The sequence below is a fragment of the Coloeus monedula genome, assembly GCF_965178545.1.
Source record: "Coloeus monedula genome assembly, chromosome: 22".
Taxonomy (NCBI): Eukaryota; Metazoa; Chordata; class Aves; order Passeriformes; family Corvidae; genus Coloeus; species Coloeus monedula.
The window spans coordinates 611269-729779 of record NC_138802.1 but is presented as its reverse complement, the minus strand read 5'-3'; the positions used below and the strand labels follow the sequence as shown (position 1 = coordinate 729779).

At 45.0% G+C, this 118511-nt stretch overlaps 3 protein-coding genes across 6 annotated transcripts; 1 reads left to right on the top strand and 2 right to left on the bottom strand.

Annotated features, from left to right (window-relative positions):
- Positions 1-24444: 24444 nt before the first annotated feature.
- Positions 24445-39783, top strand: PIK3CD (phosphatidylinositol-4,5-bisphosphate 3-kinase catalytic subunit delta; the record flags this gene model as incomplete). The annotated part of the gene is made up of 22 exons (XM_082295921.1): positions 24445-24585; positions 25211-25439; positions 25840-26069; positions 26879-27058; positions 27708-27857; positions 28150-28239; positions 28934-29155; positions 32042-32138; positions 32448-32578; positions 33224-33283; positions 33483-33650; positions 34148-34269; positions 34423-34566; positions 35151-35250; positions 36091-36269; positions 36462-36571; positions 37134-37212; positions 37452-37619; positions 38296-38419; positions 38604-38749; positions 38938-39070; positions 39612-39783. 22 exons carry the CDS (start codon positions 24445-24447, stop codon positions 39747-39749), a joined length of 3141 nt encoding a protein of 1046 aa, XP_082152047.1. The 3' UTR covers positions 39750-39783.
- Positions 39784-41839: 2056 nt separating this feature from the next.
- Positions 41840-74442, bottom strand: CLSTN1 (calsyntenin 1). 2 transcript variants are annotated; one of them, XM_082295884.1, is made up of 19 exons: positions 74203-74442; positions 65045-65167; positions 60886-60915; positions 59300-59495; positions 56929-57137; positions 55831-55980; positions 55547-55732; positions 54176-54424; positions 53190-53311; positions 52270-52432; positions 51111-51161; positions 49251-49408; positions 48484-48632; positions 47774-48000; positions 47278-47448; positions 46541-46686; positions 45755-45890; positions 44912-45096; positions 41840-44267 (listed from the first exon to the last, which is right to left on the bottom strand). In XM_082295884.1, exons 1-19 carry the CDS (start codon positions 74267-74269, stop codon positions 44073-44075), a joined length of 2913 nt encoding a protein of 970 aa, XP_082152010.1. In that variant the 5' UTR covers positions 74270-74442; the 3' UTR covers positions 41840-44072. The 2 variants fall into 2 exon arrangements, with proteins under 2 accessions (XP_082152010.1, XP_082152011.1); XM_082295885.1 differs by lacking the exon at positions 51111-51161.
- A 14965-nt stretch (positions 74443-89407) lies between these two features.
- Positions 89408-114667, bottom strand: CTNNBIP1 (catenin beta interacting protein 1). Of its 3 annotated transcripts, XR_014227026.1 has the most exons (6): positions 114167-114312; positions 101080-101169; positions 98310-98431; positions 97758-97848; positions 90777-91342; positions 89408-89690 (listed from the first exon to the last, which is right to left on the bottom strand). XR_014227026.1 is itself a non-coding variant. In XM_082295623.1 (5 exons), the coding sequence occupies exons 3-5, from the start codon at positions 98403-98405 to the stop codon at positions 91284-91286; spliced, it is 246 nt and encodes an 81-aa protein (XP_082151749.1). In that variant the 5' UTR covers positions 98406-98431; positions 101080-101169; positions 114562-114667; the 3' UTR covers positions 89408-91283. The 3 variants fall into 3 exon arrangements, 2 of the variants coding, with proteins under 2 accessions (XP_082151749.1, XP_082151748.1); XM_082295623.1 differs by lacking the exon at positions 114167-114312 and adding an exon at positions 114562-114667 and having other exon boundaries at positions 89408-91342; XM_082295622.1 differs by having other exon boundaries at positions 89408-91342.
- Between the last annotated feature and the right edge of the window lie 3844 nt (positions 114668-118511).

The window sequence follows — 118511 nt, the reverse complement described above, 5'->3', positions numbered from 1 at the left end:
CGAGCGGGGCACCGAGCCGGACACCGAGCTGGACACCGAGCGGGGCACCGAGTGGGGCACCGAGCCGGGCACTGAGCCGGACACCGAGCGGGGCACCGAGTGGGGCACCGAGCCGGGCACTGAGCCGGACACCGAGCGGGGAACCGAGCCGGACACCGAGCCGGCCTCTGAGCGGGGCTCCGAGCCGGGCACCGAACGGGGAACCGAGCCGGGCACTGAGCCGGACACCGAGCGGGGAACCGAGCCGGACACCGAGCCGGCCTCTGAGCGGGGCTCCGAGCCGGGCGCCGAGCGGGGAACCGAGCCGGACACCCAGCCGGGCACCGAGCGGGGCACGGCGGGGGGGCCGCAGAAGCCTCCCTACTCGTACGTGGCGCTGATCACCATGGCCATCCGCACCAGCCCCGAGCAGCGGCTGCCCCTGAGCGGCATCTACGCCTACATCGCGGGGCGCTTCCCCTTCTACCGCGGCCCCAGCCGCCGCTGGCAGAACAGCGTCCGCCACCACCTCCCCTGCTTCCGACGGCTGCCCCCCCGCCACGGCCGCGCCGGCCACTGGGCACTGGATCCCGCTTTCCAGGACATGTTCCCGGGGGGGAATTACCCCCGCCGCCGCCGCTGCCGCTGCCGCCTCCCGTCCGCATCGCCCCCGCCGCCCTCCGGGATCGCCCCGAGCCCCGCCTGGCCCCGGCCCCCGCCGCCCTCCGGGATCGCCCCGAGCCCCGCCGCTCCCCGGCCCCCGCCGCCCTGCGCGGTCCCCCCGGTGCCCGCGGGCTGCCCGCAGGGGCCCTGGGCAGCGCTGGTGCTGCCCCGCGGGTACCCGCAGCTGCCCGCCTGGGGCCCGCCCGTCCTCCGGGGGCTGCCGCTGCCGCTCCCCGCCTGGGCGCTGCGCCCCGCCGAGCTGGACGTGGCGGTGGCCTGCGCTCTGGGGGCCAGGCTGTTCCCCGCCTTCAGATGAGTGCCCGGGCCCGGGCAGGGCTCGGCGCGCTGCTGCATCGTCGCTGGATTCCTGAGGAAGTCACTTAAAACCGCCCGGGAGATGCCGCGGGAAGAGCGATGCAGAAAGAGCCCGAGATGCGCCCCTTGTCTCACTCCTGTCTGCCCCGAGGGGAGCGAACTGTGCTTCTCCACTGGTTTGGATTTGGGGGGGGAGAGGGGAATTGTGATTTTGTTGTTTGAGCCTCCAGGCAGCCCGAGAGGGAGCTGCAGCACCGAGCAAACGAATCGGTACCGCGCGTCCTCTGAGCCTGAAAGCACAGGAGGAGTCCTGGACAGGCCAGACCTTGCCTCATGCAGGGAACTTATTTTTTCAAGTGTCCTTAATTTAATTTGAAGCTTTTCTTTCAAGGTCTATGGAAAAGCAATATAGATCTGTTTTGGGTGAAAAATACCTCAAACCAAAAAACCCCAAAGATACTTGGATTAATACTGTGAATCTTGTGGGTTTGTACTTAGAGTGAATTTATATGGATTTTTCATACGGGTTGTTTTATATTGTTGCTGGTTATGTATGTTTGCATACGTTCATTGTTAATATGTTTCTTATAAATGATGTTGAAATTGCTGTGTAAGGATCTCTTCCCTTTTGATTTCAGGGGAGTAGTTTTTATGCTTTTCTCTCAAAATAAGGGCTCAGAGACTAAATATGCTTCCAGTAGAACCATGTTTTAAGTTTAAGAGAGAGAAGAGTTCAAATACTTTTATGTGAGGGGCAGCACTTGTATGTTATATTATTTCCTAAGAGTTGTGGCTCCAGAAAGTACTTAAATTACTTTGATGCTTTTCTTGAAAGAATGTACAACTGAAATTCAATTTTATAGCTGTTATTTTGTAACTTTTATACTTAAAAAGCGATCCTAAATGTCATCTTCAAATTCCACCAATGTGATAAAAACAGCACTGGAAATACTGTAACATTTTCCATTGCCCAGGTCCAGTGCACGGAACCTCCTTAGGAACCTGTGCTGAGCGCAGCGTAGGCTGAAACCCGGCCCCAAGAGGGGCCTTTTTTAGCAGGCTTCGCTGGGGTTTTTAGTGGTGGCTTCGGGGTCTTCGGTTTATTTTAGTGTGGGGGGTTTTATTGTTGCTGGTTTTTTTAAGACGAAAATCCTCTCCTGTAGACGAGCAACAGCTGTGCTCATTTCTGAAGGGCCAGGTAATAATTGTGCCCACCTGAGCTGAGTCTGTGCAGAGGCCGGTGTCGGTGTCCGTGTCGGTGTCCGTGTCGGTGTCCGTGTCCGTGTCCGTGTCCGTGTCCGTGTCGGTGTCCTCGTCCTCGTCCTCGTCCTCGTCCTCGTCCTCGTCCTCCCCTCACACCTGCAGCTCATCTGTGCTGATCAGACCCTGACTCTTCGCCCCAGACTCGCCGCACCCGGGGGATGTGTGGGGTCGGGAGGGTTTCCTGCCCCAGGCGCTCACAGCCCGGGGATCCCCGCAAATTCTTGCACCCCCGTGTGCCTGACCAGGGATTGTTTCTGGAGCGGCTCAGCATCCACCTGGCAGGGATGGACTGAGGTGAGTGGTGACCATTTCTTCTTCCATGAGGGCTGCGTTTGGGACCTGCTGCCGTCGGCTGCGGGGGCTGTCTCGGCTGTGGTCCCACCAAATGCATGGACAAAGCTGCTTTTATGTGCCCTTAAGTAAAGAACACTCCTACCGGGATTGTTCCACTTGAAAACAAGAGTTTTTAAGGAGTGTGTGAAGTGAATTTTATAGCCTGGGGTGTTTCTGAGGGGCTCTGTGCCCGCGGCTGTGAGACGCTCGGGCAGCTTTGCTATTTGTGGGTTCAGAGTGAGGAATTTGTCGTCTCTCTCTCCTTTGTTTGTGTTGTGGTAGCGGCGATGGGCTGCAGGGCCCAGCCGAGACAGGTGGAACACACACACACAAAAAAAAAGCTTTTTCCCCCAGATATTTGCGACCATTTACAGCAACTTGCCCCTAAACGAGCGCTTTGCTGTGCGTTGCCGGGCACCTTCTGGGCTCCGGAGCTTTTCCCTTTCTGGTTGCCACTAGATGGGGCGTTCGTGCCACAGCCCACCGCAGGGACCGGTGTCGTGGGGCTGGAAAGGCTCCTTGTGAGACACCGGCATCCCCTCTGGAAAACGAAACAATCAATACCCGCTGGAGCAACGCCAAGGAGAGATTCTAGAAGTCTGCCCACGGAGATGGGAATGTTCAAGAGGCGTTTGCACCTGCGGGGGCTCCTCCTGCTCACCCCCTCCCCGCAGCATCCCCCATCATGCTGGGCTTGGATAATTTTCCTCGAGGTGATGAGGACTTCATGGTATTCCTAATAAGAATAGTAGGGATGTCCATGGCTGAGCTGTTTGTGGGCCCAACATTTGGACTGCAGACCGCTTGTTCTTCCTCCTCCAATGCTCCTTTATTGCAGCGGCCTTGGCTTTTTGTTCGAGCAGGTTTGGACAACGAGCCACAGCCCCAGCAGCAAACAGCTCAGTCTCTTACTTGGGCGTTCTGATGCAAATGCCACACAAGAGTTAATCAATCTGTCTCCCTTCTCCAGAGGCGCCTTCGATTGTCAGCAGGGATGGTCTCTTACAAAGAATGACCCAGAGCATTTAGATAAAGGCCCGGCTCTGAATCACTACTTGTAGGAGCGTAGTTCTTCATCAGTTATTTAAAAAGACAAAAAATTCTAAGAGCCTGGGAAGGCTGGCTACCTCTGCCAGCAGAGAGAGGTGCTGGGAATCCCCCTCAGGCTCATTCAGGCATCCTCAAGCTCCCCCCAGACCCTGCCTTGCTTCTGTGGCTGGAACAGAAAGCTGCAGCATGGGCTGCGCTTAAACCAGGGGATGGCTCATGGTTTGCATGGTTTCCTTGGCAGCTCAGAAGTGCTGGGGCCTCTCCTTAGTTCTGCTTCCCTCCAAAAGCCAAGGGTCTTACTGGTAAGCTTCTCTCTGGGGTTTGTGACTGCATTTAGAAAACCTGACCTTCGCGTATTTTTCTCCAAGTTACAGCCTTAGGTCAACATTCTTATAGGTTTTATAAATAAACCCCAGCCCAGCACAATCCCTTGTGAACAGTACAGAGGCTTTGGGTAGAGCTAAGGAAATTCAGCATTCCCCTTTCCCACCAGTAGATACCAGACTGTTTAATTCTTCTCCTTTGTGTGGCCTCATGTCTGTCCTTACACATTTGCCCTTGGTTTTGGCAATTAACAATGGTTTTATGTGTTACTAACAGTAGAAAAGCAGGATTATCTGTGCTTGGTGCTGGGTTAGCACCGATGTAAAAGACTTTTGATTGACACAAGCTAGGCACGGTGTAGGGAGGTGCCGTGCTGATCTCTCCATGGGCGAATGCCTGTAACTGGTCCTGGGCTGTCGCTCTGGGCTGTGCCAAGTCGTTTGTGCCTTCACCTCGTGCACTGTCACCCTCTGTGGCTCAGGCTGTGCCGCTTATCCCACCTTGTTCACTTTGATTTTGGAGCACTGGTCTCCAGAAGCACTGGCTAAGCTGTGTGTGGTGCTTGGCTTTTTCCTGGCTTTCAGCAACACCAGGATTCCCAAGACATTTCCTCTTTCCCTCTTTCATCCAGACAGTTGGTTGACATAAGCACAGCCGTGCTTATGTGCAGGATGATGCTGGGAATATTTTCTCTGCCATGGAAGCCGGGGTGCTGGGGTGGTTTTGGTGGTTTGCTCGGCCCTTCTGTCCCCTACCAGTGCTTTTGTCCCAACTCTTGTTTCCACATCTCCACCCTTTCAATCTCTCAGCCTTGTGTTGGAGACTGAAGGGATAAGAGTGTGAGCAATGAAGAGTCCTGCAAAACAAAAACTTTGTGTCAGAATTTGCCAGCGCGGGGTGAGCTGGGAGAGCTGTGAATACAGAGCCCTGTAGACAAGAGGATCTGGTGGCTTTTTTCAACAGGGAGATGTGACTCGGGATCCTTATTCCTTAAACAATTACATGGGCACAGAATGGTGCAAAGACCTGTTTGGATTGCAGCAAATCATAGACAAAGCTCAAACAGTCTGTAGAACAGTCCTCTGGATCTTTGAAGCAGCAAATCCGAACTTTGGAGGACAAAGGAGGTTCAAACTTTTCCTTGAGGCGTGAAATGGGTGCACCTGTGGAGCAGAGTCAGATTTGAGCTGTTCCTTGCAATCCGTGGCCATCAGAGCCCGGGCAGCCGCGTTTCCCCCGTGCTGCTGGATTTCCCCTCCCGCTGAGGCTCTCCGGCCGCCCAGCTCCGTACCCAGTTTCCCGTCAAGAGCAAGTTGAGCATTTCTCATCGAGAATGTGGCCTGTGGTGAGGGGGTGGGAAGGGAAGAGGGGGTGGGGTGAGTGCTGGGGGAGCTGGGGCTGCTGCAGTTTCATGCCTCAATCTGTATTCTCTCTCTCCTCTGCATGGCTTCCTGTTTTTTCACACCACTGCTCTTAGAAACAACAAGCTGCAGGAGAGCAGGACAGGGCTGGCGGTTGTTTGCCTGGAAGAAGCCCCTGGAAACACCTGCCAAAGGTCTGGGTGCAGGCTCTGGAAAAGGCACTGCGTGGTTGTGTGTTGGTCCTGTCGCACAGAAGGGGCTCTCCAAGGAGGGGGTGCTGTGGTCTGTGTGCTCCCCATAAATGCCCTGCTCAGTGCTGTGCAGCAGCAGAACTATCCATTAATTTTCCCCTTTGAATTGTTTTCCTCAACTGCTCTTGGATGGACAAATCTAGAATTTGTCCTGTTCTTAGGAGTCTTGTGATAATCAGTCAAAGGTACTCAGTGTCAGAATAATGCTGAATGTTGAACAACCAGTGCTGATTCCTGCAGAATCTTGGATTTCATGCTTTAAAAGCCACCATGCAGTCTTGGTTTGCTCAAGTGTGTGAAATGAGGAAGCATCTGGTTTGAAGTGCCCCAGAGAGGAGCTGCCCTCCCTTTCCATGGCCTGGGCCAGCTTGTACAGCTGGACAAGAGTGAACTCTCAGAAAAGTGGTTCCCAAACTAAGACCCAGGGTCAATTATTAACTGAAAATTAGCAAAGAACTGAAAATTCTCAAGAGCTGCAACTTCTGTTTTTTAGGGGCCCGAGAGCCTTCTTAAAAAACAAAGATGTTGCACTAGGAACTTTGCTGTCAGTGTAATTTCTGTATTTGCTGCCATATTTTCTCCCCGCTGTTTTGAGAGGGGGGGAAATGGCCTGTTTGACCATAAGTAAAAAGCAAAATGTGAAAAAAGCTGTTTCCAATCTGTAATTCATCTTCACAGGTGAATAACTTGAAGGGTTGAGGGAGCTGCTCTACCACATAGACCTGTGTCACTTCAGTATCTGATCTGTGCTCTTGTTCAATGCCACGCATTGGAGTGCTCTAGTCAGTGTGATTACTGAAGAATGGGAGATTATTTTTAATCTGAAATCGCTCTGTTGCTGCCTCATCTGCCAGCGAGTCAAAGATAAATTCTCCAGAAGCAGCAATTTTTGAGGAATGGAGCTACACGGCCCCGGATGCTTTGGTTCAGGGCATGAGACAATTGGGTGTTTCTGAGATGCTATTTTTGTAGGTGACATCAGAGCTCTGGTTTGCTGGCACGTTGCTAAGTGACTTCCAAAGCTGCTCCTCTGGATAATGATTGCTGAGCCCAGGGAAAGGTAAATAGAGGATTAGGTTGCACGGTCTTGTTCTGGCACTGGCTGCTCTCGGCAGGAGGTGGGTGAGCAGCCAACGGAGCGCAGCTGCTGCAGGAGTTCCCTGCTTGCCAAACACTGCTGCAGGAAGGAGATGAAAAATGGGGAAGATTGCATCAATTATTGAGCCTTGTAAAAATAATTAGCAAGACAACAGCAGGCAAATGGGCCGGGAGGAGAAGGAAAAACAGCTGCCTAAGCAGGGAAAGACAGGACTTCACTGGGGATGGGAAAGGAAGGGGAATCGGGTAAGATGCCCCTTAAATCAGTGGCTGGGGAGAGATGAAAAATAATGAATGAGCTTTGCATGCACATTAGAGCAGGACAAGGAGGGAGGGGGCATCCCCTCACTGGAGCTCCTGTGAGGGCCATTTTTGTGGCTTTTCAACAGTAACCAGTGGTACCAGATGAGACCAGTGATACACAGAGAGGTGAGCACAGCCTGTGCAAATGTTTGTTGAGAAGGTTTGCCTGACTTTTCCATGTATGAATTGGTGCCAGGGCTGTAAGGGAACTGGACAGAATGATGGTTAGTCCAGGTTTCTAAATGGTGGGAATAGATTTCCAGCAGGATTACTTTTTCTCTTTCATTCTACAGTTCCTTCCAGAGCCACCAGTAGGCTCATGAATGATTTTTGCACTGTAATGCTGTGGTCTCTGATCTGTGGGCAGAGCTGTCTGCTGTGATACAAGGATGTAGTTAATAAGATTTGACAGCGAGTCTCTACTGTGTGCTAAATGTCACTTGGTCATTGGTGATTTCATGGTGACACTCATTCATGTCTTCCTGATGAATTCCAAGGGTTGTTAACCCCCTGGTTCTGTTTCCCATGACAAGTCTTTCCAGCATCTCCATTTAGAATTTAGCAGGTGTCCCCTCTTTGCTCTGCAAGCTCTTGCAGAGAAATTTTTTACCTAAGGGAATTTTTTTTGGGCTTTGTAAACCTGTGATGCACACAGCCAGCATAGAAGCTACAACTGTCTTGTATGTTAGAGGAAATAGCCTGTCACTTGGCTGTTCTTAGTCCTCCCACCAGAATTTTTTCTTCAGTTAAGGCAACCAGCCAAAAGGGGAGGAAAAATCAGTGCTGGGAGAAGCCCCTTTACAGAGAGCACTTGCAATCTGTATAGCTGCTGCTGTGCTCCTCTCCTTGGGGAGAACCAGCTGCACATATGTAGTAGAGGGTGATTCACTCACCCGTGATAAGATCTAACAGATAATCTTAATTGAGGTAAATAAACAAGTATCAGCCTAAACTGAATACTGGAGTTTAGTTGCCTTTCTGTAATGGAAGGTTTCAGGGAAATTTTGGGGGAATTTGCACACATACAATCAGAGCTGCTGACCCCTCATTCAGAACAGAGCAAAATATTGTATTCTGAATCAGTTATGCTGCTGGCTGGGGTTTTTTATGGCCTCTTCCTCTATTTTTTTGTGACATAAGAGAAGCAGTGTGACTGGTTTTAATTTTCTGCTATAAGACTAATCCCAAGGCAATAAGTGGGGAGCACTGCTGGACAACTCACACTTGGTGTCCCCTGAAGCTGCCAGTGGGGCAAGGCCACTTTTCCCTGGGCCAGTTTACTGGGCTCCCTCAGTCTTTGCTAATTCACACGAGGGCAGGACGTGTTTTCAGCTTGTAGCCCTTACAAGGGCTCCAGAGTACAGCCAAGGTAACAGGCACAACCATCTGGTGATGAGCTGCAAACACTGAGCATCAAGAAAGTGATAAAAAACGAATCAAGTTTTGATTGTGCTGTGGCTGGTCACTGCTGTCCAAAGTGGCTGAAGGGCACTGAAGGGGCTTTGCTCTGTCAGCTCTGTCCTGTGCAAGTCTGTTGGGTGTTGTCATCTTTACTTTTGTGCAGCTTAGCAGGATTTCATGTGCTATTTTTTGTAATTTGTAAGATGAATAGATGTTTGGCTGCCTTTCCTCCTGTGGTCAGCTGGAACCCCACAAAAGAGGCTCAAGAAGAAGAGCAGGGGAAAATGCTCTGATGCTGTGGATTGAGCAATTCCCAGTGCCTGTGATAAATCTGTTATCACCAAACATTCTGCCCTGCTCATTATCAGAGATAAGGGAAGACGAAGATTCAGTAAAGATGAGAGCCATGGGGGACAAGAGCTCAGCCATGCTGGGAAATTATATCAGGTGCCTTATTTGTATTTTGCCAAGAGGAGGGATGCACAATTTCAAATGTCTGCGGGCTTTTGCTGGTTCTGATTCAGCGGTGAAAAAAAGACGAGGTGTGGGTTTGGAGGGGTTTGTTGGTCGGGTTTTTTGTCATTTGGTAATCTGAGGGAGCTGTTCAAATCTCCAGGTTTGCTGTCTGGATCCTTATGTGGCCACAGGGGAAAACCGTGTGGTGTTTGAGGAGCAGCCAGCGGTGCTGGTGTCTGTTCTCAGCGCTGCGTGGGACTTCCCATCGCAGGGAACACGGAGCGAGCAGCAGCAATCCATAAAGCTTTGAAGGAAGAGAAGAATGGTAAATCAATAACGTGCAGGGAGGAACAGTCAGGGCATGACCTGTTAGCAGAGAATGGGCTGTAAGTGGGTGCCGTGGCCCAATGGCCCGGCAGTAAAAGCCCTTAGGGTCCATCGGGAGCTCTGTGCTTTGAGAGGGCGTTTGTCTGGCTCCGGGGTGGGAGCCAAGACACAAGTGTGACAGACTGGGAAATGGCACAGAAAGAGAAATCTTTATGGGAAAGGAGAAGTTTGAGGAGGAGGAAGGATGTCTTTTGAGTGTCAAAGGGCTTATGGATTTTTTTTTTTTGCTTCTGCCACCGAAGGAAGGAATCACACGTGTAGTCAGTAGTTGTATTTTTGTTGGGGGCTTCTGAGGGTGGGGAGGAATGTCTTTCAAGGCAGCTTTTCTTTGCAAACTCTTCTCTAGAGGGTTGAGTGCGTCCCTTGGGTCCCAACCCCTAAGAGTGGATGAGTGCGTGGGTGGTGCATGGTCATTCCCTTCTCAAAGTCACCAATGTGGCTTGGCAGCAGTACTCTGCTGTCCAACCTGTGTGGCTGAGGCTGCAAAGATTTCATTACACTTTTCCCTTAAATTTCCCTGACTAATTCAGACAGCCAAAGTCGTGCTCAATCCTCTCCTTTTTGGCAGTGCTGCGCACCCAGTTCCATCCTGTCGGCATCTAAACATCATTCCCCTTGTGCCTGTGAGCTCTGTGTCTGTTACTGCCCTCTCCTCACCCCTGTCACTTTGTCATTTTAGCCAGCAGACTCTGCTCTGTGTCTCTATCCATGGCCTTCAGAAGAAGAGCAAATTGAAAATCTGGCTCCTGACAGCAGCTGGTTTGCACCAGCCACTCAAAACACCGAACAGAAAGTGGGTAGGAGGAAGGAAATGAGAGGTTGAGTTTTTTCCTGTTGCAGGTAGCAAGGAAATAAAATAGGAAATTCAATGCAAAGTTATCATCTTGCTGAGCCCCCCACACCACAGACTGCAGGTGCTTTATGGCTGCTTTGGTCTGATGGTTTATTCCTCTTTGTGTCAGGGTAAAAGCTGGACTTCAGGTCTGTGTGATGGAGCAGAGCAGCTCCCAGCAGAGACCCTTTAGAAAAGGGACATGCAGGCAGTGTGGATTATACTGACATTTTCCCTGTTAGGGTGCAAGGGGAGTTGCTGGGAGCTTCAGGACATACTAATACATATGACACTGGCTATTGGGGACCTGGTGAAAATGGAGTTGTATCAAATTCAATCCAAGATCCTCACAATTTTCCAACCGAGTGAATGAGTGGTTGTGTGGGCAAAGGTGCTCAAGCTCTGTAATTTGTGTTAGCTCGCTGCAATTCTGTAAAAATGGAAAAATCACTTGGGTGAAGCCTTATTGCTCAGGGCTGTAAGATGTACAAATACAAAGGCTGCAGCCTCTTCTAGGAAGCAATTGAGACTGCCCATGGAAACTGCTGTCAGTCACTCGATTCAATAACTGAATTGATGTTCAGTGCTGCTTACAAATGTGGATGGTTTTATTATCTATTTAGGAGTAGATTTTTTAAAATGTGCCAGACCCAAAAAGCACCAGTTAAAGGAGCAGGACTTTTTTCCCCTTAATTTTCAAGTATCCAGGTCTTTTCCTTGAAATGAGCAGCACGCTCTTCCATGCTGTCCCCTCTCTCTTGGGTTTTAGGTGACTGATTTGAAAGACTTTGCTAGTTTGTGGTGCTCGGGTTTTCCCCTTTTTTGTGGGAAGAGCAGAAAAAAGGAGGGGGGAAAAAGTCTGAAATGATCCAATACTGAACATTCCTGTTCCCACTGCCCTGGGAGGGAGACTCCAGCAGGGAGTTTGTGCCCTGGAAAGGGGCAGGGCAGGGTGGTTCTGTGCCCTGGAAAGGGGCAAGGTGAGACCTGCACCTTGAGCTGCTCAAGTGCCTCCTGCTGCTGAGAGGGGAGACCCACCCTTGCTCAGACCTGGCTGCTGCCGTGTTTTAAATTATGACACTCTCCTAATAAACAATGGAGCTTTTTACTTTATTTTTCGAGCCACACTCGCCCTTGTAGCACATAATCCAAGTGCTTGACACAGTCAGTACTTGTCCTGCACAGTTTCCCAGTCCTGGTTCTGTTTAGGCTGGCTGGACTGTTCCCTTCTGTGAAATACATCTTCTCTTCTTTGTAAATATTTTTAAAGACTTAATGAAAATAAACATTATCTATTTCTAGACCAAAATTTGAGGACAAAAATTTTGCCCTTTCCCGCTACTGAAGAGAATTTGTTTTTCCTTCATCACTGTTCCCAGGGTAAAATCTGTAGTTTTACCACCAGCTATGTAAATGAGTCTTCATCAATATGTCTCAGGTGGAAATTCCCCTGTTTGCAAATGGAAATTTTCCTCTGGTAACAGTAAAAATAATTTTCTTTCAGCCAGAGCCATCTCTCATTTTAGAAAAAAAAGAAGAAAAATTCCATTCACATTCCTTTTCTCCTTGTTGTCACTGATGACTCATGCAATGGCCTTTGCTACTTATTTCTGACTCTTAAGTGATTTTTCAGGTGGCTGCTAAAAAAATCCTTAAAGCATTTTTCACTGGCATCTGCCTCACTTGGTAACATGATACATATATTCTGATTTTTATGCAGAGAGTGTATTTGTTTGGGTTCTGAATGTTGCTTAGTTTGGAATACACATTTTAGATGTCAAATAAAGCTAAACAAACAAAAACCACTGAAACATAACAAACTCTTGAGTTTGTGCAAAATATTTAGCCCAGGCAGGCACCTGCATCTGTCTTCAGAGTGCAGCCAGCCACCCACACACAAGTCTGCAAGATCCGGTCTTACTGGAAACAATTAATAAAGACCCCCAAAATTCCCAAACTGGATGAAGGAGTTTCTTTTTAGCACTGTGACTTTATCACTGAGGTCTAGTTCTGTGAACTTGAACTGTACTTGAGTGTGGGAAGACTGGGTGCTGCTTTCCTTCTGGTAGCAAAGAAAAGGATCCAGAATCCCCTAACAGTAATTTCAAGATTAAATAGCGTGGCTTAGCTAAATAGGCAGTTACAATTCATAATGGAAATCTGTGGTTTTAAAGATCACTCACTTGTATTGCAAAAAAAAGAAAACAACAAGAGAAAGGAAAGTTGTTTGTCCCTCCTGAAGAACGGATAGTGAAAAACGGGATGGAGCTTCTGGCCATCTGTGTTTAACATTTCTTGGTTTTGCATTAAAAACCTTCTTCAAGAGAACTGAGCTTTTGAGCGGCATTCCCTGAGGGGGGAAACGCTGTGTTTGTATTGCAGTTGTGTTCTGAAGTGATAAAAACGTGGTGTGCCCCGACATTGATGATCTGAACCTGTGCAGCACCACCAGCTGAAGACCTCAGCTGTGCTGTACAAACAGCAAAGCTTCCCAAAATGCCCTGTGGAACACGAGGGAATGTTCCCTGTGCTCTGCATGCAGGGAAACACGACACAGTAAAAGCTGCGATGTGGGCACCGGTGTGAGGAGCAGAACACGAGCACCTCACTCCAGATCCTGTCCTTGAAAGTCTTGGGTTTTCACAGCAGCGTGTGTAGTTTTGCTGGGCAATTTTGTTGATTTGTGGGGGGTTTTCCCCAAAGAATTTTGTCTTAAATTTTTGCAGTCAGCAACTCACACTGTATCCCCGACAGAGCTGTAGCCCCACGTTCCTTGCAGGACTGGGTCAGTAGCATCTCCTCCAGTCTCACCTTTGATTGACACCTTCCACTCTGTTCTCTGGGATGATGTGCTGCTTGCAACACCTGCAATCCACAGAATTTGCCTTTTTCCTCAACACAAAACTTTGGCGTGGGCAGAGGTTATAACTTAGAAATTCTGATGAAGAAACAACAAGGAGGTATCAAACAAACCCTCCTGCTTCATTTTGACAACTCTGAAGGAAAACTGCCTCCAGGGCTCATTCTCCTGCCGAAGTCTTGTGGTGCTGCTGATGGTCAAGATGGGAATCTCAGCTGCCACTGCAGCTGACTCAGGTCATGTCTTGTTACTTTTTTGCTCTGCAAACATTTATGGGGAAACCAAAGAAGAATGCATTGTTCTCAAGTCTGCAGTATCCTTTATTTAAATACATAGTCACACAAATAAAACAGTATTTTATCTGGGCAAGGACACCAAATCAGGCTAGTCTGGCCTTCAGCAAGAGAGCTGAGTACTTTGTCATCATTCTCCCTTCTCTCTGTCATTTTGGGGTTGCAAACTGACACAATTTCAGAGGCTTTTCAAACAAACAGACTGCTCAGGTCCTTGAATCCGACCCCCTAAAATTCTCCATCAGCTCCTTACAACTTGTGGAAAGGTTTTGCTTAATGGTGTTTTTGTTTGAATGCATGGACATCAAAGAGAAAAACATGCTGAGGTTTTGTCATGGTTTTAGTCTCTGAAATCTCTCATGTGGCAATATCAACAAGTAAACTGTGGCCTTGTTCTTGAAAGAAAAACAACTCATACTAAAACCACTGTGTCCTCAGCTGTCCCAAAGACTGCGCTATGAAGTACCTGTCACGTTTGTCGTCAGGGGAATGTCCTTCTGAGAAGGTTGCTGGAGAGTAGATGAAGAAGAGTGGGAACAACACTTGTTTGGGGGTGGGTGAAGGATGTCTGAGCATCAGGATGTGACAAGTTAGGGGTGTATGGAGTGGTCAGTCCAGGGAGCAGAGCTGGGGGCTCTGGGAGGCCTTTGTCCCTGTTCCTGTTCTCTGTGAGGTGCAGTTACAATACTTAGGATAAACTGCACTAATTCTCCTAATGTCCTTTTGACATGCATGTTGCTTGCTTGCAAGAGGACCTGGGTGCCCCAAATACATATATATGTGTGTATATATATATATATGTGCATGTTTAAAGAAATCCCCAGACCTGTAGCAGCATAGGGTTATTCTTCAGCACAGAGAGCTTTTGTGTAACATGGAAAAAGAAACAGTGGCCTTCAAATCTTGAAGCAGTTTGGTTTGGCCAGAGGCAAAGGCTGTGACCCAGGGCTGTGCTCAGGCAGGTGAGCCCCACGGCTCACCACTGACAGGTAGCGTGGATCAGCGCTGCAGGCTTTGGGTGGCTGTGATCCTATTTCAGATCTTGTTGCAAAAAAAAAAAAAAAAAAAACAAAAAACAAAAAACAACAAAACAAACTAAAAAAAGCCTCTTTTGACTTTTAAATACAAGCGAGTTCCCAGCCGTGTCTGCAGCCCCACAGCCAGGCGCGGTTTTCCGCTGTTGAGCGGTGTTAACCTTGAGCAGTGTTAACTATGAGCATTGTTAACCACATGGAGTAGAGAGCTTCAACTCTCCTCAGACTGCTCGAGCTTCCTGTTTGCCCTCTGGTGCAATGAAATGCAGTGACTTGGATTGGTTGGTTGGTTTGTTTGTTGGTTTGCCCCATGCAGGTGAAGGACAAGGGAGACTCTTCTGGCCCCGTTCGTGGCAGTGGGGAATACCCCTTCAGAAGTGTTATTATTCACTACATCTGCCAACATCTCTGTGGCTTGGGACCCAGGAGGGCAGTCAGGGTCTTTGTCTCTCTGGGTGGAAGCATTGGTGCTAGGTGATCCTGTAAATACCAAGGTGTTGTTGCATTGCTCGTTGTCATCCTCCCTCCTGCTGTTTCTGCTATGAAAGCTGACCATGTCTCATCTGCAAACATTGGCTAAATTTCCTGATAGTGGGATAGTGGTGAATATTAGGCTGGGCTCTGTATCGTTCCCCAAGGAGGACAAGGCACCCCCTGACTCAGCAGCAGCGTGGAATTGTGTGTTTCTGCAAATTCACCAGATTAGGTGACATAGAGCACATGTCCGCGTGCTGCAGAGGGCTTAAGAGCTGAGAAAAACAAAATTAACCTTTCAGACTGGTATGAACAATTCTGGGTAGATGTAAACCAGACTGGCATGGAGTGGAGATGGTCTCTGTGAACTGGCATGCCCTGTACGTCCCTCATGTCGGGTGTATTTGAAATAATGCCACCTGCCCTTCTTAGGAGTGTTCTCTTCAAATGCATTAGCCCTGTTTGGTTCTCAATAAGAGAGAAGAAAATCAGCTAAGTAACCTTCCCTTCTGTTCTTCCTGGGGGTCTTGGATCTTAAACCTAGCAGATTGCAGCTATTTTTCCTGAGTTCCTTTTTCCCTCCCCTACAGTTTCTGATGTCCAATTTCTCACAAGCCATGTGGGCAAATGCCCTGCCAGTGTTCAGTACAGCTGTACATGTGAAACTTGGAGATGATAAATAGAAAAGCTGTTGAAAAGGAAAAAACAGAACAGAAACCAGAATTCCTGTAAATAGTCTGTTAAAAATATCTTCAACACATGTCAGGGCCAATGATTTAAAATAGACAATTCCTGAGCGTTAAAAGGTCACATGGAGACATGATAGTAGATTCAAACAGAGTTGAACAATGAATGTTTCAACAGTCACATCTTGTACTGTTGGCAAGATATCTGTGTTGCCAACTAGTAATGTTCAGGGGAAAAAAAAGAGATTGCAAGAATAATGAGCTTTTCTTAGATCATAATATAGAGGGGGGGGGGGGGGGGGGGAAGAATTTATACCTCAATCACATGTCTCCGGCAGCAAAAACTTCAGGAAAAATGGTGATTCTGGGAGTCATAAAACTGCAGGACCAGTCAAGGTGACTCCACAAACCATGCCCTGTACCAAGGCTGTTTGTTTCCATGTGTGGGTGAAATAATTAAAATCACAAATCCACATTCCCAATATTTTCCCATTTGTGACCCAAAGTACCATGGGCATTTCGGAGGAGATGTGTGAAAAGAAAGAGACTTTTCAAATGAGCACATGGTCTTCGAGTATCTAATTGCTGCTGAAAATTTAATGAGACAGAGAGGAATGATTGTCTTTGAACACTGGAAACATTTCTTATCCCCATCTGCTGCTGCTTTGGAGCCACTAATTTCCTGTGACAGCTGGGAGAGCTGCACTGAGCAAAGGATGATGGCAGCCCTGAGGGGTGTGAGAAGTGGCTGAGCTTTGGGAAACTGGTGGGATGAGACCTTGCACAGTAGTTTGGTGCGTGGGTGGGTTTCCCTTGCAGTCAACGGACCTGTACAACAGGTTGGGGGAGAAAAAAAAAGAGTGGATAACCCTGTGTGTCCTTGGTACCCAGCATTTAAAGGAGTACTTGGTCCTGTTCCCATGATTAGCAGGTGGAAGTGGAACACCAGGCGTGTTAAAACCTATCCTGCTCCTACTTTGGACCCACGGGCACCTTTCCTGCCTTGGAGGTGTTTCTTCTCATCCCCCCAAATCCACCTGACTCTCCTTTGGGACTTGGAGTATTCCCCATCCTTATTGCACTGTTTCCCGTTTGAGAGCACTCTGCAAGCACCAGCCAGGGTCTCTCCCCTTGTCTTTGGGGCTCACTCCTTTTCTCCTACAGTCCATGTCTTTTCCCTCTAAATGCCTTTCCCACTCGTTTTCTCCCAGACTTGGTGCCAGCCAATTTCTAGGGTTCCCACAGTTTTTCAGTTGAAATAAGAACAGTTGTACGACTGAGGTTGTCAAAGGAGCGCTTTCCAGGAAAGGAGCGAATCCCAAACCGTTTTACATCTCCTACGTGGGCAGTTTCACACACAGATGTGGATGTGGGACCTGCCCTCGGTGTTGCGCTGCTGTTTGGCCCTGCGGCTCCGGAGCGAGCCGCGTGTGCCTCAGGGACGCCGCCAGTGCGGCAGCGGCTGGCGGCCACGTCACGCTTCGGACACGCCGTGCGCTCGGCCGCCAGCATCGATCGCTGCCGCGGGCGCTGCGCTCCCCGCGGGCATCTCCGCTCCCCGCGGGCATCTCCGCTCCCCGCGGGCATCTCCGCTCCCCGCCGGCATCTCCGCTCCCCGCCGGCATCTCCGCTCCCCGCCGGCATCTCCGCTCCCCGCCGGCATCTCCGCTCCCCGCCGGCATCTCCGCTCCCCGCCGGCATCTCCGCGCAGCCCCGGGGCGGGCGGGGACAGCGGCGCGGCGGGACCCGAGCGGGGCCGGTGTCCGGGGCGGGGCGGGCACGGCGGGCGGGGCGCGGCCCCTCCGACGCCCCTTTGCAGGCGGGGCCGGGGCGGTGCCGGAGCGGGGCCGGGCCGGGAGCGCGGGAGCCCCGCAGCCCCCGGGACCCCCCAGGTGAGCGCCGGGACGGGGACGGGGGGAGGCTGGGGCCGGGGAGCGGGGCCCGGGCGGGGCCGGGGGCTCCGGGGTGCGCGGCCGGCGCTGCGGGGCCGCCTGCGGCAAATCCCGGCTCTGCTCGGGCGCCCTTAGCAGGGAGCGCTGCTCCTCGGGAAAAGCGCCTCTGCTTTGTGGAGATGGGGGCTCTGCGGAGCCGCTGACCTGCGGGGTGCGCGGTTGGAGCTGCTCGGGGGGTGCCCTTGGCGCCGTGTCCCCTGTGCTGGTGGCAGCGCTGGGATGGAGGGATGGAGGGATGGAGGGATGGATGGATGGATGGATGGATGGATGGATGGATGGATGGATGGATGGATGGATGGATGGCAGGCAGCGGGCTGGGTGTTTTGTCCAGTAACCACTCATCACCTGCCGGCCCACCCCACGGGGTGCTGGTGAGCTCTGGTGCTGCTGGTGTCTGCCTGGCCCTTAGGGTAGGTTTGGCACATGGCACCTTGTCGCCACAATTGTCACTCCCAGGCTTGAGGAGTGGCAACACCCGGTCATCCAGACCTTCCCTGGTGTAGGACTTGTGCTGCCTGGCTCAGTTGTTCACAGCCATGTGTGTTTCTGCTGTGGGTTAGCTTTGGATCATGTTTTTGGCAGGGCATGAGGGAGACTTTTAAGAGCTCCCAGAAGAGTCTCAAACACGGTGCACTGTATGTGCCTGAGATGGGAACCTGAAAGTTGAATGTCATGATAGAGGTCATTAGAAATGCATGACTTATTTTTTGTTTTCATCAACAAGATGGACTCGGGTTTCTGGTATTGTGGAGCAATTGGGAACAGTTGAAAAAGCCTGATTTCAGCAACTTCTTTCGTTTTATCACAACTTCCTCCAACTCCCAGGTTCTGCCTGTGTTAGCAGTAATAGCAAGAGTGCAAGGATCTCACATCACTTTGCCAGCATTTAAGAGTTACAACATCCTTCGTGAGTTACAGACTGTACTTGTGCATGTGAGAAAGCTGAAACACGGAGGAGTTCTTTGTTTGCTGTTGTGCAGCAAACAGTTGTCAGGTTTGGGAATGGAACTTTGCAGTGTTGGTTTTCAAGCTCTTGCTTTAACCACTAAATGTATGGTTTCCCACTAGATAGTTCCTCAGGCAATACTGTGAACTTGCCTAAAAGCTGACTGGAAGTTTCCACCAGAGAAAGGTTCTCAGTCTCCCATCAGATGCTTTTCTCACTCTCTGATGTCTCTCTGCCTCTCTCTCTGGTGATACTGTTTTGCTCCCAGAATGAGGAATGGCTTTACATCTCTTTTTCTTGCTTTGCATGAACTCCTCTTTCCCTCCCTCTGGCTACTGCTTCTGGTGGGATCTAAGGTTCTACTGAGCTTGAATGATGGGAGATGGCTCTGATGCTTTCCTGGAGCTGGGAGCCCCAAAAACTGCAGCCTGGTTTTATCACCACATGTACATTCTGTGTTCCTATCTCTTCTCTTGCTGACAACCCCTTTGATCATCAGCCCTGCACACAAACAAGGTTATCCCCAGTTCAGATCACATTAGTGTAGTTCTGCTTCCATTACTTTTCCCTACGAGCCTGTTCTGTGGGAGTGTGTGTGTGTAAAGGGGGCACTGAACAATCTAAAAGCTCAAAGTAGTCTTTATTTCATAATGGAAAGGGCCCAAGCCAAGGGATTCTTTAGCCCCAGTGGTTGTGTAAAGCTTGATCCTTGTAGTTTCCACATAGCTAGAACATTTCCATGGAAGGTGGGAAAATCCATGGTTCTCCAGTGACATCTTGATGCACAGAAGATGCTGATTTTTGTTAATTAAGTGCTGGTTTTTATCAGTGCCTCTGGTAGGGAAGAGGATGCTCTGTAGTGTCTCAGAGGCCTGAAGGGTTAGGTCTGGGCATTTTCATCCCTTGTCCAGGGAGAGTTCATGGTACATGTCCATCCATCCAATGGTTTGTGTAAGTAAAAGTCAGATTAATCAGGGGCTTAGAAATCTCTAAGAAAAGGCATTGTCAAAGCAACATAACTGTGTGTCTGGTATGTAGAGCTGGATGAACAATGAACTGCTGTTGAAAGAATGAGTGAATCAGTGCAGGCAACTGTGTGGCAGGATAGGAGAGATCAATGTACAAAATGGAAGCTGATAGTAAGAAAACAACTTTATTTGATTTTTATATTTGGTAGAAGTCATATAATGGTAAACCAAGTAAAGGAAATTTAAATCCTAAAACTAGGGTTTGAGGAAGATAAAAAGCCAGGCTCTTGATTTTAGGAGTTGCTCAGTGCTTGAATGGTTCCCCACACCTTTCCAAGGGGTCCAGAGTGTTTTTCCTACCTAGTTCATGAGCTGAGTTTGACACATGTGCGTGTGTTGAGGGTGGAAGCACAAACAGCTCTGGTGCAGCTCGGGTTTGTACTGAAGGTGCAACCCTGCCCAGGAACTGAAGGAGAACAGTGATGGCCTAATGGCACAGCTGGGACACTGATCCTGTTTTACAGAGGGACTCCTGGAAGTTGGAAAGGAAAGGAAGCACATCTGTTGGCACAAGAGCAAAGTCTGACCTGTTACTGCCGCTTACGCCAGTGGGAAGCAGCTCCAGCGTGGTTCTGCTGTGGGATGAAGTGACTGGCGCTGGGTGTGAGTCTCCAGCAAACCCTGCGAGGGGGCGGCCCCCTCCCTCCCTCTGTCCCAAACTCCCACGTGCAGGCGCAGTTTGGCACACTTACCTGCTGCAGGATATTTCCCAGTCTGTCTTGAAGGGCAATTTGCGTGTTAATTTTACTGTCAGTCAGCACTCAAGTGACTTGATTTGTCTGCAGTGTGGACTTGTTTCACCCTGTGACCCCAACCAAAAAATCAAGACCGAGCTTAAAACACTTTCAGAACACACTGAAGTGGCTGTGGAAGCTCCGAGCTGGTTCACGTCTGCCGAGTGTCCTGATTGTGTGGTAAAGCCATATCAAACACGTGTGTACTTCAAAATTCCCGTGGTCTCCTCCCCCAGCCAAGCCCATGCCTGCAATGAAAGTGACTTCCTGCAGTCTCCCACGCAGCACATCACCTGTGAGCTCTGCACTGCTCATTTCCTATAAACTCGAGAGGTATTTTGGTAGTCCTGGGGTTTAGTAATTTTGCAATTTGTTTGTGGGTGTTTGGGCTTCCGTGTCTGTCTGATGCTGCAGCCTCACAGAGGTTTGGGGGACGCTGCTCCATGTGTCATCTTGCTGCTTTTAGTTTTTTGTTGGTTTTTACCTTTTCCTCTCCAAAGCAGTTGCATGTTGTAAACACCAAAGCTGTGGTTGATAAACTTCATGAGAGGAAATTTGTGTTAGTAAGTTTTATGTCGGCTGCTGGCTTGTTAAATACTGACTGGGTGGTTTCAGATGTGTCCACTGCACTCTGACACTCTGCATGAATTTACCTTTCCTCAGATTCCTCAGCTGTGTTCCCTCCTATTACTGATGTCATGCCTATATTCTCTGCATGGGATCCAGTAAAATTGAGGGTTTATTTCTGTCCTAGTGCCTGGACTCGTCCTGTGTGCACATCAGCTCTGCCTCTTTGGTAAAAATACACATTAATTACCTTCACACTAATTACTGCAAGGGGAAAACCCTAAGGAGGGGAGAGCAGCCTGTAGGTTTCCTGCAGAGTAAAGAATAATAAACTGAGGCAAAGGGCACAGGGGAAGTTGTGGACTTGCCTTCATCTAAAAAGTGGAATTTTGTCTCATGATTATTTTCCTCCACCACTTTTCCTGCCCAGTGATGAAGAGGTCTGGGCATTGTATGATAGGTTCATTGCATGTGTGATTCTAAGGAAGTGATTAGTACCAATGGATTCATCTTTTCTGATTGCTCCCCAGGAAATTATTCCACACCTCAAAATTAATGGGGGATTATGGAGCAATTGTGGAGTCTTTGCTGCTTGTGCTGGTCTGAACCAGAGGCAGGAGTCAGTGTGGAATGGCTCCATGTGTGTTTCATTCCTAATTTCCTAATTTTACTTTCACCTTACAAAAATATTCCACAGAGTAGAAATACCTGTGACAAGGGGAGTAGACTTGAGTTCCCTGGGAACTGTGTGGAACAGCTTTGTGTTTGGACCCATGGAAATCCATCCTTGGGCGTGTTCTTGGTGCCTTGGGGCCTGTGTTGTGTGACAGTGGCGCTTCCCTTCCTCTGGCACGGTCTGAGAAGTCCAAGACACCGCTTGCTGTGCAGAGTTTGTTTATCTGCAGCCTGAAAGCAGCAGCTGTGGTGGCCCCACAGCTCGGTGGGCACAGCCCATGGGGAGCAGGCACAGCCCATGGGGAGCAGCAGCTCGTCCCACAGCTGGGCTCTCCCCTGTTTTGTGCCTGGCTGTGCCTCACATTGTCACAGCCAGCCCTGAGGTCCCCATCCAGCGTGCAGGAAAGGAAAGGAAGGAAAGTTCCCTTCCTCCTTTTGGGAAGAGGCAGCAGCATGTACCTGCCTTGCTCCTGAAACCGGTGCTTGAGGGCTGTGGGAGGTGTGGCTGGCGGGAGGAAGAATTGTTACAGCAAGGTGTGGGTGGGGGAATGTGGAAGTATTCTAGCAAGAAGATGTTTTGGGGTATGTTGCAGCAGGAAGGGTGAGACCCGGGAGTGTCTTGCTGTAGAATGTGGGTAGCTGCAGCCCAGTGTTGATGAGGAGGGTTCTGTGGGGGCCTGGGTACCTGCTGAGGTTGGTTCTGTGGGTTTACATCCCTGTAAAACACAAAATTCTGTCTCACCGTGGCTTGCCCTGGCTCTGAGGGATACACAAGTTGTACAGGAAACTAATTTGTCAAGTGTAGATTGATTAACTTGAACTTCAGGCTACCAGACCTACATTCTGAACCCTACCATGGTATGAGATTTCTAACACTAATCTGTCTGCCCACCAGAATGAGAGTCTGAGATTATGCTGAGGCTTTAAAAATGGACAATTATATTGGAGAATGTTGGGGGTTTTTTTGAAGACTGCTGCAGTGAAAGACAAAGAGTATATCTCAAACAGCTCCAGTAGTGTAAACCCTGCCAAAAAGGAGTGATGCTGCATTCAGCTATTCATAAATGGTAAATGACCCAGAGAAAAGGGAATTGTAATTACTTACACACGTGGGGTCAAGATAGCGCGAACAAGGTTAGAGCCTGCAGAACTCTGTTCAGTTTCCCAAGGCAAAGAGGAAGAGGGAAGTCAGGTGGTGCAAAAGTACCCATCTATGCAGAGCTTGCCTCGTGTAAGAGCTGCCACACTGCATCAGATCTGAGCTCCAACAAGTCGAGCATTCTGAATTTAGCAATAGGAAGGGGAGAGACTTGGTAAATGATGTATTCGAGGTGGTGAAAGTCCAGAATTATTCTTCCTTTGGTATATTCACTCCAGGTTCTGTTGGAAAAATCCTGCATCCTCTAAATCAGGGAGTTTGGAAAGACAAGGTGTTGAGCTTGAACTGACATTGTAGTGCTCATGGCTTAGAGAGGTACTTCGTATTCTCTGGGATGTGGTGCCAGATAGAAATCCTCAGCAGAAGGAAGCAGCTCAGCCATTGCTGTGTCTGTCTCTTCTGGTCAGTAGAGTTGTAGTTTGCTGATTTAGGCTGAGGTGGCAGATATAGCAGAGACTTGCTGTTTTTATTGTTGATGAGCAGAAAACAAGGCCAGTTTGTTTTGCTTTATTCAAATTTGTAAACCCTGCCTCCTCCCCCTTGCTCCCCTCCCTGCTAAGGCCCCGGGGGGTGGTTTGTGGTCTCTCTATCCGGTGGCTGGGTGATGCAGCCTGTGTGCTGAGGAAGCAGGACAGATAAAACACAGCTCATATTTCTGGGAATCCTGACCTCACTGCTGACTGGGAAGTGGTGTGTTCCCAGGACCTGGCAGATAAGATGCTGGGCTCCTTGTGCTGAAGCCCAGGGCTGGCTCATGAAGAGCTGCCAGCAGGACTTTGTGGTTTGGGAATCAGCAGCACTTCGCTCAGCTTCTTTCAAAGTCTCTACACCCACAGCTGCAAAGCCGTATTTAAAGTTGTGAATGGGGAAATTTTGTGCTGGTTTCATGGGCTGAGGGTAAGGAACACAGACTTGCTCAGGGCACGTGCAGGGCTGGGTTTGGAGCCGTGGCTGTGGAGCACCTTCCAGGCTGTACCACTGGGATGTTCCTCTGCTGACCTGGTGAAAAAATTGTGGTGAGAGGGAATTGAGGTGAGCTGGTTTCCCTGCTGAGGTGGTTGGAGAGAATTAGAGCCACTTCCCTGTCTCTTGCTGGGAGCCAGTGCCAACAGTTCCAGAGTCTCCCAGCACGTGGGGACACCACACTCTGCCACTTGTCATCTGTGCAGGAAACTGCAGATTTTATTGCTGTAGTATTTTGCTTGTGGGCAAGTGGATGGAGACTTTGTTACGGGCCTTTTTGAGAAAGGAAATGTCTGACAGGCTTCTGGTGAATGCCTTTTGTTTCATCCTGTGTTTGAAAACAGCAGTTTGTACCTGATAGCATTCAGCTTCTTGTTCTTGTCTTTGCATTCCTTGGGTGTACTGAAAATAAATTGCAGCACCCTGCCAAGGGATAGGCTGCAGATGGCATTAACAAACCTATTCTGATTGCCTCAGCCTTCAACTTCTTTTTTCTGTACTTGTAGAGGGGGGATGTACAGCAGAGTATTATTTGTTTGTGTGTATAAAAATGCATGCATACTTGGAACCAGCAACAACTCTTTCTCCCTCTTGCAGACTGGAACTGAGCTCTGGAAAAACAAAGTGGAGCTTGGAGCATGTGGCCTGAGGATTGCCTTACACAGCCAGGGGTAGGAACTTACTGTTTGTCTTGGCTGCTTGGTCACAGATGAGCTATTGGGACAAGTGTCTCTGTTCTCCAGAGAAGATAATTCTCCTATTTCTTAGTCAAATGCAGATGTAGATGTTAATTCTGGCCTAGAAGAGATTAAGAGAGGGTTGCATTGAAATAGAAGCAAATGCTGTAGTTACATGTGGCTCAAAGGCACTGGAGTGGAATTTTTACTGAGGTCCATGTTTTCCTGAGCTATAAGGCTGTGCTGACCTTCCTTTCTTTGGGTTCTTTTGCACATTAATTTCCTACAGAGTCCAGCACAGAACTGAGCAAACAATGTGTAGTCAACATCAACAGATTGTTTTCCCTTTTCTTGCAGGTGGTAGCTAAGCAGTGAGCAGGATGCCCCCAGGCATTTACTGCCCTACGGAATTCTGGTCCAAGGGGGAAAACCAGAACATCCAGGTGGACTTCTTGCTGCCCACAGGCATATACTTAAACCTCTCTGTGCCCTGCAATGCCAGCCTGGGCACCATCAAGCAGGTAACAGCCTTGTACCAGCTGTTAGTGACAGGTCTGTGTTACAGCCAGAGGCCCATCTGCTCCAGAGTTTTGCCTCCAATAGCAGGCACTTAGGATGAGAGTGAAAAAAGGGGTGTGAAGTCATGTGAAAGTGCTATCTACAGGGAGAGAAGGATCTTTGGGAACAGGATAGTGTTGACAAGACTTGAGAAGCTCTTGTCTCCTGTCACAGATTTCTTGTTACTGGGGGCAAGTTACTTAACCCAATTTTGCTTCCAGTGTCAGTAATTGCTCTGTTTCACACAGCCAGAGGCAGCAGGTGCTTACTGTGAGATATTCAGGTGGGAGTTATTTAAATGCTCAGGTTGAGGGATTTACATTGCTTGAAACAAAAGGCAAGCATGAAGAAAGGAAGTCAGTTAAAGGCAGCTGCAAATAAACCTACCCAGCCGTTCAGCACGAGCTGGAGCCACCAGACTTGGCTGAGGAGCAGCCTGGGATTGCAGGTCCAGGAGTGCTGTGAGGAGCTTGGGCTGTGCTCTGCCTTTGCTGTGTGCTCAGGGGGAGGTGGTGGGTGGCAGCAGCAGAGTGAGGGCAGGGGCAGGCTGGGCGGTGCGGGAGGGTCACGCTGTGCGCTGCCCCGCAGGTGCTGTGGCAGCACGCGCAGTATGAGCCGCTGTTCCACATGCTCAGCGACCCCGAGGCCTACGTGTTCACCTGCATCAACCAGACGGCCGAGCAGCAGGAGCTGGAGGACGAGCAGCGCCGCCTCTGTGACATCCAGCCCTTCCTGCCCGTCCTGCGCCTCGTGGCTCGCGAGGGGGACAGGGTCAAGAAGGTCATCAACTCCCAGATCAGCCTGCTCATTGGGAAAGGTCAGTTCACCACCACCGGTCACGGCAGGCGTGCTGGCTGTGGGTGGAACGTGCTCCTGTCCCAAACAGCCTGGCTGCCTGTGGGACAGTGCTGGAGCCCTGCTTGTGCGCTGGGACGTCAGCAGGTTTGGTCTCCAGTGGATGCAGAGAGGGAACACTATGTGTGCAGACCCAGGGAAGGTGATGCTTCCTGCTGGCAGAGCACTGGGGTGTTGAGTCAGTGCAATTCTACATCATAAATAAGTGACTGCTGGTAGCTTGGCTGACTCTGCCTTTGGCCACATGTTAAACACGTGTTCAGGGAGTCTCGAGACTCTTTCACAGACGTTTGAGGAAAAGGCTTGTTTCCCCCAAAGGCTGCAGATGCTTATTTTGCCTTCCTCTCTTACTCTCCACGCAGGTCTGCACGAGTTTGACTCTGTGCAGGATCCAGAGGTGAGCGATTTCCGCACCAAAATGTGCCAGTTCTGCGAGGAGAAAGCAGCAAAGCGGCAGCAGCTCAGCTGGGCAGCGTGGATGGAGTACAACTTCCCCCTGCAGCTGGAGCCCATGGCCAAGGGCCTCGGGACTGGCTCTTTGCAAATCCCCACCAAGAACATTTTTGTCAACATCAAGTTCCAGTCTGGCGGGGTAAAGCACAAGGTTTTCTGTCACAGTGTTTGATGGTTTGTGCTTTTCCTTTGGAAGCCTCTGTGTGTTTGCAGACAGAATAATGTGTGCCTGGACAGTGTTTCCATGTGTTCAGTGTTCATTTTCATTCTCCAGATTCCTTTGCATGCAGTGATGGTTGGGAGGGAGACTGAGCCTCCAACCGAGGGAGCTGTTCTCCCTCCTGAACATGCACTGGGTGTGCTGGTTAGCTGGAAGCTGAGGTTGCTGCACGTACATGGGGTGGAAAGCTTTTTGGATTTGGGTAGGAAAGGAGCATAGAATCCAGTACTTGACTTTCCTTTGGAAGCTCAAGAGCCTGCCTCAGCTCGTGCTCAGCAAACACTGCTTGCAGGCACTGGTCTGTGCTGCCCATGGGCCCTGTTCTTGCCTCGTACCCTCGGTTCGTGTTTTGCGTGTTGTGCCTGGGCATGGAGCAGGGTCACCCTCACGGGAGAAGGGCCTTCCAGAGCAGTGTGTTTGAGCACGGTGACCCTTACAGCCTCTGCCTGCTGGTGGAATGACAGTGGGAAGGTTTTTAGTGACTGGCAACCACGTGAACTGGTGTTCTGCTTAAACTGAAGTTCCTGATTTCCAGCCTCGTGCTTGCACTGCTGAAACTTGCTCCTGCCCAGTTTAGCAAACATCCCTAGTTATCATTGGCTAATGTGTGTGTGATTGTACCTTCCTATCCTGCTCCTCACTTCCAGCAGCAGGAATGTTGTTCCCTGTCTGTGCCATTTCAGCCCTTTGCTGGAATCTGACAGTTTGCCGTGTTGTTGGGATTGCAGGAGAGCTTCACGTTCCAGATCTCCCCCTGGGAGTTCCCCATCACCTTGATGAGCTATGCTATAAAGAAACAGGCTACTGTGTTCCGCCACGAGACCGTGCAGAAGCCAGAGGACTACACGCTGCAGGTGAACGGGAAATGTGAATATCTCTATGGGAACTACCCCCTGTACCAGTTCCAGGTGAGCCTCGTGTCTTTATCAGTGAGTCTGTTCCCACATGGCCTTCCCTTGCTGGGGGTGTGGGCTGGGACACGTTGTCAAGGAGACAGTGCTGTTTACAGGAGTGCAGCACATCAGTGACAGGACCTGGATGCTGCTTACGGCAAAGGGTATTTCCAGCAACCTAGAAAATCCCTATTTTGGGGGGGCCAGTGATCTAAGCCTGTCCCTGGGTGCTGAGTGCTGTGTAAATACATTTAGAGGCTGTGGTTCTGGAAGTATCTGCTTGCTTGTATGGTGAGCTGAGGGTTCTCCTCTTGAAAATTGGGCAAGCAATCCTGAGTCATGTGCTCCTCTGGCAGGGCAAACTGCTGCTGAGACTGCTGAATCCTCCTCAGTGTTTTCCCTTAATGCAGCCATTTGAGTCCATTGATGAAATGCCAGCTATAAAAGGCACTTCATATTCTCAGTTCTGGCAACATGAGCCCAGCGAGTTGCAGGTTTATAAAGCAAGAGGAGATAATTGAGAGCTGGAATTCGATTGTTGCTGGGCCCTTCCCTGACTCCCTGCACGGGTTCCTGCCTGGGCTGGTGCTGGTTGGCGCGGTGGCTCTGGCCAGGCCCGGGTGGCTCTGGCCGGGTGGCCCTGGCTGACCCTGTCCCCTCTCAGCACATCCGCAGCTGCCTGCAGCGGGGCCTGACCCCCCACCTGACCATGGTGCACTCCTCTGCCATCATTGCCATGAGGGACGAGCAGACCAACTGCATCGCCAGCCCCCCAAAGGCGGCCTCCAAGCCCCCTCCACTCCCCAAGAAAAAGGTAAAAGGGGACCCCTGGGGTCACCCTGGGCTCGTTTGTTGGTGGACGTGCTGATCTTGGCTGGGAACAGCAAGTGGGTTCTCCCTGCCCTTCTCAGGACAGGTTCCTAGCTGGGGTCTAAGATGGGAATTCCCAGCCAGCCTTCCAGCCCCTCCACAGCTTCCCTGGTTGTCCCAGGCCTCTCACTCTTTTCTGTGGGAGCAAAAAACATGGAATGGGAGATGAGTTCTGGTGCTGGCTTGAGAGGCCTTTGTTGCATCTATTTCTGATTAGAACCCTTTTGTCTTTCCAGCCGAACTATGGCTCTCTCTGGTCCTTAGAGCAGCCTTTCTACATCGAGCTGGTGCAAGGCAGCAAGGTCAATGCAGATGAGAGAATGAAGGTGGGTACTGGCTCACTCTGGGGGTTTGTGCTTTGGCTTTCCCAGTCACATCCCTCTCGTTTGTGTGGGGAGGGAGGACAGTGGTGGCTGACAGCATGATCTCACCTGCTCCTGTGGGGCTTCATTCAGCCTTTGGGCAGTTTCTGAACTGCAGCACAACAGGAATGGGGAGGGAAGTGGCCGGCCAGCAGCCCAGCATTAGAAAAGCTGCTGCACAGCAGACAGAGCTGCTGCCCTGAGGTAATGGCATTGTACAGTGCTGGGCAGGGAAAGCTGAGCAGCAGAGCAGGGGAAACCCAGCTCTGAGGAGAGAGTGATGGGAGAGGTGGTGACTGGCAAAGGGAAGGCAGAAAGCAGGAGGCAGCAGAGCCCTGGGATATGCAGGGTGTTTGCCATGAAGGGGGAGAAGGGGAACAGCTGCTCTTTGGGAAAGGAAGGAAACTGGGCAAGAATGTGTTGCATTATTCAATATGCAAGTCTGCATGAAGTGAGATGGTAACAATGCACCTACTGAAGCAGAGTAAAGAGAGAGAGAAAGGAACTGGATCTCAGTGGATCAGGAAAGAGATGGGAGCAGGACACCCTGTTCAGGGGAGCGGCTGCCCTGTCCCATTCCTCTTCCAGTGATGTGTCTTCAGCCAACAAGGCAAGCCCCTGTGGATTCATGGTGTGCTCTTATTTTTCCTGCCCTCAGCTGGTGGTGCAGGCAGGTCTGTTCCATGGCAATGAGATGCTGTGCAAGACAGTGTCGAGCTCGGAGGTGAACGTGTGCTCGGAGCCGGTGTGGAAGCAGCGGCTGGACTTCGACATCAACATCTGTGACCTGCCCCGCATGGCCCGGCTCTGCTTCGCCCTCTATGCCGTCATCGAGAAGGCCAAGAAGGCTCGTTCCACCAAGAAGAAGTCCAAGAAAGCTGTAAGTGAAGCCAGCCTGGGGCTGAGCCAGGCAGGCCAGGGCTGCAGAGCACAGGACATGATTCTGAACCAAGTGCCCTTTGCTTTCAGAGAGCTTTATGTTAACAAAAGCTTACAGAGTAATGGCCAGTAACTTCTTCAACAGGAACAGGAAGCTGAGAAGTGGCTGCCTGTGGGAAAGGCTGTTAATATGTAATTTCTTCTCAAGAAAAACCATTAAGAAACATACCCAGCATCTGACTGGACCTAAAGAGGAATCACTTGTGTTGGTGTCCCTGTTTCACTGTTCTGCAACTTCCTTGTTTTGTAGTTGAGGTTAAACCACCACCTGTGTTGCATTTTCTTTCTAACAAGGTCTTTCCTGCAAATCCCCAGTGCAGCAAATTACCAGCCAGGGAAGGGGAATGAACTGAGGAATGTAAACACTGGTTATGGCAAAGCTTTAGACAATGTAAAGTGAAAGTGCAGATTCTTCAAGGTTACTGTTCAGGTGTTGCAAACTGAGCATAGAAAGTGTTAAATCACTTTGGAAGCTCTTGATTTGAGCATCTTAATCAGAGGTAGTGATATTTCTCACTTTCCTCAGCTCTATTCCAGAACTTCTAGCCCATTAACGATTTAGTAACTAAAAGGAGATCCAAGTGCAGCCTGTAATTGAATTGCTGGTTTCCCAGAGCTGTAACTTAAGCCTCAAGCTCTTTGCATGTGAGACTTTCCTTTATGAGCAGCAAAGGCATTTGTTCCTCTGCAAATTATTGTTTCTGTGACCACAAAGACACTGTTCTCGTGCCTTAAGGAGAGGATTACTCATGCCATCTGTACTAGAGTGCAGAGGAATGAGGCAGTGATGAGTGTGATAGAGAAGATTTCAGTTCTGCTCACTCCTCCTCACTGTTGGGAGGTTCACTGAGCGTTGTTGTGCTGACATCAGTGGAGTTCTCAGGGTTACTGTGCAGTCATGTCTGGGAGCAACAGCCAGCTCATGAATCCTGCTTGTGGGGACCAATTTCTGGGTTGAAGACTTCAGACTGGAAACATTTTGAGGCCAGGACCAGGATTAACAGTTTTATTGTTGGGTTTCTTTTTTATTTAAGAATAGCAGAACCCCAGCTCCTGCTGGAGGTTTTTGTTGGACAGAAGATCTGATTCATCCACAGGCTGGATGTTTGTGGTCACACTGGAATAATTTTCCGTTTTGAAGCAGTCAGAAGGAAATCTTTCTGTTCTGATTGACAAAACACAACCAGTCTGTTTAGCTGAGTTGTTAAGAGGATCTTATTCATGTGTGTTCTGGTGCTGGGGAAAGGTGGATGCATTCTGATGAACTTTTAGTATAAAATCACAACATTCACTAGAGCTGAGCACTGCAAAAGAATTTTTCCCCGTGGTGAGCTACAGCTCTGAGTGAAGAAGCCAGAAATCATTTCAAATGGTTGGTAAGGGCAGGTTACAGTCAGAATGCACTCTGATATTTCGTTTGTTTGTTTGTTTTGATTGTTAATTTTTTTCCTTACTCAGAGGTTAATTCCATATATGTTGTTTATATGCAGACTGTCCAGAGCAGATAGGTGGGACGAAATCATTTACTACCACAAAATCAGGCATGTTTGCAGGCTGACTGGATGAGTCAGAGGGTTAATGTCACCCAGAGGGTTGGCTTTCAGTGTTTCTCTAAATCAAGCAGGAGATGTCTGTCTTCAGAATGCTGGATCCTTGTTTTTCTGGACCTTATCCACCAGAAATCTTGCCTTGTGTTTTGGCAGGCTTTCAGCTGTGGTTAGATGTCATTTACACTGTTAGAAAAGGTTATTGCTGGCAGTGGTGTTTTGTTTGGCTTTTCCCTGTGATCTGGAAGTTGATGTGTCAAATGGGATTTTACTGAAGGTACTTGGAGTAATTAAATCGGCTCCAAGGTTTGTGAGAGGGTGCTTGGAAGTGACTCATTTTGTCACATTAGAGGGAAATGGGGTCTCTGTTACCTCCACCAAGTGCCTGACCTGTGGGGTAAGGCTGCATTGTCTAGTATGCCCCAGTGGAACCAGATGTCTCACTGTGGTTCCTTCAAACGTGACACTGTTTGTGGCTGCGTCGGTGCAGAATTTCTGCCACGTAACCCCTTTTCCACTCAGTTTCTGTGCTTGAGCCTTGGTGTGATCTGTGCTCTGAGTGCTGTTGTATGAGGTAAAGTGTTCCATTTGGGGAACCTGGAAAGCTTAGGTCACTCATGGAATGTGTGTCTGCTCTGGGGCTGGGAGCTGGGTGAGGGCAGGGGACAAGGTCTTTGTCTTGGCCATGTCCTGGTCACTTCACTTGCTGGAGTCTCCCTCCTCCAAAATGAGTCTGGGTTGGATTTGTGGGGTTTATTTTGGGGGTGTGGCAGGGGATTGGCAGCATAAAGTTTGATTTCTATAGATAGTGTTTATTATTGTACAAAAGAGCCAAGCCTTTTTTTCCTATTATGAGCTATTTCTAGCATCCTTTGTTTCGTTTTCCAAAGTCGTGCCTACTCCACGTTCCCTGTTTCAAAATTAAAGTTCTTCTCCTTCCCCTCAAGCTGTGAAATATATGAAGTATGTCACAGCTTCCTAAAATACTGAGTGTACAGTAGTAAGGCCTTATTGGAAACTTAGAGATTCTTCAGCTATGCCAAATATCAGGTGGTGAAGTTTTAGGCACATTTGTGGGGAGTGTTTGGTGCCATTTAGCACTACACAAAAGACCCCAGGTTTTGGCAAATGCCCGATGCCATCTTGTACTCTTAATTTAGAGAGCTCAGCAGGTCAGCAGGCAGGATGTCCCTTTGCAAGGGGATCTCTCTCGTTAGTCCTTCTGTTCCCCTGCTCCAGCTGGGCAGGTGCAGCCCCCCACGAGCGCTGTCTTCCCGCAGGACTGTCCCATCGCCTGGGTCAATGTGATGCTCTTCGACTACAAGGACCAGCTGAAAACGGGGGAGTGCTGCCTGCACATGTGGTCCTCCTTCCCAGGTATGGCAGGAGAGGGAGCTGCTGTCCTTTGGCATCCTTAGTCTGCACCAGGAAGTGGAGTGGTCACTGCTCTGTCCTGTGATGGCAGCTGGAGCCCTGCCAAGACAGGGCTTTGTTGAGCTTGGCTTCACACATGTGACCTGAGAGGTGGCCACTCACCTAAGGATGTCACATGCCCCTCACTGGGGAGAGCTCAGGAAGGTGAAGTGCTTGTGGCCAGGCAGTGCCCAGGGACGGTCTCTGCTCTGCTTTCTGCACCAAAGCTTCACAAGATTTGGGCTCATGGGTTTTATGTACTTTGTTTTTCAGATGAGAAAGGGGAACTTCTGAACCCCATGGGCACAGTGCAGTGCAACCCCAACACTGAGAGTGCAGCAGCCTTGGTCATCTGCTTCCCCAGCGTGGCAGCACATCCTGTGTATTACCCGTCCTTTGAGCAGGTGGGGCACAGGGACACTTTTCTGGGAGGCACAGGAATTCCCTCACTGTCCCTTCCAGTAGGGAAGCTCTGGGGCAGCCATTGACAGGGACTGGCTGCAAGCAAACTTGATGAATAGATATTGTTGACTGAAATTTTCACTTTTTCCTCTTAACTAATGGACCTTTGAGTGAAAACTTTTCCAAGCTGTGAATTACTGAGGTAAAGCTGCTCTCATAGATGAGCACTTGTTTAAAAAATGGGTTTAACTGAGCTGCCTTCAAACTGCATTAGGCTCTGTAGGAAGGAAGAGGAATAAAGGGGAAATGAGTGAAAATAGGCAGCTCCCTCCCTTTCAGCAGAGTGGTAACATGCCGTGTGGGGTGGAGATTTTCCATCTGTCACTGCAACTGGCCAGACAAGTGGAAGAAGAAATGTGCCTGTTACAGGGAAGAAAGGGGATCTGCTCTGCCAGAGACATGTCTGTGCTCCCCACGAGGCAGGGGTGGCTCAGAGGCTGGAACAGGCTGTGCCAGGGAGAAGGGGGAGCCCAAGCAGAGGTGGCAAGTGGCTGATCTCCAATGCAGCACAAATGCCTGAAGTGATGGTGAGCTGCAATTACAGAGGAACTGAGGAGCCTTTCTCAGACTCTTTATTTGTGTCCCAGCTGCTGGAGTTGGGGAGGAATGGAGAACAACCCCGAGCTGCACCAGAAGATTCTGAGGAGGTGAGTCTTCTGGCATCCGTTTTCAGCTGCCTGCAAGCCTGGTTTCATGGACCAAGTTGTTTCCACCTTATGCCCCACCCCCAGCATTTTTCACCAAACTGGGTCATGCCCCAGTCCTGCAGGGTCTCCCTGAGCTGAGCAAGTCCTGTGGTTGGGACTGAGCCCTGTGTCTGCTCTTTCCTGTGCTTGCTGTGAGCAGAAGTTGCAGCTGAAGGAGATCCTGGAGCGGAGGAGCCACACGGAGCTGTACGAGCACGAGAAGGACCTGGTATGGAAGATGAGATACGACATCCGTGACCAGTACCCACAGGCTCTGGCCAAGCTGCTCATCATCACCAAATGGAACAAGCATGAGGATGTTGCCCAGGTGAGGATGTTGGGGCTGGCAGCCAGGGCTCCCTTTCTGATCCATCTTTCAGTGTCCACATTCCTGTGCTGTGTTTGGGAGCCCAGCTGAGCAAGGGGATGTTTCACAGTTTTCTCAGGGAAGTTCCCAGCTGGTACCAGCTGAGGTCTCGTTCTTCTGGGCTCTGTTTGGCTCTGTGGGCTGTCCCAGATTCATTACTGGCCAGCAAGGTCTTGTTTATCCCTTCAAGAAACTGGAGGCAAAAAAAAAAAAATCTGTGTAATTAATGGGAAAAAAGAGATCTGGATTGAATATTCTTAAATGATACTGAGAGATCAGCACAAGCCACCTCAAGGGATCAGTTTTTGACCTGCTATCTGCAAACTTGCTGTGAGGCATCTATAAATAGTGACCCCCTCATAAGGAGCTGCTCTTTCATCAGTAGAACTTCAGATTCACATCCATTGTCATAAAAACCTTGTTCCTTCTTTCTGCTATTTTCTTTTTGGTCATTCCAGATGATTTCCCTGCTTCAGACCTGGCCAGAGTTGCCTGTCCTGAATGCCTTGGAGCTGCTGGATTTCAGCTTTCCTGACCGTTACGTTGGTTCCTTTGCTATCAACTCCCTGAAGAAGCTGACGTAAGTGTCGGCCCCGGGGAGAGGCAGCGCCCTTTCTATTTCTGCTCAGGGCTGTGAACAAGAGTGACAGCCTTGTCTTTACAAAGGGCTGTTACAAGTACACTTGTGGCACTGAAGATAAGGTTGTCTTTCATGTTTCCTTTTTGTCCACAGGGATGATGATGTGTTCCAGTACCTGCTGCAGCTTGTCCAGGTGCTCAAGTATGAATCCTACTTAGACTGTGAATTAACCAAGTTCCTGCTGGAAAGGGCATTATCCAACCGCAAGATCGGCCACTTCCTCTTCTGGCACCTGAGGTGAAGAGCAAATGTTTTAGGCTTTTTCTCAGTAATCAAGTGAAACAAGCATTTACTGGGTCCTTCATTGCTCTGTGAAGTGGGAACTGCTGCTTTTTACCTTGGGTGACTCAATAAGAATTATTCCAGGATGACACAGTATAGTTTTTTGTTCATTTATTTTTGTCTTTTGTCATTGTAGTGGTGGTGTTTGGGTTAGGTTCTGTTTTTAGAATTTATATATATTTGTGAATATATACACACATGCATGTGAGCTGGAATTTGCTTTGGGTTTCCATGGCCCTGTGCCAGCTCTGAGCCATAAGCTCTGAACTGTTCTTGCTCCCCAAGCAATGTTCTCAAAGGAGGAGTTGGTGATTGAGTCACCCAGAAAGATGTCTCATCACCTCAAGCAATGGTTTTCCTCCATCACCTTCTGGGCTGGGGATATTTATTTTCCTTCCCCGTTACAAAGAATCTAAACAGCAGCCAAATATTCTGGTGTGTCCCCCCCTCCTGGTGCTGGTGTGAATGGGAGCATGAGTCACTCCCTGCAGTGAGTCAGCACTGCTTTAACCTCCCTCCTTCCCTGCCTCCCTCCCCAGGTCAGAAATGCACGTTCCTGCCGTTTCCCTGAGGTTTGGCCTGATCCTGGAAGCGTACTGCCGGGGCAGCACCCACCACATGAAGGTGCTGATGAAGCAGGTACAAATTGCTTTGGGCCAGGAGGTTGCCTTCCCTCTTGCTTGGGGCTGGTTCTCAGCTGTTGGCTTTCCCAAATTAATGTCACCAGTAATACAAGAAAAGCCTCGTAAGGGCTGTGTTGGTTTTGGCGTGTCCTGGAGATGCCCAGCACGTGTGGCCTTGCTCGTCCTTTACTCACCCACACAGGCTGCAGTCTGTGTCTAGAATGCTTTGAAATGGTCAGAGCACTGCTGTTGTGAGGTCAGTTGGGTGAGGTGCTGTTCGCTGGGAGCTGATCACAGTTGGCTGATTCAGAGCAGGGGACTCCCTTTCAGTTGCTGTGTGCAGGTACTCCTGGCATTTTCCCTCTCTGAAACCTCTCTTTCCTGTCAAGGGTCATGGTACCAAATTCAGAAGTGAGAGACTCATCTCTAGACAAAGTTGTAGCCAAGCTGTGCCCATGAGCCAGTGCTGTTTCTTTTCAAGACTGAGCAGCACTTTTGCACAACCAGAACTCCCCAGAAGCACTGAAGGACAGGCTGGGCTCTAGGTCTCATCCTCACTTTTCTAGCCAGTGCACCTCACTTCTTCCTTTGGTGCATGATAATGTGCTTTATTCCTGCTGCAGTCATTACCTTGCAATGCATTTGTACCCAGCAGAGTATCCACAATTAATTATGGATCTTCCTCAAGCAGATATTACTAAATTTGTTTTGTTGCAGTATATGAAATTGCTACAAATTGAAGAGAAAGTAAGAGACGGAACCAAGGTTTACATTTCACAGAAAATGTTAATGTTTTTTAAACTTTCTCCAGGAATTTCCTATTTGTTAACCCTGTTTCATCCCTCCCTTTTTTCAGGGAGAAGCACTCAACAAGATGAAAGCTCTGAATGACTTTGTGAAAGTGAGTTCTCAGAAGGCCACCAAGCCTCAAACCAAGGAGATGATGCACATGTGCATGAAGCAGGAAACCTACAGGGAAGCCCTTTCCCACCTCCAGTCCCCCCTGAACCCCAACATTATCCTCGCTGAAGTTTGGTAAGGAAGAGATCTGCACCTCTGAATTTGTGCCAAAGGCTTTGTTTCACTCTGCAGCCAGGCTTTGGGTTATTCCAAGGTTCTTTCCTCGTGGAAGTCCCAAGTCCATCAGTCGTTGCTGTAGGACTGGCAGCTTGGATGACTGGTATTTTAATAGATGGAAACCGATGGTAATATTTTTATTTCCTCTAGTGTGGATCAGTGCACCTTCATGGACTCCAAAATGAAACCATTGTGGATTGTGTTTAATAATGAAGAGACAGGTGGAGGTGGAGTGGGTATCATTTTTAAAAATGGAGATGGTAAGTCTTCATTATGCCTGTGCAAATGTATCTTTTAGTCTCAAGTATTTACTGTGGTGGGAAGGCCTAAATATGGACCATTAAGATGTTGTGTAAATGAGGACCTTTAATGTTTTTGGGTGAGTTTTTTGGCAGTAATCTGAAGACATAATAAACTCCCCTCTATATTTCACCTGCTTCCCTCTTTCATTAAGATTTTAGTGCAGTGGTAACTGGATACCCTTGGACAACAAAACCAAACCTGATGTGGGGTGTGAAAGAGCTCGGCAGGGTTGGGGTGGCTGCTGCTCACTGTTGTGCCCAGAAGGGGATTTCTGAAGTGCCACATTGACTGCCATGGGAAGAGCTTTGGCCAAGTCAAGTAGCCTAAACCGCTGCCAGTAAAAATCCTGTGTGAGCTGAGGCTCTGGTGTGTGGTTTTACACTGTTACTGCCCCAGCAAACACTGCTCACTGCTGGTCTTCTTTCCTGGCTCAACCAGCACGTGACAAAGGCTGCAGGCGCAGAGCAGGGGGGCTTTGGGAGGTACTTATGACCCTTTTTCCTCTGTAATGCTGCCCAGATCTGCGCCAGGACATGCTGACTCTGCAGATGATCCAGCTGATGGACATCCTGTGGAAGCAGGAGGGCCTGGACCTGAGGTGAGCAGTGTGCACACAGTTGTCCTCCTGCACTGATAGATCAGGGGTGGTGAGGCTGTTTTCTCTGCAAGCTCAGAGGTCTGTCTGGTGTTCTGGGAGCATCTGGGCAGGTTCTGTGGGGCTGGGGAATAGAACTGTAGAGGAGAAAGGGAGACAGGCCAGGCAAGGGAAAGCTTAAAAGTCAACACCACCCACTTGTGGGCAGGATTTCAGTGGAAGGGTTTCTTTCATCTCTGCAGGATGACCCCTTATGGCTGCCTCTCCACAGGAGACAAGACGGGGCTGATTGAGGTGGTCATGCATTCGGACACCATCGCCAACATCCAGCTCAACAAGAGCAACATGGTGGCCACGGCCGCCTTCAACAAGGATGCGCTGCTCAACTGGCTCAAATCCAAGAACCCGGGGTGAGTGGGCGCAGCTTTCCCTCCCTGCTTCCTGCCTTGCTCCTTTTCCCTCAGCTATGCACAGCTCCAGGCTCTGGCTGCTCCCTCATGTGGATCCATGTGAGCCTTGAGCAGAAACAGAGGCCTCTGGGTTACTGTTTGCAAGCTTTGTTTGATCTCTGATAGCCTAAGGCAGCTCTGACCATGGGCTGGACCCAAACCTTGATGCAGAGATACACAGCCAGCACAGGGCCAGCTGGAAGAACGGCAGCAGGAGTAATGCCAGAACTGGGAGGTGAAAAAGGAAGCAGCTGTGTGGCTTGGGGGGGTTACTGGAGAGGAGGAGAGCAGCAAAGAATCATTGCAGTTCTGGCATAGCAGGGCCCTAACAGGAATCACTCCGGGAGTCCTGTGTGTCCTTTGGATCCATGGATATATAGAAATGAGTTAATTTAGTTGAGACTAAGTCAATTCCATTGAGATTGTGGCCACAACCTTATTCAGATCCCTTCAGTTACAGTCAGTTATTGCAGCTCGTTTTTGTAAAGCAGGGGTGGGAGTCCTGCCTCCAGAGAGCACTGCAGGAATCCAAACGAGCTTTCCTCCCTTCTCCTGCAGCTGAAAACAGCTTTCCCTGTGGGGCAGTACTGGAGTCCAAAGTAAAATTATCTTTCACTCTCTTTCTTGCCATCTCCAGAGATGCCTTGGACCAAGCCATCGAGGAGTTCACCCTGTCCTGCGCCGGGTACTGCGTGGCCACCTACGTGCTGGGCATTGGCGACCGGCACAGCGACAACATCATGGTCCGGGAGACAGGGCAGGTAATCTGGGATTGCCTGAGCAAAGGAATATTGTCTCTTCCCAAAGGAGGGCCATGGGCAAGGTCATTTTTCTCTCTCCCAAAACCCTATGGTCGTGATCTGCTGAATACAGTCACTGGGAAGTAACTCAACACCAATCAGCTAAAACAGGTAATATTCCAAAAATATTTTTTCTTATTTTCAGCTGTTCCATATTGATTTTGGTCACTTTTTGGGAAACTTCAAGACTAAATTTGGTATTAATAGAGAACGAGTTCCTTTCATCTTAACCTACGACTTTGTGCATGTCATCCAGCAAGGAAAAACTAACAACAATGAGAAGTTTGAAAGGTAAGTGCTGGGAGTTAAACTTCAGCTTTTTAAGCTCTAAATTTTTAGTATTTATTTCCACCAATGTGCAGCCTCTAGCTGCCTGTACACCTGAAAGTATATAAATTATTAACTGGAGAGAGTATATAGCTTTGCTTTACAAAATGGTTGAGTTTGCAGCCTTCATTCCTTCATCTACTCCTGCACAGGTTCAGGGGTTACTGTGAAAGAGCCTACATGATCCTGCGGCGCCACGGGCTCCTCTTCCTGCACCTCTTTGCACTGATGAAAGCTGCTGGGCTGCCAGAGCTCAGCTGCTCCAAAGACATCCAGTACCTAAAGGTAAGAGGCAGAGCCCAGGTAAGGAGTTAAAACTGAACACCTGATCTTGTGGCTGGGTGAGGAGGAGGAGTTCAGTGTGCAAGGACAGATTCTTAGAAGCAGATGAGCTCCAGGACTCACTGTTGTGAGTGGCTGCCCAGGGTCCGTGTGCAGGACATCAGAAATGCCAGGTCCTGGTCCTCGGAAATCCCTTCAGGTTCTTCACCATGAAGGCAGCAGGTGCCAGCTTGCAGGGAAGGAGACCCAGCTCTTGGCTCTAATTTCCTAGTTTGCCTCCTGAGTTACAACCACCCATCCCTGGCAGCTGCAGAACACTCTGTACAAGAGCAATACAGAACCTGCTCTTTCCCTGCACCAACATAAGCTGAGGGTCCAAGTGTTTATCAGAGAAAAAAAACCCCTGCAACTACAGGAACAATTAAAAACAATTGATGGCAACTCCATTCCTCCTTTCAATGGAGTAATTTCTTATAAATAAACATCTTACTGGTTGAACAGTGAATTGTTCCGTTGTGCACTGATTTATGCCTCTTGCCTACAGGACTCCCTGGCCCTTGGGAAAACTGATGAGGAGGCACTGAAGCACTTCAGACTGAAGTTTAATGAAGCCCTGCGAGAGAGCTGGAAAACCAAAGTGAACTGGCTGGCACACAACGTATCCAAAGACAACAGGCAGTAGAGCAGGAGCCTGCACCTGCTCAGGAGAATGTAACAGCCCCGAGTCCAGCACTGACTGCCAGGTTCCCAAAGACAGAAGAATGGTAGTGTTGAAGATCCCCCACCTCGTTCCCAGAGATCAGACATTGCTGCATGACTGAAAAACTGTTGGCCTGTCCTCAGCCACAGCACTGTGGCTGCTGTAGATCTTTGGGGGACAAGGGAGAGACTTGAGGCAATAAAACTCCTGTGTACAGTAAAGGTAGGTAGAGGTACTGCACCCTTAAGAACTCCTTAAGCTTCAAGTACATCTTTCAATGGAAGAGTTGAGGCAGTTGTAACATCCCCCCAGTGTGCTAATGTCTGTATTTCTATTTTCTTGGAAATTTAGCTGAACAGATTCCCCTATGCCTGTAGCCCATCTTCTAGGTCACCACTGTTACAGCTTAGAGGCATTAACTTCAGCATGTGGTCACTCTTCCTGCCCTGTGTCAGTGTCCACCAAGGTGGGTCAGCACACAGCACACTGAAGCTGACTTGGACAAATGGTTTTACTCTGCCTTGAGACAGGATAAGGACATCCCAGCTGTCATATTGCTTTCTGTCTGCTCCAGAGGCCAAAGTGTTCTGAAACTGAGCTGGAACTCGGCTATTGCTGTCTAGAACTGATGGCACAAGAGCAGCTTTGGAGTGGCCACTGGATCAGGTACTTACTTTGCTTTCCCAAGTTAGGCTTTAGTTGACTCTCAAGTAATTCCTGCATTTCTGCATTTATTTTGGTTTCAAACCTAAAAACGCTAAGATTGCATTTTCAAAGTAAAGTACTTACTGCTTCTTTTTGTAAAAGATGTTAAGCTGTGAGGTCTGTTCTGGTTTGGATCTATTCATACAAACCCTCTTGCCTCTCAAGCACCTGTTGGTAGAAGCAGCAGTTCTGGCATGGAAGACACCTTATTTTAATTTACTCTAACCCTGGGAGAGCCCCTTTTCCTACACTTCCAGATGATACTGTGACTGAAGCACTCAGGCTCTAACAGCTGCTTTGGTACTAGAGAGAAATACTGCAGGATTTAGAGCTCTATGCAGGCTGATCAGTGAGAAACAGTCCTGTGCCTCTGCTCCATTTTAGAGAGTAAATATTGCTATTTCCTTGCTTATTAAACTAATTTACAGAGCAGAAAGTATGCAAAAAAAAAATCTTGGGCCCTGTGCAAGGTGAGATGCACTGAAACTACATCCCTGATCAGGTTCTTGTGGAAGGGAAGACACTACAATTCCAGAGCTGGAAAAGCAATTCTCTTGCAGTGCCAGAGCCTGGTGTTCAGGATGCTGCAGCAGTGGGACCCTGCTCTCCTCAGTCCCTCCCAGGTCTCACAGCAGAAATGTCAGGCCCTCAACAGCTTTTAGAGCAGTGGCTCCTGTCCTGTCCCTCACTTTGAGAAGTGCAATAAATAACACAAAGGTGCATCAGTGGAAGAACTGAGCACAGTTTTACAGAGGTTACTTAGTCTGGAAACCTGACTTACCTACAAGCAGTAAAAATTCAGTGAGTCATCCTGTGGACCTTCTTCCTTGTACACCCTGGGAGAGCATCTTGGATAAATCTGACAGCTCTGTTGACTCCAAATTCACAAAGCAGCAGCTCACCTGATGGTTTTCAGTAAGCTGAATTGTACTAAAGATTGAAACTTAAATAATTTTCAAAAATATTCCATTTCATTACAAGTGGCTTCTCATTTTTATAAATATGCTCAGAATGATAGACCTATTTCTATTTATTTAGAGATGTTTCTGTCATTATTTTTTTTTAACTCTGTACAAACTGATTGTGCTTATTCTGTTGCCTTGAAAAAAGAAGTATTTTTTTAAGCCAAATTGTGGTTCTGCAAGAAGAGAATGTTTACATGTTTAGCTGTTCAGTTGCTTTAGGTACATGTTTTGTAAATAAAAAATATTGCCAAATTGTACACAAATGCTGCAAAGTCCTTCTGTGCTTGGGAGCAACGACCACAAAACTCTCCTACTCCCCCAGCAGAGGCAAATTAACACCGTTTATATAACTGGATTCTGCTTTGTTCCACTCAGAAAAAAAAAAAAAAAATGCAAACAACCTTTAGAACCAGAAATTTATTGTAGCTTATAGACTGTCCAAACTGACCTGTTACCAATATACACATCTGAAAAGTTATACCCACAGTGGCTACAAACTGCATCAGGACATTACAACCCCTCAGTATTACCATGAAGTCATGATCAGTTTTGGTCTAAAATACAGCAGCTACAGCAACAGTATATGGAAGGATAAGTCTTCTACACATTAACACAGGACAACTGTCAGACATAAGTTAAAAGTTTCCCAGTTTACTTAAAACTAGCAGTTAATTACCATGTAAGTAGTCAAAACCATTTTCCCATTTTAGAAATCTAAAATTTTACATTAAAAAAAAAAAACCCCAAACCAAACCCAACCCCAAAAACCAGTAAGCTCTGGTGTGGGTTCTTTCCCTGCTGCCAGGTCCATCTCTATTGTAAAGGCACTCCTCAGTCCAGGTTCCCCCAGAACAAACCTCCCATCAATCCCATTAGGTGAGAACAGGGCTGGCTCTGGAAATCCAGCTGTACAAACACGGGATCAACCCTGCCCTTTCCCTCTCTGTTACTCAGGACCCTTTGTGCCCCCTCCCTGGCCCTTCCCCAGTGCTCCTGGCCCTGGCCTGGCTGGGCTCTGTGCCCACACCCACGAGCAAACGCTGGCGCTTGGCTTACCGTGCTCAGGAGGGAATGCAGTCCCAGGCTCCTGTTACAGGCAAAACAAGTTACTCTTTAATCCACCTCCATAGAAATCAAGCAGAAATTCATTATTCACGACTCTGCATCAGACCAAATAAAGTTAAACAACCCTGCCTGACAGAAAAAACCAGCACCCCCTCCCCCCCCCCACCCTCCCTCATTCATACCTTCCAGCTACTGCCCTCTGCAATCCCAAATTGGAACTGGGATCAGAAACAACCCAAATCACATGAATTAACATGATTCCCAAGGTTTTCTGGTTGGATAGTTTATGCTACAGTTTTTCACCAGCAGGAAAACACAATTACTAAGTGTAAACAAAGGCTTAAAACACTGACAATCTGAATTACTGTACAAGGGACTGCAGGGGAAGAGCAGGAGTGTTCAGTGGTATCAGCTACACCCCAAACCTTCCCACTCCCAAATTAGAAAAAATCAACAACGAAAAACCCCAAATCTCTATCCATATAGACTGGTAGCCCAGGTGCTCAGGTACCAATCCCCTACACCCAACCTGTCCACAGTGTGCACAGCCCACACTGGACTCCAGGCACCCTCCCTGGAACTACCAGGAGCTGTGGCAACACCCCACAGCCACAGCACACAGAGCTGCCCACCGTCCATGTAGTGTTATTTCCCCAATAACTTAAAAGCCTTTAATGCAAGCCTTAATTGGGAGAAAAAAAATAAAATTAAAACCAAACTGTACTGCACAGGGCAGCTGAACCTCTGCAGAGGCTCCTAAAGCCTTTACAACTTCTCACAAGCTTGCCTGTTCCCTCTGCAAAATAAAGGAGATGAAAGAAAAGGAAGGAGTTCAAGGAGAGCGGGGCATGAGCGCACATCGCAGTCAAGGCCAAGACAGAGTTACTGAACATCTACACTAAGAACTGTGCCCGTGCTCCTGCTGCAGTAGGATGAGACTCGGAATAGTTCATGCTGCATGATTTTTTTACTTTAGCATGTTTTAAACCCCAATCCCTGTTTTCACTACCACAAATGACATAATTACATAATTCCAATATATTTACAAAATATTAAAAAGTCTTGTTAATCTTCTACATATTAACCTCATTCTGCCACTTTACACATGCACTAATTCAGGGAAAAAAAATTAAAAGAAATCAACAGGCTGAAATGAGCAGCTTAACCCTTTGTCAACAAGCAATCTTTGCATCTTTTAGAAAGAAAAAAAGGAACAAAGCCAAGTTTGTTTCACTGAGCAAAAAAAGACAGTTCAGAAATTCATGTGCAATGGCTACAGAGCTGTAGAGTCACTTAGCTGAGATGACATGAAGAAAAAGTGCAAGGTGGTTCCTCACAGAGCGTAAAAAAAATCCAGTCACTGAGGCATGGCTGAAGGAAGAGGTGCTAACTACAACCCTAAACATCAGGAACTAGCTGACAGAACACAAACACGGGTTGTGTGGGGGCTCAATCTACTGGCCAGAATGAATTCTTTTGTTTTAAACACCATGAATCCTTGGTACCAATGGAGTGTGTTACAGTGGAGTCTTCTAGAGCGGGAACATAAAGACAAAGGGAGCAGCTAGAATCAGTAACTGAGGGTAGAGTCATCCCATTCCAGCTGCTGCTGTCTGTTAACATTCTGTTGGTCCTCTTCCTGCTCTCCCTCTTCCTCCTCACTGCTTTCAGACTCTGCACTAGTGATGTCATCTTCTTCTCCATCTTCACTTTCTTCTTCCTCTTCCTCCTCCTCCTCTTCACTGCTGTGTTGATCCTCGTAAGTCTGTTCAGACAAAAATTAGCTGTCATTACCATACTGGCCAGAATTCTCTTTGTTCTTTACTCAAGGCACTATATTGAGAAGAGCTATTGCTGGATTTTTAGAAGCTCAGCAGGAAGTAGCCAGAAATCAGAAAAGACAAAGGAAGTAGCACTCAGTAAAAGAGTTCTGTGACACTGCTGTCAATCCTGGCACTCTACACAAACTGGCTCTGAAGGGTGATCCAGTACTGCAAATTCTACTGGAAAAGGATGTTACAATAGGACAGAAAGCATGAAGGCTACACATCCTTCTTGTTCCCCATTTTCTAAAAATTCAGATGTCAGCTACAGGAGAAGGAAACATCATAAACACAGATGTTTTGACAATAAATTCCTGCAAGTTTAGACAAAAGCAGGCTGTGTTTAAGGCATTGTGCACATGATGAGCACTAGTGCTGGACACCGGCCTGTAAAATCCCATTCTGCATCATCAAACACTAACCCCTGCAAGATCCCAAAAAACTGCCCTTAGCATTTGGCACACTCATTCTCAATTCCCAGTTAATGTCTCTGCCCTGTGCTCAGGGTTAGTTCTGCTCCACTCCTCTGCCCGTGGACAATCACACCCATTCCAGCTGAAAAAGGACACCAGCTGCACAGGGTTACCTCCATGGGGTTCACAGTGATGGTCAAAGCAGAGTCATCCCAGTCCATCTCGTTCTCCTTGCCCGTGTCCTGGTCACGCATGGTTCTCTGGTGTGCAGCTCGGATCCGGAACACACCCAGGATGATCATGAACACCAGGAAGCTGACACACACCACGATCACCACGGTGGCTGTGCTGGGAACAACTGCAACCAGAAAACACAACCATGGTAACTCTTACACAGTGCTCCCCACTACTCCCCATCACCTGCCAGGGGAAATGGCTTTATACAAGTATTATGTGTATATTATTTATTATACATATTCCAAAGGCACTTTGCCTATAGCCACTTAAAAAGTTAGTGGGAAAGTAAGAACTAGAGCCCAGTTCCTTAAATAAAATTACATCAATCTGAAGGACTGAAAACACAAGGAAAGCACATTCCACCACACACAGACTCTTCTCTGAATTGCCTATTTTTCTTCCTCTCACATCCTACACCCATGCCAAATTAATGTAATTAAAACAGAAAGGGCAGATACCATGACTCCTCAAAGGAATAGCACTGCAATTCTTTCCTCCTGCCACTCAGAAGAAATTCTGTCCCAGTTCCTCACTTTATGGATGTCTTACAGTCTCCTCCCCTTTTCCAACATACACACACCAACAGAAAGCTCTTCTGCTGGTAGGAAAGGGAATTTCACAGGGTTCTAAAAACTCACTCCTCCCTGCCTGGGCTACAACAGGACAGGACTGAGCAGCTGCCTAGTTTATTAGTCCAACACACTGGTTTAAACTCTGGGAAAAACAACTCTACAACACCACAAAAAACCAAATCAACTTCAGTGGCTGAGGATCCTGACCTGAAAAGGGATGAGGGTTTGCCAAGTTGTGACCAGAGAGATCAACAAAGGAATGATGCACTGGGTGAATGAACTGTGGCTGTGCAGCAATGTGATTGGCATGTTCCACTGGGCTGGCTGTGTGGATAACATTCACCTAGGGACAAACAGAAAGTGTTAAACTCCAGAAACCCAATAGTTTAATTCTGAAGAGATAAAAATAAAGAGAAAAAAATTAAAATTTTAGTGCCTTTAATGCCATTTTCTGATGTACTTCCATATATTTGATGTAAGCATACTAAATAATAATTAACCTGTACCCTCCTGCAGAGGAAATGCAATTTTAGCCTCTCTGTGATTTAATGTAACCCCTTAGCATCAGAAATTTATGCATCACACAAGCAGAACAGTGCAGGGCCCAGCAAGTCCATCTGTGGCATCCCAGAAGTGACACACAAAGGCCACTCAGCTCTCCAGTAGCACCACTCTCACTGCATTTGCTCAATTAATACTTTGTTTTCAATGCAACCTTTTCACCCTCACCTCTCCATTAGACACACTATTTCTTCTACAAAACAACAATTTTAGCTCTGTTTAGGCAGCTTTATTTCAAGGTGAAATAGAGGACTAAAACCACATTTATATATAAAATATTGCCTGAAATGCTCACATTTCCTAGTATTTATTTACAGGACAAAATCTAAATCAATAATTGATCAATTATCTATCTATTATTATTATCTATCAGTTGAGGCAACAACTTCCATCCTCCTAAGCCCCTCCAAGTGCCCAGGGCAGCTCACACACCTCCACTTTGAACTCGTTGCTGACGTAGCGCCCGTTGAGCTCCGAGCAGACCAGTTTGAACTTTCTGTCGAACAGAGACACCGTGTGCCAGTTCCTGTAGCGGATCAGGTGCAGAACTTCCTCGTAGTTAGCCATGGTGTCAACCCCTGTGGGCAGAGACACACAGGTTGTAACAACAGTCACCCTGCAAAACACTGCTACAACTTCATACACTGGACAAATATTACTCCATTTCTTCATCTAAGTTTTCTTGGCTGACAGATTTTCAAGGGGTACAGAAATGGCAAAGCCACTGACATGCACATGTGGCTCCACTGAAATCCTGTGGATTGGTTTTGTGATAAAATCCTAAACACAGTCAGTCTTTGAAAGGATTCTGGGAGCTTTTCTATGGAATACTTTAACATAATCTGGACAAAAAGGAACAATGCGTACTCCTAGGCACTGGAACAAGCCTTTTTTGGGGCAGAGTCTAACTACAGTGCAGAGGTGACCTGCTACTTGGGACAGAGAAAAGAACAGAAGGAAGGTTCTAGAATATTGTGTTTTCTAGAACCACAGCTTTCCACAGAATTGCTGTGCTTAGAATTCTAAATAGTCCAAGCTTGAAATTCTTAAAAAAAAAAAAAAATGAAGTATTTACAATAAGGTGTTACAAACCACCTCTCCAGAACTGGTCCCTTTGTCAGTCCCTTCAGACCCTCCCTCCCCACAAGGGCAGCAGCAGAAACCCCCACCTGTGATTATCATGCCCAGGTTGGAACTGCTCATCTCAATGCCTTTCTGCTGCAATCGTGTCATGTCAATCTCCAGGCTCTCTTGTTCCTGATTTAGTTCCTCTCCCAGCACTGTCACCTCACACGTATCCAGGTTGTGCATGATCTCTTCAGATACCAAAGACTCTTGGACTGAAAAGCAGAGAAAAAGCCAAAGACTTAAACAGAAACACCAGAACAAATACTAAAATCTGGGCCTGCGGAGAACAAGTATTCATGAAATAATGATTTAAAAAATAAAATACAAACAAGGGTTATGTACATGTGTACATGAGAATAATAGCCTGGACTTATTATCATTTCCAGGTAAGTTTTTGTTAGCCCAGACCAGAGGATCTACACCTTCTCTTCCCTTACTGGATTCTGTATTTAAAGAGAAATCCACACCTTTCTGCAAGAGGAAGATCCTCCCCCAGGATCACTGAGCGAGGTGAGGGTGGGCAACAGTGGCTGTTACCTGTAGGATCTTCATCCCCATCTCCCTCCGGCTCCACCTCCCGGGTAATGGTGCTGATTATGCGAAGCTCAGGGAAGAGGGAAACGCCCTCGGAGCTCTCAAACTCTGAGGCAGAGCGGGCAAAGTGGTTGATGCCACTCAGGCTGATTTTTGGTTCCTCTGGCTGCAAGACCATGACATACCCCTCCACAGAGGGAATGGAGACACAGGCCTCTTCATTGAAACACCTGAGAGACAGAAGCATTTTGCAGTCAAGGTGGTTATCTTGGAGGGAGGCACAATTACACACAGTAATTGCTTTATAAATTTTTGAAAAGCTGTCTCAGACCCAAGAGTCTCAGATAAATCCATCAGCTGCCCTGGAAAGTAAGAATTTGCCACCAAGGGAGCAATCTTACAATTAATTTTTACTTACAGTTACCATTTGGCCTCATTTCTACATTCTGACTTAGAGCCACAGGTAACCCTTTAATGAAGTTGTGACACAGGAGACACTCCCAGCACTCTGGCAGTACTTTCCCCCCCATCTTACACAGTCCCTCCTCCATTCTCAGGCAGAAAGCAGAGTGCTGGTGTGGAAAACATGTTCTGTATTCAAATGTGTGATGGTCACATAGCCCAGGACTCCTTTGTTTCTCACAAGTGAGACCCACAAACACCAGGCCCCACCACCACTGCACAGTGCTGCTTCAGTTCACACCAGGACATACTTGACAACACTGGTGATCTTCAGCCTCCGAATGCCGGGTGTTGGGAACTGGCGGGAGTTCAGGTAGGAAATGTGCTGCATGGCCTTGTCAACTCTGTCAATGTCATCCCCTTCTATGGTCAGTGTTGACTGGCTTGGGTTCATGTGGATCTGAAAAAACAGAAGAAAACCATAAGAGAACACTCAACCAAGTGACACGATCTGTCAGTTCAAACTGGAGTTCAGCACTGGTAAATGCAGGGTAATTACATCTATATTCAAAGCAACAGGGTCATTATTTACTGGCCTTGTGGCACACAGTCTAGACTCCCTACTTACTGCCTTATCCCTGTGGAATGTATTTGGTGTTTCATTCTTTAAGAAAAAATCTAGGCATGTATCATAGTTCTGGTTCTAGTAATACAGAAGAGAGACAGCTAATATAAAGGAGAAATTTAGCTCTGTTCACATAACCTTGCTACTGAAAAAGCCACACAGTCTCATTTTATGAAGCTGCTTGTTAGACAACCTGGTGGTTACAGCTGGTAAAACAAAGGCTTACAAACAGGAAGTTTCTCTTCAAGACTTAAAAGACAACAGAGTAACTTTCACTCCTAAGGCCATGTTTATACAAGAAAAATTTTCTAGTTTTTATGTAACTTTAATGCAAAATGCCACAAGAGATGAGCTTGTTATATTTGGGACAAGCTGTTAACTTTGCCAGTAAAACTTGTAGCTCTTATCAGGGAAGGAATATACCCGTTCCCCTTTGTTCACATGCAACTTTACCTTCACACCTTTGCCAACACCATCAGCCATCTGCAAATCCAGCCCCTCTTTGCAGGTGTAGAGGCAATCAATCACCTTCTTGTTCTCCAGTTTACCAGAACGAATCATCAACCCTGCCAGATTGCCTCGGAAAAACTGAGCCATGCGCAGTTCACCACCTTCAAAAAATGAGGCAGGATTTACTTGTTTTGATTCTTTTTACTTTTTCTTTTGTAAAACAACAAGTATGCCAGCTGATACACACAGTATTATACACATGCGGGTTAGTTTTCATCCATTCTGGGTGTTAACCTTGTGATTATGGTCAGGCATAAAACAAGAATTAAACAGTTCCCCATGCACGTGGCCTTCAGACAGCTGTGGCCACCTTGAACTGACTGTTCCATGATAAACATTTCAAAAGAAGCCCCACACAGCGAGGTGGTGCTCAGAAATCAAACACAGAACCAATGGAGTGAACCATGAAACCTGAATCTTCCTGCTGAGATAACACCTCCTGCTACTCAGGACAGGACAGCACCCCTCCTCCAGGTGTGAGGAATCTCCACCTAAACCAGCACTGCAGGCTCTCCCTACACTCCAAGGGCAGAAAGGAACTCTGCAAAGTCATTCAGCTCCTTCTGAGAGAGGTGTCCAAGAGTTACCTGCCCCCTTTAAAGGCGCCATCGTCTCGCTACAGACTCAGTGAGCAGTTTAAACTCGGCTAACTCATTCTTAGTTACCTGAGTTAAATCTGATGAATTGCAACCTAATAAGCCCTTTATTCCTTAACGTTTTTGAAGGTGACATCACAATGATCACCTGGTCCATCTTGCTAAATACTGAGGGCCACAAAACACCACCTGGAAATGTGTATTTCAAGCCCATTACTTACTAAGCAGCCTGATTTTAGAAAAATGTCTAAGCTTGTTTTAAAGGTTCTAAGTGATAAAAGATCCTTGGTACAACTCAAAAAAATATTCAGGGGTGAAATGTCCCCTTACTAATTATACCATTTCCATACAGCTTCAGCTTCTGGAGCCCCTGGATGCTGCTACCTCCTTGCCAAATTAAAATATGATGCACAACTAGAAACCTCTTGCCAGTTACATCCAGACTATTCCAGGAATTCTTAAACTTTACAGGAAGGGTACATATCTTGAATTCACTTTTAAGAATACACACTAATTTTAAGTATCTCAACTCAAGACACAGAACCCACCAAACTATCACTAAAATTTGTTATGAGGAAATAACCCTGTAGCCAATCTGAAATACCTGGCAGCCAAAGTTTTTTTGTCCATTCACTGTAATGAGAATTTTATATAAATATCTGACCAAGTGAGTATCCCCTGTAAATTACAGGTCTGTCTTTATGAGCAGCCTGGTCTAAATATGAAATCAGTCTTGCTCTGAGTGGGGAGCAAAGGTACCTGAGTTCCAGAGGTCCTTCTCAATGCACTGAACATATTCTATAATAAAGACACGTACCTACATGCATAAATACATACATTTATATAGGATGACGTGCATTTTTGTTTTAACAAAACTGGATGAAAGAAATTATGGCTGATATTTTACATCAGCAACTTTTTACACCACTTCACTGCAATCACAATGGTTGCAGATTTGTACATGGAGGAACACTTGGATGCAAACCAAAAAAATACCCAAACCAAACCAAATAAAACCCCCAAAACCAAGCAGAAGTCAGCTGAAGATGCTCTGCAAATAGAAGCACAATGAAGACACAAGCCTAGGAGAGGATTATGTGAAGGTCAATGGCCCAAATGCAATGCCTGCATTTCATGCTGTGTGCGAGATGAAGCAATGTCTTGGCTTAAAAATGAAATAAAAGAGTAGGGAGAAAACTCCAGCAACCTGCAGAGGTCTCGGGCACAGTTTCATTGTCATTTTCATTTCCTGTATATTCTGTAGAAAAGCAAGACAAAGAATAGGACAATAGGGAAAGGACCAAGTAGTTACAATTTGGCAAACCCTCTAATCCCAGAAAACAGAAAGCAGCACATCCCCAATGCTTGCTTATGTTGGACCCAGCTTCTCAAGGATTATGAGTTCTTGGAAACATGAAGAGCTGCAATGCAGTGAAGAAGCATCACTGTGCTGTTACAGGAACAGTCATGGCACCACAACCCAAAGAGCCCCACGCACAAGCAGCAGTGACGCCAGCAAGAACTGCAGAACGCTTCAACCAAGAGAGCAAACCTCTCACAAACCACCTTTGGAGTAAGATGGCACAGTCTAACAGCTGGCTCCATTTGAGGGGAAATTACACTGTGATCCAGACTAACACAGCCAATCACCGAAAGGTATCGAAAGCTGATCAAAAGAAGCCATTATCAACACAGATTTCTTAATCAATAATAGCATCGCATGTATTAAGCAGTCAATTTATCAGATGGAAGCACAAAAAATGAAAATCGGCTTTTAAATTTTTAAAAGAAATGTTAAAAGAACTCAAAAGGATAAAATCTCTCTCTTTGAGGTTAGCTGTATATATAACTTAGAGCAGCCTGAATAGAGCAGACAATAAAGCAGATGTCTATTTTTATAAGCAGAAATAGTAAAATACCCAAGAGACAGCACTGCTGTGTTGCTCTGCAGGGCTGTCTGCTGGACAGGCTTCCATTGATGAGAACACTTTTCCTACAAGATGTTTTGCAACCTACTTGAAATGAAGTGTTCTGCTCAGTAATGTGAAGTACAGGAGGTATTGTTACAACCATTACTAAAAATAATCTATCAGTATTCCCATGGCCACCACAAAATCATGTTGATGGAATACAGACTGGTGAACAGCCTTGTACTTTACACACCTGTGGCCAACGAGAAAACAAAGACTCATGGAAAAAATGACTCAGAGGAAATATGTGATACCAGCTTGGAGCAAAAACAATCTGCAAGAGGCAAAACAAGTTACATTTCATGCACTAAAAGGATCTGCTGGGTACTTCTAGATAACCACAAAGATTTCATTAAAAACAGTTAATTAGAAGTATTAACAGTTGTAAATAGTCACCTTGCCAACATGCTCCAACCACCAGCTGTGTTTCTATCTTGGAAGGGTGGAGTGGGTAATCCTCAGTGACTGGGAAAGGATCATAGGAAACACCATCCACGTAAAGAGTCACCGCAGGAAATTCAACGTTGACGACGTAGTGGTGCCACTCCTTGTCACACACCTGAGTGGACAGAGTTTTAACAATTCTGCTGTCACTTTTTCTTTTCCATTGCAGTTCAGTAACTGATCTGGTGCATGTTTTACATAAACACACGTGCAGATGTACCAACAACCTACAATACAAGCCTGTACAGACACAGTTGATCTTTCACACTCATGGCACACATCTGAAAAGCAAACTGACTCCCAAACATTAAAAAAAGTTTCTTTATTAAGTTGCCATTACAGGAAGCTGCACATACTTCCTTTCCTTTAATTCTTTAAATAACAGCATATTTCATTCTAAAAATATGTATGTACATGCAAGCACATCCTGAACTACTGTTTTAAGATAACATTACTTGACAAAGGACAGGTATTTGATGAGAGCAACTGTTAAAAAAAACATGACCATTTATCACTCAGACCCAGAGGGCTGGGAAAATGTCACATGCTCAGAAGTACCTGAATGCTATGAACAACCTGGAATAAATACCTCCTGTTTTCTCATGCACTCCACCTTAGAGTGCATTTACTGAAGATAACTGACATCACAGCTATAAGACTGACGCTGTATTTTTTATTTCATATTCAAGATGAGAAGGTGAAGCTGAATCTGACACTTGATCACAAGTGGAACAAGCACTGTTGGGTTCTATAAAACAGGCCATCAGGAGTTGGGAGTTGCAGAAAGCATTTACTAATAAGTCCACTACCAGGGACACTAGTCTTCGGTGGCTTTCACTCTAGCACTCTACCAAGTGTCCTTCCAGACTCACCTGGTTTAGTTTCCAGTGGAATTCAGCAGGTTTGTAGGTTTTTCCCTCAGAAGGATCCTGGCGGAAGAGGAAGACCAGGCGGCAGTTGTGCACATAGAGGGTGTAGTGGTGCCGGTTCATATCTGCACAGCAGTTTGAATTAACAGCGTTACTTTCTGCAAACCTTAAGAACAAAATCCACCTGTTCTGCAATTTCACACTTAAATCTCAAAGTAACTGATAGGCAGCAATCAATGTAGAAGTAAATCAGGCATGGTAAGAGGACTGTAAAACATCGGCAGTAGTAGTGAGGGTAAACACTCTTGAAGAAGCCATGAGGCTGCAGAACAGACAGACGTGTCTCTATCCAAACCCAACCTAAACCAAGGCACAGCACTGAAGAGCCAGAGATAAACCTGTCAGCAGGAGAAAAAGAGCTCTGTTTGCAAACAGAAAAGCTTCTTTTGTTACAAATGGCAATTATGGAAACAGGGTTATCACACTTCCTTCTTATTAATGGCATTTTCAAAATTATTGTTTCTGTATCATAAGCAGAGAGTGAAATTATGCACAAAATAAAAGAAACTTCATCTCTGGAGAAAGAGAAATTATATCCTCCTAGGGGAAAAAAAAGATACAGCAGCAAAATGCCGTCACTAGACCTGATATGTGTGTCTTAATGTTTTTAGGCAGCATCAAGAACAAGGCTATCTTTGGAGATGCAAACTCGAGGCTGCAATGCCAGAATAAGTAATCTACCACAGCAAAAGAAGTGCATAATGTAAACTGAAATAGAATTAGAAAAACAAGTCTGCCCAATCTGAAGCTACATAATCTTAAGGCCGAACCTAAACACAAGAACAATAGTGATTTTTGAAGTCACCTTCATTTCAATTCCAAGAAAACCCTGAGGTAGAGAAAACACTGAAGGCTGTCACATGTGCTGCCAGAGCACATAAAAACCCAACCCACCAAAAAGACTTTCTATAATTGAAGTATTGACAAACCTGTCTTGTCTGAATTGCACAGAATTGTCTCCTTCTCTTTGGTTCCGGGCCCGTGCCTCATCCATACTGAAATCATGAAGGGCTCTTTCAGACTGACTGTGACAACACCATCTGGAATCTTCACAGCCTGTGTGCCATTAAACTCGAAGACTTGGTCGCTGTCATGGCCATTATCTGTCGGCAGCCCCACAGTCCAGTTAGCAGCACTGCTTGGAGGGGGGAGCAGCTCAGCTGTGCCAGAAGCAGCACCTACAATACAAATGCTCAAATTAAAACAGAAATTTTAAAGACCTCCATGGGTTTCAAATTCAACTGTTTATCTCAGCACTAATTTCTCAGCACCAACTGTCAGGATTATGCACTACCCATCGAGCAATTTTCCTTTTAAATAATGTGGCACTAATTACAGGCATCTAATACCATGGTAACTTCCACAAATTTGACTTCTGGGTAGACAACTAATCTCATAATAAGCAAAGCAGCTTCAATCTTCACAGCTGTAGAACCTTATTTTGCCTCTATCTCAGGAACCCTTTCATTGATGCCACTTGTCCCTCAGACCCATGAGCACGATGCCTTTCTCTAGACACTCTATTGAAGCTGTGAGACCAGAACTCATCCAGCTGAAGAGAGTGCACAAGCACTCCCTCCCAGCCCACTACCTGCCCACAGCACAGTCAGCAGCAGGTACCTTTAACGTCACACTGACCTCAATCAGGGAACAGCTCAGGAATTGCCTGGGTCTCTGGGGTTACATGCCATTCAGACTTTCAATTACTTTCAACTGAGGTTGAAAACATAAATCATGAGTGATAATTTATCCTGTAATATCAATTCTTCCATATGTCTACAAAAGATTCAACGACTTTTTGTAAGACCTTTAACTGCAGCATAAGTGGATGCCAAGGGCCTTTATTCCTAGGGCAAGCACGGTACAAATTTATCTGATCCAAGTTAACTGTTTTCTTCCAAACCACTCTTCCTTGGTTTTCTCTAGTTTTTCACCACGTATTTCTCAGACTGCAGCCATTACATCCATCATGCTCAGAAAAACAGAGAGGCTTTAGTGGCTACACCCTTCCACAGATATTCTTTCAGCTCTTGAACATGAATCTCATGCAAGGGACATTATTAGTCTACGTAAGACAGCAGAGAGGCAGAAGAAAGAGATTCTTTACCACATTTGAGAATTATTGTAGAAGTCACCTTCAGGCAATTTCATGCCTTTTGCTGCCTGTTAGGAAATCCGTTGAAGGAAACTACGTGCAAATGAAGACCAGATCTACTCACTGATTTCTGGTCTAACATAAAATTCAAAGAAAAACTAGTAAGCAAGAGAGACCACTTTTATTTTAGCAAAAGTCTGCTTACCACAGAGCCTGTGGATGGATTTCTCAGAGTAGGTGTCTCTATCACAGCCTTTACCAATATGGCTGGTTTCTAGTTCCACCGTTGCTTCAACTGAGGTTACTGGCTCATCACATGTCTCCAAATGCATCCCAGGGAACAGAGCCAAAGAACCAGTGCCAGGCTCATATTCTATTCTTTTGCTCCAACCTGAATATTTATCCAAAGAAACAATATTAAAGATCTCTCATGTTTAACTGAAGGTACCAGCAAATGTTAAAAGCAGAGAGGAAGGAGAGCAAACTAACCTTGCCAGCCAGGCTTGCACGTAGGCTTAATGCTAATTTTAACCAACACATCCTCAGCAGCTCTCTTCTTCCCACAGTCATAGGCTGTTACTGTCAGTTTATACTGATGTTCTTTACCATAGCTTAACTTTTCTGTGTTTTTTATATAACCTGACACAGAAAAAAAGCAATTGTCAGACATCAATATAATTCTTCAGGGTCATTGCTGCATAATATGCATCCAGGTACCACCTGTGTACTTCATACAGACTCATCTGCAAGTGAATTACCCTGCACTATTTGACTTTTCAATGCCAGACTTCAGGCCCAGATCCTTAAAATACACAAAGCAGTGATGAGCACACATACACAGAGCAGCAGGTACTTCTCCAGCTCTTCACAGTATATTACATTACTCCAAATGAAACTGTTTATGAGTGGTAACTGATACACAAATTGTTTGGCACATGCCAGGATTCACTAACTTTTCTAAAATCTGCAAACCCATGAAAAGAATCCATTGGCAACATAGACCCCAAAAAACCTTAAACTAAAGCCCACTAACAACTGCTAACTTTGCTTATGCAGCTTGCTTGAACCACTAGAAGTAATTTACAGATTTTGAAGGGTCCATGGATCACTGGATGTCAGGAAATGACCTAAACAGGTCACTCCACTTCAAAACCAATAACCACAATACTGTCAACTCCAGAGCCTCATATGAGCATCTCAAATGCGGAAAGCACACACATGGAATCCCATTTTTGAAAGCTTATTAGCTAAAGTTATCCTAATTCAGGATGGAAAACTACAGGCAAAACCCCCAAAACTGCTAAGAGGCGTTTTAAAACATAGTAGAGCTACCGTATTTCCTTTATTTTGAAAAGGATTTTTCAAGAAACACACATGCAACACTTCATCTGCTCCTTACATCAGTAATGGCACATGGTATTGAAGGACATCTCACTTTTCGTTGTTAAATCAAACTGCTGAAGGGAACACCTCTGCTTAACTGGGCTGTTTAACATGTGTGCTGTATTTCTGTGCTGACCAGTGTGACTCCTGCTCTTTGGGTGACCAATGAGAGTCACTCCCACCCCACCTGGCTCTGTCTCTTACCGTCCTTGTCAATGGCAAAGGGCACATCTGGAGTCACGATCTCGTAGCTGCAGATCTGGCTGAACTGGGGGGAGCAATCTGCATCCACGGCTTCCACCTTGAGGATGTTGTCGTACCTCTTGCCCTCGATGACCGTGGCCTTGTAGGACTTCTCCTTGAACACTGGGGCATACTCGTTCACGTCGTTCACCTGGATATGGACGGTGGCCCTGCAATGACACAGAAAGGGCTCCCAGAGGCTGCAAACTCTGCTCCTGCCAGCACTGGGATACAGCAGCTCCCTCTTTGCCACCAAAGCCATGTCAATCTTTCAACCTGACAGCTCTGAATCTGCACTGTTCCAGTGCAATGCATTCAAAATGGCCTCTGTCCAACCAACCTCAATCCAGTCTTCCCATACCATACAATACACCACTGAAATGAAGGTAAGTGCCATTTATACTACCAGAGACTATCTGTTCCAAGAATTACACAGTCAGGTCAAACCAAGAAACAGAAAAGGAAAACTTGTTTTGAAGGTCTGTTTCCTGTGTACTTTAAACAAGTGAAAAACTATTCACATTTGCCTTCTTTTCTTCCAGTGCACTTACTTCCATGAATGTGGAGGTCTGGGGTTTGATTAACAGGAATATTTGTACCTGGTTTTGAATGACTGCCACTTTTCTCCTGTTCAAAGAAATGCTTTTAGGGTATTACAAATTCTGCCAAAGCAGCTCCCTCTTTTCCACATGTAGCCATCCTTCAGCATTCCAGCTCTCAGGAAGAAGCCACCAATGACTAATAAACCCAACAATCCCAACTACCCTAACTGAGAAGCCAGTGGGTGTTTCTCCAGTGTGTTGCCATGTAATTCAGTGTAGTTCCAGGTTTTGTTTACTATTGCTGGTTATTTGCAAATAAAACTCAAACCCTTGTATTGCAACCAACAAATTCCTGCCATTTTACAGAAATCCAACATAACAGAGCTGTGACAAAACACACTTTTGCCTTTGTTAAAACAGTATAATCCTAGATTTTTTTCTGCTGTCAGAGTATTTGATACAAACACCAATTTTTATTTTATGTGAACAAGAATGACAGTTAAGACTGGTCTTAGAACTCACTCTGATTTGCTTTAATTAGCTAATAAAGTACTCAGCTGTGTAAAGCAGTGAAAACTGGCTTATTTCTTGGATGTAGAAATGAGAAATCAGACAATTTAAATGGAAGAGTCCCAGAAGTGGCAGATACACTTTAACACTTCATACAGCTAGATAATCCTAAACAGACTGGATCTTGAATGCCATCCTTTTGTGCCTGTCACTGATTGCTGGTATACACAGACCAGGAAAATAATGCAGTTTCTGACAATGGAGAAAGGAGAAAAAGCTGAATCATGAAAGGTAAACTAATGAAGAATTAAATTACTACAGTCCTTCCATAAAAGCAGAAGTTTTCTAATGCTTATGCTAAGAAGAAAAATCTTGATTGCTATCCTTCTCTTTGAAAACTTCCTTCAAAAGTCAAATTGAGTATCAAACAGAATTTAAGGACACAACTATTTTCCACAAGTGCAATCCTTAAGGCAGTAACATTCTGCTGCCTACTTGAAGCATTCAGTTATAGAGTAGCAAGGTCTTGTTTGTCAGCAAGCTGACCTCTGCTACTCTATTCCTCATCTCACTTACGTCCCTCTCTTCACTTCACACAACTGCTCATCTCCCACATGCTCTGCAGATGTTTACACCAGAGTGTCAAACAATTACTCTCAAGTGGGTTTTCTAGAGACTATTTTATATTGTGGTTTTTCCTTAGATAAGGATTAGCCAAAGACTGCTTTGTTCCCATTCCTTAATGTAGGCAAGATGAGCCCCATGCTATTGATCTTGGATTCTTTGGTGAGGCCGTCTGGAAATGACAGAAACATGTATGCTTTGGCATTTTGTTAAGCTTAATACAGACTGACTTCTTGAACCAGTTTTCTGGAGTCCGAAACAACGTCCAGGCTTGGTATCCCATGCAAACTCCACCAACTCAGGACAGATTTTAAGTGTATCAACAGTTTTCCTGCTTCTATCCCCACCTGGCTCTCTAACGTAAATTCAGAGACATCAAGGGATAAAGCAGTACCACCTAAAACACAAATGAAGGGATGTCCAAGCAGCTCATGTCCATTTGACTGCTCTTTTTATTACCATTATTACCCTGCTTGAGCAGGGAGGCTGGACCAGATGACCCAGTGTGGTCCCTTCCAACCTGACCCTTTGTGTGGTTACATGAAAAGCCTTCCAGTATTAACACTTGGTTCACATTTACTCTCGACACACAGTCACCACAAGCAGGAGACCCCTCGGAGCCAAACTTCCCCTCAGCCCACCCCAGACTGACTTACTTGTGGGATTTTTTTGCATTTGCTCCATCTGGTCCCTTCCCACAGTCGTAGGCCTGGATGGTGAATGTGTAGTCCTTCTGCAGCTCACAGTCAAGCTTTTCCTTAGAGCGTATTATCCCCTCACCAGTGGATTTATCCACTACAACTGCTTCAAAGGGAACATTCTGCCCGTGGATTTTAAATCCACAGATCTCACCTACAGAGTTAAAGTAAAGACAGGTTAGAACTGGTCATCATGACGATACATTTTTTAAATAAATGACCAAATATTTTGCAGCCAAGGGTTTGTGAGGGTCTGTGGACAAAGCAAGAGCACTGTGCTTTAAAATGGGTGAATTCTGGGAACTTTAGTAAAAAGAAGCAAACGTCTGCCTTCCAAGCAACTTGTTTACTTTGCATCCATTCATGCAGGAGTACAAAAGAGAAAAAGAGAAATGTAGACAGGCATTTCACAGGAGTACTTGAGACAGCTCTAGGGCAAGAGTAGATCTTATGTGAGCATACAGCCAAGGCCACTGGTAATGTCTTCTATGTCAAGCTACTGGCAATAGCTGGGCAGCTGGTTTACTTTGACCAGAGCAAGAGGTTAAAATGCACAGTTACAAGTCAAGGGATGAAAAAGCTTCAAGTACAAGTTCAGCACCATAATTACAGAAATTCTGTCAACAGATCAAAGGACAAAGTCTTCCTGTGCAATGTACCTGGCTAAAATCAGGGAATCAAAATAAACTACTGAATGAGAAAGGTAGAAATACCAACTTCTCAGGCATCCATTTCATCCATTAGCTATCTACTAACATGGGCCAAACGTTAGTCAAGGAAGCTTTCAGGGAATGATTTAGAAGGCTCTCCTTCTATTCAAACTCGTTACCCTACAAACTTGGAAGAGAAGTCCCCAGCACATCATTTTTAAACACTTCTAAGCCTAAGGCTGCACTACAAGACTCTGGCTGGCACAGGTGGGTAACGCCCAGCACACAAGAAAAGCCACTCAATAAACTGTTTGATCATCTACACTGTGTTTTTACCTCTGTAACTTGTTATATTTTGATGGGGACTTTCTTACAGCCACTGTTTTGCTATTATAGTTGCAGTGGTTTCTTAGTACCAACAACACACTCTAACGAAAACATGTCTAGAGGTATCCAAAAAAAGTAGGTTGATTTATATTTTAAACCACTGAAGTCAGTCCTGAAGGGTGTGTAGGGCAGGGAAGGTGGTGCAGTGCTTTAGCACCTAAACATTACTTCACAAAGCATATGGAAAACCTCAGCTGTCCCCAAAAAGTGATCTACAAGTGAAAATACCAGAAAATGCTAATTTTCCCCAAACAGCTTCTTCGGTGTCCACACAACATACAATAATCCCAAATGGTTCAAATGGATGTCTGATTTACAGATATTTCTAACCAAGGGTTTGGTTACATAACAGTTTTTATCAATATATTTTAAAATAGAAAAAAACTGGGAGAATAAATGGGACAAAAGAGCATGACAGGATCTTCTGTTTCAGTGCTGATTCCCCATTTCATAACCAAAGTTAGTAGGTTAATACTCATAAAAGGGATAGAAAGAACCCTTTATCACCTTCTTTGGTGACTGTCACCTCAAAACTCTCTAAAGGGAAAAAAGACAAACCCAAGTCAGTAACAGGAAAGGTTGAATGGGAGCAAATAAGGAAAAGGCAAAGATGCACACATTACACAGAAAAGCTTTTGAAAAATTGTATTTTAAAATTCCAGTGGTGATTTGCTGTAACTGTTACAATTTTAGAGTTTTAGTTATGTTAAATATGATTTAATCTTTTAACTCCACATTTTCATTTGCAGAATTTTGAAATATTTCATATGTTCATAACAAGAGATTTTCAAAATTGCACGCTGATGAATAACCATCCATAAAGTAGAATTTATCTGATTTATATCATTTTATTTAAAGATTTGCCATAGTTCGTGATTAAAAAATATATGCATTAAATTGTGATTCTGATGAACATAAGAGTTTTGATTTAAGGAATGGGGAGGGGAGTTATATATTTTCCTAGCAGTATATTGCTTTTCCAGGTTAAAGAAGTAACCTTTTGTTCTGCTGCTGAAACACTGCAATGCTGGACAGAAGAGACCCAGGTACTCTGATATATTCCCCTCTTAGCACTGAGGAGCAGCTGCCCTGCCCCCTCCAGCCACCCCACGAAAGGAGAAGCTTCCACAATGTCCTGGATCTTCCACACTGATGAGGAGACCTCGGATATAACAGAGTTTTACAGGGGTATGACACGACTGTGAGAGACACCTGGAACGGTTTCAGAGTTTTAATGAAAAGACAAACCCCACTCTTCCCTTCCCTGGAAATCATGAACTGCTAAACCCCCAAACTACCAACTTTTACATATCATCCAATGTGCCCATTATTTTTTTCCTGATAATAATCATGTTTAGCCTGAATTCCTGTACAACAAAGTGGACCTCTACCTTTAAAATCGTTTCTGGCAGATCTCCTGTTAATTCTCATACTTTTCCAACAATTTGCAGTAACACATTCAAGTTTCCATTCCAGAGTGGCCTCAGAAAGAGATGAGGCACTACAGTTACAGAGAAGTATTTTTCTTAAAAAGGCAAAATTACAGTTTAATACTGAAGTGGAAATATAAGTAAGGAAAAGTTACCTTACCATGATTTCTAGCCTTTCATTTTTAAAAGAGTTTCTGAAATAGTTCTCAAGTCCTCCCTGAAACTCACTTCAGATAATCCCTGGATTTATAATCAGCTCTTTATTTTAACACACCAAGTATGCTGCCTCTTGTGGCACCCACATGATTTATATTTCAGTCTATTCTTACACAGGGTATAAATATAATCCTAGATTTTAATGTGTTTTGGCAATAGGATCATTGAAGAAAATTTTACGCTGTTTAAATTCATGGCTGACACCACTCATTAGCCAGAAGTGACATTCCAACTGCAAGCTTTCAAATATTCCACATCTTAACTCCTGTACACCCACCTCCCTGTTCCCTACAGTATATAAAATGCATGCACAGTAAAGGGGAAATCCCTGCTTGAGAGCTTTAGCCATCAGACTGATTTTAGGCACAAACAATAAACATACAATAAAAAAATGTAACTGTCCTTTATTTCATTTTTATTTTTTTTCAGCAAAAACACTTAGGATCAAATTCCAACATGATTCTATTTGTAATGTAGAAAAGATTCACTGAGGAACAAGAATGGTCATTGTCTTCTCAAGCAGATCTGCAACAGTCATGGTGCAGAACACTGATTCCATCCTGCCCCTATGTGCCAGGCAGTTTGACAAAGCAAGCTGGCATGACTATATTCACACAGTTTTCCAAAGTGTGTCATTTTAGATTTAAAACCATACAAATAACCCAAGAAATAAACATCTATATAACCCTACTTATTTTTGCACACCTAAATTTTAGGATCCTACCCACAGCACAAAGTGAACAAAGCAATAATATGTTACTTTTATTTGCCCCACAGTTCATGTACTACAAAGCATCTAAATGAACTAGTTTCGAGATGTTTCGACATGCTCAAAATTGAAATAAAGCAAAAAAGCTCTACTTAAAATATTTTAAACCTGCAGACAGCTCAGAAGTTTCACAGCTCAGCTAGAGGGCACAATTAATTAAAATATCCAGCCTTTTGAAGCATGAATAAATTTGATTTATAAGTAGGAATATACCAGTAAGGGCTGAAGCAGCCATTTAATCCTGAGCAGTGCTTTGTTTTGCTGTGAAAACACATCCCTGCCCCAGTGGGTTTCTCACACTGAACCCCCCAGAGATGGTGCTGGACACCAGCACTGTCTGTGCCAGGATGTGAGCACAGCACCCAGCAAAGCTGGTAACAGAGTCAGCACTCGCTCACCCCGGGGCTCCTCAAGGACAGATTCGAGTATTGTTCCATTTAATGGCACACAAACACTTCCAGAGACCCCCACGGCACAGTCCTTCAAAATTTATGCAATTCAAACGCAACAGTCTCGCACCAAGAATTTCTCTACAATGTTCATGTGCTACACTTAAACATTAATTTCTTTAAATCCACTGGTCTGCTGCTGCTGTTTCAGAAATGTCCATTTTTGAAAGCCAAAATATATTCTGTTTACACAAATATATTCTGTTTATACAATTCCCAGTATATAAAAATGTTCATTTAATGAAAGCAGGTTTATACAATTTACATCAACCCAATGGGAAAAGTCTCATTTAAGAAATGCTTTAACATTGGATTTTCCTCTGCAAACGTAACAATATATTTGAAGATACTCTGACAGTACTTTCTTGAAAACATTACTACCCAAGAGGTATAAAACTGCCATGTTCAGATTCTGTTCAATGCTGCTGAACTACCAGCACCTATATTTAAAGCACTTAAGAACTGCAAGAGGTGATTCATGTTCTCCTCATCCCTGAGAACACAAGTCAGGCTTCCCACACCTCTTTCTAATGACCAGATTTTGTGTATGCCAACACAAGCTTCTTCGTTTGGCAGTGAAAAGTTTTGTACACAGACAGCAGCTTTATTTGCAGTTAAGATAACAGAAGAGCCTCTGCCACATGTACCAATACATGACGAAGTTTTAATTTCAGAGGTGTAGCACTATCTCTGAACTTCTGAATAGCAAGTTTACCATTATCTTCAACTTCACTGGGGATAATTACAGCCTTACAATCATGCAACGAAACTTACTTTAAGCACTACTTCAAGAAGATTGTGACCAAATGGCCGTAACACTGCAGCACTCAATGCAGTTGGCTGCTGAACATTTAAAATGGTTCTTAATTTAATTTAATCACTCTCCTATCCCTTCCTCCTTGAAGCCAGGCTAAGCAATGTCGCCAAAAATGGCTCATGTCCTATCCTTTAGGTACTTCACTAGGATTCTTAACTCTCAAATTTTGCTTAACAAAGTCAGCTTCTGCAAATATCCAATTTAAGCTTGCGCTATCCACCACAAGTAATTTAAATACCTACAGATGCCCAATGGTATTCTCCAAACACATCTTTCTAACACTGTCAAATTCAAAAAAGGACTTTCCATAACACTGCATCCAATTAATGAATACAGTATTCCTAAACAAAGGTTTTCAGAAAAAAATCTACTGCATAAGTTTATAAGAAACCTGTCAGTACTATGCTCAAAGTGAAGAATTAGCCCACATTTTGCAAATATGTTGTGTATCATTCCCTATATTCTTTGCTACAGGAGAAAAACCCTTTTCTTCAGCCAGAGGAAGTTGTTCAGTTTTTAAAATACCCTAGATTGTTAAGCAAACTTATTACAGACGTGCAATCCTAATTCTACTAATTAGTATTTTCACTCTATTAAGACACAAATAAAAAATGCTAAGAAAACCAAAACTCTCTTCAGTATGGTGAGAAAATCATTGATTCAGAACTCCCACGCTGGATGCTGTGAAATGTGGAATCTAGAGGATTGAGGAAAAGAATAGACACTCTGAAAACAAATAAAAAATAAAACACCAGAAAATTACCATGTACACATGAAACTGAAAGAAGCAAAGTGCTTTCTGGTTTGGATACTTGGATACAGCTGCAAATCTGAAATAAAATGCTGTTCCATGCACACACATTTCCTAGGATCTAAAAGCTTTGAAATGTTATGCTACTGTTATGGAAAACACACTAACACAGAGCATTTGTCCACGAGAAAGCATTTCCACATCTTCAAACAGAAGTGCAGGTGAATTCTTTACCTGCAAAACGCAGAGGTGCATCTTTGTCAAGGGCTATTAACGGGGGGTCCAAGAGCACCGTGTTGTCATTTTCTGTAACTATGCCATGATAGGTTGTTTCAATCCATGGCTTATGCTTGTTAACTGAAAGGAAAACAAAGTACAAAGTCAAAACATTTGGAACCGACAATATCTTTAAAAAACGCTTTAAAACACTAATTTCAGTATTTTCCTATTTGATAATTCTGAATCAAGGTTTTAATAAACTAAAAGACTTGAGACAAAATCCTAGCTAAGTATGTTCAGAAGAGCCGAGTGTCCCTGTAGGCTTTCCAAAAGTAACTCAGAGAATTTAAATTAGTTTCTAACTATGCTGGGATTTAAGATGCCCCTGAAGTGCAATTCAAAAACCTGTTAACAGTGATGGGGAGCTGCTGCCATCACTGCCAAGTGTGATACCAGCAAAACCTCAGTCAGCACCAGATGAAGAAAGTCCAGCCAAGACGAAACATCAGGGCTTGTTTACACTCCACGTCCCCCCTTCCCCAACATAGAAAACTTGGAATACAGCTGGTGGACTATTCAGAACATGAGGGCTTGTTCTCATGTCAGCTTTTTGTCTTGTATAGGGGGTTTCACCATCATTAAGAAAACATGTGGAAAAGAGATCAAACTTCAGTTCTTTAGTAGTTGTTTTAAGAGACTGGGAAACTCCACTACAAAATCACCTGCGAGAGTATCCTTCACCTCTGCACAGAAGAGCCTCAAACTGATCACCTGAGACTGTCTCAGGATGACTGGTCTTCCCTGGCTGCAGAGAAATGCAGTATCTTTTCTTGCCAGCCTCAAAAAGAGTTTCTTCTAGTACATCACTAAAGACACAAGATCAAAGCACGTTATCTACTAGGTTATCATCTACTCTGTGACAATCCAATGGGACAGTCCCTAGATTATTAAATATTTAGCTTTATGTTACGCTCCCCAGCTCAGGTGGTGGAGTGTTACTGCCTGAGTGGCACCCAGATTGTTAAGTTTCCTTAACAGTATCATTTTCCCAAATGCAATTCTGCAAGATTGCATGTATCCAGCTGCTTAGAACCAATGGAAAAACATCCTACAGGGCCCGAAAACTGCTCCTTACCAGACAAAGCCAAGTAATCTTCAGCAAACAACGCATAATGAAATACAAGAAATGCCTTGCAAGAGGTTACAACAAACACACCAAAGAGCATTCAACAGGCAGCAGCATCATCCAGGTTTTGGTCTGCATGAGATCAAGAACTTAAAATTTAAGAAATGAATGCCTGTGCAATCACAGCAAAATATACACAACAGCTAGAACATATCACACAGCTGAGTCCTGCTATTTCACCTCTCAAGAATTATATAAGCAGATTGTCAAAACAGGCAGAGATGGAAGGCTAACCCAGACGTTTGAATCCTGCCTCTTCAACAAACTAAAATGGATTCATGTCATGTGCCATATGCTTACCCAGGGGAATTAAAAAACAGTGACAAAAGGACACTTCAATAAACGATTAAACCTAGAGAACTCATACAGGAAACCATAATACTCCCAGTATGCTTTCATCTGCAATCTTTTACTAGTTAGTCGCAACAGTAGACAGGATGTATCATCTTCATCCATAACAATGCAGCAAGAAAGAACTCACAACGAACTGTTTTAATGCAAACTGTGTTTAATTACTCCATGTGGTTTTACTTAATAGGGCAACACTCTCTTTACTGCCTCAATACCCACACTCTCAACATGCAGCACACCAAAGAGCCAGTTAAATGCCAAGTACATTGTTCTATTTACCCAGAGAAGTTCAGTGCTGCTGCAGCACCCTCCCAGGAACACCGTGTTTCAGAACAAACCTGGTCACGCTCAAGGCACTACAACAGATTCCTCCCTCCGAGGGAAGGTGCCAGTAATTGCTCAAGCGTGAGGCTCCCATGGAACGCTCACCCACAATTCAAACCTAGTCTGGAGAAAACCGCCACCAATACAGCTTTGGCTTCAGGAGCACAAGGAGGTCACAATTGCATATTTTTCTCTAAGTACATCTGGGACAGTTATACCCCAATTGAAAGCATCAGTCCTTTCATCCGTTCATCTTAGTCCTTGCAAGGATGTGGTATAAAATACCAGAACAGATCTCTGCCAGAAAAAACCCTCCATCTTCATTATAATGCTTCTGAATGTGGATTACAAAAATACTTAGGTTTTTTTTTTTTAAGTTCTGAGAAACCTTCTCCTAATTTAGCAACCTCCTACCTCCACTACTGCTGGGTAGGGAGCTCTGTGAAACCTTCAAGTACTGTAACCACAGCATCATGAGTATGCTGAGCATCTGCAGAGTCTAGTGAACCTTCAAACAACAGGCCCAGTTGAAAGCAAAGTCATGTCCTTTTGTTGTGCTGCAGACAATAAAATCATAAAGCTTACACCCCTTTGTGTTTTGGAAGGCTAAAACATCACCAGATTTCAAAACATAAAGCTTAAATCCCTTTGTGTGTACAAATACTAAACATCACTGGATTTTTAAACACCAAACTTACTGCTGAATATCCAGGAAAGGCCCGTTATCCATAGTTGTGATCTACTGACTCCACCATAACCACACACTGGAAGGAATTCTCAAGCTAGTGTCTGAAATATGAGGTACAGTGTACGAGCAATACATCACCGCTTCCCTTCAATCAAACTGAACCAAGTGTTATCCTGATCTCAGCTGCTTAAATAGCATTAAATCTTGGACTGAGAAGAGGGACAAAAACGTGAGGGGTAGTTTAATTGTCACAAAACTCATGCAATCTACAGAAGTTGTTCAAGCCAGATTGGTAGTTTCAAACCAGAGCAGCAGCCTATTCCAAGCTTGACACTAACAAAGTGCCCTGAGCTGTTAATCTCTTGCCATTTAACTGGGATAAACTACACTGGTTTCCTTGAAATACAATATTCACACTATTTATAAGCGCCTCAGCTGGAATCTGCTGTAAATCCCAATGAGCATTTAATCTAGTCAAGTGGGGGGAGCCGTGCTGGCACGGGCAGCTCACCGACTTCTGCTTGGCTTTTAGTGGGCATGAAGGAACTCCAAGGCCAGCTAAGCACGGGCATTTCCCAGGTGGCACCCTGAATGGAGAAGCTCCTGCAGAGCCTTCCCTACTGCCCAGCCTGACGGAACATGTCCCACGAGGTGAGCACCAGCCACTTCCCAGCTCTGTTTGTCTGCAGGTAATTGCTGCTACAGGGGGAGAAACCACACGTGTGCCTCCAACACAGGGTTTGAAAATACCATCTGCTCCAGGTAAATGTGCTCAGCGTCTCCTGACCCAGAACAGACCAGCCCGACTGTTCTGCAGCAAAGGGAATGCTCCTCAGAGCAAGGATGCTTCCTTCCCAGGAGCGATGGCTGATGCTGCAGAACACAATCCAGCAGATAACCTTCTTCTGCTGCCTAAAAGAATTAATGAATGTAAATGAGCAGGTAGGCAGGGCAACCGGGTTTAGGGCAAGTGTGGAAATTTTAATCAAAAGCTATTAAGACAATCAGAATTAATTCAGTTCTCTAATTTGAAAGCAAACATTAAAATTAAATGTACTTATCAAAGTCCTTTCTGAGGACTTCTGTTACCTTCTTACAAGTGGTCAGAAGTTCATTTGACTTAAATGGGATCTGGCACCTACACGACCGAAGATTTAAACACACCTCAACCAGAAAAGACTGTATCTGGAACACTTTTTCTTCTAGATAACTGCTTCTAATATACAGTGCTGTCTAGCCATGTTACACATTGTCAGAACTGAATCAAGATGTTTCATGTCAAAATAAATTCTTAAGAATTAACTGGTTAAACACACTAAACTCAGTAACAAGTACTGGAGTTTGAAAGCTATTTTTCAATCTAATGACAGTAAACACAAAATCCTCATTCTGAAAATGTACCTTTGAACCTCATGAAAAATTCAGAGAAAAATTCACAAAAAGAGAATTATATTCTCTGTCAATATAGATGAACAGCACTCCATCTGCACGGGATGAACTAGTAGAATCCTTTACTTCTGTCCTGAAGGTCTGACAAAAACTGATTACTGTGTATCTTTTGCTTAACTGTCTTCCTCTTGATGCAAGAGATCACCAGGATGCCTTTCAGTGAGACAGTAAAAACTCCAACATACCTTACCCCAAATAGTCGTAATGTAGTACTGTTCTGAAGAAATGTCAAGCCATATCATTAAAAGAACAAGTCTGTGTAGTACCTAACCACAGAAAAATACAATCCAGCCAATGAGTGAAGAGCTACACAATAAAATATGCCTTCTCCACCCTGAAAGTAAAGTTGAATAAGAAAGGGCATAGCATGGCCCGATTACAATGTGTGTTCTATCCTGCCCTGCCCGTCACTCACGGCTCCTGCCTCCAGGAGAAAAGACCCAGGATTAACTTTGGACATAAACCAGTGCAAATGAAAAGATATATTGTATGTGTTTATTTAACTGGGTCTTCTCATACCTAGAATTTTATCAGAAGTCATCATCATACAACCAGGTACAAACAATGGGATAAAACTGAACACAAACTCTGTTCAAATGCTGACTTTCTTGATGGTGTGGAACTTATCCATAGTATGAGGTTTCAAGACAAACTACTATTTCCATTGCTGGGAATTCAAGGCAGCAACAAAGTATGAGGGAATTAATCCAGGAGACTCACTTAGAATATCCAGGAGATGCCCCAGGACAGGGATTAAGTAAGGGCACAGACATCCACCATCAACCTCTGTGGTTCCCATCTGCAGGAAAATCCGGTGGTTGAAATTCATCCCAAAATTTCAGATCTCTATCTTGGATTCTTCACCACAGTTAAGGAGCACTTGTAACTCCTGCTCTAGAAGCTCAACTGCCATACACTGGAGCACAAGATAATGTTTATAAACTATCAGCTGCCTACACTATGAGCCTGCACAATTAACACTAATTCTTCAAACACCACATTCAAACCAACAGCTGTAGAGATTCAACAGGGTTTTATGAAATTATATTTTGCCTAGAGAAATATCTCCTGTTTATCACCACTTACAGAAAGTTTCCTGTTCTCCACTGAACCAGTTGCCTAAATCTGATTTTATTTGTACAAAGATACATGCAAGTTTTTCTATAAGCCTGATGAAACTAAGAGACATGCAAATGACTGATTAGAAACTATCTGCAATTTTTACTATCCACAACTGCAACAGAAGAAACATTCAGAGCACCAAAGACCTGAAACAGAGGATACACTGACCAAATTTGAATTTGGATAAAAGCCTGGCAGGGAAAACAAAGATTCCACCACATAACAGTTTAAATAGGATTAAGCCAACAAAGCCTTAATTTTTCAAGTGAAATTTAAAATGTTTTACACTAAACAGGAGACTGAAATAGAAAACATAAGCCTTTAACTACAAATATTAAATTAATGTTATCTTAAACGTTGCTAATTATAGTGCAAGGGTGGAAACCCCTTCCATTTTAGCTGTTGTCATATTTACAAACTTTGTTCCTCGAAAGGAAACAGTATTTAGAAATACAACAAACATCACCCCAGTATAGCTGGCACTTCTGGCTCTACTTGTTGACTCCATTTAAAAACAGGGAAACCCCCTGGGAGCAGTAGCTGCAACTTGTTTGCAATCAGATACAAAGCAAATGAGATGAGACCTAATACTATAAACAAAGGACAGACAGACAATTCTTCAAAGGCACTGAGGTTTCCAATAATCCCTTCTAAAGGCTCCTAAGGAGGTTTAGTCCCTACAGAAGCCAATGCGAGTCAATCAGCACAAAACAAATAAATTAGAGTTGAAAACAAGATTTATTTAAGACCAAGGCTTCCACCTCACTAAACTCTCCCATGTTTCGAGGTATCTCTTCTTTGACAATAACGCTACAAGATGTGTGGCCCTTAACATCATAAATCACATTTCAGAGACTTCTCCCAAAGGAACTAAAGAGAGTAAGGCTCAGTAAAATTGTAAAAGTGCTTTTATTCAGAAAACTTTAATGACCACAGAAGTTTTTTCCTCTCTGCAGCAGAGCTTCAGAGCCACAAGCCACTCAGCTATCACATACTTGGGCTTCACAGCAGGAAATGCTGTTTTACCCAGAATACCAGAATTCTAAGTTGTGGGATGTTCACACTATGGAGAGCTGTGGCCTGACCTAGGTTTAACTTCAACCCTTCTAACTTCCATGAGAAATTGAAGCCCATGAGCCCAGCTTCTTTCCTTCTTAAAAAAATCTTTGCAATTATCTGCAACTGGTGAATTTTTGTCTGCAGAAACATTTAAGACCTCAAACCAAAGATACATTTATTAAGTCTAGAGAAGTTTCTGTTGACAGATTTTCCTGCTAACTCTGCACAGACAGCACAACCTGCAGCCTAATAACATGGGAGAAGACAACCAGCACAAGAGTATTCCAAACACAGTGTAAATCATGCTTGCCCAGACCATCTCTCCTCCATTTCAGTTTCCACAGCAGTGCATTATTTTTAAATAACACACATAGAAAAAGAGATTAAAATTGTTTGCATGAACAGATGGCTGTATATAATGTTTTCCCAAGCACTATACATCGTAGAGAGGTCTCGTACTGATTAATTCTATCTCTTCTCAGTGGTTTCTTACTTTCATAAACACTTGAAGAATAAAAAAAAAAAACAGATCCCATAAATAGCCAAAATGTCTCTACATAATGCTTTAGGGTAGCGTTACCTTTCCTTGCCCCTAGAAAGGAGAAAGAAACCTACCTAATCCCCAGCCCTATATTAAAAAGGCTGTTCCTGTATCAAAGAAACATCTGCAGCAAGACTGTGGTAGTAACAAAGTGGTTTGTGGTTTGGATTTAAGACATTCTCAGCACCACATAACTTCCTGAAATAATCACAGATCAGCAAAGCTTCCTCAAGAAAGTATTACTTTCATCAATACCCATCCTAAATGACAGTAAGTTGGAAGGGCCCCAAGACAACAGAGGTCTATCCCTCTACCTGGTCAGGACCCACGGAAGCAGCAGCCGTGAGCTGCACTGCCTCCTCCTCTGGAAACTCCTGCATTCCATTCCCCATCCAGCTCTGGCCAGAAACATCCAACTGCTTCACCCACAAACACAGTCTGAATGCACTGCTAGGTACTGCTTTTCCACTGCAACAAGCTTAGAAATATTTGATCAATTACAAACTTCATCAATTACAAAACAAATTTGATTAGATTAAGAGTTTTGCACCAGCTGGACAGGAAAATGCCTCTTTAGAACCCAAAATCACTCTCTGCACCCCTTGAAATAGCTACAGGGAAAATGGTAGGTCAGCTAGCTCACACCTGCCTTTTGTGCAAGATCACATCCCCCAAATGCTATTTCCCTTTCTTTCCATTATCAAAAAAAGAAACCACTTTTCACTCCCCTGTTCCAACAACAGGAATGGCAGAACTGGCAAGTGGAACTCACCACTCTGGTGCAGCCTTTCCAGTCCATTTTTGCACATTACTGAACCAAGCACAATTCCATTTTCACCACTTACAATAAATCTCAGCGACCTCCATCACAAGGACTTTAAAAGTCACACATGAAAAAGATGAAGCTGTACTTGAAAAAAAATTGAACCGGCACAAAACAGAAAGCTTACCATAAATGCTTCCAAACAAATGCCTTTCCTAACAACAGGGAAATGAAAATGAGTAGCCCTTGCAGCTTTCCAGGTGCTCTCCAGAGCTTAACTGTCATTAAATGCATCTCCACATAACACTATTAACAGGCCTACCTACAGCAGCCAAAACGTTGCAAGGACTAAGGCAACTGCACACACTAAGCTGAACCAGCCCTCATTCTGTAACTCAGTTATGTGTGATGAAGTTTAACAGATCAGGACCTGCAGTCCAGCAGCTCTGTAGATCTGACTGAAAACAGGTATTGCCTCTAACAAGCTGCAGAAAAGCTGCCTACCAGCGCTGTCCTGGGTAACACTGCCTGTATTTGCCATTTGTTTCCAAAGCATGTATCAGCTCGCTTGGAAAATGGTTTTTGATGTTAATCTTATTCCTACTTTCAAATAATGGAATTCAAAGCCACTATGCTTGTGTGCTAGTGTGGTAAATGTTACATTTAATGATTCCAAGAACACTGGTGAACAAACTGTACTTGAGGGATCTTACGCAGGTTAATGATGGTCACTGCTAAAACAGCTGGCAGAAGACTTCCCAGACTTATTACGGCAGCAGCCTCTTGATCCACATAGGGAAACTGCAGCAAGATGTGTCCATAACGAGCTGGTTTCTAGATCAAGAACTTCCCTTCAACGTATGTACAAGCCATTTTACAGCCGCACTTCTGATGTACGCTCCTATTCAACGCTCTTAAATCTCGTCATAGGATCAGCTGAATCTTGCAGAAACAGCATTCCCGATGCCAGGGGTAACCTTCAGGTGAGGAAGCGTCTCCGAGCCTCTCACTGAAGCCTGCCGGGGAGCAGCCCCGCAATGCGTATGATGCTGCTGCTCCTCGGGATCAATCAATAGCCACCAGGCCCGCGCTCACATCGCGAACCCGCACGGTCTGGCCCAGGCGCTGCTCCGGCTCATCCCCGCACGGAGGTTTCCCAGGCCAGCCCAGCCAGGCCCGGCTGCCCACGGGCTCTCCGAGGGGGTTTATCCTCGCTCCCGCCGCGGCTCTGCCCGGCCCAGCTCCGGCCGGGTCTGCCCGCGGGACCCTCCCGGCAACAAGTGCCGCCCCCCGCCCGCCCCGGGCCCCGTTATGTAACAGGCGGGCGGACACAGCGAGCGCCGCCGCCGCGCATCCCCCGCCGGGCCGGGCCGGGCCGGGCTCTGCCCTGCGCGGCTGCGAAGGCTCGGGGCCGCTCGCCGCAGGTGAGTCGGGAGGACGAACCGCCATCCCCTCGTCCCCTTTGCAGGTGCAATGGCCGCGGCGGGGTCACCCCGGCCCCAGCTCCATCCTCCCCCCCTTTCCCTACCCGCGATGTCCACCCGCCTCCGCGCTCCCTCCCCTGCGCAGGGCGCCAAGGACACCGTCCCCTCGCCCGCTCGCGGCGCAGCTCGGGAGGCGACCCGGACCTGTCGCCCTCGCCATCCCCAAGGTGCCGCGCAGCCTCCCCCGCCCGCCCCAGCCGCGTTACCTCGAGCGGCCGCCGCCGCTCCACAGAGCAGCGCGGCGAGCAGCAGGCGGGCGGCGGGGGCCGGCATGGCAGCGCGGAGCGGGGACGACAGCGCGCAGCCCGGCTGGCGCCCCCGCTGGTCCGGGCTCCGCTGTGCGGCGGGCGGACGGCTCGGCTCGGCCCCGCGGAGGAGGAGGAGGAGGAGGAGGAGGAGGAGGAGGAGGAGGAGGAGGGAGGAGAAGCGCTGCGCAGCCCCGCTCCGCTCGCCGTCCCTCCCCTCCCTCCCCCGCCCGCCCCGCCGGCGGCTCCTAAAATGGCGGCCGGGTCCGCGTCGGGCACTAGGCGGGGGAGGGAGCGAACCAACGGCGCGGGGCGGGGGGGACCGGGAGAGCCCATTGCGGACCGCCGCGGGCTGCGGCGCGCCCCGCCCCCGGCTCGCTGAGGGCACTGCGGCAGCGCCGCTCCCTCACGGGCACCTCCCGCCCGCCGGGCCTGGGAGCGGCTCCGTCGCGGCCGCTTCGGGCTTCTTGTGGCTTCTTACCGCTTCTTACCGCTGGCTGCACCGCGCTGCGGGCAGGGAGCTGCGGGGCCGAGCCAGGACCTCCCGGACACATCACACAGCTGAGGGAAGCCGGTGCCCCTCCAAAGCATCACACAGCTGATTTAAATTGGTGCCCCAAAGCATCACACAGCTGATTTAAATTGGTGCCCCAAAGCATCACACAGCTGATTTAATAAATGCTGATTAAGCCCCCAAGCCGTTAGAAAGAGTTAAACCCCGTATGAAGCTATTTAAGAAATAATTAACCCTGTATAAAGCTATTTGAATGCTTTCACCCTAACATTCACACGTCTTTTCAGAAAAAAAGGCAAAGCCGTTGGGTTTTACCCAACCCAAAGCTAATGCCAAAGGTAGACAAGTACAGGGATGCGCTGGGAATGGGATGCACAAGCCCAGTCAGCTGCTGGGCAGGAGCAAACTCCCAACACCTCGTGCTACAAGCACCAGGTACAAACAATCACAGCATCATTTAGGCTGGAAAAGACCTTTAATATCACTAAATCCAACGATTAACCCAGCACCCCCATCTTGCTGTTTTCCCAGCTCTAAAGTGCAATCCTGCAGGAATGCGTCCACTTCCAACGCGAGCACACCGCGGTGCATCGCCGAGGGGCTCCAGGTGGATGCTCACGGGCCGAAGGGGTTCCTTGGTGCTCCCCAGGTGCGCAGGGCTGTGCTGAGACACGGCTTCAACCCTGCCCAGAGGGAGCAACAGAGGCACTCACAGCTCAGCCTGCAGAGGACCAAACCCTCTTAGTGTAGGCTTAGTGACTTCTATCAAGGGAAGAGATTACTTCTGTTTGGAAAAATTTCCAAGTACTATCTAAATCAAGAATTTTCATTAAGTTGCACAGAACTTACCAAATAATAGAAAAGTTCTTTGCTCAACTATCAAAAATTTCAATTAGAAAATGTTTCAACAAAGGAAAAAATTATCAATACCATGATCTGAGTTTTGACAATTAAAATGCGACCAACTTATTTTATAATTAGATCTGACTACTCATGCTTTGTACCTATTAGCCATTTCACTCCCACTGTGAAATAAAAATAAAGTCCAAAATGTTCAGGATCCTAGAGATGTGGTATTTCCTTATTTTCTGTGCAAGTTAAATACCAAGATTGATCTGTGCTGGAAAAGCCTCCCCCTCCCTCCTGAGGCAAGCCCAGGGCTGACTACCTGGTCACCCCACACTCGAGATGGGGGAGAAACCAAAGGTGAGAAACCAACCTATTTGCTGCCCTGGAGCAGCCAGTCAGGTCTCACGAGGTGACAGAATCTAGTCTGTACAAGCCAGTGCATTTGGGTATCCAAAGGAAAAATGTTCTTCCTCTTCCATCCTCAAGACCAACCACTTTTATTCACTGTACATGAGAGTATGCAGAGCAGAGCAGGAACCTGAGGCCCAACACAGTGGACACCCCCCAGTTACTATCCTGTGCTCTGGAGCTCTCCCTTAGCCAAGTTACTCCACATTTATTCCGTGGACTGTAGGGCAGCTGCTCTATCAAGAGCTAAGACATCTTTCTTTTTTAAATAAAGCTAAAGCCTCAGTCTAAACCTCCTTGATTTCTCAGCCTGGCTAACATATGCTGGATGGCAGATCATGTCAGAAGAAGCCTGGAGCCCATCTGTTGCCAGAGAGCTGAGTCTTTCATTCTGCCAACGCAGCTTCAGCTGACAGGGTGCTACATGATGTGTTTTTCTTTTGTATGGAGAGTAGGACTGTCCAGCACAGTGTGACTCTCAAACTAGGCTTACTAACGTAATGTCTGAGTAAGAACCACCCCACTAGCACAGATTTACTAGGCAAGATATCATCAGTTGAAAGATGATTGCCCATTGATGAATACATGGTGTAACATATAGCTGGTATTCACCCAAATATTGGAATTTGATTAGGAATCTAACTATGTACAGAGCTTTAATGTCAATATAAAGGTATCTGAAGAGGGCTGAACGTCTGGCCAGTCAGCATTCACATACACATACTCTAATAAAACAGTTTTTGCAAAATCAATTATCATTAGGTGTGGCAAAACCACATTTTAAAAGAGCTCTGCATTTCACTTGGGCTGTATCATGCATTATAACAGGAGAAAGCACAGCACCATGGACCACAGTGAGAAGGGGACGTCAGTGTTACCATCAGGACTCATTTAAATTGTTCTGGTTCTGCAGAATAAGGAAGAGACATTTTTAAGAAAAGAAATGCTATGTCCAGGTAAAACCTTATTTATTATACAATGACACTACCAGCTCAGAAGAATTAATCAGCTGAATCAGTCATGCTGAAACTGGGAAATTTCCAAGGAAGGAGAAGGCATTGATGGCATTTCACTTTCTAAGCAAAACTCCTCCGAGTCAGTTGTGACTAAGGCACTGATTCAGTAAAGCAAACAATTCTTTAGTCTGTATTTTAGGATCAATTCCCTGTCTGTGTTTCCTTGGATGACTGAGAGGTTTGAACTGGCAGTTCAGAGGTTGATACAGACAGGATGGGCCCTACACATGGGGTGAGGCAGCCAAATGAAATCCTGATCCCTGTCACCATGGATGTTCCATTGGCACTTACTTTGGAAGTGCAGCAAATACAACATCCTCTCTTTTGTTCTGCAAAACTCAACTTGATTTCAATCACCCAGTGTGGGACCTGCTCTGCACCAGTCCTGATTGCTGTTAGGCAAGAGCTGTCCTGTTCCTGTCTGCCAGAGGAAACTGCATTTCCCACACTGACAGAGATCCTCGCTCTATCCCAAATGCTACATGCCATTACGTCAGAGAAACTCAGGGAACTAACTTCAGCACCTTCATTTTACCACTCATCTCCCTCCTACTCTCTGACCTGCTTCTCAGGTTCCAAAAAACCATTGATTTTTATTTTATTGGTAAGCAACAAAACTGGAACAAATGGCTCCTGGCAGAACATGTTTTCTGTTTCAGCTGAAAACCTATCAGCCTGATGTCCTTGAAATGCAGTGTGACTAATGCCCGGCTTGCAAGGACCCAGGAGGACACATTTATTGTGCTTGTCAGAGTGGAGCTGAGCAGCCAGAACAGAAAAGATAGGGTGATAGGGAAAAATGAATGCATTTGCCTGCTCCTGAAAGGCAGGCAATGCACACCGTGAATACAGGGAGCAGCAGGACACGCTCGGGTACATCAACAGCAGATCTGGATCTGCTTGTTAGAACTCAGGATCACGAAGGATTTTGAATACATGCAGAATATGCACTGTTATTTCTGGATATTAGACTTGGACTCTTGTTTAAAGGGGGACACATAGGGAAAGGGCCCAAACTTCAAACAGTCTAGAACTGCATTGAGAAAATATCTGTCTTTAAATAAAGAGGCTGGAACCAAGTGTGGGCTTGCTTTTCATCTCAGTGCAATTAATGTCTGCATAGTAGTGTGTTTGCAGATGATGATTTCTTTTAATGGGAAGTTAAAACCCAGCTCTATCTCCTCCACCAGTTTATCACAGCTGCCCTGAAACTGCTTCTGAGAAGGGACCAACTGCCATAGAGACTATGCAGTAATTAAGCTCATGAGACAGCTGCATGCACACCCAAGCAAAGTATTAGATGAGGGCAACAAGAGAGCAGCTTCTGAGAAGTGGTAGCACAGGAGCATTCTAGCTGCTCCCATCCCCACTGGAAAAGGCAACAGGACAATCCCAAACTATCTGGGGAATTTGAATTTTGGTGTTTTCTGGTTCTGACATGGCTTTATCAGTCTAAGGCAAGCAGGAAGAACAAACAATAATGAGACTAGGAAAATGATAATTTGGGGTGAAGATAAAGGATTAATTCTGCACAACGAGGTCTATGAAGCCCCAGAATACTCTTGTAAGGCAACAGGCAGTAGAGGGATCTTTTAGGTCATTCAAAAGAAAAACTCCACAACACAATGCCAGAGCAATGCCCCTGCCAGATGGAAGACAAAACACACACAGGTGACCTGTTAGCTCATTTCTAGCCTTGCTGTCCCCAATATACACACTCTGAACATAGAAAGGCATAAAACTCATGTGTTTTTAGATTTGGCAGGTTAAGACTTTATCATTATTTTTTAATGCTTTGGAACCTGGCTGTATATTTTAGAGGAGAAAAAATTAGAGGACTGGTTTTCCCCACACTTGAAAATTTCCAGAACTGCTTTGATCATGTATGAGAATTGATTTAGGGGATGCAAATGAAGGCCTTGGCAATCTGAAGAAGAAAATCTTCTCCCCTGACATTTCTGAACGTTCAGAGAATTCTCAACAAGCCATTGAAGTAGGGGTTCATCAGAGAGACAAAAAGAAAATTCAATAAGCAAAGAAGTACATGAAACCAACCGGCTCCCTCACAGAAAACCAGCAGCATTAGCAATCTTTCCACCTTGTTCAATCTTCTTCCTACTCACACTTACCTTCTACAGCAAAATATGCATCCAGAAACATGAAAGCAATGAAGGGGAGATGCAAGTCTTTCCTTACAAAGGGAGATTGAATATTCTGCATCATCATTACAATATTTTACAACTCATTAGCACTTTCCATCCCAGGATCTCCGAGCATTTACAAGCGTTAATTAATGCACTCTCACAATACTTCTGTGAAGCAAAAGGCAGGTGTCTGGATACTGTGGTGACAGGTGCATTACAACTGAATAAGACAGAATTTCTAGGCTTTCCATTTACATATTTAGGAAAGAAGGGAACAGAGGGGAGGAAAAATTAACAAGTGCTGCAATGCCTTGAAATACCTCGAATCAAGAGATACTGTAAATACCTTGAAATACCTTGAACAGACTGGCTTTCCAGTCTTTACCTAAAAAGCAATACTTGTTAAGGACCTCAATAATATTTAGGCTTTATTAACGTAAGTCTTTGCTGAGTGAAGAACTATGGGGTTTTTTTTCCAGTTCTATCACAGATGTCCCTCTGGGACAGTGTCTTGCCCCTACCCTATTTCCTTGTCTGACAACACAGTCCAGTAACACACCAGGTATAAAAGGATGGGTGGAGAAACCAACTCCTACATTTGCACCAGGTACTGGTGACAGTGTTTAAATTTCTCAGCTTACAGATGTTTTGTATTATTTAGGCTCATGGTATTCTGCAAACATCTGGTCACACAATGAGGTTTTCCTCTTTGCCTTCCCCCTGCAAGGGGGAAGAGCCATGTGCATGAGTATTCCCCCCCCCAAGAGCCATATGGGAATGTAAAGGCATTCTCTGAATTCATTACCCGGCCCCACAATATGATTCCGTCTTTGTACGGGCAAGAAAATGGATGTTAATTTATTCCTTATTGCTAATTTGAAAAGGAGCACAAACACAACAGTTCCATTGCAGAGACTTCTACCAAGGGTGTAGTTTAAGTCCAATTATGTGCTATTAGTACATTTGCTCTTTATTCCTGTGGCATATTAATTACATGCCTGGTATTCTGATAATTAACACAATTACACTCTTTATTTTCCCCTTTCATAGCCAATATTCTTGCATTTTACTCCGATAAGTAATTTTCTGTAGGTAAAAGAAGCCAAATCATCACATATTAATAAAATTAAGTAATGAGTTTCCAAACGAGCTTATACAGAGAAGTTCCAGCAGTGTTCTTCAGCAAAACGAAAAGCAGATGCTCTCCTACTGGGCTGCAGCCTATCTCAGAGATTCCAAAATGAACCAAATTACCATCCTCTAGTTGTGTATCCAGCATGACAATCGGCCTGAAGCAGCAGGGCCATAAGGACTGTACTGGCACTGCCACACAGCTCTTCCAGCAATGCCATCACATGTTCAAAGGCTCCCTGGTACCAAAACCTCTGATCTCCCACTGGCATCTGTGAAACTCAGTGACATTTAGCAAAAAAAAGTGACAAAGGGTCAACCAAGATGATTTACAACTGCACAGGTCATCCACAAATCAACACTTGGCAGATACTGCAAAGGAATATTAAGGAACAAAACAAAACAAGCGCTCTTACTTGCTGTAAAACAACAAGGTGGGTAGACTTCACTAAATTAAGTACATACAGACACCTCAAAGATTTGGGTTTTTACCTTCCGGACAAATTATTCCTCTAAAAACAAGTTACTGCTTTTCCGTAGTTTTCTCTAAAAGCACATCTTGAACCTCCAGTCAGTCTCATAAGCTATGGCTAAAAAAGCCCCACAATGGAAAGAAAGATTCCAGCAGTTTGCTTCTCTAAGTGTATTTTTGGGAAAGGAGGAAAAGAAGGAGCAAAATGTTCCATCATTCTGCAACAGTACAGGAACTTGGTGGAAGGTTCCTCGGCACCCTGTCCTTAAAAGCATGCCATTGTTTGTCCTGCAATTGGTTCCTCACAAACTGTTGTTCTTCCTCTACTCGTACAGATCCCTCTGCACTCCTGGCCATCTCAAAGGCATCACATCTGGCAGGGAGGCTGCAGCTTCAAGAGACATCTTCCACATCATCTCAGAGAATTCCACACTTTGATATGTTCAAAGCTTCCCAAACCTCAGCAAAGCATGGCCAATACCTGCGCTGCCTGTACTGTCAGGCTGATGAAGGAAATGATGAAGATCATTCCTGTAGATCAGTCACAAAAACTGTCTGGGACAAAATTTAGAATTGATGCAGATATCCCGATTTCAGAGGCCATGTTTTCCCTACATAACCTACCTCTGGTGTTTTAAAAAGTCCCTTTTGAAATTACCTGGTCAGGAGGAAAACCCCGTCTTGCTTTTCTTTTTTTCCTCTTTATTCCCCCCCTTCTTTCTCTAAAATTCCAGTGTTCCCAGCTTCTTCCTGGCAATGCCCTGGCTATTTAAGTTACAGTCTCCTCAGACACGAGTGCAGCTAAATCCTTTGCCATCTCTCATATTTATTTCTGTTCTGACAGATACCAGTTGTGACCCTTCCTGCAGTAAGCCACTGCCCTCCTGGCCTCCACTCTAATTGCAGCTTTGCTAATCATGTTTTGATCACCACCCATCTAATCGCTGCTGCGCACGCCAGAGCCGGCCCTGTGAGCAGGGGAGAAGGGCACACGCGCAAACACCGCCTGTGCTGCCGTCCGTATGGGAAGGATCAGGGGATTACGGGGAACAGCCAGCCCCGATTAGCGCTGCCGAGGCACCGGGAGCTCCTCGCCAGCGGCAGGGGCTGATTGCCTCCCCATGGGGAGCTCCAAGGCACACAGTCTCCCTACAGGGACACATCTGCCTGCCTTTGGCAAAGCTGGGTGCTGCTCTCCCTGGCTGTTCTGAATAGGAAGAGGGTTAAATGCTGGCAGTGACCCGTCCCGGGGTAGGAAGGTTGTGTTAAAGCAGTGGGACATCGTTCTGGGAACGTACAGAGGGTTGTTGCTATCACTGACTCAGCCACTGACCCACCACCAGCAGGAAAACAGCAGAATTCTATTCAGTGGCTTTTGAATAGGCGTTATGAACACATTAACCCTAAAAGGGAGCCAGCAAAGAGCTAATTTGTCTTAACAAAGCAGGAAACAAACATCCACTGAGCTGAGGCTCACATACCAGGCAGAAGAGACCTCGGTACTCAGCAGTTCCCTCCCCAACCAACCCAATATATGCAAATGAATCGGAGTGATTTAAATAATTACCCCATCCCAACGTGTGCTGCTTTAATGTATCCATTAGATTGTTAACTCCATGGTTTCCTCTGCTCAGTGAGGGAAGATAAAACATTTCCAGTGAGTTCTTTTGGAAAGGTTATATGCCCACCTCTTTCATGGGATCTACTTCTGCTGGACCTCACAGGATCTCAGGGACCATCCCACTACTCATACAAACATTCAACAGCCATGAATTTCCACTTCACCTGGACCTTTTAACGTTCCAGGCTTTCTCTTATTTTCAGCCTGGACAGAGAGCCTCCAAACTGAGACTTTTTACTTTTCTCCTTCTGCTCTGTCTTCTGTTCTGTGTCTGTCAAAAGTGGATCAGCTGAATAAGTGGAATGACACACTGTCTTCTGCAAAAGGAAGCGGGGGGGCTTTAAATCCCATGTTGTGTTAAATGACTGAAGTACAGTGCTTTGTAGTGCATGCTAACAGCACACACTGCTCCCTGTTTACTGCTGCTTCAATGAGACATTGTCCATTGAGTGGAAGTAAAAAGCTTATGAGATGAGACAGGCATATCATCCTGTCTGAAGCCCAGCTTATACAGGCAGCTTCGTGCGGCGTGAGGAAGAGCCTTTGGGAATGACAGGCGTCTGTGGAACATTAAAATACAACCCAGGATAGGTCAAGTATTTATTGACCTGATCTAAAACTGAGTCTGAGTGCCCAGGTTTTGCTGATTTGAATGAGGGGTATATGATGACAGCTTAAACTCCAGAAGCTCTGCAATGACTGAGGAGTCCTCAAGCTGAGCAAGACACAGAGGGGCGAGTCTGTCTGCAACAGAGTAAACAGGATAAACCTTTTCCATTTGTTAAAGCCATGATTTATGTACAAGATTATCATATGCCATTCTACAGTCCTAATCCCAGACCTTGAAGTAGCAGCAGAGATTAGAGCCTCTGACCATTTTCTAATGTCACTAGTAATCAGTGACACATCTCAGACAGAAAAGATGCCAAAGCAATGAAAGGGAAAAACACCCTAAATATCTGTAGATTTTTTTTTTCTCTCTAGTGAAAGGCACACAAAGCCACACATCACACAGTAGATATGCACAAGAGAATTCAGCACTAGAACATCTTCATACCCTTTTCCCTCAAGCATCTCTGCTCCCTCTGCTGCCCAGCTCTCATTTTGCCTAACAGCTCCTTAATCACAGTATCTGTCACACACATAAAATATTATTTAACCTCCAGCACAGAGGAAAATGCATTTATAACCTACTGGCTTTTCCCCTTTAATCTCTCTCTCTTCCCTTACCCCTCCCCTCCCCCCTTTTTTAGTAGCTCTGAGCAAGAATGGTTCTAACAACCTTCACAAAGACTTATTCAGGTCCAGACAGAAACCAACTCTCTGCACTCTTGTCAAGACAGGAGACTAAAAAAACAACACACACGACCTCTTCTTTCTACCCAGGTGACAGAACACACTCAAACACATCACAAAAGCAGTGTGGCCTCTCCTGCAAAGATGTAAGTGTCATTTTAGAATTACAGAACCAATTTAATTGTGACTGAGGCTCAACTCAGCCACAACCCAATCCTGCAGATGAATGTTATGATCCCTCAGTGATATTTAAGAGTTCTTGTGTTTCAAAAGTATTTTTGTGTCTTTGCTCTGCAGCAGCCTGACACAGCTGAATTGAATGTTCTTTCTATCTGGGCAGAATTCAAGGTGTTGACTTTCTGCTTTAAGCGTGACCAGGTCTAGGATCTGACTATGCCAAAGATCTTGTTCTCTGTGATCCATCTCACCAGTACTTAAGTCAAGGTGCTGTTCCTGACAAATTCTCTATTTAAACCCCCAAGGACCTTCTCTGCAGAAGGATACGAGCTGGCAATCTTTGCATACACAGTGGTACCAGGCCAGTCCACCACTTACTAGAGCAGGTACACTCTGAGCTCTCCTGGTTTTGTTGTCTGCAAAACCCTTAGCAAGCCTTTCCTCTTTGTGACTGGGATGTAGTTTATCTAAACACTTCTCAGTTATCCCAGTCTCCCCTCCTCCTTTTGACAATGGCACTGAAATTGAAAAGATTTAATTTAATTCCTTGCATTGCTCCAATCCTCTGACATCTAGACTTCGCTACATTTAGAGAGAAGTAAAAACCAGGTACAAATGATCATGTAGCTACAACAGCCAGGGTAAATCCACATGTCCAATATAGTTTCAGAAACCTGTGACCTCAAGGTCAAGGTCAGACTAGAACAAAGGCACCACTGTACACCCATATGGTGCGAGAGCAGCTAAGCATGTACAGAACCAGCACAAGGCAGAGCTCCTTTTAGAGGGAGGCTCTGAAGTCTGGTGCTGCTGGCAAGGCAAGGCAAAAGCTTAAGATTCTGTCTAGTTTAATTATCATCTTTCTGCAGGCTCAAAGAAGCTTATGAGAACACAACAGTGAGGCAGAATTCTCCTCCTGTACTTCCACCTACAGGAACTCATCCCTTCCTGACCTGCCCCTATTTCCCCCCCACACACCCCAGAGATTTAGCAGAATCAAGCCATTAAAAAATCCACCCCTGAGCAGAGACTGCACTGTGAGCTCTTCTGGCAGGAGGCAGGGCCGTGCCTCGCTGTGCCCAGGCATCACCACACCCCAGGCACGGCAGCACCACACCCAAGGCATGGCATCACCACACCCCAGGCACTGGCTGCAGACACGGATCACGGGACACGCAGTGTCTGGCTGCTCCAGGCACTCGAGGTACAGGACAAAAGACTGAAGGCAAATGCTCAGCTACCACTGTCCATTCCAATCACGTTCAAGGCAATTTACACTGTGCCCTCCGATTAGGAGGTCACAAGCAAAGCTGAACATTGATTACAATGCACAGTCAGCAGCAACACAAGCTCCTGTGTCACTCCTTGACCAAGTAACTTCGTGCATTCTGTTTCATGGGACAAATGGATGTACATAATAACATCCAAAGCTGCTCTCTTCTGAAGCAGCACCTTCCTCTGAAATCATGGAAACTTTACATCCCTTTATGCAGGGAACAAGAACAGCAGGGAGCAAGGGTTTGGAGCCACATCCCTGCTCAGGTGTGTCTCTGCATCCGGCCTTGATGTTTTTCCATGCTCATCTCACAGAATTCCCCTCCTCTGGCGAAAGTATTTTCAGAATAGTCATCCTTGCTCCTTCCATCAATTGGAATATTCTATCAGGAGAGTCCCGAGTTACTCCCAGAAATTACTTTCACCTCACTGCAGCTGGGGATGTGTTTTATGTGACAACATGGGGACTGCAGTGCAAACCCCGTGTGCTTGTGTAACTTGTGATTTGTCTTCCAAAACGTGAAATTAGCTGTACAACAGAGGTGTGCAGTGAAATGAAACACGGGGAACTTACCCTTCACCTGGGGCTAAAACCCCAACAGTTAAGCCAGGAATACTATTAAATACCCATTCAAAACTAAATCGACCTAAATGGGTCCCTAATATTTTAAGAGTCTCAACTGAGAACACAGATGTAACCTTAGGACTCAGCTGAACTACTTAAAGTACCAAGGTTAAGCTGAAGTATTTTATAACCTTGAGAAAAAAATACTATTAACTACCCGTGTTACTCACAGAGTAGGTAACACACCTTCTTCTCTGGCAGGTGGGCAAAGAACTCGGGTGCTGAGCATCACAGACAGGCACAACACATGGGAAGAGGTACCCAAGTGTCTCTAGCTGCTCTTGTCATGGACAGACAGGATCCTCTCCTGCCCCTGTGGGGATTGCTCACTTGCAACTGCATCAGAAGAGAGCAGCAGGAACTATCAATGGTGAAAAACTAAAGTATAGAGGCATCAGTCCACATCTGGGTTGGAGTCATTATTACAATTGCAAAGGCTGAAAGTTTATTTGCTGAGTTTCACATGCCTCTGGTCACAGAGCACCATTTAGTACCAAGGAGAGTCAACCTGGAAAATGCCAAGGCAGCAAAAAGTTCTGTGCATAGAACCATTTCATGCTGATACATGAGGCAGCTTGTGAGCAGGCCAGGTTATAAAGCTTCAAAAACATTTTTTTCTCTTTTCCAAAATAAACAATCCCCAAACTGAAGTGCTTCAGGCTACAAAGGAAACCAGCCAGGTTGTTTACAACATACAGCAGGAATCCTGCTCAGGGCAAATCGGCTGCAGAGCAAATAAAATGAAAGCAGAGCTCAGACGGCAGTAGGTGATTTCTGTCTCTGGATGGGAACCTACCTCAGTCTGGCAGGGAACAGATGCAAGCTCCTACCTTGGTAAGTAACAGCAATGGTCCTCCCTGTTACACAGCACTTTTGTACTTGTAAAACTCTGAAAAACATCAGTAGCAAGGAGGTTTAAGGGAAACTGCAGTGCAAAGTGTCTGTAAATGCAGTGAGTCTAAGGCAGATCTGGAAGAACTTCCACAGCAATCCAGTGACCTATTTCCTGACTGCTCCAGAATTCAGATACACAGGGTACAGACTCTGCAGGATGCAAATCACTGATCACCTGAGGCTGCTAGAAAAGTCTGTCCACCAGTTCATTCATTGGTGCTGTGCCTGCTCCTGATTACTGATACTTGATATTTTAAGGCCCTTTCAATCTAGTTTTGTGTGAGGCCATTCACACTGCCTAACTTCGTTGAAATTATTCATCCAGGCCTAACTGTCAGGATCTTTAAGGATGAAATAAAAACATTTCACCTCAAAGAAATTGAAAAACAGATGTTACTTCCTGTGGCTGCTGCCCTGCACACAACACTCACCTCTGACTGCTGGTGAGTAACAAGTGGGTCCATCCCTTGGCTGGATTTACCACATCTGTCAGGTGGCTTAAAAATCAACTGCCCCCAGCAAATATCCCAGCAAGGCAGCAACCCTGCAGCACTTCACTGTTCCTGCCACTCTTACACCCAAAACAACTGTTCTGCAGCTTTAATGGAGCTTCCTAAATGCCCTTTATTAACCTTCAAGCTTTGGAACACTTTGTTTCTGATGGGTAACAGTGAGGAAAAGATGCTACTCACTAAGGACTTTCTTTTGTGCAGACTGAATAGAACTCAAGATTCCTTAAGCTTCCAGAAACTGTTCTTCCTGCACTGCTTGTCCCAGTGCCCCGCAGCCTTTTTTGCTGTCAGCTCTGCCACAGTCCTTGAGGAGGCAAGAGACCAAAAAGAAAGCTGAAGGACTGATCTTAAACGAATCCAAATCATACATTCCTTCCCTGCCCAGGCGTTCAGTGTATTTCATAAAATAATTTCTAACATATTTTATACATTTAATTCAAAGCTTTTGACTTCTAGCCTTATTTTCCCTTGTGCAGTGTAGAACACTGGTAATTTCAGACATGGCACTGCTCTGTTCTTGTAAGGGATTCTCAATAGCCATAGGAATTTATCCCACCTATGATCCCGATATCTTATTTAGACAATCTCTGCTGTAGGTGATGGGTCTTTCTACTTCATGGGCCATTTAATCTTCAGCCTTTAGCAGAACTATTTAGTCTGCTGGGGAATTAGGAAACAGACTTTGTGGAACTGAAACAGATATAATGGTCAAGCATTAGACACACAGGCCACAGAACAGCCAAGAGGATACAACTTCTAATAACTACTTACCTTAAAAATAGGAACAGAAAACCTCAAGAGCTTTTTAAATTTGTGATCCAAGCTTCCTTCAGGCAGTATCTCCTTCCAAAGTGTTGCTGTGCCTCCAGCTCACATGTTCTGCCACTCCAGGGTTTATTTTAGGACCTGGGAGAATCAGACTCAAGGCCCAGGTGGATGGTGGAGCCTCATTTTCTTTTACAACAGGCCATGCTCAGACACAATGAGCTTCCAACAACTGCAGCAATTGCTGCCACCTGGGAACAGAGGAGGGGTGGGATTCAGATCTGAATCTTCTCCTCAAGCTCTGGAAAACACAGTGTGTTGTGAGAAGTAGATGAGCAGCTTGGCAGGGAAAGTACAGTAGCACATTTTGAATATCCAAAGGAACGTTTCTCCCCAAAAGACCACCCAAAGAGCGTGTGCTTTTCTTGGAAGATGCCTCTAAAGCTTTTACACTCCCTTTCTGAATGCCTTAAGCACTATATGGTTGATAATTGGACTATAAAGCCTTTTGTAGTTACAAACATATTTCAGATTACATCTGTGCTCAACTCAGGTCTCTAAAACATTGGATTTTCTGGTTTTATTAGTAATGGTTTACTTGAGAAGGCAAAAGCACAATGGCAAAGCTAGGGAAATTTGTACAAACAATAAACAAGTCCATCATGCTGATGTCCTGTGTGGGGGCTTCTCCACCTCCCGTTAATCCACACCCCACAGCTGGAATAGGGATTTTGTTTTCATAGCAAGAAGATAAATGCTTAGAAACACAATTCAAAGGGAATATTGGAAAGCCCTCTTGGCCACTACTTTCTCCTCAATTTATATATGAATTCTTTCATTATAAATCTTCCAGCCCTGGTTGAGAGTAAAGAAATCACCAGTGGGGAGGGGCAGAGCACACAAGTACCAACCAAGCACAAATATTCCCAAGTGACCACAACTCCTCCAATGTCTGAAGCCCGTATCACGTTGTTTATACAACACACTGCCTTTTTTCAGTATATCCTTCTCAATAGATTACCCAAGACCCCAAGTTTGGAGTGCATGTGGAAGTCTTTCTCAAAGGTGAAGCCAAGTGCTTTTCATTTGGCAGTTCAGCAGTGTAGTAAATCAGTACGAAACAAGAGTAGCTATTAAAAACTGTATTTCCCCCCCCTCCCCACCAGTTACATTTTTAGTGAAAAGATTAAACCACATAAACACTTTTCTTCTTGAAAAGATTTAGCAGCTAAGGAGTGCCATGGATACCCAGGGATGATGAATGTCAGCACTGAAGGGCCACCACAGAGCAGCCCCTTCCTCGAGCCAGAATCACACATATCCCCCTCAGTCAACACTGTAAGGGCTGCCCCCCTCTGCACCAAATTCACATTAAAGGGCTTCTTAGGCGACCAAGTCAAAATCTAGAGAATCTTTTGGGCTCATTCCTGGTTTATTTTAATAAAGAAATTTCTTATCTGGCCCCAACAAAAAGGGGTAAAAGATTTACTTTCACACAGAACTTTACAAAGCTGCAACTGAATCAAAAGGAGCGTTTTCATAAATAGATGTACAATTGCTCTCATTACACAGTATTTATTTGTTCAAGAGAATTTCTTCCTTGTGCTCACAAGTCCATTCTTCCTTTTGCAAACAGCCCATGGTTTCTCTCCAGCTTTTCCCCCATTTTGAGACCACAACAGCATCCTGTCAGCAGAATTTCTTGCCATGAAAATGGTCATGTTGTCACAGTCAGATTCTAGAATTGTTACTGCAAATAACAACCATAGGAAAAGAACCAGGAACAGGTGAATTGAGTTCAGCTTTAATAGATTCTGAAACATCTTGAAGTCAGTGCAACCCACAGCAAAATCCAGAAGTTTTGTAAAAACCACCTGCACACATGAGAGAAAATGAAGTGCTTGGTTTTAGGCAGCAGTGCTGGACACTGTGTGCAGATTCCTGAACAGTCAGTGCACCTCGGGAATTTCACTGCAGCTTTTTCAGTCTGTAAATGTCTGTGTGTGTTTTAAGGCCCTGCAGCTACAGAGAGAGTAAACCTGAGAGTGTCACCTGTACACTCAGTGTTGGACAGCCTAATGCAGCACTGCTGCCTCTTAGAACAGTGCCTCAAGAACATGCTATTATCCTAGGATCCAGAGAATTTCCCTATCACCAAACAGCTGCAAGGAGGGAAACCATGTACAATTTTTCAAGTGACTAGAAAGTTCAGTTTATTAAAGCCCAGTGCAAGCTGGATTTAAGTTAATGATCATTAATTGTTCCTAATGTGAGAGCTAGTCTTGTGCAGCAATTAAAGGGTTAAAGTGGAACTCTGTAGTATTTTAAACAAGTTCACATATTCTCTATACAAATTTGGCAAATTCATGTCACAGCCATAGATCTCATTCTTGCAATTCCTGCAAAATATCTACAGCTCCTCTGTCGGAAGCAAAGAGAAGCCCCTGAGCAGCCAGGTGTGCCAGGGCTCGGGCACAGCCTCCCAGTGCCCACGAGGGCTGGGAGCTGCAGCCTCCAGCCTGGCCAGGTGGACTTCTTGAACCAAATCTGCTTTGACACATGCTCCCAAAAGAGCTCGAGGCCACAGAGCAGCTGAGTATGGAAAAACTGATTGCATCAGAAACACTGCAGCCTAAAGGAAATCAAAACCATGACTTCAAAGCCAATCAAAAACCCAAAACAACCCCCCAAAAGCAAGCGTTTATATGTGTTTAGATGTAATAAATATTGCAAAGCACATTTGTCTTCCCCCCCCCAAGTCAATAAGTATAAAGAAATAACCAATGCACCAAAACATCAGCTTCCTGCCATGAAAATGTTGGAGTCAGCAAAATACCTGCAAGCCAACTGAAGGGAAAGCTTTTGCATTGTCACCCAATCACAAGTTGCTTCCAGTTCTATGCAGCCAAATCAAACCCTCTTCAAATTCACAAGTTTGACCTAAATAAGCACCACAGCATGAAAAGCTTCTTTAGAAGTAGGATGTCAAGAGACTTTCCTTAAAATATAAAATAAAATGTGAGATAAAAGGTTTCCATTGGTCAAGTTTGAAAAATTGCCTTCCTTTAGCCAACCACAGCCTGTCCCTTTGAGCCAACCAAAACCACACTTTTAGGTTTGTCCTTAATGAACACAGCCCGGCTGAGTTGCAAAATCTGACAGGAATAGATGGCTGTGAGATGCATTCTGAGGGTTGGGCAAAGGGAAACAACATTACAAAGGAGAAGGAATACCAAGGAACAATTAGGGTGGGCAGAGGAACTTATTAATTCTCAGCCACCCTCCTCTATCTTCAGGAATCTCACTGTCTTCTCCAGTTCTGTGTTTGTCAGGTGTCCTGTAGTTACTGTCTTCTGTCTTCTGTCTCTGATCTGGAAAATGCCATCACAACATCCTCAGCACCTGCAACAACAATGGATACAGGAAAACTGTGCCATAATTACTTCCTTTAAAGAACAGTGGAGAGATGTAGTACCCAAATTGTCATTCCACACATCCTTACAACCAACAGAGAAGCAGATGACAAACTAGGGAATGCCAAAACCAACACCACTGCCTGCTGCAGTCAGGTAACTGCTCAGCTCCACAGAATCCTCTTCTGGGGTTTGCAAAGTTCAAATTCAACTCAGAAGGAGCATCAGCGTGTGAAATTCCTCCAGTCTTTTACCTCTGGCATATCAAGAAGCAAATCTCAGTTTTGTGCCCCAAGCAACTTCTGCCTATACACCTGCACACAAGATAAAAGAGTTCTCAGTTATCTAACCTGCTCTTCAGTAGCAATATAGCAGGAAAAGTGGTCAAAAATGGTTGTAAATTCCCCTTGCTAATGTCCTTAAAAACTAAATCAATACTCATGAAATGCAACTACATTTACTTTTATACACTTCACAATTTATTTGTTATATGTACTCAGAGGAGGAAATATTAAGGACCAAGCAGTAGTTTGTTTTTCATATATAGGGCCCTTATCTTATATAAAACTACATCAAAAACTGCTCTGATGCACCCTCTTGCCAGCATTCAGAAGCCCTGCAGTCATCTCCCTTTTCATCTCCTGCACAAACTGTTTCTTCCTTCATCAAAACATAAATGATATATAGCACCAGGCTCCAGCTCAGAATTAACAAGCTGCCTTGTTGATTTTAAAGCACGCAAGAACTACCAGCCTCTTAAGAAAAACAAGGATTTCACTTGCAAGGATTGTGACAAACCCTTCAGTGCTGGAGAGGGAGGTCCCCACGCTGCAGCATTAAGGAGGCAAAGGCAGCTCCAGCAGCACCTCTGGCACTGAGTGTTCCGTGCATCCCTTTAAGGTGCAGGAGCAGCTGGAGTCGCCTGGCAACCACGAAATCACAGACACGTCACTCAGCACAGGGACGAGCTGGATTACTGAACAGATGTTGACTGTTTTCCCAGGGTCTCCCCTTTCCAGTGTCTAAATGGGAACTAAATTCTTACAGGTTTCCTTGCAATCCCATGCAGGAAAGGGGCTGCATCCCAGAAAACCCCCGAGCCCCCTGAACACAGCTCCGTGTTCCTGCCTGCCCCGAGCTTCCAGCCTTCCAGAGCCACTGAGGGAACGTGGCCATGTCTGGAGGTGTCCCCCAGCAAAAGAACCTGCATGACATTTGTCCAGAAAAAGGTCATCCACATTTCTCAGCACAAAAGCAGGTTTTGTTCCAGCCCTGTCCTATAACCCAAACTACCCAGAGCTAAAGGAAACCAAGCTAACGAGGCTGCTCATTAAGCAATTCTCCAGTGCCCGTGCTCGTGTACAGACACAAACACTGCCAGAGAACAGAGCTGGGCCTTCTGTGTGCTGGAAGGAAAGCAGAGACTCGAGTACCAGTGAACAGAGCTGCTCCTGCAGGCCCACTTGGCTCCCACAATGGATGTTTTCTTACTAATCAAGTAAAATAATGTAAAAGCAGAGCACAGGTTACAAAGTTAAGCTGCACATGGCCAAGAGCCCGTGACTGAGACAATGGGACGGTGAACCACGTTTGCTTTGAGCACATCCTCACCGAGCTCTGCACTTCCAGCAATTAATGTACAGAACAATAACAAAGGCACACTTCTACCTGACCTGCATCTATGCACACAGCTTCTCTCTCCACAGCTGTCCCTTTTCTGGGCACACATTTCTATCCCAAAATAGAGACTTACAACGTAACAAATGAAATATTCCCCATCTTTTCTAAGCAAAGCTTTAACTGCCACAGACTTTTAGACATTCAAATACTTTTTCTACTGCTTCTGCCTTAGTCTTTCTCACCCTCATCCTTTTTAGGAATTAACAATAATTAACTGGTGGCCTTACGTCCTATCTTAGAAAGTAATAGTGACAATCTTACCCCACTAACTTCCAAAAAAATTCTGCTGAGATTATGTTCCAATTGCAATTGTTAGAATTGCTGAATTTAGAATTCTTCTACATCACTTGTTCTTCAGTCTTAGCAAGCCAAGATGAGCTGAAGGTCAAATGACTTTACTGCAGGGCAGGGAGGGCTGCAGACACACACTGAGCTCAGCTGCTCCTCAGCTCACCTGCATGGCAGAAAGCTTCCCCAGGGGACTGATGCCAGTGCTGCCCAGCAAGTACCTGGGTACAGAGACATGAACCCAGCAGGGTACAGGCTGGATTAAAACCACACTACCTTAACACAAGAGAAGATGCTGACACCTCTAACAGCTGCTGCTTCCAAGTGCTCTTTGAATGATAAATAGATACGTACACCTGATTTGCTTGTAGTCACCTGCAGAATTAATTAAACCCCAAAAGCATTTAGAGATCAGAAGGTTTAGCCTGTTGTGAATTTCTAAAGGCTGCCAAGTTTAAAAAAAGAAATTCTTCACTTCACAGAAGATCTCTGCATACATACACTTCTTCAACCACCTGCCAGCAACAATCTTCTAAACATTAACTCTTCCCTGAAACTCCCAGTATTAGCATCCTAGTCTGCCATTCTAAAAATGCACCATGCTCTGCTGAGAGGATCAGCACACTAAAACAAGCCTTGTGTTCATCAGAATAAAACTACACTGAGCAGAGCTCAATCTCCATTCTCCATCAGCATCTGCTCCTGGAACCCCACAAGCTGCCTGGGGTGGTTTTGGTGCCCCACAACCCAGAGAATACGTCTCGCCCAGCCAGGCACGTGTTTGCATCTCAGCCTTGCCCTCCCCATGGGACCAGCTTCCTCCAGGAACCAGCACGACACTCCTGTTGCTATGGGAACACCAGAGCTGCAATCACCAAGGTCTCAGCACAATTCCCATCTCGTGCTTCCTCCCTGCACTGCTTCCATTTACAGACCTGCCGGAGCAGCGCCTTCAGCGAGCCCAGAGCCAGCCCACCCTTCGGAAATGGAAGGAGCTGGGGAACAGGGAATATGGGGCTCATGCAGGAGATGCTTCTGTGCATAAAACTTCCTGAGAGGCATTTTGCTTGTACTCAAAAATATGTGAGGAAGCCTGAATTTCATCCTTTTAATCTGGAGAGCCCTAACAAGCGTGAGCTGCGTTGGTTCTTGCTGCAATGCAGGCAAGACCAATGTGTGAATATCCCAAAACAGCTCAGGATTACATCCCCTCTCCAGCACACACACTGGTTGAACTGACATGCCTCAGGGCTCCTCAGTTATTCCTGGAGCCATAAAAACAAACAACAAACACTCCACAGATGTCAGCTAAAGAGCTCCCCGAGTAAAGAAAAACACCCTGGATTTTGCACTTTCATAATAGGTGTTAACAATGATTGAAAAATAAAATGGTTATAAAAAAGGTAAGCATGACATTAATATTAGACTCAATTATCATATATCCTCTTCCAATAAAAATAAGCATAAACTGAAGGGGAGTCTTAGCCTTCAGGCTTGATTAAAAATTACAGAGATATTCCAAGATGCTTCTTGATCAATTAGCCATTAACTTCCATCGCTGGATCCTCAGACAACAACCAGAGTATCATGGAGGGACTTTAAATGTCAGAGATATTGGTATTAACAGTGGCTCATGGAGGGTTTATGGCACAAGCCTGAATTCAGCAGGGACACCAAAAACTTCTTCCTTCAGTGCATTGTCACATCGCTGAGACAATGGACACAGGCTGCAGTGACTCCCTGTGGTCAAACCAAGGGGCTCACACACAGGAGCCACTGATCTTGATCAGAAATCACAGCAGTGGCACCACAGGGACAAGCTCAGCAGTCCTGCTCAGGTAACTGCTAGGGGACCACCAGCCTCAGACAGCAGATCATGGATGCACAAAAAAGAAACACATCAAAAATGCAACAGAGACTGTAATACATTAACAAAATCCAACACCACCCATCCTCTATACTCCTGTTAAAAAAACCCCAACTAACCAAAACAACCTTTCTGGAACTGGAGCCAGCCTGCAGCATTTTTAAGGCACACACAGAAACCTGCAGGTCCATAACAAAGCTCTCAGAGTGTTCAGGCCAACAGTGTCACTCTATTTTTTGGAACAAAATGGGGATGTCAAGTCAGCTTTGTGTCTTTTGTGCCTGCTGGAAGAAAATGGCTCTAAAGATACGTCAGGGACCAGTCAGGCTGAGAGCAACCTGTCCTGCTATGGAACAAAGGACTGTGAAATCTACTGAAGTGCTAACCTGGTGTAAGTTACTCCCTAAATAACACCCCTTTTTGTTGTTGTGTAAGACAAGTTGCATAAAGGAAAAAAAAATCCTCCAGAGGAGATTCAATGAAAACAGAAAAGTAGGGAGGAAAATTCCTTTAAGCAATCTTGGAGCAGCAGAACGGTGAGTGTGTGGATTTGCAGGGGTTTTTCAGCACAAGGTAATGCCATCTAGTGGAGATGGGATCTCCCTCAAGGTGGAAAATCGGGCACATATGCCACGGTATCCCCAGCTCCCAGGAATTTCATACTCAGCCTGCCTGTTTCACCAACCCCAGCACCCAGCAGAGGGTACAGGCAGCAGCAAGCAAAGAGCATTATCATTACTCACTGTTAGAAACCTGGAGAGATTTCTAAGAAAATCGAAGTCCTGAGCAATAAATTGCAGTTGCTTCTGTCTGTACAGCACACTACAGCTTCATCTTTCTCCAAAGAAATAGGTTATTTGGCTACATTTCCTCAATTCCATTGGTACTTCTTGCTATTCACTGCTTAATCTGGAGATGGCATCTCTGAACATGAAAAGAACCAACATCCTTTCCCACTCTTCTAAATATTTAACTATTTTCCTTCTTTGTTCTTTTCTTCCCTACCAAGAAAAATCTTAATGGTCAGACCACCAGATGAATTATAATTTTGGACAACAGAAGGTAGGTGTGGGGTCAAATCTCCCAAGAGAGACAGCAGAGCCTCAGACTCTGTCAAAGCAAGCACCCACAGGGAGGACTTCACTTCCCTATGGACAAAGTCCTAAGAATCTTCACGGACTTTTATGAAAATGGTGACAGAGAAATCAGTTACTAACTGTTCAAATATGGGACAAGGACAACTTTCTGAACCACGTGTGAAGCTCTTACATTTCCTGTATTGCCCAATTAGTGAGTCTAGAAGCAGACTGAGGAGCTCTTGGTCTCTCCTTTAATAACATTTAAAAGTCACATCAAAACTCAATTTTTTGAATCTCCAAAGCCCTCTGCAAGGTGAGAAAATGTAATTTCACAGTAAAATCAGACAGTTTAGACAGTGAAGTTGGATGCAGCTGTGCAGGGGCACTGGTGTAGGAAGTATCTGTGTCCCCTGGCTAGACTTTTGATTTTATCATCTTTTCTTTGCCAAAGTGCAGGTAATTCAGCATAGATTTTACTGTGAAAAATCTAACTTTTAAGGAAAATGCTGAAAAATCCCAACTGCAACCAAGTCTCTCTTAACTGAACGTGTCTACCTCCGTTTCTGACAAGAAACAAGCAAATTCTCACTTTAGACTGGCAGAAATGCTTTCTATTTTGGCTCAGAATTCTTCAAGTATCCACCTCCATCAACCCCCAGCTATGCGAGGAATGAACACACAGGCTTAAAACACATCAGCAAGTTTGTGCAGGTTGTGCTTGTAATGGATTTCTAGATGTCTCAGATCTATACTAGGTTTCTGCTCAACTCAGTTCTTTCTGGCATGAGTCTTACAATGTTCCTTCAATTCCAAACTGCACATTATGAACGTGATCTGGTACGAGGGCTGTGCAGGGGGGGAGAGGAATCCAGTAAGAAACATTCAGGTTCAGATGAGATTAGTGGACTCAGAGTAGCTCCACACAATTGTTTACTGTTAATTCTACAAAGAATTAACAAAACCAGGATGTAGTTTATCCCCTTAATGGGAATCTAAACAAACCAAAGCAGATTTGCAAACTTATTATGTGCCTGCTACCCCTGTCTGCAAATTCATTACATTGTGCAATGGAAGAAATGCAATGGGAAACAAATTCCTCCTATTGCTAATCTTTCCCTCTTACTCTGCTGGAACAGTAACGTTGCACTTCACTCACACACTCACGGAAATGTGAAAAACAGAAGACGTTGTTGGATGACTCCATTTTATTTGGTGACAAAAGTGTTATCAAGAATGCATCCTAACAGTATCAGACTGACTTTACCTGTCAAAATAAAACCACCTGTTGAAAAAGTTCGCTCTGGTTCTCTTCCAAAGCCTATTGCAAGCCAGGACTTGCACACCCCGGACTGCAGGATGGGTTTCAGCAGGTGGCACACTATTCTGGAAGCACAGGAAGCTAAAGGTGGGGTTTCCTGAGGCTGCTGTGCCAGGGGAAGCAGGCCCAGGGCAGGGGAAGGCAGGGGGAGGCAGAAGGGGGCAGAACTCACCCTGGTCGATGGAGTGCTGGGGCAACTGGCTCAGCTGGCTGTTCACCACCCCCGCGTACGTGCGCAGGAACTCCTCCTCGCTGGCCGTCAGCTGGGGGCACAGAGGCACTCAGCAAAACCAGAACCACACAGACTGCAGACACCAGCCCCCGCTGAGAGGCACCACACCAGCCTCTGCTCTACTCTTCACCAGCTGAATCACCCCTTATTTGTGCAGCTCGACCACCAGCAAGGACACAGCAGCAAAATGGTTCATCATGCACTCATGGGCAGATTCAGTGTCACCTTAAAACAGCTGCTTTACTTGGCTGTTTTTCCAATAATGAAAAACTTTAAATCATTGATCTATATATGGTAGTTTCAGGCATCACAAGCCTCATAACATTTAAGCAAAAATCAATTGTGTTTAACTGATCAGGGTTAAATCCATGATGGCTGAAACAATTCAGCATTAAAACCAGACCATCGCCTGCCCATCTCAACAAACACTACCCCAGTTAGTCCAAAGTTGTCTGAAAACCCACAAAAGATGGGCCATGAAGTGCATCTTACGTTTGATCCCATCTTCCTGAGCATGAGCAGGACTCTCACTTTCTGCTGGATGTACATCTCCTCCGGACTCTTTCCGGGGACGCCCTCACGGTTCATTCCCCTCCTGCCAGCTCCTGGATTTCCTGGAGATACAAAATCAGAAAAAGACAAACTAAAATAGGCAGTGGGATCTAACAGGAAAGAGAAGAAAAGTTTCATTTCCAAAATACTTGTTTTTCACCAGTGGCAGATCACTGAATATCCTGGGAGAGTAAGGAATCACATCCTTCCCCAGAGAAATCCTTAAAAATATGAGCAACTGAACTGGGGCTTACATATGCAATTGCAACATTCACAGAGGCTCATGTTCACATCCCCACAGCTCATTATCTGTGGTTACGTTACTGCACGAGTAGAAAAGGAATTCTAAGAGCTAGATGAAAGAATCACCCTGACAGAAGAGTCCATGGTTTGGGGTTTTTTCCATAAATAAGCACAAGCAGAATGAAAACAGGATGCAGAATGCACAGCAATCAAGTCTGCAATGGCTAAACAAAAGCTGTGTGAAATCTCAACTCTTAAGTCTTCCTCCTCTCTCTTTTTTCTTTTTTCCTTTATAAGACAGGCCACTGCGTTACTGTAAAAGTTATTAAAATTTATGAAATGGTTTTGGAGAGAAAGCAGAGCTAAGAGGAGCAGGGAAAGAGTATCATTTAAAAGCTGAGCTTTTGCTTCTTATTTTAATAAAAATAATGATGTTATGGAATGAACAGACTGTGCCATCCAAATTCTATAGCACAAAGCATGATTATACTTTATTATATGAGTATCTGGTAATTATGTAAGTTCCACAACAGGGTGTTTACCAAGACAAAAAAAAACATTCAGGCATTCTCTTCAGCAGCTTTTAAAAACCGTCTTGAACCATGTTTATTAAGACAACAGTAGTAAAAACCTTAGCCTGAAATGTAAAAAATAAAGGTGCTTCAAGTAACACACTATTCCAGCAGTGTCACAAACTCAACCAACCCCTTACCAGTGCTGTGTGGTGGAGAAATGTAACCCCTGACTGGCCCTGAAGGGACCCTACAAGAAAGATGGAGAGAGACTATTTACAGGAGCCTGGAGTGACAGGACAAGGGGGGACAAGTTTTCCCTGTAATGTTTTCCTGCAGTCATTACCAACCTCTCCTCTCACTTCATTTTCATTATTACTCTTAAGGGAAAGTAATCTGGGTGTGGAAACCGTTTAAAATTACACATAGGCCCTCCTGAGTGAGTCAGAAGTAATGCAAACTTCAGCAGCAGCTGCTGGGACAGGCTCTGCCACCCACATTACTGAGCATGGAGATAACACCAGTAAAAAGTGAGAAAGATCCATCACCAGTCCTTCTTGGACAGGTTTCAGTGGGAAGATCTGCATGAAACTGATTTGCTATAGATGGTTCTGCTTGGAAACCTGCAGCCTGTACATATGCAAGGTGATGATTGTTGGGGGTTTTTATACAACCAGCAAACTGCTCTCTGAAGGGGGAATTAAACAATCCCATATTTTTGTGTAGTGTCAACTCAAGTAAGTAAATTGGATTATTCTACTATATACTCCACAGTGCAATTTACTGAGGGATCACAAGCGATGCCAGTAGTAAGACAATGAACAAAGTAAGACAGTGAGCAAGGGACATTAAGTTATACACATCCAGAGACTGATAAAACAATAAACATTGATCAAGATACCAAGCCAGTCTGAAAGGTTGTGACTGGTTCTTAATATTATAAACACTTTAAAAAAATACTGTACTTGAAAAGGGAAGCTGCTGTATAGTAACCAATCAACTGAGAAAAGAAAAACCATGGCAGCGAAAGCTGAAATGTAGCAGCACATCTATTGTTTAAAAGTGAAACAAAACGTATGGGACATCAATAGGTGGCACCATCCACAAGCACCAAGAAACTGCCACGGCTGCCCCCATGCCAATGAGGAGGACCCCACTTCAGCATTCCTCTGCACATCAGGTATTACAAGACCTGGAGTCTATTCATTGCTTCCCACCATAACTATCTTCTAGCTGCTTATTAATTTTCAAACTTTAAAAAGGGGTGATGGGAATTCCTATCTAAGCCTGGTTCTTCTAAAGTAACCTTCAGCCAAGATGGGTTTGGCATGAAGCCACCTATTTACAGGAAGGATAAAAATCCTAAAGCCTGCCCATTCAGTGAATGCTTCACACAATTAGTAGGCAGCATAGGGGGAAAAAAGCACTCAATATGGCTCAAAAAATATGTATAAAGAGGTAAAATTAAGCTTTCAGAGCAATAGCACTTTGCTCTCCGCACACCACCCAATTATCCTGAGCAACAGCCACCACAGCTCTTCCCTACTCGATGACATCAGAGTGGAAAGACAAAGGTCTTAAAACAGCACTGAGACCCCAGCACGAGAAATGTGAACATCTCTCTGGTTTTTTGTTACATAAAGCTTAGAGAAGACACAGTTTAGGATGACAACATTACCCAGCATATGCTACATGAGAAAATTTTCAAACCCACATACAAAGCTGGTCCAAGCCCAGAAGACAGCACGATCCACCTTCGCAAATGAAGGACTGAAAAATCTTATCAAAGTACTTATCATCTTTGCTCTCTCCAGAAAGCTACATTCATATGCTACACATTATGAAATGTTCCTTAAGCAGCATTTCCCGGCCCCCACGGATCTTTCTGGCACACAGATCAGTGGCCACTGCCCCATCCCCAACCAAAAAAACACCAGATTTCCATGCCAACATACCTGCTTCTAAAAACCACAGGAGATCAGATAATCCACGTGTTCAGTCCTGATCAGTGACTGGAGCTGGGAAAAATGTATGAGGGAACTGCCCTGTGAAAACGAATGAGCAAAGAATTACAGAACATACACAGCTGAACCCCAGAAAGACCCTTAATTCAACACACCTTCACTCCCAGTCTGCTTTAGAACACGGTCTAGGTAAAATTCATACAACTGTACACTTGCCTGGAGCTGTTAAACATAAAAACCTTTTTATGTTTAAAGAGTAAGTTTTTTTAAATCAAGCCATTCTTCAGCTGCAAGATTTCCACCCTGACCATACCAATGAGATTCCCAACCACTTGAGAATGAATTGCATTCAAGCTTTGCATTCTTTAGGAAGCTTTCAGCATAAACCCCAACTCCCTGGAAAAAACCAACCAACACTGTGATATGTAATTTCTTCTAGTAAAAAAACCCCAAATAGGTGTAACTTACCAAGGATTTGAGAAGAACTAGGGAGAAATGTAAACCATGCTGATTTTGACCAAAATTATTGTTTTCAACTGTGCCTATGTTATCTGAATACAGCAATTACAAGGACTGGCACTCAAAAGCTGGGCTGGAAAACTCTGCACAGAATTTTTCAGACCAACCTCACATTCAATCACCCAATAGACAGAAGAGACTTTTATTTTTTAGATTTGTGACGTATTTCTGAACATCTTTTACAACGGGTATCAGGGCCTGGTAAGAATTTATAACTTCCTATCCATCACATCAGACTCTAAGACAAGCTCAATGTCACAAATGAAGTGACAGTTCAAGCCCCTTTAATGTGCAAGGAAACAACAAATGCTGCTACCCAGGACAACATTGCAGCCAGAATCATGTAAAAAATAGCATAAATTGCTGTAGTTAATGAAGAATTTCTGATTAGGGTAGATATGCACACCTGCACCATTTGTTAATAAAGTCCAGATTAAATGTACCAAATGTACTCTCCCTTTTTTATCCTTTTTTTCCCCCTTTTTGTGGTCAAAAATCAAAAGCTCATCTAGACTAATTCTACTTTTTCCTGGCTGTTCACCACTTCATGCAGATGTCCTCACCAAGAGGGAAACAACACTGGAGTAGCCAGAGCTACTCAGATGTTCTGTACCCAGAGAAAAGCTGAATTGAGGTCAAAGTGCCAGCATGAGGTTCTCTCACTTAAGAGATCAGGCTGCTTCCCCAAACATGGTGAGGCTAAATGAGTTTTTAAGCTAAAATGTAAGGCACACTCATTGAAAAGAAACATGTTTTTAAAAGTACACATCATGGAATTACAACAGCATTAAGAAAACTGAGCCAGCATCAGGATGCAACATGCCAAGGGCAGGATGCTGGCAGCTGAGTGTCAGCTGATCAGCAAAGATAAAAACTGATTCTGTTCTACAACCCATACATCACCAACAAACTTACCAACAGCACTAATGAATCCCAATGTTTATACTTAAAACACAGAATTAATGTATTTACCTATTCTTGCCAATATTATATTGCATATGAGAAACATTTCCTGGAGAACAGTATTTTAACTTGTATTCTCAGCACAAAAAGCCAGACAGGGGGACAGAAAAACAAGAACTGCTGTGTACTGGACTGAAGGAATCCCCACAGCATCAAAAGAACTCCACTGGAAAACTGTTCATCCAAGGGAATGAATAGCCAAAGTAATTCCAAAGCCCAGAGACACAGTCACTGATACATCCTGGCCTAAGCAGAGAAGTAATGGGATCTCAGCTGAATTTCTGGGAATCATGTCCTGGATGGCACTACAGGAAGAGAGGCCAAAGGCTGGTGAAGCCATAGAGAATGCACTGTTTATCAGATCTGGAACTGGTCTCTCCAGGTAAGGGTGAGGCAGATGTGCAGAGCCAACAGGAAAGTTTTGGCTGTCTGTGCTTACCTCTGGCAGCTAAACGTGGATCTACTCCCCAGTGGCAGTTTTCCATTCCTTTCTCACAAAAAAGACTGACCCGTGCATTTCAAAAGCTGCAGTGTTAGTCAGGAGTGATTGCATTCTTCACTAAACTGTGGTAAAAGACCAAATGCTTCAAGCTTGTCCTGCTGCATCCAACATACTGCAAATGGACATAACTGGGTCACCTAATTCTCCCTTGTTTGCCAGGCACAGGCAATGAAATTTAATTCTCATTTATTTTTTAAGATGATTCACATGACAGAATAATAAAAACCAAGGATCTATATATTACAGCCAACACTGCCAGCCCAGCTTTGCTAAAGCAATAAATCTGAGTTTGAAAACACTCCCCCCCTTTCCCGAGCAGTACAAGAGGTCAGCCAGTAACAGATGGGAAAGCTGTCCTGCAGCCCAGCACTTCCCTCCCCATGCTGCCTGCAGTGGGCTGGGTGAGGATCTCAGGAATTCCTTCAGCTCAGCAAGGCCCAACATGTGGACTGGGCAGAGCCAAGAACGCCTGACATCCCCATCTGTCTCCTACCAAACTCCTCTCCTGGGCTGGGAAAAGGCTGAGTGCAACCCTTGGCAAACCAAGTACAAGCAGCACCTTCACACAGAGCACTGTGGATTGAAGCTGCAGGTTCTGGCAAGGCAGGAAGTCAGAGATCAGAGCAAACCAGACGCGCGTTTGGAATGAGAGGCTGGACTTCTACACCTACAAACACCGGGCTACTTTACAAGGATATTACCCAAGTAATGTAATAGCTAAGTACTTCCAATTTTTCCACTAGCATTAAGGAATACTTCTCACCTCTCCTCATTGTTACTTGTTCTGAAAAATCTTTAATGAAAATACAATATATTTCTTCCCAAAAATGAACTAAAAGACCACTGTGGCTTTCTCCTCAATTACTGACCCCAGACACAACAGTACATAATGAAAAAATACTGCAACTGCAGTTAGCCCCCCCTTTTATTCCTTCTTCCTAACTAGCTTTAGAACATCAGCTACTGGGGTTTCACTTCAGAAGAATGTAGACCGGAGAAATCTGTAGTCAGTCTCAGTTTAACTTCTCTGTTTTACCAACAGATGGAAACAGCTCCTAAGGAAACTCAAGCCTCACCAGCAAGAACTGTTTTGACTGAACGCCTTCAGAAGAAGATTCCAACACTGAAAATTACAGATTGGTAACTGTATTTCCTTCACTTCCACCTACACTGGTATGAATGCAAAACCTGGAAGGGACTCTGCTGGACAATGCCACAGATCAGTTCATAATTAAGAACTCCCCAATTCTTCTGACTCCCCTCTTGTCATCTTTTTAAATAAACAAAAATTTCACATCTCAACAGAAAAAGACACACACTAAAAAACTGCATTTTTATAAATTTTGCATAAAGGAAGCTACTTAAGCATCCCATTCAGTTTTAAAGCCATGCTCATTTAATGCAATGAGAAAGCAACATGAGCTTTTGTTCCTTCAAATTACATATTCCCCCCAACACTGTACACCACTGTAATGCTGAAATTCCTAACAACCACATTTTACTGGCATAGGAAAACACAAAGTGCAACTGAGGAATCTGCACAGCCTAAATTAAGGGGGAAGAAAATAAAAAGGCAATAAGCTGTTGGAAAACGTAGTATTTTACATACTCAGTCTTAATAATTTAGGGTACTTAGAGCAGCCATCTGGCAAGTTCTTTAAAACGTAAGTCACAGCTGACTACCTCTTTAATATCTTGTAGCATTTCCAGTTACAGCCAAAAGAAATCCAACAGCAGTTAGTTCAGCTACTTTTTTTGTTGTTGTTGAATCTGACTGGTTCTGTTCAAGGCAGTTAAAACCCTCAATTAATAGGATAGGATTATAAAAGCTCAGATAAGGAGTTATGGTGAATAAACCCGAGCACTGCAGGTTCCCTTTGCTCTACACAAGTGGAGTTAAGAGCAGCAGGAAGGGGTCCCTTTGACTCTCTGATATCATTATCCAAGGTTAAGCCATTACCCTCCACAGTTACACCACGGAGCACTTCAGTGCTTAAACATGGTCATACTGGGAAGCTTGGAAGTGCAAGGGGATGTTGCCCCTAATGTAAGCCTTGTTAATTTTCAAATGCCATTTTTCAGAGAACAGCTAGAGCCCAAAAAACCTTCCAAGCTGGAGCCTGAAACCTGAAGTCAGGAACCAGAGTCTGCAAAAACCCTGCTACAAATTTTCCTCTAATTCATTCTGACTCATGACCTTCAGTCACAGGCAGCTGGAGACTGGATTAATTCCCATCTCCAGAGGGATACAATGAAGAATTCATAACAGCTACCTATTTATAGGTGAACAGTAAGAGCTGAAATATTTAATACCTTTTTTTTTTACTTCGTTTCTATGTTCAGTGCTACCTTTTAGCTGACTTCAGAATCTGAAACCCCAGTGTCAGATTTAGGTCAATTTACTGCTGGAACTCCTGTGGTAGGTTCATCTCTCTTAAATGTTAGATTTAAATTTTTAAAGAAACGCTACAGTCCTCCTTCTTGAAGAGGGACAGGAAACAGCCCAAAACACTGCCATTTAGTCATGAAACATTTATGAACACAAGCAGGGGTTTTTCTCCCCAGTGCTGGATCACCTTTCAGAGCTTCAGAACGGACTTCAAAAGTAGCAATGAAGTGCATTCCATAGAGCTTCCCAATATACCAAAACACTTCTTACATCAATGCTCAAGCTGACTTAAAAAATAAATCTAAAAAAATCCTACCATCATAATCACCACTTTCATGAAATTAAAAATTTGCCTCCTGACCTTCAGGCACACACAAACCAGATGATTTTCCCCCCTTCTCTCAAGGAGAAGGCACCTCTCACATCTCATACAGTTAAAAGAGGCAGCACAGGGTTTTAGGTAGTTCACGTCAGTCAACTTGAAGCCTCTGAAATTAAATGTAGTAACAGCAACAAAACCTGAAAAAAAGCCTTTCATTTTACAAAGGTATTCACACTTCAAAGATGAATGTGTCAAAAATTCTTTAAAAAGTGACAACACTTTGCTACAGTTTATACACAAATTCCATCCCAGTCCAAGAAACAATTCTAGAAGAATGTTCCAATACTTTACTCACAATGGTGCCCAACAGCTGGAGGGATGAGTGCTGCTCTCGTCCTAATCATGGGCATCTTCCACAGAGGCTCAGGCACCTCTTCTCCTATTTATAACAAAGCTACAAATCTTCTAGGCAGGAAATTAGGCCCTAATGACAGATAGCCAACGATTTAACTACCAGGTATCCCACACTGAAGAATTACTGCTGTTAAAAGAGTGTTCAGCATCCATCATTAAAATAGAACAGTACAGAAAAGCTTTGTGTGGATCTATCTGCAAATATTTTATTTCAGAAGCAGAAAATGAAGCTTCCAGCACATAGGCCTAGATTTGAGATGCCTTTTCTTTTCTCTGAGAAATTAGCTCTATTTTCGTAGTTTAATTTGAATCATAAACTAGTGGAAAAAATGGAACAACAACAGGTAAAAATTATCAACTACTTACAGGAATCAATAAATGATTTTCAACATACCCACCCCATTTTATATGGTTGGCATGCCATGCATTGTCCACACATGTACCCATGGAACACCTATGAGGTGTGATATTTTTTGACTATTAATTATTGACACCAATGACAGTCCCCAGGCCTGTTCTGTGGTCATGGCAGAACCTGAGCCAAGGCCAATTCCCAAAAATACACAAGAAACAGGAAGACCATTAATCGTGGTCAGGTCAATCAGCTTTATGACCAAAGCCACGTTTTCAAAGCAATTCTGCACAAAGTGGCAACACTGGACTCAGGATCCCCTGAGAACTCACAGATCATTAGTATTAAGTCTGGGGTTTGCTGAAGAGGGACATTTATAATCAAGAAACTAAAGTCAATGGGGTAAAAAACAACAATACACAGGACATAAACACACTGCACTCATTAAATATAACCATTGATAAAGAGTTACTTGACTGTAGAAGCAAGAAATTGGTTCTCTCTTCATAATGAACCTAAAAGAAGCCTCCACGACCCAGTACAATGTCAAAATTGATGCAGGTATGTGAATGTGCCAAGGAGCAGGATGTTTTTTCTGCCTCTTCAGCAATTCTCAAGTGACTTAGAACAGGAAACAGAAACATGAACAAGGACAGTCAGAATTACCAGCACTGCTAATGGTGAAGAACTTCAATATTTGTTATGTTCCCAACCAGTTTCATTAACAGTGTATTCATATTCAGATTTTTGACATTAAACTGCATCTAGTGCAAAAATTTGATGTTTCAGACAACTTTAACAAAAAAGGCAAGTGACACTGTTAACCAATCAAAAATGAAAAGACAACAGTCTAAAATCACGGAATCACAAAATGGGTGAGCTTGGAGGGACCGCAGTGGGGTCATCGGGTCCAGCCTCCTGCAGAAGCAGGGCAAAAATCCTTAATCAAAACAGGCAAAATCCTAACTGAGAACAGGAAAAATTCCAGTAAGTATCTGTAAGCAGTTAAAATAACAATGACATTGAATTTCAATTCACAATCACACAGTAAAAGCCTCTGAGGGCCAGAAGTGCCATTTCTGGAGTCGAACTCCCTGTGCTGGCATGACCAACTTCTCCCAGCCCAAGTACACAGTTCTGGGTACATTTAACCTGAAAAGGCAGAGGTCACAAGTGGTGGCACAGAAAGGCTTTCTCCCCACCGTGTGTGTACATATATCTATATATTTTATATATATCTATATATATTTGTAGGCATTTCTCTGGTATTCATCAACACAGGATCTACAGATACCCAGGAATCAGAGAGAGATTTCAATGTAAATGTGGCCTGTGCTGCCCTGTAATTTTTACTGACCCCTGAACATCATTATTGCCAGGTCACAGACACACATTTTCACACTGCAAATGCCCATAAATCTTTTATAGTAGAGACATTAGGGCTAACTAGATTTTTTAGAAGCAATTAAAACGTGAGCTGTTATTAGGTTGATGAGTACTTAGCATTTTAGTATTTTGCAACACTGTATCAAACTACATTGTTAGGACCAGAGACTTTCAGATTAATAGTTCTTTACTACCAAAACTGTATAACCATTGGACAACAACATGAAATAGTGTTCTGGCCTCATACATCAATAGAATTTGCTGTAAAATGTGACAAACACAGCCCTTATGTCACCTAGTTATCTTGCCTTGGGAAAAAAAAAAATCTTTTGTGCTGCTTTCCCCATGGATGCTCTGAATAACCAAAAAAAGCAAAGAAGAGGTTTCAGTTCTGAATCAAGATTTAATTTTCAAATCCATTTAAAGAGATCTATTATTAATAGCTCTTGCTGTGAGTTGAACTAAGAATTAATGGCTATTTGTCTAATGTGGCTACATGCCTTGATCATCTCTTTGGTACTAACCAGAACACAAACTCTGCCTCCTCAGTGATCCGTGAGCATCAGTAATGTTACTGGATAATATGGGCAAGAGACTTTTGCTCCTAAGACCTTCGTAAAATAATAATCCATTAGACTTCTCCTGGATAGTGTTCCATAGGTTGGTCTCAGTAGCTCTTTTAATTATATGTGCAAAAGAATGCCAGCTTCTCTCTTCTCTGAAGGACTTACTCGAAACAAAAAGCACAAGAAAAGGATTTTTGTTCCCTTCTTAGGTCACCAAACAAGACTGCTGCAAAGATACCCGATGGAGAGAGGAAGGAAAAAAATCCTTGTCAGTTTTAAGAGAGGACTTTCAACATTCACTAATTTAAAACAAATGCCTAATTACGCACCAATTTTACCATGGACATTTTGCTTTCCCTATGTTTTGGCCAAGCGGGATTGCAAGGAAGGAAATCTTGCCTTCAAGAGACTTCCTACTTCTCAGGAAAATGGATGCAATTTCCTTCCTCCCTAGCCACAATTCTGAATGTTACCTTAATTATATTAGCCGTGAACTGTGACATAAACCTGCATGGGGTCAGTGGTCTGACAGCTGAAGAGTCCCTTTAGCACTGTACAAACACATGTGGGCTGGAGAAAAGTCACCCACGGACTGCAGGGCCTTAAGGGTTTTAGCAAGGCCGCATCAGTTCTGGGACTGATTAATTCCTGAGCACAATGGAACTGGAAAAATCACAGGCAAGACCCAACACACATATGTTAAAGGCAACCATATGTAAAAATATTTATTTAGATTAATCAAACTCCAATACATAACAATAGTAACAACAGGAGTTAGCCCAGAGACCATTCACAACAATGCTCAAGACCAGCTGATTCTTACACAAGTTAAAACCACTGTAAGATCCCAGATCACTTCAGAAGTTTCCAAGAGCAGGACTGCACCCAGCCGCCACCAATTTAAGGCAGAATGGGCAAAGAGAATGACTGGAAGTGCAGCCAGATTTCTGCAGCTCCCAAACCATAAGCACAGTTAGAGGACACCTTTATAAAGGATAGCTGCTCAACAAAAGGCAGGAGCTGATAGCAGTTAAATCTAAAACTGCAGCTACCAAGAGCAATGAAATGAATATATGAAAAACAAGGGGCCAAAACTGTAGTGCCTCACACGAGCTATTTCACATACAGTACTTTAAATAAAGATTAAAACATATTTTGTAAAAGCTAGTGAACTAAGAATCTTGACAGTGAAACAGTAAGAGAATGGTTGCAAACAGTTTGATGTGAATTGTGAAAGGCTTATTTTACTAAATTCATTGTAGCTGCTGACCACGATTTCAGCTATAAAAGTTCTGTTTAGCAAAACCTGATGTTTCTGACCTCTGAACTTCAGCAAAACCCTTCACGAATTCCACATAAACCAATGAGTATTATTTGGCATCTACAGACGTTCCTGAAAAAAGACAGCTAAGAAGACATGAATGCTCCTATTTTTCTCAATTTGGCATCAACTCTTAATTATATTTTAAGTGTTACTGCTGATCGGTTCTGTATAAACATTCAGTTAACTGTGTTTATCTTGAAGTCTGATATTGCCTCCCCCAACAAACTGAGCAAGCTGCCAAGGCACAAAGAAATTTTAGTTTTCCACATAAGATCCAGCACACTCAAACTTAGGAAACTCCATTAAAATTACATTAATATGGCAACAGGCACCAGAGATTCCACAGCTGCACTACCTTCTCCTCAATTCTACAAAAAGCCTTCCTTCAATTTACCTTAAGCTGTTTCAGGATTTATACTTCTCCTTTACAGCAACTCAGCTGCAAAAATTTAGGTCACATTTCCTTTAAAGGTACACGTCCATGTGTACTTATTTAAAGCTCAAGGAAATTAATTAAAAGCTCCTCACTGACTTCAGTGTGCATTGAATCAGGACCTGGATGAGTTCAGAGGCAAAACAATTACACTTTAATTAAACATCTCCACCTTCATGTGAAGTAGTCAACTAATTTTATGGAAGGATAAACTGAGTCAGAAGGTTTCTGAGCTTGGTCATGGTCATAAACAGAGTTGATTACTTAAGTTGTTTCCATATTTTTTAGCTGCCCTCATAACAAGAGAAAATGGACTTGCTGAAAATCAAATAAATTCTTGATCTGTGTATTTGCATGGAATGAAACAGAACATCCTGAGACAAGTGGAATGGTTGTACAAATCTACTGACTCCATCTCTGTACCCCAATCAGTAGCTCATTTAGTCAGTCACAGGAATTCCAATAATGCAAGGAGTTGAAATTATTAGGGATTTTTTGGAGATTATTAGGCTGTTTTGTTTGGTTTTAGATAGCATTAATAACTGTATCTGTATTATTTTTGAAAACAGAAATAGGCTTGGCAGATTTGATACCTTAAAAACTTGGATGAATTTACTGAAAAGTAAGAAGTATGACTACACTTTCTGAATTCAGACTGACATTTAAACCATACATAAGCTCTGTAACATTCTGTCAGATCACCAGCAGTGAGGAGAAACAAGAATGAGCTTTCCTCACTTTTTCCAACAATTGTTATATAATGCTTCCTCAACACCAAGGCTGAAAATAAATCTGAGAGTCAGGAGAGTGCTCTCCTTATTCAAGTACTAACTAATGGGTTTTGGTTAATTTGCTGATCTTTGATTTCTTCTCACCTCTAGTTTTGCTCACTCTGCTCTATCTGCACTCTCATGCCAATGGAAGCTCATGGACAGGGCACAGCTCTTGAAAGGGAAAAAGAACTGTAAGAGTCCTCCATTCTCAGAGATACAACACTGAACAAAGTGGTTTGGGGTTTTTTTCCTAAATGAAATTAAGTTACTTCGTAAAAAGTTTTTAGCACATTTCAAAACTATTTGCATATCATTTCTCCCTTGTACTTAGAAGAAAGACCATTAAATTACCAACACTGGATGTGGAATAGGTGTATAGTGCAGAAGTGATTTCAGATGGCACATTTGTTAGGATTACAATTCTCCCCATCACTTCTGCACTATACACCCAATGGTGTGGTGCAGCTGTAACAGCTGCCTTGTCCTTGCTGCATTTCAGCAGGAAATCCAATCTGATGACAGATTGCAGTAAAAAGAAATACAGTTTTGTCTGTGCATGTATAGAAATACTTCTGATACCAAACTTCTTTTTGGAAAAAATTCTCCAGGAAGTTTCTCCCAGCATATGCAACAGCAGCCTGTAAAACCCTACTGCCTCTCCATGCACAGCACTTGGGTGGATGTTTGATGCTTCAAACTAGGTCAGATGCTCAGGAGGGTGCTTTGCAGTCAACAACCAATTTAGGAACTGAAATACTTAGTAAAAAACATAAATATTTGTGTTGGTCACAGACGACAAACACTTCAGAGAGGAAAAACTTATATTAAACACATATATAGAGCAATTTCTGACAAACTGTTTCCTAGGCAAAGCATCAACCTTTAACAGCTTCACCACATCAGGCACATTTAGGTATTAGCTCTATTTGCCCCTATGCAAGTGCAGGATGATTTTTAATTTTTGGCAGCAGATATGTATCACAGTCATTGTTAGTAATTAACTGTTAGTAAAACAAAATCTAGGTTTTGTTTCCATTCACTTTTGGTTCTGTTTAGAAAACAACACAAATTGTTTTGGAAACGTCTCTCTCCTCTTGCAAAGTGAAGTACTCTCAAACCCTGGATGGGGGAAAGGATGGAATAGAGCAGAAACTGACACAGCTACAGATTTCCCACAAAACTGGGATTCAGAACTTGCTTTCCCAAACACTCAACGGGATGTTCTGTCCCGTGACACTTAGGAGCATTAACTAATTTTTGTTACGACAGGGACAGAAGCTCCCGACTGTGAGCCACAGCCCTCGCTGTCCACACAGCTCCGGCCAGTGCGGCCCCGGCTCTGGTGATCACAAGGGGATTGATCACCGTGACTCCTGCCAGCCCAGGGGATGAGTTTCCTGCTGAAGATTTCACTGTCTTCCCAGCTGGATGTCAAAAAGAGTCTTGAAAGCACTTTTCTGTCCCATGTAACTTTTCCATAACTTGTTGCAATGCTTACAATGAACTAAAAGACAAAACTGCTTTAAAGCAGATTTGGGTCCAACCCATTACCAATTAAGTTTCCAAAATGGCCTTTGCTTCTGCATTTGTTCAGTCCTAGACACTGCTTCATAGATTTATTATTTCCGTGTACCACATCAACTAAGACAGCACACAAATCCCCTTACCAACAGCTCTAAATTACACCGAAGGAGCTGCCAGTTTCTACCAAGATGCCAGAGGGACAAAAACTGTTGATGCTTTTTCAGCTAAGGACAAAGCGAAGCAACAGAAATCTATCTGAAGTACACCTGTCACCATTTTCCAGATGAATCTGTTTGTCATGGCAAAAGTAGCTTTTAGCTTGGCAAGAAAACAAGCCTGTATTTTTAAAAGTAATAACACATAGCTTTCTGTATGCTCCCTCACCTTGAATACCTGTACTTTCAAAATAAACCCAACTGAAGTACATGTTTGGCCTCATTTTTCACCATTTACATAGAGGTTCTTCTTCAGCAGGCTATTTCACATCACACATGAGCTCCAAAAATAACCAAGGCCAAAAGAAATTGAAAGCCAGCAAGTTCAGCAGCCAAAAAAACTAAATATAGCAGGATTTTGTAAATGTATTTAAAAATGTGTTCTTAAATACTCTCTAAACATGCCTCACACCATACTGGAGCCAGCTTCGACCAGGACTGTGAACTAGCACACCTAACTTGCCTCCAAAGTCTGCTGGAGTTTGGTGTTTTGTTTCTTTTTTTAAATCCTCACATCTGCAGAATGTCTCATGCTCATCTCACAGAGCATCAAAGCTCATCCTGTTCAACATGCCAAGATGAGGAATAGACAAATAAAAGATGATATATAACAGAGCAAAATATTCTCTTCTTGAAGAGAAAGCAAACCCAAGTCTGAAAGGCAAACATGCCCTGATGAAGCACATCTGGATGGTGAGCAGAAACGAGGATCACGTCTCATTTGTCTCTGGAGCACTAATACATTCTGATCCAGAGGGTGATGCTGTCCCTCTCTCACGCATCTTCCCAACAGGTAAAAAACTAACGTGTGCTAACAAATACTGTCCATCTAAACTGAAAGTTACCGAGTGCTGCCTCAGAGGCTCTAGAAACACAATTTTTAGCCAAGGTAGGAATTACCCCCGAGGGAAGCCCTTTACTAAACCCTGTCCGAGAGGCGTTTTCCCAGGCGAGAGCCGGGATGGCGAGAGCCGGGATGCCGAGAGCATCTTGGGCAGACGGGGCTGCCCTGAGCGGGGCGTGCAGACTCGGCGTTTGATGGCCCGCGGCCGTGACACCTGCCCTCCGTCCCCACGGCTCCAGCGCACCTTCGGCAGCTTCAGCAGGAACGACTTCACCTGCCACAGCAACGCAGCCATGGCTGTCCGGACACCGCGGAACAGGGCGCCTCGTGACGTAAGGGGTGATGCCACAAAATTAAAAAGGCACCTCCTGTACCTGTGCCGGGGGGGCCACGGCCTGCCAGGGGCCGCGGCCCCGCGCCGGGGACGGGGAGCGGCGGCGGCGGCGCCGGCGGGGCGGCAGCGGGGAGCGGGGAGGCCCCGGGCCGGCTCCGCTCCGCCGGCCCGGGCGAGCGCCTTTGTTCGCGGCCGCGCACAAAGGGCACCGCGCTCACCTGGTGCGGGGCCGGCGGCCCCGGCGCTCCGGCGGCTCGGGCGGCGGCGGGGCGCGCTCGGCACGGGCGGGCGAGAGCAGCACAGCGGAGCCGAGCGAAGCCGCCTCCTCCTCCTCCGTCGTGACTCACCGCGGCGGCCCGAGGGAGGTGCCTGGGCGGCTCCGGGGGAGGGACCCGCCGCGTCCCGGCGCCCAGGGTAGCGGCGGCGCCGCAGGCAGCACCCGAGAGCCGGCCGGGAGGAAGGGGCGGGGACGCGGGGCAGGGCCGGGGAAGGGGCGCGCCCGCGGGGGCAGCGCTGGCCGGGCCCTCCGCGCTCCCGGGCCGCTGCCCGCTGTGGCGGTGGCACCCCGCGGGCACGGAGCCTCTCCGCGGGGACAGACGGGTCACGCACTCACCTTGGGAAACATCCTCTGGAGGGACGCGGTGGCGAGTGTCCCGGAGCTCGTGCTGTCCCTCCCGGTCCGGGGCAGCGGGACCCGCCGGGCAGCGCAGCTGCTGCGCTGGGGCCGCCCGAGATTCATCACAGCGGCGTCACAATAGGGTGTGGGGCCGCTCAGTAACCCTGCGCTAAGAAAGTTAAAGACACTGCAACATTCGGTACAGCTTAACTCAAGCTAATTCAGCCAATACAGAAAATGGCAACCTCCAACTGGAATAAATGGTCATTTAGACATTGAAGCACTCAAAAATAAAGACATGCTTCACCTACATAGGGCTGAAGGAGAGTAAAACCGCAGTGAGCACAGAGAGGAATTAGTTAAAACTAAAAAACAAAGAATACAGAAGCCACCAAAGGCTCTTCACCCTGCTCCATCTCATCTGCATTACGGTTTCCCACTAGGTTAACAGTAACCCTGCTTCCTTACAGTGTGCATTGGTGAGGACAGCAAGGTAAGTTCCTGGAGATAAAAATGCTTTGTGTACCAAGTGTTATTTAATAAAATGCATGTTTTCTACTCGGCATTTAAGTTAATTGCATAAAAATAGTCACAGTAATGAAATAGGTGGCACTTCCTTTAACAGCTTGCTACTTAATGACATCAAAGCCTGATGCCACTGAAATCCAAACCCCACTGCCAGCTAATGAAGGGCTTAACATAAAAGCCTCCACAAAGAGCAAACCCAAGCCGCTGACAGGAACAGGAATGGTGCAAATGTGCTGGGATCTGAGATCACTGGCACATACCCACAGCACAGCAGGCAGTAATGATTATTAATTATTTAAGAAAAGAACATAAGAGCTCCAGCATAAGCTGAAAAAAATATGCAGAAGCATTGCTCTGGGATCCTCCAGTTGGATTACTGTTAATTAGCACAGTACATGAGTCTGAGGGAAAGATCTAAAAGCATCTTATGCTAGTAGGAGCATATAATTAAGCCATCATTTGCATCCTTGCAATAGTATGAATTTCCTTACTGATAACATCATGGGCACAACACCATTTTATGACTAAGTACTGTCTAGCTCTCCTAATTCAGCTGGCTGACTGTACAGCAGTGCAATGCAATCTTACAGATCATCAATTTAACATCCTGCATATATTTAGAAAGGGTTTTAGCAGGGAGAGATACAGCAAGGCTTCCTCTAGCCTAGGAGCATTTTCCTGCCCCACCTCAGTTTACGCCTTTCAAGCTTACCGAGATGTTTAGCTATCAAGCAAGGTGACATCTTGCCATCAGTCACTTGTATCACCGTAAGACATGATGGATGCTCAAGAGGACTCTCAACTATGCTAGTTCTGCAAGAGATAGAGTAAAATATTGTTTATGTTTTATGGGAATGCACAGGCCCTCCCAAAGCAAGCAAAAGGTAGAACTGCACTTGATCAAATCTGTTACCTTTCCAGTCATCACCCTGCTTGACCTAACCCTCAGCAAGGGAATGTTAAGAAGTTTAATTATCTAAGGGTTAAGTCTAACATTTTTAGAAGTAGTGTATAAAAACTTGATATTATTTCACAGAAATCTATCAGATTAAATGGATTTATCTTTTCCATAGCTTCTAACCTTTTGTTTAATGAGGCTGCTGTTTATTCTAGTAAGCCAAAACTTCATGAAATCTTTTCCTCCAAATCCCTACTTGACTTAGAAAAATTCTCTCAATTCACCCTGTCCTTCCTGATGTCCAATTCTTTCTTAATCAGCTCTGAAATTCATTTAGGATTCCTTCACAGCACAGCTGCTTCCACCCTCCAAGTCCCTCTGTACTTGCTGGCATCCCCCTCTCATTAAGGGCTTCCAGCAGCATCTGCACACACAATCCCTGCTTTCATCATCCATGATTGAGCCACACACAACAATAATAAAAACTCTTTCTCTCCAAGATGTGTGTGGTACCCAATGAAGGACTTGTTTTTAGTTTGGAATCTCTTTTTCTTTTGTTGATCTTTTTTATGTCAGACTTAGTCTGATAAATCCATCAAAATCATGCTCTGATGCAGAAACTGTAGTGTGTTTCCTCCAAATTAAATGCAGTTCAACCAGTCAACTCTTTGCATACTTGGGACACTGTAATAAATGATGGAGAGCTCCACAGTCAGTTGAACTTTCCATGACTAGGGCAAGCACAGCTTGTGTTAGAATATACTAGAAAATGAAATGGTTCAGCTGCCTTAGTTACAAAAATTAATGTTTCTACAGTCTGTGCAGTGAGGAAGAATGCAGAGCTATTTTCAAAGGATGAACAAAAAAGCCCGTTAATGTACGAAAGGCTATGACAATCTCTTTTTGTTAATCCAGGCTTAGTTTGTGTGGCAAGAAACCATCTCAGCTGTGTATTTTATTCAAAACCAGACGTGTTCCCAGATTGAATTTGGTTTTACACAGTGGCAAAACACACTCCTTTAGAACAACAGTACAGAACTTAATTTCCATCTCCACCTTACAAGGACGTTAAGTGAAAAATCTAAAGAAAAGCTATTTACTCAGACATTACCATCTCTGTCCACAGGGTCTGCGGGTGGCTTTGCCTGATGGATTCCAGCACATCCGCGACCATTACTGACCCATTTCTGGAGGCATGTTGAAAACATTACCAAGCAGCAAACTATTATGATAGCAAGATAAAAAGAGATGTTCCATCACTAGTACTCGCTTAAAAGAGAAATCTGCTGTTAGAAAGATCATTAACACATTATTGTGTTAAATTAGGTATTTCAGTGCACAATACAGCAATTGCTTACATATAGTTATATCCACCAAACTTATGTCTGTATTTCCTTTTTTAAGGCTTTATTTTAGAGAGTACTTATTCTGAAACATTTTTATTTGTCCTGTCATAGTGCCAGGTACTTTAGGCCACCTTTCCAGATGCCCCCAATATCAGCAGCTCCCATTTCACTCCGGTGGGTGGCTTGGGTGTTTAAAAGTTACGGGAGAAAAATCTTGAGCTACATAACTCCAGTAATTCTCCCCTCACCCACACGTAAAACCCTATTAAGGTAAAGTTAAAAAACTTTGCTCGTAGCAAGACAAGGTGTCATATTTTCCACAACTCCTGAAGAAAAACTCCAACATGAGCACCCCCTTCCTCTCCTGTGTGTAGCTAAGCAGACAGAATTCAAATAAGAGTTTACTCCCCAAGAGAAAAACCTTCCCCAGAACTCAGGATAGTTTCAAAATGATGGAAGTGGGGAAACTAAGATGCCTGCAGGCTGACTTCTATTTCTTTACAATGTAAAAATTATATTTATCCTTACATAGGAAGGGAATTGCCCTACTGGAAACAAAACCAAATGGTTCTATGTTAATTTGTCTGCCATTTCAGCCACTAATGATACAGCTTGAACTGCCTGGTCAGTAGGTTGTCATTAACACAGAGTTCTCTGACAAAATGAATTTGACTTTTACAGGCAAAGTAGCATGAGAAACTAAGGGATCTCTTAAGAAATCTTGTATTTTTTCTTCAAGACAAAGATAACTTGCTACTTTTCCATTCAAGATCAAAGAAGAGAAATAACACAAGGAGACAAAGATAGAAGAAAGAGAGACAGAACATTTGAAGCTTCAATTTTCTAACACTTTTTCTTTCAGATCAGTACAATCACTGAATTCACTCTATAGAGAAAGAAGATTAAAAAAGAAGGTTATATACAGCCAAAAAAGGACTCTGGGAACTTTGCTGATGTGTTTAAAGCTACTGTACTTTACAATTCTTATTTCAGAAGGAAAATGATAAACAAAAAACAAAGCACTTCTAATCTTCAAAGCAATGTATGATCAATAACAACTTCACAGCACTCGATATTTAAGGATCATAATCTGTATTTTACTCCAGGAAAGAAAGATGTGTACAGACTGAGTGATCTGCCTGGGTCCAACACTGAACTGGGGATGGAACTCACAT

Coding starts and splice junctions, on each gene's coding strand:
- CTNNBIP1 (XM_082295623.1), bottom strand. CDS start 98,405: ATGAACCGTGAGGGCGTCCCCGGAAAGAGTCCGGAGGAGATGTACATC. Junction 97,849..98,309: donor TCAGGAAGATGGGATCAAAC/GTAAGATGCACT, acceptor CTGTGCCCCCAG/CTGACGGCCAGCGAGGAGGA. Junction 91,343..97,757: donor CCAGCACTCCATCGACCAGG/GTGAGTTCTGCC, acceptor TTGTTGTTGCAG/GTGCTGAGGATGTTGTGATG.
- CLSTN1 (XM_082295884.1), bottom strand. CDS start 74,269: ATGCCGGCCCCCGCCGCCCGCCTGCTGCTCGCCGCGCTGCTCTGTGGA. Junction 55,981..56,928: donor CTTTGCCATTGACAAGGACG/GTAAGAGACAGA, acceptor TTTCTGTGTCAG/GTTATATAAAAAACACAGAA. Junction 46,687..47,277: donor CCTGGGCATGATAATCACAG/GTGGGGGTTTCT, acceptor CTCTGCCCACAG/GGGTTGACACCATGGCTAAC.